Source organism: Lampetra planeri, chromosome 46 (genome assembly GCF_965212315.1).
Source record: "Lampetra planeri chromosome 46, kcLamPlan1.2.h2, whole genome shotgun sequence".
NCBI lineage: Eukaryota > Metazoa > Chordata > Hyperoartia > Petromyzontiformes > Petromyzontidae > Lampetra > Lampetra planeri.
Genome location: NC_136152.1, coordinates 7,110,175 through 7,245,431, shown reverse-complemented (window position 1 = coordinate 7,245,431; position 135,257 = coordinate 7,110,175). Strand labels below are relative to the sequence as shown.

General features: G+C 49.6%; 4 protein-coding genes and 1 pseudogene across 12 annotated transcripts; 1 reads left to right on the top strand and 4 right to left on the bottom strand.

Moving 5' to 3' along the window:
* Positions 1-14,717: 14,717 nt before the first annotated feature.
* Positions 14,718-63,937, top strand: LOC144733375 (ankyrin repeat domain-containing protein 13C-like). Of its 5 annotated transcripts, none has more exons than XM_078615260.1 (14): positions 14,718-14,850; positions 18,442-18,802; positions 34,442-34,483; positions 36,458-36,562; positions 37,404-37,489; positions 38,730-38,775; positions 39,767-39,833; positions 40,326-40,470; positions 46,691-46,822; positions 47,157-47,318; positions 48,595-48,674; positions 49,601-49,699; positions 50,471-50,571; positions 58,442-63,937. In XM_078615260.1, the coding sequence occupies exons 2-14, from the start codon at positions 18,454-18,456 to the stop codon at positions 58,573-58,575; spliced, it is 1,548 nt and encodes a 515-aa protein (XP_078471386.1). In that variant the 5' UTR covers positions 14,718-14,850; positions 18,442-18,453; the 3' UTR covers positions 58,576-63,937. The 5 variants fall into 5 exon arrangements, with proteins under 5 accessions (XP_078471386.1, XP_078471389.1, XP_078471387.1 ...); XM_078615263.1 differs by having other exon boundaries at positions 14,758-14,850; positions 18,426-18,802; XM_078615261.1 differs by having other exon boundaries at positions 14,758-14,857.
* A 2,764-nt stretch (positions 63,938-66,701) lies between these two features.
* EFCAB7 (EF-hand calcium binding domain 7) lies at positions 66,702-96,776 on the bottom strand. The gene is made up of 14 exons (XM_078615258.1): positions 96,611-96,776; positions 91,200-91,431; positions 90,167-90,378; positions 81,098-81,184; positions 80,100-80,232; positions 77,326-77,498; positions 77,002-77,143; positions 75,202-75,314; positions 74,090-74,256; positions 73,607-73,740; positions 71,748-71,896; positions 69,835-70,044; positions 68,379-68,486; positions 66,702-68,164 (listed from the first exon to the last, which is right to left on the bottom strand). Exons 2-14 carry the CDS (start codon positions 91,417-91,419, stop codon positions 68,090-68,092), a joined length of 1,923 nt encoding a protein of 640 aa, XP_078471384.1. The 5' UTR covers positions 91,420-91,431; positions 96,611-96,776; the 3' UTR covers positions 66,702-68,089.
* Positions 96,777-100,036: 3,260 nt separating this feature from the next.
* Positions 100,037-108,278, bottom strand: LOC144733372 (cysteinyl leukotriene receptor 1-like; annotated as a pseudogene). Its single transcript, XR_013588347.1, has 2 exons — positions 104,839-108,278; positions 100,037-103,212 (listed from the first exon to the last, which is right to left on the bottom strand). The product of XR_013588347.1 is annotated as a cysteinyl leukotriene receptor 1-like (transcript).
* Positions 108,279-108,364: 86 nt separating this feature from the next.
* Positions 108,365-114,761, bottom strand: LOC144733370 (cysteinyl leukotriene receptor 1-like). Of its 4 annotated transcripts, XM_078615254.1 has the most exons (4): positions 114,633-114,761; positions 114,253-114,397; positions 113,393-113,453; positions 108,365-112,839 (listed from the first exon to the last, which is right to left on the bottom strand). In XM_078615254.1, the coding sequence occupies exon 4, from the start codon at positions 112,770-112,772 to the stop codon at positions 111,510-111,512; it is 1,263 nt and encodes a 420-aa protein (XP_078471380.1). In that variant the 5' UTR covers positions 112,773-112,839; positions 113,393-113,453; positions 114,253-114,397; positions 114,633-114,761; the 3' UTR covers positions 108,365-111,509. The 4 variants fall into 4 exon arrangements, with proteins under 4 accessions (XP_078471380.1, XP_078471382.1, XP_078471379.1 ...); XM_078615256.1 differs by having other exon boundaries at positions 113,393-113,456; positions 114,253-114,761; XM_078615253.1 differs by having other exon boundaries at positions 114,253-114,761.
* A 3,578-nt stretch (positions 114,762-118,339) lies between these two features.
* Positions 118,340-134,107, bottom strand: ACP5 (acid phosphatase 5, tartrate resistant). The gene is made up of 7 exons (XM_078615257.1): positions 133,813-134,107; positions 129,475-129,595; positions 125,450-125,655; positions 124,107-124,231; positions 122,677-122,874; positions 121,612-121,759; positions 118,340-120,148 (listed from the first exon to the last, which is right to left on the bottom strand). Exons 2-7 carry the CDS (start codon positions 129,572-129,574, stop codon positions 119,903-119,905), a joined length of 1,023 nt encoding a protein of 340 aa, XP_078471383.1. The 5' UTR covers positions 129,575-129,595; positions 133,813-134,107; the 3' UTR covers positions 118,340-119,902.
* Between the last annotated feature and the right edge of the window lie 1,150 nt (positions 134,108-135,257).

Below are 135,257 nucleotides of genomic sequence, written 5' to 3'. Positions count from 1 at the left end.
CAGTGCATATTGACTGTACTCATCATTCACCCTCACCATTCACCACTCACAACTCACCCTTACCACTCATCCTCACCACTCACCACTCCCACTCACTATTCACCATTCACCCTCACAACTCACTACTCACCAATCTCCCTCACCAATCTCCCTCACCAATCTCCCTCACCACTAACCCTCACCACTAACCCTCACCACTCTCCCTCACCACTCTCCCTCACCACTCACTCTCACCATTCACCCTCACCATTCATCCTCACCACTCACCCTCACCACTCACCGTCACAACCACCACTCACCCTCACCACACAACCTCACCCTCACTACTCACCATTCATCCTCACCAATCACCACTGACCAATCACCACTCACCACTCTCCACTAACCCTCAACCTCACCACTCACCCTCAAAACTAACCACTCTCTCACCACTCACCCTCACCACTCAGCACTCACCCTCACCACTCACCCTCACCACTCACGCTCACCACTCACCCCTCACCACTCACCCATCACCACTCACAACAACCACTCACCCTCACCGCTCACCACTCACCCTGACCACTCACCACTCATCCTCACCAATCACACCCTCACCAATCACCACTCACCCGCACTGCTCACCCTCACCACTCACCGCTCACCCTCACCACTCACCCCTCACTAATCACCCCTCACTAATCACCACTCATAACCGCCACTCACCCTCACCACTCAACACTCACCCTCACCACTCACCCTCACAACAACCACTCACCCTCACTACTCACCCTCACCACTTATCCTCACCAATCACCACTCACCCTCACCACTCACCCTCACCAATCACCACTCACCCTCACCACTCACCCTCACCACTCACCCTCACTACTCACCACTCATCCTCACCAATCACACCCTCAACAATCACCACTCACCACTCACCCTCACCACTCACCGTCACTACTCACCACTCATTCTCACCAATCACACCCTCACCAATTACCACTCACCCTCACTGCTCACCCTCACCGCTCACCACTCACCCTCACCACTCAACCTCCCCTCACCACTCAACCTCACCCTCACCACTCACCCCTCACTAATCACCACTCACAACCGCCACTCACCCTCCCCACTCACCCTCACTACTCACCACTCATCCTCACCAATCACACCCTCACCAATCACCACTCACCCTCACCACTTGCCACTCACCCTCACCACTCACCACTCACCCTGACCACTCACCCTGACCACTCACCACTCATCCTCACCAATCACACCCTCACCAATCACCACTCACCCTCACTGCTCACCCTCACCACTCACCCTCACCACTCACGCTCACCCTCACCACTCACCCCTCACTAATCACCACTCACAACCGCCACTCACCCTCACCACTCACTCTTACCACTCACCCTCACCCTCACAACAACCACTCACCCTCACTACTCACCCTCACCACTTATCCTCACCAATCACCACTCACCCTCACCACTCACCCTCACCAATCACCACTCACCCTCACCACTCACCCTCACCACTCACCCTCACCACTCACCCTCACTACTCACCACTCATCCTCACCAATCACACCCTCACCAATCACCACTCACCCTCACCACTTGCCACTCACCCTCACCACTCACCCTCACCATTCACCCTCACCACTCTCCCTCACCACTCTCCCTCACCACTCACCAGTCATGCTCACCACTCACCATCACTACTCACCACTCACCCTCAACACTCACCCTCACCGCTCACTACTCACCCTCACCACTCACCCTGACCACTCACCACTCATCCTCACCAATCACACCCTCACCAATCACCACTCACCCTCACCGCTCACCCTCACCACTCACCCTCACCACTCACGCTCACCCTCACCACTCACCCCTCACTAATCACCACTCACAACCGCCACTCACCCTCACCACTCACTCTTACCACTCACCCTCACCACTCACCCTCACAACAACCACTCACCCTCACTACTCACCCTCACCACTTATCCTCACCAATCACCACTCACCCTCACCACTCACCCTCACCAATCACCACTCACCCTCACCACTCACCCTCACCACTCACCCTCACCACTCACTACTCACCCTCACCACTCACCCTCACCATACACCCTCACCACTCACCCTCACCACTCTCCCTCACCACTCTCCCTCACCACTCACCCTCACCACTAACCAGTCACGCTCACCACTCACCCTCACTACTCACCACTCACCCTCAACACTCACCCTCACCGCTCACCCTCACCACTCACCCTGACCACTCACCACTCATCCTCACCAATCACACCCTCACCAATCACCAATCACCACTCACCCTCACTGCTCACCCTCACTGCTCACCCTCACCACTCACCCTCACCACTCACCCCTCACTAATCACCACTCACAACCGCCACTCACCCTCACCACTCACCCTCACCACTCATTCTCACCAATCACACCCTCAACAATCACCACTCACCCTCACCACTCACTAATCACCTCTCACAACCGTCACTCACCCTCACCACTCAATCTTACCACTCACCCTCACCACTCACCCTCACAACAACCACTCACCCTCACAACAACCACTCACCCTCACTACTCACCCTCACCACTCATCCTCACCAATCACACCCTCACCACTCACCCTCACCAATCACCACTCTCCCTCACCACTCTCCCTCACCACTCTCCCTCACCACTCTTCCTCACCACTCACCCTCACCAGTCACGCTCACCACTCACGCTCACCACTCATCCTCACTACTCACCCTAACCACTCACCACTCACCCTCAACACTCACCCTCACCCTCACCACCACCACTCACCCTATTCCCGTTTTAAAAAACTTGCTTACGTGTCGCCAAGTATGCTTGAGGGTGATTGGTGATTGGTGAGGGAGAGTGGTGAGGGTAAGTAGTGAGGAATAGTGGTGAGGGTGAGTTGTGAGGGTAAGTGGTGAGGGTGAGTGTGAGTGGTGAGTGGTCAGTGATAGTGAGTGGTGAGTGATAGTGAGTGATAGTGAGTGTTGAGGGTGAGTGGTGATGGTGAGTGAGGGAGAGTGGTGAGGGAGAGTGGTGAAGGTGTATATATTTTTACCTATGATGACAGCAGTACATGCTGACGTTTTGTATGTTAAATGTAAAAGCTAAATGTGTGAATGTGTGTGTGGGAAATGTTAAGCAAACGTGGCAGAAATAGGGCGATTCTAAAGGAATCTACAACCTTCGATGATTCCATTGCGCGATACAAAGAATCGATTCCTGGCGCGTAGGAGGTTTCCATATTTAATTACAGAGTTTTATTTTCATTGGTATGTTATGTTTTAAAGTTTTCAGGAGTTTTAAATTATATTTTTGCCCCTGTCAACGCCGGATATTTCCCATTCGTAGCAGATTACATCGACTCTATAACAAACTTATATTAAACTGGAACAGGGCGATTCTAAATGAATCTACAAACTTCGATTCCTTCTCGCGATTCAGAGAATCGATTCTTGGCACGGTCGGGTTTAGAATTTTAATCTTAATTTAGGAGCTTTCGTGACTGCAGGAATTATTCTTTGGTTCTTTTCGGTTAAGTCACGTCTAAAAATAAAATAATAAATTAAAATAACATATTACGACGTTTCGATTGCAACACAAGCAATCATCATCAGGTATAAAAGAAATAGCAACAAAAAATCTAACTAGAAAACTATAGACAGACATACAAGCAGACAGACATCACAACGGCACACAGAGAGAGGACTTTTAATTACACAGTTGTATTTTCATTGGTATGTTATGTTTTAAAGTTTTCAGAAGATTTTAAATGTATTTTCCCCCGGGCAACGCTGGGTATATCGAGTTTATACCACAAAGTCGTCGCCTGACAGAGTTGCGTGTCGAGGCCTAGTACCGTGCAGAGCCTCCGGCCTCGCCTAGATTGCCCACCCAGCTGAGGCTGGGTACTGGGGCCATTACCCCCCCCCCCCCCGCGCCACAATAATACTGTCTAATCGCTATAATTGTATTATCTACTGACATTGGGGTGGGGGGGGGAGTGAAGAGGACGTGAAACTTTGATGAATTTACCTCAGAGTCGCGTGTTAATGCGTGCGCATATTTTTAACGGGAATTAAAAATGGCGTCCACCCCGCAGCGACAGCGTTGCTGCCCGTTGCCAGGGGCAACCGCCCGTTGCCAGGGGCAACCGCCTTCCCGCATGCGCAACGGCGTGCTTCGTTACGTGCTGGTCGGCAATAGTAAATAAAGAAAGAAAGATAAATCGCACTAAATAGATAATCGGTCCGATTTAAAGTTTAGAGACGAAAAATCGGAAATACCTAAGTTTACCGCAGGGCCGGGGGCGTGCCCACCTGCAAAATTTAATCTCGGCGAACCCCACGGTCCGAGAGCTACATCCCCCGGTAGGGAGCGTACGCAGACGGACAGATGGACGGACAGACAGACAGACAAAAAATGAATTATATAGGTTAGATAAAAAGGTGTAGATGCAGTCTTTAATTTTCTTCCTCATTTGCTTGCTCACGGGCATTTCTAAATGTTATCTTGCTGGAGAATACATTGCTCGCGAAAACGCCACTGGCGGTGGCAGAGGCTATGAGAGGGAGGCAACTATATAGAGACGAAAAGTCGAGGAATACCCACACTTTACCCCACCACCTGCCGATCAAAGACTAACTGCGGCTGGACCCATTGTTATTGCTGAATAAACAAAGGCTCGGAGGAAGATTATGCAAAAAACAACTTAGCACCATTGTTTCAACTGCCGTTGAGATGGAATCCAACCGGCAACTTCGAGTGCCCTGACGATTTTCACCACTGGCAACATCATGCCAATTGCTGCACAACTCACAATAAACTCCAACACATTAGTAGTCAATAACACTCTGGCCTACATTTTTTACAATCTATAAACACATGTTTTGGGTCTTTCAGTAAAGTCACGTAGATAGGTTCAAAGAAAATAACAAAAAACTACGACGTTTCGATCGCAACGCAAGCGGTCGTCATCAGGAAAAGGGGGGTTAGCTTCTAAAGACAACTGCTTATTAAGGTTTGAAATGGGCATAGCCCAAATGTCAATGCCAATGCAAGTGGTGGGCAGTGACTGCGGCGGTGGTGGGCTTTCCATCAATCAAAGGGCTGCCAGGCAACAAATAGGATGGGAATGCAAGATCGCGGAGACTTCTACACGGCGAGCGTGCCAAGGTGGCTATGTTAATGTAATGCGAGCAAGGATTGAGGGGGGCGGAGTCTGGGTCACATGAGGAGAGGGAGGAGTTAGGGTCACGTGGGGGAGAGGATTTAGGGAGAGAACCGGAAGGGATCGGGGAGAGAAGACGGAGTGGAAACGGGAGGAGGCCACGCTGGGTAGTACTGGGAGGGTGGCGCGATCGTCACGTGTTGGGAGACCTCGGCACCGTCGGCCATCGGTGTCTGGGCGCAGGGGGGCTAGCGGGCTGTGGAAGGCTGGCCGTGAGCGAGGAGGAGCGGAGCAGCAGTGTGGCTGCAGAGCTGGGCAGCAGTGTGGTTGCAGAGCGGAGCAGCAGTGTGGCTGCAGGGCGGATCAGCAGTGTGGCTGCATAGCGGAGCAATAGTGTGGCTGCAGAGCGGAGCAGCAGTGTGGCTGCAGGGCGGAGCAGCAGTGTGGCTGCATAGCGGAGCAGCAGTGTGGCTGCAGAGCGGAGCAGCAGTGTGGCTGCAGGGCGGAGCAGCAGTGTGGCTGCGGAGTGCTTGACGGAGGAGACGCGGGCCTGAGCGAGGACGCCGTGGCAGCGAGATTTGCGCGAACCCAAATAAAGGACAACGGAGATCGACACTGTGAAAGAGTCCTTTATTACACTGGTGTCAGAGGTGAAACGGCATGTCAAAACAGCTCAGAAGAAAGAACGTCCCTGCACCATCTTCTGCAACATCTTCTGGAGACGACCTCCCTCCAGCGGTGGCGCTACCGACGATGGAGGGGGGAAGCGACGCTGGGACGAGCGACGGTCCGGGGGTGCAGGACGTTGCCGCTTCAGTGGGTCCATCCGCGTAAGTGGACGCCGACGAAGGATGGCGACAGGTGGCGGCCCAACTGGAGGCACTGAAAGCGTTGTTGGCACAGTTGTGCGACCTCGTGACGCCGGCGACGACTTCGGAGAGGCCCAGCGGGGAACAGCGGGCCGGGGCCTTGCCGACGCCGTCAGCCCTCTCCACCACGCGGCACGAAGCCGCCATCTTGGGCGTGGCCGAGGAGGAACGGCGGGAAGCCCCCATCTTGAGCCCTCCACCGCGGGGAGCCGCCATGTTGAACATGTTGCGGAGTGACGCCATCTTGTCGCTGCCGCACAAGTCACCATCGACGGAGGACGGCGGAGCAAGGACCCGCAGCCGTCATCTAACAACTGTTAAAGAGTTCTCCATCGGCGGAGATTGGAGCGCGTTCGCCTGCCGTTTTCAAGCGGCTGTACGATCCGCCAAATGGACGGACGCGGAGGCCCTGGAAGTCCTGCCAACACTTCTCGACGACGAGTCCGTCAGGTTCTTCCGCTCCATCAAGGCCGAAAAGAAGAGGACGCTACAAGGGGTCTTTGAGGAAATGGCGGATGCGTATGAGCCTCCGGACGATGCTCACTGCAGATTCGTACAGCGGCAACGGGCGCCGGAAGAATCGCCGGTGGCATTCCGAGGTGCCGTTCTGGAACTAGCTATGGCTGCGTATCCTGAAATGGAGCCTGATTTGTTGGAACCCCTCATATTGGGTAAGATGCTGGAGTTATCTAGGGACTTGGGGATTCCCATGCCGGTGTGCGGCCATGATAAGTTGACGTCCCGTGTTGCGGCTAAGTGCTTGGATGCCCAATTTAACCTTCGACGGTGGAAACAGGTGTCGGCTTGGACGGGGGGCCCCATCGTCGAAGGCGGTGCTACAGGGTGGGACCCCAAGAAGGCTGTCTACGTTCCTGACGACAGGGGTCCGCAGGAGTTGACGGCCGCGTCCGCCCAGTGGCCTGCTCGAGGGGGAGCGGGGGTGCGCTCCGGGCCGCCGACGCAGGAGCGTCGGGACAAGAGGGGGTGCTGCGCGCCGAAACGACTTGGAGTGTTTCCGCTGCGGCCGTAAGGGCCAGTTCGCCAGGGATTGTTGGGCTCGCATCCCGGGGCCGCCCCAGCAGGAGGCCTCTGCCACGGACGTGACGCGAAAGGACCATCCAGGACAGACGAACCAGCCGTGACACAGGCGGATGCAGCGAATCCTGCTCTGGGTGGGCCTACCACGGCGACGGGGACACTTGACCCCGCTGCCCCTCCAACCCCACCACAGACATGGTTGCGGGAGACCCCGGACTCGGGTCTCTCTGGGGAACGGGACCTTGGCGTTGACGGGCCTCCAACAGCGGCGGGCGGTTCTAATCCCATCGCTCTTAAAACCCCGTCGCGTTCTCGGTCTGTGGGGGGGCCGCCGCCCTTTTGGGATGGGCCGGCGACCCGCACGCGATCCAAATCCCTTTCCTTTCGTTGATTGTTGTTCTTGTTGTTCTTTGTTATCGTCTTGTTATAAACTCCGTTGTCCGGTGATGCCCGATGGTTGAAAGTTGCTCGCATTATTTTGTTCTGTTGCAGCCGGGGATGGCTGGGTTTTTCATTAGGGGGGGGGGTCGTGTAATGCGAGTAAGGATTGAGGGGGACGGAGTCTGGGTCACGTGAGGAGACGGAGGAGTTAGGGTCACGTGGGGGAGAGGATTTAGGGAGAGAACCGGAAGGGATCGGGGAGAGAAGACGGAGTGGAAACGGGAGGAGGCCACGCTGGGTAGTACTGGGAGGGTGGCGCGATCGTCACGTGTTGGGAGACCTCGGCACCGTCGGCCATCGGTGTCCGGGCGCAGGGGGGCTAGCGGGCTGTGGAAGGCTGGCCGTGAGCGAGGAGGAGCGGAGCAGCAGTGTGGCTGCAGAGCGGGGCAGCAGTGTGGCTGCAGAGCGGAGCAGCAGTGTGGCTGCAGGGCGGAGCAGCAGTGTGGCTGCGGAGTGCTCGACGGAGGAGACGCGGGCCTGAGCGAGGACGCCGTGGGAGCGAGATTTACACGAACCCAAATAAAGGACAACGGAGATCGACACTGTGAAAGAGTCCTTTATTACATTAATGTAAGAGATTAACATGTTAATGGCAAATCGTGAAGAAGCAGCCTCGAGGATGGCTGGCGAGGTAGCTGTGTTAGTGAGAAATTTTGTTTGTTAATGTAAAAAATCAGAGAGCCGAAAATAACAACTAACATCGGAAGTTGGTAGGCTGGGAACATCACAGCCAGTTATGGCTTAAACTGGTTAATAACGTCGTTCCAATGATTGCTCAGTTTGTACCCATCTTCTCGGTTGAAATTGTGTCTGTGTCTATAAATGGAGGCTTCATGAACGAATCTTTGTTGATAGCCAGTGGGATTGCAAAGTACCTCCGTCTTAGAGAAATCAATTTCGTGTGAACCCACCGCGATAAAACAATGATCAGCCACGGCCGAGGTATTGGTCCTACCGCGTTTCAGATCTGCCTTATATTCACGAACACGGTCCGAGACATGTCGCTTAATTTCCCCAATGTCACTACTGCCGCAGACACAGCTTAGTTTGTAGACGCCGGGGTATTGCATGTCAGGGATCACATCCTTCACAGATGGGATCAGATCATAAATTTTATGTACTGTGTTAAATCGAACCTGGATCTTGTGTTTGTTCATCATTTTAGAAATATTTTTGGTGACCCCTGCTATGTATGGCAAAGTGATGGTTTTTATTCGGTCCTCAGATGGTTCTTTCCTACTGGTGGGAATGATAGCTTTACGGATTGTGTAGTCTTAATATCCATTTATCTTGAGAGCTTGGTGTTCACTGGCTAGGTGATGATGGTCAGAAATACATCGAGCTCTATGAGGGAATTCTTCTGGAATGGATAGTGGTGGGAGTCAGGTTTTAGGTAGGCATCCGTATGGGTGGCTTTCCTGTAGACAGAGTGTCCCATTGAGCCATATGGTCTCTTTTCAATTAAAACATCCAGGAATGGTAACTTTCCATCCTTTTCCACCTCCATGGTGAATTTGATGGCTGGGTGTATGGAATTGATGTGGTTGAGGAATTGGTTCAGAGCTGGTCGGCCATGTGGCCAGATGACGAACATGTCATCTACGTACCTCTTCCAAAAGGACGGACGTAGAGTGGATGCCTGGATGGTATCTGTCTCAAATTTTTCCATGAAAACATTGGCATTCAGTCCTTGTTGGACCAAATCTTCAATGATTGCAATGGTGTTAGGCACAGGAATTTTGGTAAACAAAGAGACCACATCGAAACTAACGAGCAAATCACCTGGAGATAGTGAAATGTCCTTAATTAACGATACCAAGTGAGCTGAGTTAAGTACAGCTGAGGTGGTCTTACCAGTGAATGGTTGTAAGGTCTCAGACATAAATCGGGCTAGTTTGTAGGTGGGTGAGTCAATGGTGGAGACGATAGGATGAAAGGGGTGTCCCTTCTTTATGGATTTTTGGTAAGCCATACAATCTGGGTAGTCTAGCAGCAGAGGGTTTTAAGGAAAACCGCTTGGTTGGTTCGATTAAAGATGTCGAATCAGTGATGATTCGACATCTTTATTGTTGGTTTTCTTAACGAGGCAGTTGGTTGGATCTCTTTTAATTTTGGTATAGCTACCATCATTAAGTAGGTCCTGAATTTTGTTATTGTATGTGGTTTTGTCCATGATGACTGTGGCATTGCGCTTGTCGGCTGAGAGGATGACGATGTCATCTCTCTTTTTTAATTGAGAAAGCTCAAAGCGCTCATCCTTACTAATGTTGCTAATAGGTGTCTTAGAGTTTTTGAGGATAGCAGTGATTTCCGATCTTGCCACGTCTGCATTAATATGTCCCATACCCTTAAGGGCTAGCCAAAGGGTTGAATTTCGCAGTCACCCCTAAACACATCCCAGTTGATGATATCATTGCCCAGGCCATTGGTTTCGATGTGGTCTCTTTGTTTATCAAAGTTTCTGTGCCTGACATCATTGCAATCATTGAAGATTTGGTCCAACAAGGACTGAATGCTGAGGTAACGGCCCTGGTGAGACACTGCCTCACCAACACTTATTTCACTTGGAATAGAACATTCTACAAATAAGTTGTAGCTATCCCAATGGGTTCTCCCTTATCTCCAGTTGTAACCAATGTTTTAATATAAAAATTTGAGACAGATGCCATCCAGACATCCACTCTACGTCCATCCTTGTGGAAGAGGTACATAGATGATACGTTCGTCATCTGGCCACATGGCCGACCAGCTCTGAACCAATACCTCAACCACATCAATTCCATACACCCAGCCATCAAATTCACCATGGAGGTGGAAAAGGATGGCAAGTTACCATTCTTGGATGTGTTATTTGAAAAGAGACCAGATGGCTCAAAGGGACAAACTGTCTACAGGAAAGCCACCCATACGGATGCCTACCTAAAACCTGACTCCCACCACCATCCATCCCAGAATAATTCCCTCATCAAAACTCTACACCATAGAGCTCGATGTTTTTCTGACCATTATCACCTAGCCAGTGAACTGGAACACATACACCAAGCTCTCAAGATAAATGGATATTAAGACTACACAATCCATAACGCTATCACCCCCACCAGTGGGAAAGAACCATCTGAGGACACAATCAAATCACCTTGCCATACATAGCAGGGGTCACCAAAAAGATTTCCAAAATCATGAACAAACACAAAATCCAGGTTCGATTAAACACAGTACATCAAATTCGTGATCTGATCGCATCTGTGAAAGATGTGATCCCTGATATGCAATACACCGGCGTCTATAAACTAAGCTGTGTCTGCGGCAGTAGTTACATTGGGGAAACTAAGCGACATGTCTCGGACCATGTTCGTGAACATAAGGCAAATCTGAAACACGGTAGGACCAATACCTCGGCCGTGGCTGATCATTGTCTTTAATGCTGTGGGCTCACAGGAAATGTATTTATCTCAGACGAAGGTACTTTGCAAACCTACTGGCTATCAACAAAGATTCGTTCATAAAGCCAACCATATACATAGATTTTCAACCGAGAAGATGGGTACAAACTGAGCAATCATTGGAAGGACGTTATTAACCAGTTTAAGTCATAACTGGCTGTGATGTTCCCAGCCTACCACCTTCCGATGTTAGTTGTTATTTTCGGCTCTCTGATTTTTTACATTAACAGATGCAATTTCTCACTAACACAGCTACCTTGCGCGCCATCCTTGAGGCGGCTGCTTCACGATCCCTCATTAACATGCTAATCTCTTACATCGACATAGCTATCTTGGCGCACTCGCCGTGAAGGATGCTCGACGATCTTGCATTGACATGCTAATTTTTGCCTGGCAGCCCTTTGATTGGTGGAAAGCCCACCACCGTTGCGGTCGCTGCCCACCAATTGCATTGGCATTGGCCGCTGATATTTGGGCTACGCCCATTTCAAACCTTTATAAGCAGTTGTATTTAGAAGCTAACCCCCCTTTTCCTGATGACGACCTCTTGTGTTGCGATCGAAACGTCGTAGTTTTTGTTTTGTTATTTTATTTGAACCTATCTACGCGACTTTACCGAAAGACCTAAAGAATATGAATTCCTGCAGTCACGAAAGCTTGAAGTCTATATACACAGTTACGTGCTACGAAGGGTCATTGCCCGGAACGTTTCCTGCTCTATGTTTGATTTTATGGCAGTGTTGTTGACGAATATGTTGAGCGGATTTTGTTGTTGTTTTTGCCTTTGCACCACTGTCAACGCAGCAGTATCACCAAGCAATTTGCCTTCAAAGAAAATGTATTTAATATGCATAGCATATACATAGTCTACACTGCGTAACTAGAGAGCTCGAACAAAATAAGAAGTCGTTGGCACTTGAGTACAGTTGTCTTGCGACGGATGCTAGGAATGTCATGGCAGGACAGGAGACGCAATGCAGACGCTCGGAAGAGAATATGGCAGGTGAGCAAGCCGAGTCAACACACGCGCTGGATTGGTGGCTACGCTGCACGTGGCTGCTGACTTTAATCCAGCACTGTGCAGGCAGCAGCGTAGGTTGGTGAACCACACAGATGTTGTGTAAACTCCCTTTCCGTGGGCGTCGAGGAGGTTGCTACATAACCCTGGCTCGCCACGAGAAGGTGAATCTGCATCTGCTCCGACTTCACATGGGTGTCAAAGAGATGCCATAACCCTGGTTTGCGATGGCAAGGGGGTATACAGCGAAGTGTGGATAATCTCCATCTGTTCCAACTCCCTTCCTGTGGGCATCGAGGAGGTGCCATACCCTGGCTGCCAGTAGGAGGTACAACAAAGTGCGGACTCCATCTGTTTCATTTGTACGGGATACAGTGTTGCCCCCTCACATGCGTGTGTTTTTTCTCCGGGTGCTTGTATCCCACTAACTCCACCCTACCTGTATACGCACTCATTCATTGGTTGAAAACATCCTCGTAAAAAAAACAAAAATTCAAGACCCTGCTAAAAAAAAAGTAATGAGACTCAGTGGGGTTTTTCTGGGTTAATAACTAGCACCTTTGTAGTGACATCGGGGATGTCACTGTATGGAACCGGCCCGGGAGGGCCGTGACGTTCGATGTTCCTACGTCGCGGACAGCACCGGGTGGGTTGCTGCGTGATGCCGGCTTTAGCACAGCACGGCGTGTGATGCACCGTCATCACGTACACCCCGTAGATGGGTGTAGTACCAGCCCTAGTGGGGCTTGGTGAGCGCTGGGATAGCGCGGGCACCACGCATAGCGTGCAATGCGGGCTCCCACAAGGGGGAGCGGGACAGTGTCAGCCCAGGGACAGGGTTGCCCCGGACCATGGCACTCTGGTTGACCCCGTAGACACGTGATCCGGAGTGTCCACAGAGAGGGCCCCAGGTGGGGCCCTCTCTGTGGACACTCTAGGGGGTGATCACGTATCCAGGGAGAGCTCTCGAGAGGGATCGAGAGGGAGCTCGAACGCTCGAGAAGGTGGGCGGGGCCGAGGGCGGAGCCGGCCCCGACCCGGGATGATATAAGGTGGGTCCCTGAGAGGGACCAGGGTCGCTTCGTTCTACAAGCTGGAAGCTCTACGTCTACAAGCTGGAAGCTCAACGTCCTACGAGGCATCAACACGTGGCCGGGGACCCGAGTGAGGGTCCAACCCTTTGTAGCTGTAACTCCTACGTATAGTGTAGTTAGCTGGGTGGTCACCACCCTAGACTGTATCTGGTAATGGGGCAGTTACCCCTTTGTATATCCGTGTTACAATAAATGTGTTGCCTCTGAAGAATAACGTCTGCGACTCATGGATGGATGAGGGCCAGTTGCCGAGACAGACATTTGAGTGTTCTCCCATGAGACATCAGAGCAGATTATGGGGTACTGTGAGACCAGAGTTTATGAGTCTCTTTGTGAGTCTTTGGGTTTTTGTGTGAGTCTATGCGTCTCTGAGTCTGTGGGACTCTGTGAGTCTACAGGTCTCCGTGTGAGTATATGGGCCTCTGTGAGTCTATAGGTCCTTGTATGATTCTAAGGGTCTCTGTGAGCCGATAGGTTATTGTGTGAGTCTAAGGGTCGATGTGAGTCGAAAGGTTTGTGTGAGTATATTAGTCTCTGTGCAAATCTTTAGGTCTCTATGTAAGTCTATGAGTCACGGGTCGGATTAAATTAAGTCGTGGGTTATATCGGTCGAATGAAACTAAGTCATGGGTCGTATGGAATTTAGTAGCGGGTAGTATGAAATAAAGTCACGGGTCGGATTAAATTAAGTTATGGGTCGTATTGAATATTTTCGCGGGTCGTATGGAATTTAGTCAGGAGTCGCATGAAATCAAGTGACGGGTCGTTTGGAATCTCGTTGCGGGTCGCATGAAATCAAGTGACGGGGTGGCATGGAATCTCGTTGCGGGTTGCATGAAATCAAGCCACGGGTCGTATTGAATTTAGTCGCAGGTCGCATGAAATCGAGTTACGGGTCGCATGAAATCAAGTCACGGGTCATATTGAATTTAGTTGCGGGTCGCATGAAATCGAGTTACAGGTCGCATGAAATCAAGCCACGGGTCCGGTGGAATTTAGTTGCGGGTCGCATGAAATCGAGTTACGGGTCGCATGAAATCAAGCCACGGGTCGTATTGAATTTAGTTGCGGGTCGCATGAAATCGAGTTATGGGTCGCATGAAATCAAGCTACGGGTCGTGTGGAATTTAGTCGCGGGTCGCATGAACTCAAGTGACGGGGTGGCATGGAATCTAGTCGCGGGTCGCATTAAATTAAGTGACGGGTCGGGTGAAACCAAATCACGGGCCGTGTTTGTCCCAGGGGTGTTGCCGCTGCTGCTGCTGCTTGCCGCGTGGTTTATTCGCCAGCTCCACTAATGCCCCCCCCCGCCACCTATGACGCACTCGCCCCACAGCGGGCCCGGCCCCGCGATATTCGGGCACACAAACCCCGTCTGGCGGTGCTGCGCGTGTGCCTCCTTCCCCCTTTGTGCGTCTCCAGCCTGAGAATCAAGACGGCGGCACTTTATTACGCACTCTCGTCACGAGAGGATCATTCGCTCGTGTGCACGCCGAGACACACACGTCTCTCTCTACGTGGATATTCACGCGATTATTTGTATTTTGCCATCGTAATTTAGATAACATTCGTTCCGCTGCAATATCATATCGGATAAGGGGCATATGTATGCGTCAGAATAGATATATTCACTGAGCTTGATTCCTATTCAGATTGGTGGTTTCGTGTGAGAGGCTGCTGCTGCTGCCGTCTGAGATCCAAGAGGAGGCGGCAGGCGGAGGAGCTCAAAGGTGTCGGGTAATCGTCAACGTCGCCAACTCGTCTGTATGCAGCGCGTGTGTGACGTGTGTCTACTGTGTGTAGTGTGTGTGTGATGTGTGTGTATACTGTGTGTGTAGTGTGTGGTGTGTGTGTAGTGTGTGTCTACTGTGTGTGTAGTGTGTGTGTCTACTGTGTGTGTAGTGTGTGTGTAGTGTGTGTCTACTGTGTGGTGTGTGTGTCTACTGTGTGGTGTGTGTGTAGTGTGTGTCTACTGTGTGGTGTGTGTGGTGTGTGTGTGTAGTGTGTCTACTGTGTGTGGTGTGTGATGTGTGTGTCTACTGTGTGGTGTGTGTGGTGTGTGTGTAGTGTGTCTACTGTGTGGTGTGTGTGTGTCTACTGTGTGGTGTGTGTGTAGTGTGTGTCTACTGTGTGGTGTGTGTGTAGTGTGTGTCTACTGTGTGTGATGTGTGTGTCTACTGTGTGTGTAGTGTGTGTCTACTGTGTGTGTAGTGTGTGTGTCTACTGTGTGTGTAGTGTGTGTCTACTGTGTGGTGTGTGTGTAGTGTGTGTCTACTGTGTGGTGTGTGTGGTGTGTGTGTGTAGTGTGTGTGACGTGTGTGTACTGTGTGTGTAGTGTGTGGTGTGTGTGTGCTGTGTGTGTAGTGTGTGTGTGTGGTGTGTGTGTACTGTGCGTGTACTGCGCGTGTACTGCATGTGTGCTGTGTATGTATTGTGTACGATGTGTGCTTACTGTGTACAATGTTTGTGTACTGTGTATCTTGTGTGTATACTGTCGGATCTGTGTGTGATTTGTGTACAGGACTGTCGGATTTGTGTGTGCTGTGTGTGTGATGTGTACTGTCTGACATGTGTGTGTATTGTGTATACCGTCTGATCTATGCTATCTGTGTACTGTGTATGTATTTTATGATCTGTGTGTATTGTGTGGTGTGTATGTGTGTACGGATTGTGTGGTGTGTGCGTACTGTGTGTGCTGTATCGGTGCTTTGTGTTGTGAGTGCAATCCGTTACACGTGTACTCTGATGCACGTGTGTCTGCTCTGTATGTACTCCCTCTTGCTTATGTGGTGTGTACTTTATATTGCGTCTGTATACTCTGTTGGTGTGTACTCGGCTGTGTGTATCTACTGTTTATCCTCATTTGTGTCTGTTTATATCTTCCCGGTTGTGTGTTTCATGCACGTGTGGTGTGTATGTGTGGTGTGTATGGTGTGTGGTGTGTGTATGTGGTGTGTGTATGGTGTGTGTGTGCATGTGTGGTGTGTGTATGGTGTGTATGGTGTGGTGTGTGTATGGTGTGGTGTGTGTATGGTGTGTATGGTGTGGTGTGTGTATGGTGTGTGTGTGTGGGGTGTGTGTGTATGGTGTGTATGTGTGGGTGGTGTGTGTGGGTGGTGTGTGTATGGTGTGGGGTGTATGGTGTGTATGTGTGTATGGTGTGGTGTGTGTATTGTGTGGTGTGTGTATGATGTGTATTGTGTAGTGTGTGCATGGTGTGTATGGTATGTGTGTGGTGTGCGGATTGTGTGTGTATGTATAGTGTGTGTATGGTGTGGTGTGTGTATGGTGTGTGTATGGTGTGTGTGTATTCTGTGCACATACTGTCCTGCTGTTTGTGAATGTTGACGTGTACTCTGTATTTCGTGTGCTTGCTTGTGAACGTACTGTCCAGTAAACACGCCAACGTTAGGGCCAACGTTAGCATGTTTTTGGAAGCGATTAACCAATGTTTTATGTTTACTGTGTGTGTGTACTCTGCATGTACACTCTACAAAGACATGTGTATGTATGTTGAACATTTTTCGTACCGTACGTAGCCAACCGTGCTATTGTGTGTGTACACTCACTGTACTTTAAAATTGTGAGTGCAAATTGCCCAATTTCATGTACTCTCCAAGTACTACACTGTGTATTGCAGAGTGTACTCTACACGCATGCTCCACAGTACAGTTCAGCGGAAACGTACTCCGCTTAATGTGTGCATATGGGGCCGTCAATATATGACGTCACGCGATTTTGGACGATTTTTTGACCCCCCCCCCCCATCGTCACACGGCGTCACAAAAAGTCAGACCCCCCCCCTCAAATATGACGTCACAAAGCTCTGCCCCCCCCCCCCAAAAAAAAACATGCTTCAAATCGCTTTAAACTATTGTCATTGTAGTGCATATTTAATGTGGCGCTGCACTCTGATGTTGTAGGAGAAAACATTTAACAAAAAGTCGATTTAATTAAGTAGAACGTGTTGTCTATATTTAAATTTGCGCATTTTGACGTGACGTCACATTTCTCACCCCCCCCCCCCTCGTCACACATCGTCACAAATGTCTGACCCCTCCCCCCTAGGTGCGTGACGTCATTTATGGACGGCCCCTATGATCTCCCCTGCATTTTGTGTCTTGTGTTTTTGGCTATTGTGTTCTGTATGCTAGTGTGCTGCGTGTTTTATATGTGCTTATTTAGTACAAATGCAGCCTGCTTGTTCAGGTTTCAAGTTTATGTTGTTTAACCCGGTGAAACCAGGATGGAGTCTTATTGGCCAGAGACACCTGGGGTACTGGTCTGCCAGCAGGGGGCGATGATTAGTGGCCCCGAGCAGGGGACATAGGGCAATTGAAGGTGCTTAAGAATACACAAGCAGGCAATATTGTCTCATTCACACGTATCTATCTCCACGTAAAACACATAAATATGTATTACACATCCCATCAGCGCGACGTTACCTTCTGGGAGTGCATCATTTCGGCAGCATTGATTCAGAGCAATTAAAACAAAATCTCTGGACCAGTTTCGACATTCAGCATCTCATCAATCTTGACCAGCATTGATTTAAGCAGCTGCCAGATGTTTATAGGTAATGGCCCTTTCCCTGTTAGACACGGGTCCTAGTTTGACGCAACACCCAACACAAAAAATACATCCTCAGAAGTAGTTCAGTGGTGTCCCCTCCCACGAGCTGTTCCCTATCATGCAGCAACGTCATACCAGGTTTTTATTTATTTCGTGAGAGCCACAGATGGAAATGTTTTCCTCCTGGGACACAGTGTCGCTGGCACACCTGCAATTATAATTGGGGAAAAAATATAACAAACAAATGTCAGGGTGCGTGTTAATTACAGTTGCTAAGCACAGGACCAATGGCCCCGTGATGCAACATAGCCGGCAACTGAGATCACTAATAATAGCACGGCATACAGGAAATAATCAGAGACTCTACCATGTCTGTCAAGTTGAGCAAGGTTACACGAACTCGGCATGAAATGTACTGGGAGCAGAGTAGAACAAGAAATATGTTTTGTCGTGGTGTTACACAGCACGGATTAGTAGCACGTCCTTCCGACGAGATGGAGCGATGAATTAGCTCGCGAGGTGGAGTATCACATCGCCAGATCGTGAGAGGCGGTGGCGGTGACTGCTTGGGAAGGCTGTCATCCAGCAGGGGAATGACCATGGCTGGTGATGATATCCAGCGGTGATGTTTATTTAGCGACGTTTTACTTCAAGGAGTTGGCAACGTTGCTCTGCATACACACGTATTGAACTCTTTTTGCACCATCTGTAGCCAACCACACGTATCTGACAGCCCCTCCACCCCCCAGGGCCCTGGCAGCATGACGGGGGAAACGCTGCACCTGTCGGGGGAGCTGCACGTGCCAGCCGGCGCTGCTCTCCCGTGTAAGGACGCCATCTTCCCTCCGCCAACCCCGGCTTCTCCGACCATCGGAGGGGCCGCCGCCATCGTCGCCGCCGATGACGACGACGCCGGTGGCGGCGGGGACGCGGCGGTGGTGGTGGCGTCGCCTCGGCGTAGCGGGGTGTCTTCCCCATGGCGGAGCGGGGGGCTGCCCTCCTCGGCCGGGCTGCACCCCCTGCACCACGCGTGCTTCCACGGGGACGCACGGCGCGCCCTCGCCGTGCTGGCCGGCAACCCAGCAGCACTCACTCAGAGGGACCCGCACGGTGAGCTCGACCCGGGGAGAGAAAGAACTCTGTAGCTCATCGGATTCTAAGATGGGTAGATAGACAGAGACAGATGGCAAGAGAGAGAGCGATATAGAGAGATACACGGAGAGGGAGAGAGGGAGAAATAGAAACATGGAGAGAGATGGAGAGGAAGAGAGAGACAGGAGACAGGAGGTGAACACACTCATACAGCACACAGTAGCAGCGGTGGGAAGGGATGGAGTAACCTTGGCATGAGATGTCCTTAAGGTGCCATGGGCGTGAACCTGCATGGGTGACCACCACCACAAGGACTTGCCAGGTGTTGTAGGCTTAGGGGGATGTGAGGTGTAGCCAGGAGGTGGTAGAGTCGAGTGTCTCCCCCCTCGCATACAGCAGTGCCGGCGTTGGGTTTTCGTCGGCGTCTCTAATTTATGGTTAAGTTTCCTCATGTACCAGCAGCACCCTGCAGAAAAAGAGTCTTGAGACTCAGTGAGGCTTTCCTCGGTAAATTTCCTTTCCAGAGGTGCCACGGTGGTGAGATGTTAAATACCTCGCATGGTATACAGGAGATTGTGGGTTTGATCCCGACCCTGATTCCTGTATAATTGGAGTATGCATTTTTTGCATACCGTATTTTTTTGACACATCTATTCCTTAAAATCCTGTATTCTAGCCATTCATGGACCAAATTACTTTTCTGAGCACATGTCCCTAGTTTTCATGAGCTTAGTAATTAAGGGATCAAACCATGGTGGGCGGTTGCCTTTAGTTTTAAATCTAACCAATGGAGCATGTTTGTTAATAATTTGGAGTAACGTATAACTGAAAGTCTCTCAAGCCATAGTCAGGTTGGGGATATCACAGACCTTGTCAATATCCGAGTGAAGCACATCATTAGTAAATGCCTGAATGGTGAAGTGTCTCATGGAGTGCTTCTCAACGAATTTAGGGGGGGCTTTGGGTCTGGCTGATGATCTCACCCCAAATATGAAGGAGTGATCACTAAGGTTATTACCCAGAACACCAGTCAGCGCAAAATTGTTAGGGGCATTTGTTAATAGGATGTCAAGCAGAGATGACTTTCCCGGGTTTTTAGGTTGGGTCTTGTGGGGACATTTATTAATTGAAATAGGTTAAATTCATCTGCAAAATTTGTGGCCACGGCCGGCGGGTTTAGCCAATTCCTATTGAGATCACCCATTAAAATGATTTCACCTTTAGGAAGGCCCCCAAGAAGCTCCCTCAGTGCGTTCCCAGCTTCAACATCCTTACCACTAGGCGGTCTATAGCAGCACACTACCAATATCTGTTGATTTTTAGGGAGAGTGATTCTGAGAGCCAGACCTTCAAAGCAATATTTCTTTAACAAGGAATGAGCTGGTGAACATGCAATAGTACTACGAACATATATCGCAATTCCACCTCCTTTAGACCCTCGGTCAAGTCGAAAAAGGTTGTAGTTGTCAATCGTAATCTGCAAGTCATTGATGGCCGGAGTGAGAAATGTTTCTGTAAGGCAGAAAATCTCCGGGTCCAGATTTGCCACTTCTAGTTTTAGTTGACTTAATTTAATCACAAGCCCTCTGATGTTGACGTGTAGAACACCAACACCTTTTCTGCCAGAAAAATCTACAGAATTATACGAGTTCTTTACATTTGGGCCAGGGTGAAGCTCAATACCTCCCAGAAATAAGAAAAGTAGAATTAATAGTTTGCACAAGTATTTTCTGTGAAAGGATGAAGAGCGACGAACCTTGGACAAATAGCAGCTGCTTACGTATGGTGACATATTTAAGAGCATAATGAAGTTAGGAAGGAGTGCTGGTGAAGTAATAGGACAGAGATAGGGTTTAAAAGGATACAATGATGGAGTGTATTAGTGGCTATAAGCTGTTTCACTAACAGGTGTAGTGACAAATGGAGCATCAACTATGGATGAGAAATAACGAGGGCTGCCAGTGGTGGAGTTGTGTTTGGCACTAGATATGGCCGGGAGGGACAGCAGTAGAATACGCAAAATTGCCATCTTTAAAATAACAAAGAACCACAACAGTTAAACACACGTAAAAGCGTACAGGTAGGCCGAGCGCGAGTAATGTCTTGCCGCACTCGTCACACATGTACGGCTTCTCGCCCGTTTGATGAGCGCCCTCCACGTAGGCCTCGACGTAGGCCTCGACGTAGGCCCCAGATGTAGGCCCCGACGTAGGCCTCGACGTAGGCCCCGACGTAAGCCCCGACGTAGGCCCCGACGTAGGCCTCGACGTAGGTCCCCACGTAGGCCCCGACGTAGTCCCCGACGTAAGCCCCGACGTAGGCCTCGAAGTAGGCCCCGACGTAGGCCTCGACGTAGGCCCCGACGTAGGCCTCGACGTACGTCCCCACGTAGGCCCCGACGTAGTCCCCGACGTAAGCCCCGACGTAGGCCTCGACGTAGGCCCCGACGTAGGCCTCGAAGTAGGCCCCGACGTAGGCCCCGACGTAGGCCCCGACGTAGGCCTCGACGTAAGCCTCGAAGTAGGCCCCGACGTAGGCCTCGACGCAGGCCTCGACGTAGGCCTGGGCTGGTGGGAGGGGTAGCCAGGCTGGCTACCACACTAACTAACTACCACATTAACTACAACAATAACCACAACACTAACTACCACACTAACCACAACAACCACACTGACAATCACCTCACTACCACACCAACCACCACACTACTACACTAACTCCCACACTAACTACCACACCAACCACAACACCACACTAACTACCACACTAACACCACACTAACGAATACACTAACGCCCACACTAACTACTACACTAACTACCACACTAACAAGCAGCACTCTTCTCTACTCTCGCAAGCCACACAGTGCCCGCTCTGTAACCCCCCTGCACCCGCCAATCTCAATTTAAACACATGTAGGGGTCTTACGGAGGGAATATGTGTCGAGCTGATATGTATGGGATCCAACGGGAAACTAGCACAGTGGGCGGGGCTACGTCAGTGCACGGGCAGGTGCCCTCTACGACGTCCGCGCTTCGGACGTTACGATCCCCCGGGGCCCCACCCCTCAGGGAGGGGGATGATAAAAGGGGAATGTATCGGGGGGCTAGAGAGAGTTGGGTTAGCTAAGAAGAGAAGACGGAAGACGTCCCAGATAGAGCCCTGGTCTCCCCCTGCTACGCCGTCCTTGTCAGGACCGCGCAGGCTCGAGCCAGTGGCGTGGTGCCAGAGCCAGAGCCAGGGTTGGTCTGGACTCTGAGTACCGGGCCCGACTGACCAGTGTCGGGCCAAGATAGCCTCCCCTAGTCCACGAGAGGAGGACTCTGAGGCAGGCTAGGGTTAGCTGGGAGAGGTGTCCCCAGAAAGACGGGTGAGGGGGCCGATACCCCCTCAAGTGTGTATGTCACGCCGGTTGTTGTAATAAAACTCAGTGTGCCTCAACCCCGGGTGTCGACCTGTATTCGACGGTACTACATCTGGCGTCAGAAGTAAACAACGAACATGGACACGCGCCGAACAGCTCGGGCCGGGGTGCAGGAGGCGGAGGACACCGCGGGAAGTGCGGTACCAGAGACGGCTGAGGGGGCCAACGAGCAGCCGGGACCGAATGCGTCCTTACCGGGCCATCGGGAGGAAGGGGAGTCGCTGTCCGACGGGCTGCGGCTGGCGCACGCGAGGTTGGCGGAGCTGCTATACGCTGCTGCCGCCACACTCGAGACCATCACTCGGCTGGGGGCTGCTGGACCACCGCGAGGCGAGGACAGCCGACGGCCGTTGCACCTTCCCGCCATTTCTAACGACGGCACTTTTGAAAATCCCGCCATCGCCGCAGCAGCTGCCGAGGGCGTGGCCAACCTCAACTTGGGGTCCGACATCGACTCCGCTGGAGCTGCCGCGTCACCGCCTTCGGACGGAGCGTCACTATCTGCGCGACAGGCGATTACAGCTGCCGTTCGTGCTGACGCTCGGCCGAGTCACGGGGACATCAAAGTGCGGCCCTCCACGGCGGTCGCGGCACTACACCAAAGACTACCCCCGCTGAAGGAGTTCGTGGCTGAGGAGGGCGACTGGGGGGGATTTCAGCGGCGCTTCCTCGCGCATCAAGAGATGGCGGGGTGGTCAGACGACGAAGCCCTCTGCGCACTACCGGCGCTCCTTGACGGCGACGCCCTCGCCGCTCTTACGTCCGCATCGAGGGACAAGCGCTCTACTCTTCAGATGGCGCTGCAATTGCTGGCTGGGGTTTACGGACCATCGGCCGAGTGTAGGCAGCGATTCTACGACCGCCAGCGGGGTGCGAAGGAGTCGCCCCTCGCCTACCGTACCAGCCTCCTGGCGCTCGCAAAGACGGCCTTCCCTCGTATGGATGACCAAGGCGTCGACGCCATGGTCACCGAGAAGATCCTTCTGCTGGCGGACGACCTGGACGTCGCCATCGTCGCGCAGGAGGACGTGGAGATGGGTTCCCTCCAAGCGGCGCGCCTCCTCCACGCCAACCTCCTGTCGCAGCGAAGGAAGGCCAGCAGGGCAGCTGCCGGCCGTACGGTGGCTGCCGTCACCTCACCGACGGAGGAGGTCTACGCCGCCGACTTCCGACAGCAGCAACGGATGGGAGCGCGGGCGGACCGGGATGGCCCGACCCGCCCCGACCGCCCGTCTTCACCACCTGCGCTCCCGCGCTGCTATAACTGCGGCGTCCGGGGCCACGTCGCCTTGGGGTGCCGTTCCCCTCGACAGCGGGGGACGACGCCTCGCCGGGACGCCGGCCCTCCTCCTCCCAAGCTCCACCGACATGACCCGGCGAGTCGCGGCACCCCACATGTTTGGCCAAAGCACACACCCGTTACACATGTACACACCGCAACGAACGGGGGGCCAACATTGCACACCATGGGGCCAACACGAACCACTATGGGGACCAAATTCGAACCAGCCCAGTGGTCCGTGTTGGCCCATCGCGTTCTAGCTGCGCCGTCGGGCTCGTCGGCCGTAGTAGGGTATATTGACGGGGTCGAAGTGCGTATCCTCGTCGATACAGGTGCGTCGGCAACCATCATTTCGGAACTAATATACAACATTCTCCCTGTCCAAAGTCGTCCCTTGCTACCGGTTAATGTGCCATTCTACGCTGCTAACGGGGGCTCACTGGGTATCATGGGGCAGATTCGCACGCAAATTTCGATCGGTGATATTAAATTGTCCGGCCCTATTTTTGTGTCCTCCTCGCTGGCGGTTCCGTGCCTGCTGGGGACGGATTTCTTGGGCAAAATGCCGATTCGGATCATGATTAATCAGGGTTGCATTGAACTCCCGTCGGGACGGCGGATGGCGTTTTTGCCTTCCCCTACTACGGATCGTTCGGCGCTCGCGACGGTACCCGCGTTTGTAGTTCAGACGGTTCGCGTGCCGCCAGGGGCACAAATGTTGGTACCCCTGAAGCTTCGTAGGCCCTTCGCTAAGGGTGTTGGGGACCAGGGGGTCCTGCTCGGCCCATCTAGGGCTGGGGTTAGCGGGCCGCATTTGATTCCCGCTCAGACCATTGTAAGGGGGGACGGGGACCCCTTCATCGCGGTCCTCAATGTGGGGTCGCAGGCCGTGGTAATTCCCCAGGGGACCGTGCTTGCTCACGCAACGCCGGTGCCCTGTGAGGAGTCTGTCGCAAATCACGTGCATGCTGCCACTCTGCCGACTCCACATTCGGACACCGATGAAGGGTGGCTTGAGGCGCTTTGTGCGGGATCGACGGACCTGTCGGATGTAGAGCGTCAAAAACTTAGGACACTATTGCGCGAATTCGCCGATGTGTTTAGTCAAAACAAATTCGATCTGGGCTGCACCCAATTGCTGCGTCACCATATTGATACTGGTGACAGCGCGCCCATACGCCAAAATCCCTTCCGGCTGAGTCCCGCCGAGAAGGACCATGTCAAATCGGCTGTTGATGACATGTTAGCCGCCGATATCATTTCTCCCTCTACCAGCCCGTGGGGAGCACCGATCGTTCTGGTAAAGAAACAGGATGGATCGTTGCGGTTTTGCGTCGATTTTCGCCGCCTCAACAAAATTTCCGTTGCTGACGCATACCCGCTTCCCCGTATTGATGAATCACTCGACGCCTTGGCGGGGGCGCGATTCTTCTCCACATTGGATTTGCTTTCGGGATTCTGGCAGCTTCCTCTGGATGATGAATCTAAGCCTAAAACCGCTTTCCGTACGCCACATGGTCTCTTCCAATTTAACCGGTTGCCGATGGGATTACACTCGGCGCCGGCGACTTTCCAGCGATTGATGGAATTGGTTTTGGCTGGATTGCAGTGGGATTCGTGTTTAATCTATTTGGACGACGTTATCGTCTTTTGCAGAACATTCGACGAGCATCTCCAGAGGTTGCGGGCCGTTTTCCTCAAAATGCGGGCTGCTAATTTGAAATTTAAACCCCAAAAGTATCATTTGTTGCGCGAATCGGTACGTTATTTGGGGCACATCGTAGGGCGCTCGGGTATTGCTACCGATCCCGCCAAAACGCAGTGCGTCAGCTCCTGGCCGACTCCCACCTCGGTGGGAGAGGTCAGGAGCTTTGTGGGTTTCGCGTCATACTACCGACGTTTTGTCGCGGACTTTGCCACCATTGCTAAACCCCTGCACGCTTTGACGTCAAAGGGGGTCCGTTTCCATTGGGGACAGGAGGAGGAGGCTGCGTTTCGCTCACTTCGGGACGCTCTGGTTAATGCCCCTCCCCTGGTTTATCCAGATTTCTCAAAACCCTTTGTGCTCGATACTGACGCGAGCAACACAGGTATTGGGGGCGTGCTGTCCCAGGTGGTCGAGGGCGTCGAACGGGTGGTCGCGTACGGTAGCCGAGTGTTGTCTCCGGCGGAGCAACGATATTGTGTCACGCGTCGGGAACTGCTGGCAATTGTCTACTTCATCCAGCAGTACCGGCCGTATCTGTACGGACAGTGTTTCACCGTCCGTACAGACCATGCAGCGCTACAGTACGCCCTGCGAGTCCAACAACCATCGGGACAATTGTCTCGATGGCTGGAGGTTCTCCAGGATTTTGATTTTCAGACCACGTACCGTAAGGGCGTTCGCCACACCAACGCGGACGCCCTGTCACGCATGCCGACCACCCCCGAATGCGCATGCCTCCTGGGGTCGGGTCGGTGCAGGCATCCTGCTGAATTGCCTGTCCCGGTCTTGGCGGCTGCTGATGACGCAGCATCAATGACTAATTCTATCGCACAACAGGGTTCTGATTCCCTGTTGGGGTTGCCTGCTACGGAATGGGGCCGGTTGCAAATGGAAGATACTTCCCTCCTTGCGTTGCGCCGCCGCGTCAGGGACCGGGGGCGGGGGAGGGGTGATGCCGACGCATGGGAAATGCTCGGTGGGTTGTTAATGCATTGGGACGGGAAATCCCATCGCCACCGGCTAGTGGTCCCTTCGGGGTTACGGGGTAGGGTGGTGTGGGCCGCTCACGAGCGCCTCCTCCACCTGGGTACCCAAAAGACCCTGGCCTTGCTCCAACTTGATTTCTTTTGGCCGGGCATGACAAGGGATGTCGGGGATCTGTTAGCATCGTGCCCTAGATGTGCGCAGCGCAAACCACCAGCGAAGGAGTCGAACCCGCCCCTGCAATCTATCAGGGTTTCCCGGGTGAACGAACTCGTCGCGCTGGACATTCTAGGACCGTTCCCCGCCACCCCTAGGGGAAATAGGTATTTGCTAACCGGGTTGAATATTTCACGCGCTGGCCTATGGCCTGGCCCCTGGCCAACCAGTCGGCGGCAGCCATCGTGGAGGCCTTTGTCCAGGGATACGTCCTTGACAAAGGTGCTCCCGAGAGGCTGCTGACCGACCAGGGTAAAAATTTTTCAAGCAAATTGCTCAAACAGGTCTGTGACATCCTTGGCACTAAAAAGATTCGCACCTCTCCATATCACCCACAAACCGACGGGATGGTCGAGCGGTTGCATCGTACCATCACGTCGATGCTGTCGCAGCACGTTTCTGACTCACAGACGGATTGGGATTTGAAAATTCAGGGGGTCCTGTCAGCATACCGGTTGGCCCCCCATACTGCGACGGGATTTTCCCCCTTTTTCCTTATGTATGGCCGCGAACCGGAGCCACCTGTTCAGGCCCAACTGCAGATCCCGGCGCCGCAAGGAAAAACTCAATTGGCCGAACACGTTAAATTCAACCTGGAAAAATTAACGGAGGCTCGGGATGCTGCCATGCAAAATTCTGCCAGGCGGCAGAGGGCTAATGAGCGCCTCAGAATGGGTCGCGCGCATGTAATACAGTGGAAGCCGGGGGACAGGGCGTGGTTGCACTGTCCCCAGGTACCGCTCGCGTCCTCCTCTAAACTGCTGAGACCGTGGCGGGGTCCCGTCGAGGTGGTTGAGGTCCTGAGACCTCAGTGCGTGCGCATTCAATGGGGGAGGCGCCGGTGGTTTGTACACCCTGCCAGGCTAAAACCCTTCGTTGCGGTGCGAGATCCCACTACACACGCGCGTGGCCAAGCATGTGGGGGGGCGTCCGACTCAGAGGGGTCTTCTCCGTTGCTCCCGCCTAACGTGCTGCCGGCTGTCCCACCCCCAGGCGCACCGGGAGTGACGGGCTCACGCCCGACGACCCCCGCAGGTGATGCTGAGGGTCTTGCGACGTCGGCAACAGACTCGCTCTGTGATGAACACCTGCCGGCCAACGACCTGCCGGCCGACGACCTGCCGGCCGCGCCTGTCCCGTGTGACGGGCCGGCGGCGAGGACGCGCGCAAAAATGCGCAGACTCTTGTGAAAAAAAAGAGAGAAGAAAATTTTTTTTTTTTTGAGTCTTTTGTGGTTTCTCTTTCCGGTGTACATTCGCATGTTGTGCTCACGGTGTGGGGCGTCCGTGCTGTGTTCCCGGCACGTGCCGCGCTGCGTTGTACGATTATTGTGTTGTGTGTGTTGTGTGTGTTGTGTGTGTTGTGTGTGTTGTGTGTGTTGTGTGTGTTGTGTGTGTTGTGCGTCGTCTGTGGGGGGGGCTGGAGGGGGACTCCAGGTAAAGATATACGTGTATATACGCTCGTCCTACGGTTTTCGTATTTATTCGCGGGGGGGGTTCGTCGGATTATTTTTTTTCTTTCTTCCTGTTGTTCTGCTCGTTGCGTTATTGTTGAAAAAAAAAATGAGGCACACGCTGGGGTATCGAGGGCTGAATAAACTTTTATTGTCGATGTTGCAGCCGGGACGGCTGCGAGCTGTACAGGGGGGGGTGATGTAGGGGTCTTACGGAGGGAATATGTGTCGAGCTGATATGTATGGGATCCAACGGGAAACTAGCACAGTGGGCGGGGCTACGTCAGTGCACGGGCAGGTGCCCTCTACGACGTCCGCGCTTCAGACGTTACGATCCCCCGGGGCCCCACCCCTCAGGGAGGGGGATGATAAAAGGGGAATGTATCGGGGGGCTAGAGAGAGTTGGGTTAGCTAAGAAGAGAAGACGGAAGACGTCCCAGATAGAGCCCTGGTCTCCCCCTGCTACGCCGTCCTTGTCAGGACTGCGCAGGCTCGAGCCAGTGGCGTGGTGCCAGAGCCAGAGCCAGGGTTGGTCTGGACTCTGAGTACCGGGCCCGACTGACCAGTGTCGGGCCAAGATAGCCTCCCCTAGTCCACGAGAGGAGGACTCTGAGGCAGGCTAGGGTTAGCTGGGAGAGGTGTCCCCAGAAAGACGGGTGAGGGGGCCGATACCCCCTCAAGTGTGTATGTCACGCCGGTTGTTGTAATAAAACTCAGTGTGCCTCAACCCCGGGTGTCGACCTGTATTCGACGGTACTACACACACACACAGCTCACTCACACAGCTCACTCACACACACAACTCACTCACACACACAACTCACTCACACACACAGCTCACTCACACGCAGCTCATTCTTACTCATTCTCACGCACAGCTCACACTCACAAGCTCACTCACACGCCGCCATCTTGCCTCTAAATAATTTTAGTTTAATTTAATTGAAGGGAGCGTTGGTACAGTGGTGCCAGTGGTCACAAAGTACTCTATGAACCCGGCGACCTGCGTTAAATTCTGGGCCATGGCTAACATCAGAGGAGAGCAATATATGAACCGGCCCTAGGTTTCCCCCGCCAAATATTAACCAAACCTCGGTGACCATCGTGGTGAGGTACGGTCACGTTTGCGCTGGGCGCGCAGGGGGCAGTTTGTCCGTAGGCCACGATGAGGCCACGGGGCTCGCAGAGTGGCTCTGCTGGGGAGGGGCGACTCGACTGGCAGAGCCGGAACGCCGAGGAAAATCCTTTTAGCACGGTTTTCTTTTGTTTCTCTCCAAGTTTTGGGTAACGCTTTGATGAATTTAGCTGGTTTTTTTACAGCGCGAGTCACAAATAGCAACAGAGATTTACACACCAGTTTGATTTATATTCTATCAAAGTTACAAGCATTATCGTGGCCCCATGGTTACAGAGAGACCGAGTTTATACTTAAACACTTTCTACCAAGTTTTGGGTAATGCTTTTATCAGTTTTGCGTGATTGTGGTAGGGTCATTCCTTAATAGCAACACAGCTTCACACTAAAGTTCGATTCGTATCGGATCAACTTCAAGACATTTATCGTGCCATCCATGTTACAGAGAGAGAAACGGAGCTACTGCGCCAATGCTGGTAGGAACGTTGGGTTGCTCGGTCAATGGCCAGGGTCAACGGCGGCGTGGTGTATTCCGCAAATATGCCCGACTGTGAGGGCGGGCACAAGCCGGCGTGAGTAGGTTAAACGTTGACTTTTATAAGGGCACCACGGGGTGACCAGCCCCTCCCCATCCTCCCCTCCCCTCCCCACCCAGCCCCACCCACCCCACCCAGCCCCACCCACCCCACCCAGCCCCTCCCCTCCCCACCCAGCCCCTCCCCACCTTCCCCTCCCCACCCAGCCCCTCCCCACCCTCCCCTCTCCACCCAGCCCCACCCCTCCCATTTTTGGATGCACGACGGACGGACACAATAATCCCCTGTGGGCTGGTGGAACCAGGAGGTTCCTACCAGTAAAATGTATATATATACACACACACACGTGCCAATTAAACACCTACGTGGGGGAGATGTGAATCACGAATCCAATCCACCACACTCCCACAAGGTTGTGGTGATTCACACGTGTCGAGATGTGGATTCAGAATAGATTTCTGGGTGGGTTCCGCAGCGTACTGACCGAGTCTGTGTCGTGAGTCTCGCTTCCCGGATTCTTATTTCGAGGCCTGGATATTGTTTTCTTAACTCCCTGACGACGCTTGGCATAGTTCCAAATGACCAAGACGTCCACGTCTGACCAGCGTGATGAAGTACGGTCAAATAAGCCCAAACGGCTTAGGGAGGAGTGTCCTGTCTAGCAGTGGAGTAGCAGGCACGACTGTATTCGGACTCAAGCTGGTGCGGTTAAAGAGGCACATCGGAAGCGACTTTGGCAGTAGTTCTGTGAAGTGATCTTCCGCGGCCGCACTCTGACACGAGATCATCCACAGATAGCTGCAATGGAAGTGCCTTCACGTGTTGACATAACACGCTGTTGGAGAATAATCTGCGGAGGAAAAATTCATTTTGCAATAATCGCAATCTGCTGATAAATTCTGGGTAAATATTTTTTTACGCATATATACACACACATTTTAAAATATATTTTCAGCTAAATAAGCAAGAAACTTTTGCTGCTGACGTCTTGCGAATTCCGCGTGGGGTACTCGCGATTTTAAGCGGCTGCCGACTCAGTTCCGTCGTCGGTTTCCTTCACAAAAGAGACGTCGGTGCATTTGCTGAGGGAGAGCTTCTCCTCCGGCGCGTGACGTTATCTGTGGTCGCATCGTTAAGAAAATAATTGTGCGCAGTAGACTCGCACAGTGCCACCAAGTCCAGTGCGCTGTTAGTCCGTTATGCTACTACTGTGGCAGCGGACCCTAACAGATGTATATGTGGTGTTAAAAAACACAAAAAAGTTGTGATATTGCGTCTTAAACATCTAAGCGAAGTTATTGTGGCTGGACGTGTTTAAAAATTATTTGGGGGGGGGGGGGCACGGATAAGTTAAAGGTTCACCACTCATCTCGCTAACGGCATCACGGGTGGGAAACGGAACGACGCGGCTCGTCACGCGCCCACATCGTTGTTAAACCGCGCTCCGGGTCACATGCGGCGCGGTTCGACCTTCGACGCGGGCGGAGAAAACGAACGCGACCACCCCCCAGGATGACAATAATGGCAGCTGCCAGAAGCCAAATGAATGGAGAAGCCAAGTGATTTTACGATTGTTTAATTATTGTTATTTAATTTAAAAAATGACGGTGGGCACAGTAGTTACTGCACGGCGCTACGACCTGGTGACCTCAGACTCGGACTGCCGCGGTGGCGAGATGGTAACTACCTTGCATGGTATACAGGAGGTCATGGGGTCGATCCCGACCCTGACGCTTGCTGTATATATTGGAGTTTGCATGTCTTTCTTTCCCCCCGTGGCCGCTTGGATTTTTCTCCGGGTGTTCCAGCTTTCCTCTCCACATTTAGAAACATGCGTTTAGAGAATTTGGCTGCTATAAATTTCCACGTGATAAGCCATTTCGTTGGGCGATTATTTGAAGCTGTATAGCTCAGTGGGCCTTACCTGGTGAAATACAAAATAGTTTAGTCTTAGTTTTATTATATGAAGCCGGTGAGGCCTCTTTGAGCTAAGTGGCTCTGTTACACAGAAGACCACATGCCAAGATCGGTTAGAAGTGGTGGCAGTTATGGGACATTGTGGTTACATAGATCTATATAGAGATCCATAGATGATAAAAACAAATACAGTAAAACCTTGGATTGTGAGTAACTTGGTCTGCGAGTGTTTTGCAAGACGAGCAATATTTTTGGATATTTTAACTGAATTTTAACTTGATAACGAGCGAGGTCTTGCAATACGAGTAGTACGTACAGTATACGCTTTGTCTGCCGAGCGTCACGTGATCACAACTGAGCCGATGGTTCTTCTCTCTCTCTCTCGCTGCGGGATTGTGGGTAATTATCTCCCATGCTCGGTCTCAGTTGGCGTGCCTCACTCGTATAGTCAACATCCGTGCAAGCGTATACTGTTTACTATCGTGTTGTGGCCACGTGTGTGTGCGTAAAGCATTTTTTTTGTCCAAGTGTAGTGACTGTTCTTTAGTAACTGTACTGCAACAATGGCCCCCTCCTCTCCTCTCGTCTCCCTCACACCAGCCACGATTAAATGTAATTAAAAAATTTGATTACTTTATACAAAATTTAAATAATAAAAATATAAAAAGGTATTTTGTATTAAACACATTCCTGCGGAGGCAGCTGGTAGGAACGTTGGGTTGCTCGGTCAATGGCCAGGGTCAACGGCGGCGTGGTGTATTCCGCAAATATGCCCGACTGTGAGGGCGGGCACAAGCTGGCGTGAGTAGGTTGAACGTTGAGTTTTATAAGGGCACCACGGGGTGATCAGCCCCTCCCCACCCAGCCCCACCCCTCCCACCCCCCACCCAGCCCCACCCTCCGCACCCAGCCCCTCCCCTCCCCACCCAGCCCCTCTCCACCCAGCCCCTCCCCACCCTCTCCTCTCCACCCAGCCCCACCCCTTCCATTTTTGGATGGACGACGGAAGGACACAATAATCCCCTGTGAGCTGGTGTAACCAGGAGGTTCCTACCAGTATAATTTTTACATGAAAATTTTTGGGTTGTGGAACGAATCATCTGAGTTTCCATTATTTATTATGGGGAAATTCGCTTTGATATACGAGTGCTTTGGATTACAAGCACGTTTCCGGAACGAATTATGCTCGCAATCGAAGGTTTTACTGTACTTTCATTTTTATCAAGGTGCCATTCATGCCAACGGCATCCCACAATGCTGTACATTAATTATATATAAGGACCAAATCCCATATACTAGAGAACCCAGTTTAATCAGAGCTCAGTCTATCAGTCTGTATGTGAGTCCTATGGGTTTCTATGTGAGTCTGTGGGTCTCTATGTAAGTCTCTGGGCCCCTATGTGGGTGATGGACGACCAGGCAGAGACCATCAACTCGGGTACACGAGAGAACCTGGTTTATTCACGGGGCGTTTGAACCCAAGATCACCGCTCAGTGTGGTGCGAGCTCAGCTCGTTTGACTTACCCACTATGAAACCCCCTTGGGTTAGCCACAGCCAGCTGTGGTTCTATAAATAGCGCACCCAAATTTGCTGAGCGCTATGCTTCGAAGAGAACCGGCCAGGTGGCTCAGAGGTCAGAGATGCTGAGCTAGCACCGCTGTCGTAGCCTGGTTTCCAATCCGGGTTTCGGCTGCATGGCCACAGCGAGAGCACCGCGGTCTCAAGTGCAGCGAGTTGATGGGCTCAGCCTGGTCACCGATGACTCGCACAGAGACCCATAGACAAAGATCCCCCGTATTGCCTCAACAGACTCTTTGGGGCAAGTGATGTTAGGGAGCACCTATGAAGGTCGGCACGGCACACGAGGGGGTGGGTGGCCAGCACTACGCCCGACTGCCTTTGTCTCCCCAGTGGCGATGTTTACACACAGTTAATCATTTAAATCCGACTTGACCTGAGACCCATAGATATACACGGAGACCTACAGGCTAACATAGATAGATGCCCATAGACTGAGGGCGTTACTTAACTGGGTTGCCAAGTGTAACAGTGAGTTGATGGTTTTAGCCCGGTCAGCAATGACTGCACACAAAAACAAATAACATATATTTGTTAATAATCACTTGAGTTGGCTTAATTCCACCCCTGAGAATAAAAACACACCCCCCATAGCAGAGTGTGTGGTGGGGGGGTGGGGGCGGGAGGTGAAGGGGGGGCTCCCCCTACTCGTGTGAAGGGTGAGGGAGGTCACTCGTGGGCCACGCATGGTGGTGGTGCACTGCTCTCTGTTGATTTACAAACCGATTCCTCTGTCCCGTGTGAAGAAGCCACGACACCACCAACGGCGCAAACTAAATACATCAGGGAAAGGATTTAAATAAAATAAACAAAAGCGACTTCTGAGATACAGTAATGGATGAAAGTGGAGACGGATGGTAAATTGATTTTAGTTTTTTTCTTTATGTACACAGATTGATACGGTTAGAAATTGTGTTATTGTACGACATGAACACAATTCTAAACGTATTCATTGTGTTAACGTCGTTGTGTTAATGTACGACGGACGCATCGAAGGGAGCCTGACTCACCGCGCTAAATGAATACGCTCGCAATTGTGTTAATATCATATGTTATCACGATATTAACTCTCAACACATTAGCATGTGTCAGCGCACAATCTCGGCGCGTAGCGGTGTCCATGGTTGCACTGCTGTCGCAGGCGCTGTCCGGCGCGTAACCCAGGCAGTCCCCCACATGTCATACGGCCAAGATGTCCGACGTTTCGCAACCACGTGCCAGCCGGGGGGCTTTTGGAGTTTTCTGAAGAAGCTGCCAGGCACGTGGAGTGGAAACGTCGTCAGCCATTGCCGAACGGCCGCGCGGTAACAACCGCGATGCGGCGTCGCAACTGGAAATTGTGTTCCTTTCACCGTTGCTAATATGCGGCCAACATGCAGCTAACACGCGACTAACATGCGACCGCGTTTGTGTTTGTGGTTAGGAAACACTGCCCTGCACGTCGCCGTGATGCTGGGCAATCGAGGTGGGTGCTGCTGCTGAACGTTCCAAGTCTCTGCTGTGCGTGTAGCTGTGTGCGGTTGAGCTGTGTGCGGTTGAGTTGTTGGTGGTTGAGCTGTTGGTGGTTGAGTTTTTGGTGGTTGAGTTTTTGGTGGTTGAGTTGTTGGTGGTTGAGTTGTTGGTGGTTGAGTTGTTGGTGGTTGAGTTGTTGGTGGTTGAGTTTTTGGTGGTTGAGTTGTTGGTGGTTGAGTTGTTGGTGGTTGAGTTGTTGGTGGTTGAGTTGTTGGTGGTTGAGTTGTTGGTGGTTGAGCTGTGGTTGAGCTGTGGTTGAGCTGTGTGTGGTTGAGTTTTTGGTGGTTGAGCTGTTGGTGGTTGAGTTGTTGGTGGTTGAGCTGCGTGTGGTTGAGTTGTTTGTGTAGCCAGCACCACACATGCCTGGCCACCTTTGTCTTCCTACTGCCGACATTCATTCGTGGACTATGCTACTTGGTGCTCATTTTAGGTTGAGTTAACCTAGTGGATGCGCAGGCCCAGTTTCAAATACGTACCACCGTAATAAAGACGATATTCTCACATAGAAAGATATAAACGCATTAACTGTTTGGGCAAGTGCTAGTTAGTGAGCACCTATTAAGGTCAACACTACATGATGTGGTGGTGTGGCTGAAATCATGGCCGTCCGCCTTTGTCTCTCGAGTGCTGATACTGTTGTTAAACACGACAAGTTAAAATGTCACTGGCAGCTGACGTTAGCCGCGGGCGGGAATCGAACTCGGATGACGGAGTTTGTAGCGCCACAAAGTGGCGGTCATGTCATCACAGCACTTGTGCCAGTCTAGATCCACCTTAAGACCATGGGAAGTGTCGAAGGCTAGCTGCTGGGTCGACATCCATAAGTTTCATAGTGTGATCCACCAACCCTCGCTGCCTCGAGTGCTGGATTAGAGGCCACGTGCAGCAAAGACTCCTCCGCTCCTGGATACACACACAAAGCCAACATCACATCCTCACACGTCGCTTGTGCCATGCTAGGTACATGCACATAGACAAAGATCCCCCATATAGCATTAACAGACTGTTGCGGCAAGTGCTGTTAGCGAGCACCTATGGAGGCCAGCACGGCATATGCCCGGCCGCCCTTGTCTCCCCAGTGGCAATGTTTACACATCGCACCAGGTACTCTTTTGAGGCTGAGTCGACCTAGGGGAGGCCCAGGACCGGTTCAGATAATCGTCACCGGTGTTGGCCGTGAGCGAGAATCGAACCCGGGTCGCCGGGTTCGTAGCGCAGCGCGCTAACCGCGACACTACCGCTCCCACTACCGCTCCCACACACAGACACACACACAGACACACACAGACACACAAGCGTACCCATAGACGTACCCATACACACAATTAACCTTTCATGTTCGTGTCATGACCACTCGTACCAGACTAGGTGCACCCACCCACGTGCCACACTGTGGGGGCTGGCTAGAGCCCCCCACCCCTCCATCTCCTTGGTGACGTAGGGGCCGGGTTACATATTGCCCGGTTGCGCCGGTTGCTAGGTGATGGCGGTTGCTAGGCAACGCGCTGCTCCGCCGCGGTCTATAAAGCATTGGCGAGCCACTGACGCTCGGACGCAGTGTGGGGGGGGGGGTCAGCACTGATTAAAGCCCTAGGGGGCAGGCAGGACAACGTGTGATGTCTGCATGTGCGGTGTGTGTGTGTGATGTGCGTGTGCGGTGTGATGTGCGTGTGCGGTGTGTGTGTGTGATGTGCGTGTGTGATGTGTGTGTGTGTAGTGGTTAGCGGGCTGCACTACGAACCTGGAGACCCGAGTTCAATTCCCGCTCATGGCCAACACGAGTGATGAATATATGAACCGGGCGTGGTGCTGGCCACACTATCCGCTCGTGCACCATGCCGGCCTTTATTAGTGCTCGCTGACAGCACTTGCCCTAACATTCGAGGCTACACGCGAGATCTTTGTGGTTGTGTTGGTGGTGGTGTAGACTGCACGAGGGTTCTGCTGGCTCACAACGCTCCGGTCAAGTCCCGGAACGCACAGGGATGGAGTCCCCTGGCCGAGGCCGTGAGCCTGGGACATCGGCAAACGAGTGAGAAGCCAAAACACAACAACAACACAAAAACAATATAACAACAATAACAACACAGCAACACTACAACATCAACAACGCCAATAACAACAACACAACAACACAATGACAACGGCACGTAACAACACGACGACACAACAACAGCAACAACAATACCAAATTGTTGTCCTTCCCCTGCACCTCCGATGAGCATGGTTGGCTACGTACGGTGCGAAAGAAGTTCAACATACATACGTACAACAAATAACACAACAATAACCACACAGCAACACAACAGCATCAACTCAACAACACCAATAACACCAACACAACAACACGATAACAACACGACACCATAATAACAGCACAACAACAACACAACAATGCACAACGCAATAATAATAACAAACAATAACAACACAACAATGCCACAACAATTATAACAAACATTGACAACACAATAACAAGGACGTCACACGCGGCAAAATCGTGGCGGCCACCGCAATGTCTCTGTTGTTGCCGAGTGCTTTGGTCGCCGCGCCGTCGCCGTGGCGACACTACGGTCCATCGCACGCCACGAGACCCGCGATCGTCGGAGCTTCCGCAAAAATATCATCTTGTCGCGATGATCCTCATCATCATGATCACGATCCATGGGCAGATCGCCCGTAGATGTCCACTGCACATTTCGTCACGATGATCAGCGCTCGGGTAATTTTCAAATATTTTCGTAAAAATTTCCTGGCTGAAATGTAGTGTCCCTGGTTGTCGCTGTGTCTCTCTCTCTCTCTCTGAATCACCCCCCAACCCCGACCTGCCCCCGCCACCCCCTTCCCCCTTGCCGCCGTCCGCCGCACTTCAGTCGCGTCGCTCGTGAGGAAGTACAAGATGCAGTCGCGGGAGAGCGCAGAAATCCGCAGGCCTCGCCTCCTCAAGGCCATGCAGGAAGTGAGAATGAGCAAAGGCAGCTGCAGCAGCACGTGAACGACACGTGAACGACACGTGAACGACACGTGAACGACACGTGAACGACACGTGAACGACACGTGAACGACACGTGAACGACACGTGAACGACACGTGAACGACACGTGAACACACGCCACCCCTGCGTGTGGAATTCGCGCCATTCCTGTGGCACAAAGCCGCTGTGTTTCGCTCACGACCACCACCAACACCAGCGACGATTATCTGGACTGGTCCTGGGCCTCCTCCCCTATGTTGCAACGTCCCCACGTAGCAGGGCACGCCTGAGAGAGAGTCTCTCGATTTGGTGTATCCGTACATACGCGTGTACGTCGTACATAGCCAACCGTGCTAATTGGAGATAGGCACAGAAAAGGCGCGTGTACAGGCAACACTGTGAGCTCCAGGGCTGTTTAAAAGGTCCGGTGCCTCAGGGGGGGATAAAACAGTTTTTAAGCACCAGACATTCACCTCTGAGATCCTGGATTCGAATCCGTGTTGTTTGTATGTGTATTGACTCTTGGACAACTTGAACTGTAGAGGTTTCTTTATTGATTATTTAGGGCATTTCACGCAGATAACATGGCGATGAATGACGCACAGATAACTTGGTCAGGGATGGCACACAAGTAGTGACGACGCGAAGACACCGACGGCCCCAAGACGGCGATGGCGTGAAGACAGTCGACGCCGATCCCACGGCAGCCCTGAACTTCGCCTCTCGCCCCTTTTTATTCCCGGCACGGCCCTCACTCCGCCCCAGGCCACACCTTCTTTCTCGAATCCTCTAGCACGTTCCCGAACTTCCCAGATTGTTCCCCTCTGTAATTACCCCTCGTGACCACTGGCCCACGTACTGTTCCTGCACCCGCACTGTCTCCACACACGCACTGTCTCCACACACGCACTGTCTCTACGTATGTATGTTGAAATTCTTTTGTACTGTACGTAGCCAACCGTGCTAATTGGAGGTGCGGGTAAAGGACAATAAACTAAACACAAAAAGCAGTTCGAAAGAAATTAGTTTTCAATCTAGATTATTAAAAAATGCCTAGCTCCAGTGGCTTTATAATATTGGAAGGAAGAGCATTCCGGACGGCCGCAGAAGTGCATTTGAAAGCGTGTGTGGTTTGCATGGGTAAATAGGTAATTACTGTGATGATGATGATGATAACGATGATGTTGATAGAATTGACGCAATGTTGTGAATTTTGTGTTTCCAGCTCGGAGACTTTTACCTGGAGGTTCACTGGGACTTCCAGAGCTGGGGTGAGAACCCAGTAAACACGGATCGTTGGGCCAACATGAGACCAACGTTAGACCAACGTTGGCCCAATATTGGCATGTGGATTGAAAAGATCGCACAAAGATCACACGGAGCTTGAGGTGCACGTGATTTGTTTGTGACTTGGAGTACTTCACATCATAAGCGTGCATATATATGTTTTGATTGCGTGTTTTTGCAGACTCGCGTGTGCTCTTGTGGTTGTGCGTGCATGTGTTGTTGCGTGTATATGCTTGTGCACCTGGCCTGGCACAGGCGCTGTGGTGACGTAAACGTCACTTAATGGCGAATGGCGGGCATTGGTATTGGTATATGATTGTGTGATTGGGGAGTAGTGGCGCAGCGTGCTACGTTAGGAACCCGGCAACTTGAGTTTGATTCGCAGCTAACATTGGTGATGAATATCTGAACCCGTCCTGGGTCTCCCCTAGGTCGACCTGACCTTAAAGGAGTACCTGGTGTGGTGTGTTAACATTGGGGACACAAAGGTGGCCGGTTATGGTGCTGGCCACCCACCAACTCACAGCACTTGCCCCACCAGTCTGTTAAAGGCGACAGGGAGGCCTTTGTCTTTTTATAATTGTGCGTTTTCGTTATTGTATTTGGTGTAATTGTGTGTTTGGACAATTGTGTGATATGTGTATTTATGTAATTGCATGTTTGTGTGCACGCCTGTCTGTGTTTTTTTTTGCTAAATGTATGCTTGTGTAATTGTGCGTTCGTTAGCGATTGTGTATTAGTGCGATTGTGCGTCCGTGCGATTGTGCGCTGGTGCGATTGTGCGTCTGAGTGATTGTGTGTTCATGCAATTGTGTGTTCGTGCGATTGTGTGTGTGCAATTGCCTGTTGGTACGAGTGTGTGTTGGTGCGATTATGTGTCTGTGCGATTGCATGTTCGTGCGATTGTCCATGCGATTGTCTGTCCATGTGATTGTGTGTTCGTGAGAGTAATGGCGCGTTCCATGACTCCTGCAGTGCCACTCGTGTCCCGAATGCTGCCGTCGGATACGTGCAAGGTCTACAAGCACGGAAGCAACATAAGGTGCGGGAGCATCTGTGGTCGTCGTTACATTTCGTTCACCCACTCAAGACTCTTTCACGAGGGTCCCTGCTAAGTTTTTTTCCGAAGCAGGGGGGTGCAGTTTCCCCCTTGAATAATATGCAGTGTAATTATTTTCAAACTCTGGCTTATTCGGACCACCGTGACGCCGGCACACGACGGTCTATGCCCCGTCGGGTGACGTCCCAGGATGTTTGACGTCCCGCCGTGAGCGAAGGGGGCCGCGAATACGGTTTGTACGCACCGCCGCAGTGTTAACTGGGGCAGTCCGCCTGATTCGAACCGTGAGCCTCTGCGACGATTGGCGAACGTGCTGCCGGCTGGGCCACGTGTGTATGTAGCCAACCGTGATAATCACAACCGCGACGCTGCTCCCACTGCGAGGGAAGGACACGTCACAGACGCGTCAAGCGTGTAAACGCATCGAGAACGTGTGAACGCGTCGAGCGCGTGTGAACGTGTAACCCGTTCTAGGATGGACACGACGCTGATCGATTTCAGCGACATGAAGTGGCAGCGGGGTGACCTCAGCATCTTGTTCGGCGGAGAGACGACGTCGAGCCAAGCGTTCACCGTGCTCGACAACAGCAGTCGCGTGTACCAGCGCATCCAGTACAAGGTGCGCGCGACGCTCATCACACCGCCACGCTGCTCCAACTCTCATCACACCGCCACGCTGCTCCCACTCTCATCACACCGCCACGCTGCTCCCACACTCATCACACCGCCACGCTGCTCCCACACTCATCACACCCCCACGCTGCTCCCACTCTCATCACACCGCCACGCTGCTCCACTCTCATCACACCACCACGCTGCTCCCACACTCATCACACCCCCACGCTGCTCCCACTCTCATCACACCGCCACGCTGCTCCACTCTCATCACACCGCCACGCTGCTCCCACACTCATCACACCCCCACGCTGCTCCCACTCTCATCACACCCCCACGCTGCTCCCACTCTCATCACACCGCCACGCTGCTCCCACACTCATCACACCACCACGCTGCTCCCACACTCATCACACCCCCACGCTGCTCCCACTCTCATCACACCCCCACGCTGCTCCCACACTCATCACACCCCCACGCTGCTCCCACTCTCATCACACCCCCACGCTGCTCCCACACTCATCACACCGCCACGCTGCTCCCACACTCATCACACCGCCACGCTGCTCCCACACTCATCACACCCCCACGCTGCTCCCACTCTCATCACACCCCCACGCTGCTCCCACTCTCATCACACCGCCACGCTGCTCCCACACTCATCACACCGCCACGCTGCTCCCACACTCATCACACCCCCACGCTGCTCCCACTCTCATCACACCCCCACGCTCCTCCCACACTCATCACACCCCCACGCTGCTCCCACTCTCATCACACCCCCACGCTGCTCCCACACTCATCACACCCCCACGCTGCTCCCACTCTCATCACACCCCCACGCTGCTCCCACTCTCATCACACCCCCACGCTGCTCCCACTCTCATCACACCCCCACGCTGCTCCCACTCTCATCACACCCCCACGCTGCTCCCACACTCATCACACCCCCACGCTGCTCCCACTCTCATCACACCGCCACGCTGCTCCACTCTCATCACACCGCCACACTGCTCCCACACTCATCACACCGCCACGCTGCTCCCACTCTCATCACACCGCCACGCTGCTCCACTCTCATCACACCACCACGCTGCTCCCACTCTCATCACACCGCCACGCTGCTCCCACTCTCATCACACCACCACGCTGCTCCCACACTCATCACACCGCCACGCTGCTCCCACTCTCATCACACCGCCACGCTGCTCCCACTCCCATCACACCTCCACGCTGCTCCCACCCCCATTACACCACCACGCTGCTCCCACACTCATCACACCGCCACGCTGCTCCCACTCCCATCACACCGCCACGCTGCTCCACTCTCATCACACCGCCACGCTGCTCCCACACTCATCACACCCCCACGCTGCTCCCACTCTCATCACACCCCCACGCTGCTCCCACTCTCATCACACCGCCACGCTGCTCCCACACTCATCACACCACCACGCTGCTCCCACACTCATCACACCCCCACGCTGCTCCCACTCTCATCACACCCCCACGCTGCTCCCACACTCATCACACCCCCACGCTGCTCCCACTCTCATCACACCCCCACGCTGCTCCCACACTCATCACACCGCCACGCTGCTCCCACACTCATCACACCGCCACGCTGCTCCCACACTCATCACACCCCCACGCTGCTCCCACTCTCATCACACCCCCACGCTGCTCCCACTCTCATCACACCGCCACGCTGCTCCCACACTCATCACACCGCCACGCTGCTCCCACACTCATCACACCCCCACGCTGCTCCCACTCTCATCACACCCCCACGCTCCTCCCACACTCATCACACCCCCACGCTGCTCCCACTCTCATCACACCCCCACGCTGCTCCCACACTCATCACACCCCCACGCTGCTCCCACTCTCATCACACCCCCACGCTGCTCCCACTCTCATCACACCCCCACGCTGCTCCCACTCTCATCACACCCCCACGCTGCTCCCACTCTCATCACACCCCCACGCTGCTCCCACACTCATCACACCCCCACGCTGCTCCCACTCTCATCACACCGCCACGCTGCTCCACTCTCATCACACCGCCACACTGCTCCCACACTCATCACACCGCCACGCTGCTCCCACTCTCATCACACCGCCACGCTGCTCCACTCTCATCACACCACCACGCTGCTCCCACTCTCATCACACCGCCACGCTGCTCCCACTCTCATCACACCACCACGCTGCTCCCACACTCATCACACCGCCACGCTGCTCCCACTCTCATCACACCGCCACGCTGCTCCCACTCCCATCACACCTCCACGCTGCTCCCACCCCCATTACACCACCACGCTGCTCCCACACTCATCACACCGCCACGCTGCTCCCACTCCCATCACACCACCACGCTGCTCCCACTCTCATCACACCGCCACGCTGCTCCCACTCCCATCACACCACCACGCTGCTCCCACCCCCATCACACCACCACGCTGCTCCCACACTCATCACACCGCCACGCTGCTCCCACTCCCATCACACCACCACGCTGCTCCCACTCTCATCACACCACCACGCTGCTCCCACACTCATCACACCGCCACGCTGCTCCCACTCTCATCACACCGCCACGCTGCTCCCACTCCCATCACACCACCACGCTGCTCCCACCCCCATCACACCACCACGCTGCTCCCACACTCATCACACCGCCACGCTGCTCCCACTCTCATCACACCGCCACGCTGCTCTCACTCCCATCACACCACCACGCTGCTCCCACCCCCATCACACCACCACGCTGCTCCCACTCTCATCACACCGCCACGCTGCTCCCACTCCCATCACACCACCACGCTGCTCCCACACTCATCACACCGCCACGCTGCTCCCACTCTCATCACACCGCCACGCTGCTCCCACTCCCATCACACCACCACGCTGCTCCCACCCCCATCACACCACCACGCTGCTCCCACTCCCATCACACCGCCACGCTGCTCCCACTCCCATCACACCGCCACGCTGCTCCCACTCTCATCACACCTCCACGCTGCTCCCACACTCATCACACCACCACGCTGCTCCCACTCCCATCACACCGCCACGCTGCTCCCACTCTCATCACACCACCACGCTGCTTCCACACTCATCACACCGCCACTCTGCTCCCACTCTCATCACACCGCCACGCTGCTCCCACTCTCATCACACCGCCACGCTGCTCCCACACTCATCACACCGCCACTCTGCTCCCACTCTCATCACACCGCCACGCTGCTCCCACTGTCATCACACCGCCACGCTGCTCCCACTCTCATCACACCGCCACTCTGCTCCCACTCTCATCACACCGCCACGCTGCTCCCACTGTCATCACACCGCCACTCTGCTCCCACTCTCATCACACCACCACTCTGCTCCAACTCGCCATATCCTCTGCCTTGCCAGGAGATGGCAGTACAGCAAAGTGTTCCCCCCACTCTGGCACACGTGGGCTTTTCTTCTGCCGCACGTATAAACATTCATTGTTTGGCTGAAACCACCTCAATATACAGAGGACCGCAGAGCTTGGGCAATCGTTGGTCGTGTTTGGTTGTACTTCCCCCACACCTCTGATTAGCAAGGTTAGCTACGTACGGCGTGAAAGAAGTTCAACATACATACCATATAGCTGGTTTAACACATGTTATCAAAATCAATTATACATGGAAAACTTTTAAACAAGAGCACTTTCCTCGAGTACATTAAACCCATATTTTTGGTTTAGATATGTTGATGACACGTTGGTTGTCTGGCCACATGGTAAAGATACACTTAATGGTTTTCTCAATCATCTCAATGCACAAAACCCGGCCGTCCAGTTCACTCCCATTCCTAGATATTTTGCTTGAACATGGTCTAAATGGCAAAATAACACACAGCGTTTACCGAAAGCGAACGCACACTGATGCCTATGTGAATGCAGATTCACATCATCACCCCGCTCAGAAATCCTCTCTTATCAAGACACTCATATATCGGGCTAAAACAGTGTCAGATCGTGAAAGTCTAGTGAGAGAGATTAATGTTAAAGAAGCACTAAGACAGAATGGCTACAATAATGCTCAAATTAACAGAGCACTGACTGCCAAATCACGAACGCAAAGCAACACTGCTGAAAGCGATCAGATTGTTGAAACAATCAAAATACCATATATCTCAGGAGTAACTGACAAATTAGCCCGTGTTTTGCAAAAGCAAAACATTAAAGTAAGATTTGGTATAGTATACAAAATTCAAAAACTAGTCTCTTGCCCTAAAGACGAATTACCTAAATTACTAACAGAAGGTGTATATCGGTTTAATTGTTTATGTGGCAGATGCTATATTGGTCAGACAAGACGAAACATCAGCATAAGACTCAAAGAACACCAAAGGAATATTAAATTCTCTCAAACACAACTGTCGGTAGTGGTGGAACATATTTCTCAACAAGGACACTCAATTGATTTTGATACCGTTGAAGTGTTGTGTAAAACGAATTATTTCTGGCCAAGACTACTTAGATAATCCATTGAAATTGAGAGAAATACAAATAACTTGAATCGCTCTGACAGCTACAGGCTTAGTGCGGCCTGGAAGCGTATTATTAAATAAAATATATATTACAATTACAATTCCTTATAGCGGAAATAAATACTAATGAACAAAATTGAATGATTACCAAGCTATTATATAATTACAATACCCTCCTCGCCTCAAATCACTGCACCTAATTGGGTTAAATGATGACGTCACCCTGCTGCTGCTCTATTTAAGACTGGGAGCAGATGGAGAGCTTCACCATTCTGGCGAATTTCCCGATGATGCTGGATGTAATTACCAGCGAAACGTCGTACTCAAAAATTGTAAATGATGTTGAATCACTCTTCAACACACCGGTGGGCTAAAGTAGTGAACGACAGTGATCCCTCGTTTATCGCGGTTAATGGGGACCGGAACCCCTCGCGATAGGTGAAAATCCGCGAAGTAGGATTGGCCCCCTAGGAATTTCCGTATATGTGTGTGTGGGTACCAGAATGTTTAAAATATGTATATTTATACTTTATATATATATTTTACTTAAATCTATTTAATTATAAAATCTTAATATTATACATTCACTCTCTCTCTCTCTCTCATACGATACGTATTATGGTGTTCTACACTCACCAATGACAGTAGTATCTTGAGACTTGACTCCAGAAATGACGACGACGACGATGACAATGACGACGATGACAGACCTGTGCAGTTCGATGAATGTGATGATGAATGATGATGATGATGGTGTTACTGCACAGGTATAATGAGGCCTTTAAATCAGTTCGAAAAATCCGCGATGCACTGAGGCCGCGAAACTTGAACCGCGAAGTGGCGAGGGATTACTGTATTTGTCTTTTTAAAACGTGACACTTTTTTTACTGTTTGGCCGTGTCGGGTGGTGGAGGGTTACGACACATTATTAAATAACGCGATCTAACCCGAAACACCTTTATTATGAGCTCCATGTAGCTGCTGCTGCTTTCCCACACATCTGTGGCCCCTCCTCCTGGCGTCTCTGACTCGTCCTCTCCGTCTCTCTTTCTCTACGGGAGGAAAGAGCGAATGCCGCCTGTCGGGTGCGGTGTTACGAGTTGAAGTTGTTATTGTGAGAGCCAATTTACCATCTCCGTGTTGGTGCTTTATCTGTGCGGGCCCCCAACCCCCATTAGCGTGGATAATCAGGACTGATTGGTTCATACTGTGTCTGCATGGACGATCTGTCCAGGGCTTATTAGGTGTTTAAGACGTGGTGCTGCGAGATATTGTCAGATGGCGGTACGTACGTACGCACACACACACGCATGTGTGGTGGGATTTACTCACAGTTCTTTGAATTTCTTCCCTTAAGTCGACTCGGTCTTATAAAAAATGAGGACTGTGCCTGGTGCGAAGTTGAAGCAAAAAGGCAGCCGGGCGTGGTGCTGGCCACCCCCTCGTGTGCCATGCCGGCCTTCATAGGTGACGCTTGCTATACAGCACTTTCCCCAACAGTCTTTTAAGGCTATACAGAGAATCTTTGTCTTAGTTGTGTGTTATTGAGTGTATTTGTGTGTATGTCTGAATGTGTATGTGTGTCCATATATGTGCGCCTTGCCGGCCTTCATAGGTGCTCACTGACAGCACTTGCCCCAACAGTTTATTAAGGCTATATCGGGGATCTTTGTCTGTGTGTGTGTCTGCTGGAACAGGACGCTGAGGTGGACACGGAGGAGGAGGTGGATGCTCTGATGAGTCGCGACATCGTGTCCATCACGATGTCCACCAAGAACATCGGCTTCCACCGCGCTCACTCTGGCTGGCTCTTCTCCAAAGGAAAAACGGTCTGTGTCTGCGGATTGACTCGCCTCTGCCATAGGAATGCAGAATGGTCACCACGTCTGGCTGACGGCACCATCGATATGGTTTTAGTGTCATCCACTAACCCTGCATATCACAATAATAATGTACAAAGCCTCTGTCTGCGCACTGTTGAATGAAGGCCTTTCCCACCGTGTATCGATCATACTTCACGCTGGTCATTGCAAGTTGGTAAAGTGTCTCCCCTCTTTCTCCCTGTGTCTCTCCATGCCTCCCCGTGGCTCCCCGTCTCTCCCCGTGTCTACCCGTGTATCCCCGTGTCTCCCCATGCCTCCCCGTGTCTCTGCATGTCCCCAGGAGCGAGTGGGGGACTTTGTAGGGGAGCTCTTCTCCATCTCGGGGCTGTGTCTTGTGTCGAGGAAGCGCCGTGAGCATCTCACGGAGAGCGACGTGCAGCGGAACAAGGCCTTGCTCGACAGCCTACGGCAGGGGGGGGCGCCCCCCCACCCCCCCGCCCTGGTGTGGCCCGCACTCACTCAACCTATCCACCCACACACTCACACACTCACTGACCTACTGACCTACTCACGCACTCGCCCACGTACTCACCCAACCAACCTTCCACTTATCCACTCACTCGCCCACCCACCCACTCACTCATTCACTCACTCATCCATCTGTCTATCCGTCTGTATAGCCTAATGTGTGTCTAGCCATCTGGAGTTGGAACAGATGGAGCTTAGTCCACACTCTGCTGTATCGCCTTCTCCTGGTGAGCCAGGGTAAGGCTCCTCCTCAACGCCCACCCACAGCAAGGGAGTTTCACGACATCTGTGTGGTGTTCCACGAACTCCCACTACTGCCTCCACAGCGCTGGAGCACTACAGGCAGCCACGTGCAGCAGCGTAGCCACCACCGCCGCCACCGCCGGCTGTGACAGACTTGACGAGAGTAATTGGGCTTGGGGCAAGACATGTCTTGGCTAGACGGCACCATCGTCCACGGTTGAGACTCACGATGCGAAGGGGCAACCAGAGGAGGCAACCGTGCCTGTGAGGGGGCGACCGCCGCAGGAGATGGAGCGATAAAATCGTGCGCAGGTGCCAGGTGGATTGCTGCATGGCTCGACCGTGAGCGGCGGTGATGGATTGAGGTGGGGGTAGGCCTTCATCCAGCAGTGGATAGATTTCATTCTCTTCCCTACCCTCTCCCCTCCACTCTACAAGGTCGCACAAATGAACCGCAATACCTCGCTGATCTTGTCAAGGAGCACAAACCATCACGCGAACTCCGGTCATCCTCGCAGCAGCAGCAGCTTTTGGTTGGCCATTGAACAAAGACGCTCACAGCATCAAGCACTTTCAGATGTGCTTCTGCGCATTAGGAAGCCACTGGAGCTATGAACTTTTAAATCTATATTGAAAACTCGTTTAGTTTGTTGTCCTTCCCTCACACCTCCGATTAGCACGGTTGGCTACGTACGGTGCGAAAGAAGTTCAACATACATACATCCACTCCTTCCTGTCCCTCCCCTACCCTTTCGTGAAGTAACCTCTATCGCTGTCACTCTGTCCTCAATTTTGCTACGCACCTGCCATCTACATAATTATATTCGGCCACCGTTTTGTAAACTATGTCAAGTGCCTCGAGTGAAGAAGGCGTTCCGTAAATAAAAAAATGAAATAGAGTAAAAGAATATTAACCCACACGACACCTTAATGGAACTGAATGTTGTAATTCTGTGCCGCCGCCCCCATCTACCCTGCCGCCATGTGACACATTCCGCCAACCGCAGCCCAGCAAACGGGACTCTTTGGCTCCGCCCCCAAGCTGCACCGTCCAATGGGAAGACTACATCGCAGCGGAGCCTGGAAGGTAAAGGAGTGTTTGTGGATTACATTTTTTTAAATCTGAAACTTTAACTAATGATGATGATAGTGAAGGCGATGTCGGGAGAGATGATGGGGGATGAGGGAGGCCTTCAACCAGCAGTGCTATTCATTGTTGTTCCACTTGTTTGCCCAGGAAGGCCTCACTGAGTCTCAAGCCTCATTCTCAGGAGGGTCCTGACAAGCCTTCTCAGCAGAGGGCGATGTTGCTCTATGTAATCCAAAATTAGTCATTTGTGCATAATGAGGGTGATAGTAATGGTGATGGTGTTGAGGAAGATGATGATAATCATGGCGATGATGGTGATAGCGATGATGTTAGTAATGATGATGATCATGGTAATGATGATCATGTGACAGTGATAACAATGGTCATAGTAATGATCATGTGACAGTCATAACTATGATCATGGTTATTATGATGTGATAGTAATAACGATGGCAGTAATGGGGGCATCGCGGTGGCGAGATTTTAACTACCTCGCCTGGTATACAGGAGGTCGTGGGTTCGATCCCGATCCCGATGCCTGTATATTTGGAGTTTGCATGTTTTCCCTATGGTTGTGTGGATTTTTTTCCGGATCCTCCAATTTTTTATTCCACAATTCGAAAAGACTTGCTTTTAGAGTATTTGGCTGCTATACATTTACACGTGATGATAAGCCACTTCGCTTCTGAAAAATAGCTATAAAGCTCAGTGGGCCTTACCTGGTGAAATAAAAATAGTTTCATACTAGTTTAGTAATGATCTCGATTTCGGCGATGATCGCGATGATGGCGACAATCTTCAATGCCGCCGCGTTCGAGTGTGACTCGTCGCTGAACCCTCCGCCCCAAACTCTAACCCCGTGACCTCTGACCCCGCTGCCCCTGCTCCCACCCCCTCTCTGCCCCCCCCCCCACGCGGTGCAGGCCTCCGGTTCTTGCTCGGCGTCCCATTTGCAAGGAGACCAAGAAGCATTTCCGCGCCACGGTGGCGATGTGTCCCGACTTCCCCGTCAACCTCCACCTGTGAGTCTGCCGCAGCCTCGCCATGCGATCGCGTCTCTGTCTTCGCCTGCTCGCGTCTGTTTGTGTGGTTGTTCAGACTTTTGTGTGCACTATTCCAGTTGCGCATGCATGTATTGTTGTGGGGAGTGGTAGTGTAGTGGTTAGCGTGCTGCGCTACGAACCCGGCGACCCAAGTTTGATTCCCTCTCATGGTCAACACCGGTGGCGATTATCTGAACTGGTCCTGCGCCTCTCCGAGGTCAACTCAGCCTAAAATGAGTACCTGGTTGGGTATGTAATCATCGCCACTGAGGAGACAAATGCGGTCGGGCGCGGTGCTGATCACCCACCTCTTCATATACCGTGCCGGCCTTGATAGGTACTTGCTAACAGCACTTGCCCCAACAGTCTGTTAAGGCTATATGGAGGACATTTGTATTTGCTGTGTGTATATGATTGTGTGTGGGGAGCGGTAGTGCAGTAGTCGGCGGCACTTTGCTACAAACCCAGCGGCCAGAGTTCGATTCCCACTCACGGACAGTAACGGTGGTGAATTTCTAAACTGGTCCTGGGCCTCCGCTAAGTCGACTCAGCTTAAATGAGTACCTTGTGCGGTGCGTATAAATCGTCGGCGCCCGGGAGACAACGGTGGCCGGGTATGGCGTCGGCCACTCACCCACCTCGTGTGCCGTGCCGGCCTTCACACATGCTCGCTAACAGCACTTGCACCCCAATAGTCTGTTAAGGCGACACGGGGGCTTTTGGTCTCCGCGTGTGATTGTGTGTGAACAGGCTGCTCAATGTGCTGGAGGCCGTGGCTCCATTCAAACACTTCAGCAAACTGCGACAGTTCGTGGAGATGAGACTTCCCCCTGGCTTCCCCGTCAAACTGGGTAAGACCCCTCTCTCCCCGCCCCACCCACTCCCCTCCCCTCCCTCCGTTTGGGGAGGCCTTCATCCAGCAGTGGATCGACAATCAAAGATGTGATTATTCACTATGCTTGGTCCACCCAGGAATGCCAGCTTTTCGCTGTAGAGGGCGATTACGTGTACAGTATGTACATGTGTGTGTGATTGTGTGTGATAGAGGGCAGAGGAACAACGAGCGGAGCACCGGGCAGTTAAAACACAGCAGGTTTGCATAGTAGGGGTACAGCTGGTACATCTGTAGGGGTGTTAGAGAGAGAGCCCGTTATGCATGGCAGCTTATGGCAAACAAACACAGTGGGCGGGGCTACGTGAGTGCACGGGGAGGTGCTCTCTACGACGTCCGCGCCAGGTACCCCGGGGGGGCTGATTCGGAATTATGATCCCCCGGGGCCCCACCCCTCAGCGGGGGGTTGGGTATAAAAGGGGATGTAGTGGAGGGCTCGGGGTTCTTGTTAAGCTAACCAGTGAAGACTGAAGACGTCTTAGCTAGAGCCCTGGACTCCCCTGGTTCGCCGTCCTTATCAGGGCCGAACAGGACCGAGCCAGCGGCGTGGTCCCGAGATCCAGAGCCGGTGCTCTTGTCAGCGCTGGTCTGGGACTCAGGGTACCGGGCCCGACTTACCAGTGTCGGGCCAGATAGCCTCCCCTAGCCCATTAGAGGAGGACTAGGAGGCAGGCTAGGAAGTAGCTAGTGCGTGTATCCCCAGCTAGCCGGGTGAGGGGGCCGACACCCCCTCTAGTGTTGTATGCCACAACTGTGCTGTGTGAATAAACCCGTGTGCCTCCAACTCCGGCGTCCAAGAGTCGTGAACTCTATTACATCTGGTGTCAGAAGTAAAGATCTACGAACATGGACACGCGCCGGACAGCTCGAGTCAGGGTACCGGAGGGGGAGGACACCATTGCAGTCGGGGAGCCCGGGACGGCTGAAGAAAACACGGAGCAGTCGGGGTCGGATGCGTCCACACCGCAGCAACAGGAGAATGGAGAGCCGTCGACAGAGGGGCTGAGGCAGGCGCACGCTAAGCTGGCGGAGCTGCTGTACGCCGCTGCCGCCATGCTGGACCAGATCACACAGCTGGGGGCTGCTGGACCGCCACGGGGCGACGGCAGCCGGCGACCACAGCGCCTTCCCGCCATTTCGACGGAGCACCACTTTGAAAATCCCGCCATCGCCGCAGCTGCTGTTGAGGGCGTGGCCGGGTTGAGCATCGAGTCCAACGGCGGGCATACAGTACCTGCCGCGTCATCACCAACGGACGGCACGTCACCACGGGTGCGACCGGCGATGCCATCGGTTGTTCGAGCCGCGGCACAGCCGGGTGGGGGAGACGGAGTCGCGGCACAGCCGGGTGGGGGAGACGGGGGAGTGCGACCTTCCGCGGCAGCCGCCGCGTTACATCAGCGGCTACCTCCACTCAAAGAATTTGTGGGCGAGGAAGGCGACTGGGGCAGCTTCCAGCGGCGCTTCCTCGCTCACCAGGAAATGGCGGAGTGGACGGACGCCGAGGCTCTCCGCGCGCTGCCGGCACTCCTCGACAGCGATGCCCTTGCCACTCTAACATCGGCACCGAAGGAGAGGCGCTCCACGCTGCAGACGGCGATGCAGCTGCTGGCTGCGGTCTACGGTCCGCCGTCGGACTGTCGGCAACTCTTTTACGATCGCCAGCGGGGGGCAAAGGAGTCGCCCCTGGCGTACCGCACAAGCCTCCTGGCACTGGCGAAGGCGGCCTTTCCACGGATGGACATCGAAGGTGTCGAGGCCATGGTCACGGAAAAGATACTCCTGCTGGCGGACGACTTGGAGATCGTCATCGTCGCACAAGACGACGCGGAGATGTGCTCCCTCCAAGCGGCACGACTCCTCCACGCAAACCTGCTCGCGCAACGACGGAAGGCCAGCAAGGCGGCGAGCGGGCGTGCCGTGGCTGCAGCCACCCTCCCGGCGGAAGAGATTTGCGCCATCGACCATCAATGGCAGCAGGGAGCGGGAGTACGGGCGGACCGGGGCGGTTCGAGCCATCTCGACCATCCATCGTCTTCGCCAGCGCTCCCGCGCTGTTACAACTGCGGCATCCGGGGCCATGTCGCCTCAGAGGGCCGCTCTCCTCGGCAGCGGGGGACGACACCTCGACGGGACGCCGGCCCTCTTCCCAAGCTCCGTCATCATAACCCGGCGAGTCGCGGCACCCCTCATGTTTGGCCCACGCACACGCCCGTCACACACTCAAACACCGCGGCGAAGGGGGGGTCGATATCGCGCACCACCGCACCAACACGCACCACTCTGGGTACTCATATCGAACCCAGCCAGTGGTCCGTGTTGGCCCATCGTGTTGTAGCCGCATCGTCGGGGTCGTCTGCCGTTGTGGGGCACATCGACGGGGTTGAGGTGCGCATCCTGGTCGTTACGGGAGCATCGGCAACCATTATTTCGGAATTGATTTACAATATTCTCCCTGTCCAGAGCCGTCCTTTGATGCCCGTTAACGTGCCATTCTATGCTGCTAATGGGGGCTCACTTGGCATCATTGGACAAAATCGAGCCCAAATTTGTATCGGGGATATTAAATTGTCTGGGCCGATTTTTGTTTCCTCCTCGCTGGCGGTTCCGTGCCTGCTGGGGACGGACTTCCTGGCCAAAATGCCGATTAGGATATTAATCGACCAGGGATGCATCGAGCTCCCGTCGGGCCGACGCATGGCATTTCTACCATCCCCCGTTACGAGTCGGACGGCGTTCGCGACGGTGCCGGCGTTCGTAGATAGAACGGTGCGCGTTCCTCCGGGGGCACAAATGTTGATTCCTTTGAAACTTCGGCGGCCTTTCGCTAAGGGCGTTGGGGCCCAGGGGGTTCTGCTGGGGCCGTCTAGGGCCGGGGTTAGTGGACCTCATTTACTTCCGGCCCAGACCATAGTGAGAGGGGACGGAGACCCCTTCATCGCGGTCCTCAATGTGGGCTCGCAGACGGTGGTGGTCCCACAGGGGACCGTGCTTGCTCACGCAACGCCGGTGCCCTGTGAGGAACCCGTCGTGAATCACGTGAGTGCTGTCCCTGCGCCGCGACCACATTCGGACAGCGATGAAGGGTGGCTCGAGGCGCTTTGTGCGGGATCGACGGACCTGTCAAATTCAGAGCGTCAACAGCTTAAAACACTACTGCGGGAATTTTCCGACGTTTTCAGTCGGGACAAATACGATTTGGGCTGCACTCATCTGCTGCGTCACCATATTGATACGGGTGACAGCGCGCCAATACGCCAGAATCCTTTTTGGTTAAGTCCCGCCGAAAAGGACCATGTCAAATCGGCTGTTGATGAATGTTAGCCGCCGACATCATTTCTCCTTCCACCAGCCCTTGGGGAGCGCCGATCGTCCTAGTTAAGAAACAGGACGGCTCGTTGCGGTTTTGCGTTGATTTTCGGCGCCTTAACAACATTTTGGTGGCCGACGCATACCCGCTCCCACGGATGGACGAATCGCTTGACGCCTTGGCGGAAGCGCGATTCTTCTCCACATTGGATTTACTTTCGGGATTCTGGCAGCTTCCTCTGGACGATGATTCAAAGCCTAAAACTGCCTTCCGCACACCGCACGGCCTGTTCCAATTCAACCGGTTGCCGATGGGACTCCACTCAGCGCCGGCAACTTTCCAGCGTTTGATGGAATTAGTTTTGGCTGGATTGCAATGGGACTCGTGCTTGATTTATTTGGATGACGTTATCGTCTTTAGTCAAACATTTGACGAACATCTCCAGAGGTTGCGGGCGGTTTTCCAAAAGATGCGGGCTGCTAATTTGAAATTCAACCCCAAAAATGTCATCTATTACGCGAATCGGTGCGTTATTTGGGACACATCGTGGGACGCTCAGGTATTGCTACCAATCCCGCCAAAACGCAGTGCGTCAGCTCCTGGCCGACTCCCACCTCGGTGGGGGAGGTCAGGAGTTTCATTGGCTTCGCATCCTATTACCGACGATTTGTCGCGGATTTTGCGACGATTGCGAAACCCCTACACGCTTTAACATCAAACGGGGTTCGGTTCCACTGGGGACAGGAGGAGGAGGCTGCTTTCCGCTCCCTTCGGGACGCTCTGGTGAAAGCTCCTCCCTTGGTTTACCCCGATTTTTCTAGGCCCTTTTTGCTTGACACCGATGCGAGCAACACGGGTATTGGGGGCGTGCTTTCCCAGGTGGTTGACGGCGTGGAACGGGTGGTCGCGTACGGTAGTCGGGTGTTGTCTCCTGCGGAGCAGAGATATTGTGTCACCTGTCGGGAACTGTTGCCAATTGTCTATTTCATCCAACAGTATCGCCCATATCTGTACGGTCGGCATTTCACCGTCCGCACAGATCATGCGGCACTACAGTACGCCCTGCGAGTTCAACAACCATCGGGACAATTGTCTCGATGGTTGGAGATTCTCCAGGACTTTGATTTTGAAACCACCTACCGTAAGGGCGTTCGCCACACCAATGCGGACGCTCTGTCGCGCATGCCAACCACCTCCGAATGTGCATGCCTCCTGGGGTCTGGACGTTGCAGGCCTCCGGGGGACATATCGGTTCCGGTCTTGGCGGCCGCCGATGACGACGAAACATTGATTACTAATTCGATTGCACAACAGGGAAAAGATTCCCTGTTGGGGTTGCCCGTCACTGAATGGGGGCGCCTCCAGATGGAGGATACCTCCCTCCTCGGGTGGCGTCGTCGCGTCGGCGGTGCTGGGCGGGGGAGGGGTGATGCCGACGCATGGGAAATGGTGCAAGGTCTGCTGATGCATTGGGACGGGAAATCCCGTCGACACCGGCTGGTGGTCCCTTCTGGGTTGCGGGGCAAGGTGGTGTGGGCCGCTCACGAGCGCCTCCTACACCTGGGGACCCAAAAGACCCTCGCCTTGCTCCAACTTGATTTTTTTTGGCCAGGCATGACGAGGGATGTCGGGGATTTATTGGGGTCATGCCCTCGGTGCGCGCAACGAAAACCGCCAGCACGGGAGTCAAACCCACCCTTGCAATCAATCAAAGTGTCCAGAATAAACGAGCTTGTCGCGCTGGATATTTTGGGCCCATTCCCCGCCACCCCCAGGGGCAATAGATATTTGTTGACTGGTGTGGAGTATTTTACGCGCTGGCCTATGGCCTGGCCCCTTGCCAACCAGTCGGCAGCAGCCATCGTGGAGGCCTTTGTTCAGGGATACGTCCTGGACAAAGGTGCTCCGGAGCGGCTGCTGACCGACCAGGGCAAAAATTTTTCCGGCAAACTACTCCAACAAGTCTGTGAGCTCCTGGGCACGAAGAAAATTCGTACTTCCCCGTATCACCCGCAAACTGACGGGATGGTCGAGCGTCTGCATCGCACCATCACGTCAATGTTGTCACAGCAGGTTTCGGACTCACAACCGATTGGGACCTGCAAATTCAAGGGGTCTTGGCGGCATACCGAATGGCCCCCCATGCAGCTACGGGATTTTCCCCCTTCTACCTCATGTACGGCCGCGAACCTAACCCGCCTGTTCGTGCCCAGCTGCAGATCCCCGCGCCGCAGGGAAAAATTAAATTGGCTGACCATGTAAAATTTAATCTGGCCAAATTAACAGAGGCACGGGATGCTGCCATGCAAAACTCTGACCTCCGTCAGAAAGCGAATGAGCGGCTCAGACTGGGTCGGGCGCACGTGCTGCAGTGGAAGCCGGGGGACAAGGCATGGCTGCACTGTCCCCAGGTGCCACTTGCAACCTCCTCTAAGCTGGTGCGGCCGTGGCGGGGCCCTGTGGAGGTGGTCGAGGTTTTGCGCCTGCAGTGCGTGCACATCAAATGGAGGAAGCGGCGGTGGTTCGTGCACCCCTCTAGATTAAAACCCTTCGTTGCGGTACACATCCCCACTTCACACACGCGTGGCCAAACATGTGGGGGGTCGACCGACTCACTGGATCCGTCTCCGTCGCTCTCATCAAATGCCTTGCCGGCTGTGCCACCTCCAGGTGCATCAGGAGTGACGGGCTCACGCCCGATCACCCCTCCTGGGGATGCCAAGGGTCACGCGGCGTCGGATGAGGACTCACTCCAAGACGGACAGTTGCCACCTGACGGTCCGCCACCCGGGGTTACCCCGTGTGAGGGGCCCGCTGCAAGGACGCGCGCTAAAATGCGCAGACTGTTGTGAGGCCGGAACATGTGTACATAGGTTGTGTTCATTGTGTGTTGTGTGAGTGGTGTGTTCCCTGCTCATTGGATGTACATATGTTGGGTTCGCCATGTGTTGTTGTGTGGTGGATTCCCTGCAAATTGTATATAGGCTGTTTTTACGGAATTCGTATTTATTCGGGGAGGGTGCGTCGGGTTGTTTCTCTTCTCGCTGCTGTGTTCTTGTTGTGTTCTTGTTGTTGTTCTTGTTATTGTTGAAAAATAGTGAGGCACACGCGCGGTCAGGGGGTAAATGCGCTTTTATTGTCATTTTTTTTTGTATGTTGGCAGCCGGGACGGCTGCAAGCTATGCGGGGGGGGTGATGTAGGGGTGTTAGAGAGAGAGCCCGTTATGCATGGCAGCTTATGGCAAACAAACACAGTGGGCGGGGCTACGTGAGTGCACGGGGAGGTGCTCTCTACGACGTCCGCGCCAGGTACCCCGGGGGGGCTGATTCGGAATTATGATCCCCCGGGGCCCCACCCCTCAGCGGGGGGTTGGGTATAAAAGGGGATGTAGTGGAGGGCTCGGGGTTCTTGTTAAGCTAACCAGTGAAGACTGAAGACGTCTTAGCTAGAGCCCTGGACTCCCCTGGTTCGCCGTCCTTATCAGGGCCGAACAGGACCGAGCCAGCGGCGTGGTCCCGAGATCCAGAGCCGGTGCTCTTGTCAGCGCTGGTCTGGGACTCAGGGTACCGGGCCCGACTTACCAGTGTCGGGCCAGATAGCCTCCCCTAGCCCGTTAGAGGAGGACTAGGAGGCAGGCTAGGAAGTAGCTAGCTCGTGTATCCCCAGCTAGCCGGGTGAGGGGGCCGACACCCCCTCTAGTGTTGTATGCCACAACTGTGCTGTGTGAATAAACCCGTGTGCCTCCAACTCCAGCGTCCAAGAGTCGTGAACTCTATTACACATCTCCCAGTCATCTCAGTCAACCCATGGCACCTGGGTCTATTCCGTGACCTGCCAGCGGGCGTTCAACACTTCACATGGCCTTAAAGTGCACACAGTCTGGCACAAGCACCGTGGTGACGTCACCGCCATTTAGTGGAGAATGCCGGTTGTTGCTGTTGATGGTGTGATGACAGTGGGGAGCGGTGGTGCAGCGGTTAGCGTGCTGCGGTACAATCCCACCGACCCAAGTTTGATTCCTGCTCACGGCCTACTCCATTGGCGATTATCTGAACAGGTCCTGGGCCTCCCTAAGGTCCACTCAGCTGAATGAGTACCTGGTACAGTGTGTCAACTTTGCCACTGGGGAGACAAAAGCGGTGGTGCTGGCCACCCACCTCCTCGTGTGCTGTGCTGGCCTTCATAGGTGCTCGCTAACAGCACTTGCCCCTACAATCCGTTAAGGGTATACAGGGGATCTTTGTTTTTTGCGTAATTATATTGCTGACTGGACAAATGCGGGGTGGAAGTTTAAGACATTTTCCCATTGATTCAATGCCGTGCTGGGAGATGGAATGGAACCGGGGAGCTGCTTCGGATCGCATATCCAGCTTGCCGACCAGCACCGTTACCACGGCATCGTTACCATGGCACTGTTACCATGACACTGTCACCACGGCGATAGCGACTATGCTATTACGACAGTGAGGAGAATGCAGCTGATTGCCGTGGCATCTCTTCCCCCCGCCCCCCACACAGACGTGCCGGTGTTCCCCACCGTGAGCGCCACCGTAACGTTCCGCGAGTTCCGCGCCCAGGAATCCTTCCCGCCGGAGCTCTTCCTCGTGCCGCACGGATACACCGAGGATCCGGCACACTTCCCCGACCTCTGAGATAAACAGCTCCACTCCGTCCCACCCTCCATTCCTCCATCCCTCCCCCTTTCCCTCCCTCTCTCCCTCCATCCCACCCATCCTCTGCACATCGTTGGCTCTCTCTCTCCTGTCTCTCTCCTATTCTTAGGTTTTTTCGGTAAAGTCACGTAGGTAAAACATCAAAATTAAAAAAAAATTGTTTTATTTTATTTTCATTAATTTTGATGTTTTACCTACGTGACTTTACCGAAAAAACCTAAGAATATGATTCCTTGCAGTCACGAAAGCTTCAAATCTAGAATGAATGTCTCTCTCCTGTCCATCTCCTCTCTCTCCTATCTGTCTCACCCCCCTGCCCACCCCGTCATCATGACACAAACACATTTCCCAAAATGAGAGAGACATTTCCCAAAACCCTCGTTAAAATGACACGAAAAATTAAGCGAACAAAGTACGCCAATTTCCCATATCCGTCTCTCCACGTTACAAAAGTTACAGGCATGGTAATTAAGTATATTATTTACGTGTCCCAGAAGGCCATTATTTCACCAACATTGTTTCGGGGTTCGACAACTCTGGGTGGCCCTCCTCCTCATCCTGAACCTGCGACCCCCTCTCCCTGCCACACGAGTCGATATCGCCAGACGTTGGGCGTCCAACATTTCGCTTCACGTGCCCTAGGGTGCTTCCGTCAGGAGCGGCAATGTGACAACGTCCAGCATGTGGAGTGAAACTGTCGGGCGTCGCGCCGAATGGTACATGCAGCGCGACCGCAGCACTACCGAAGCACGACTGCAACACTACGTAGCGCTACCGAAGCACAACCATAACACATACCATAGTATAACCGCAGCACGACCACAAAACTACCGCAGCGCTACCGCGAACGCCCACGCGGTGTTTCCTGTCTTCCCAACGTCTCTCCCCTGTCTCTCTTTTACTCGCCTAACCCAGGATGGGAGAGGGGGGGGCTCTCCTCTCATTGCGCTGCAACGTGCTCAACGCGCTGTATCTCTGTGTTTGTGTCGCGGCCCCCGAGCGCGAACACCTTTGTGCGTGAACCCCTTCGTGTTGTTCAGAGATAACGAGAAGTGTCCCTTTCTGCGCGTCGACCAAGCCGAGAGGCCCTCGCAGAGACAGAAGCGAGGAAATTATAAACAAGTTGGCATTGCCGGGTAGAAAATATCCAACCCCCCCAAGTACTCAATGAGTGCTGCTCAGGCTGATGGACATCGGTGTTTGCGGGCCATTTCCAAGTGGTAGGCCTCTTGTTGCCGTGGGCCATGTGAAGTCATGGGCCTTGTGAAGTGAAGTCACGGGCCATGTGAAGTGAAGTTACGGGCCACGTGAAGTGAAGTCACGGGCTGTGTGAAGTGAAGTTACGGGCTGTATGAAAATATACGGTAATGCTAATGGGGCGAATGGGCCAGGACAAATGGGACAGAAATATAGTGAGAAACGACACAAAGAGAAACAGACAGACAGAGTGAAACAAAAACAAGACTTCAGGAAAAATTAGGTGGATGATAAAAACAAGACGGTTCAAACGAGTTGGACAACCCCAGTGGACATGATTAACGAGATGTAGACATTCCAAACAAGTCGGTACAGATGAGATGGACGATACAGATGAGACGCACTTAATGAGACAGACTGTCTCGTTTTGGGGGGGGGGTTGAGTTGCGTGACCCGCACACCAGCATTTAATGATGAGGAGTGTCCGACTAAATGTTTATGACTGCTGTAGCCGACTCGACTAAGAGAAATTAGTAAACACGAACTTCCGCTGAGCCTCGACTAGAACTCCACAGGCCGCAATGGCCGTCGGCAATGAAAGCGACGACTCGATTGCCATCGCCCGTCCCAACTGTGCGAGTCTGGAGATTTAACCAAATGATTCGGTGCTGTTGCTGCTGCTGCATTGGCAGTGATGCACAAGCACAAACAACAACAAAAGCAAACGCAGCTCTATACACTCGTCAAGAACAACAATGTGTGTGTGTGTTGCCTTTCGAAAGGGAGAGAATATAATTAGGTGATGTTTTGAGCAATGGTTCCTTCGTCACAGTGTCACAGCACGTGGAGAGAGAGGCGAAAGTGTGTGTCGAGTGGTTTGTGTCATTTGCGAAAGGGCGAGGTCTGGGAATGCTGACGCGTGACATTTTAATCGTTGTGCTACAAAAACAGTAATCCAATAACAGTTGCGTATTAGTCGGCAATGCAAATAGTAAATATGATTCATCATGTTTGGGGGCTAGATCCTCATGTACGTGTAATGTAATTTTTCTAACAATAACCCTCCACCACCTGACCGGCAAGGCCAATCAAATCAAGTTTGTGACACCGTTGACAAAAATATCTGTCGATATCAAATGTTTAAGAAAGGCGTTTCGGGAGAAGACGTTTACTTTCTTAGAGCGATTTTAACAAATGACAATTATTCCAAGTGGTATCTTTTAAACGAAATTACGTTTGGATACGACCAGACTTTTATTTTTGAAAAGAACAATTTAACGGATGACAAAAAACAAGTGGTGTCACCCGTCGAACAAATATCCCGGACCAGCAAAATTAATTTTAGCGTGTCCAGCATGGTGCTGAGTACATTCTGGTGATGCGATGACCACATTCCAGCGAGAGGTGTTACCGGCGGTAACTCAATAACCCACATTCACGCTTTTAAGATATCCCACGCGGAGGTTTATTGGAATGCCTTGCAAATCGATTTCATTCATCATAATCGATTTTGTTGGGGTCAGATCGCCGCGTGAGCAAGATCCCAATGTTGTGTCATCCACAACAACAATAAAGTTGTTACGTGAACAAATGCACTGATATCTTATTTTTGTGCCGGCAAAAACGTTAAGTTGTTGAGCGATCTATGCACATTTAATTCTGAGGTACGGACGTTTTGCTGGCAGTTGCAAGCAGCAGCATCAGGCGATCGCAATTGTGATGACATGAGAATGGTGATGATGTCACAATAGTGATGACATCACACTGCCGAAGGCTCAAAACTGGAGGAGATTTTTCACGATTCTGGCTACCAATGCATGATGCTGCTTGTTGTAATTACCCAGTGAGATGTCGCACCGCATTGTGATGTGTGCGTGGATCCCCCTGCTGCACACGGCCGTGCTGAAGCATTAACAAATCAGTGCTAATGTTCACGTGGAGAAGGGGTGGACGACACAACGTTGGCATTCTACTCACGTGACGATCTGACCCCCCAACAAACTCGGCCACAAATACCTGCAAGCGTTGAAATTCTGTATCACTGTTATCCTGTAATCCTCTCCATTAGTGTCCGTAAGACAAACTTGACAATTCGATAATTTTGCCTGCTCTCAACCAACAACCGCTGCTCTTTCCGGACACTTGAGCTATTGTGGGTTATCGAGTTTTTATTTCCTTCTTCCGTAGCTTAAGTTATTTACCGTGACACAATGTACAACTACGTAGGGAACAGTGAGGAGTGATTGATGTACACCCAGTAGCGGTGTCACGAGCGTGGGCCAGGCAGGGGGTGCCTTAGCCCCCCCGGTGCCCAAAGCTACGAGTTGGGGCCCCCTTGACAACCACCATGAGGTTTGTTTCAGCAGTGTTGGGGCCCCACCTGATTGATTGCCGCACCCCTTGAACCGCTCGGTAGAACATAGACAACGCCGAGTGATGTAGCAGCGTAGCTCGCGATGTTCGCTGTGTCGCGCTCCAACCTGCCCTCAGGTTGTACCGGCGTGTGCTGTTCGGCACGATGTCCGACGTTTCACTACACGTGGCTGGGAGTCAGCTTCTTCCGAAGTTGACTCCCAGCACTTGGGCGGAACGTGATGTCCGACGTTTCGCTCCACGTGGTTGGGAGCTTCTTAAGTTCAAGTTTCTGAAAAGCTCCCGGCATGTGCAACAGAACGCCGGACGTCATGGCTCTACCGCGTGTTTGATTGGCAATTCGGTTTCTGAAGCAGCTCCAGGCATGGGGAGCGGAACGTCGGATATCGTCCTGAAGGACACGAAGTGGCATAACCCGATAGCACAATGCGGAGCCACGCGGCACGAACACCTCCGCAGTCGTAGCACCTGCTTTAACTTTGCGCATGATTATAAGATTAATATATAATATTACGATACGGTAATGATCGAGCATGCGTGCCTTATAGTGGCAATGGATACGTGAACAAATATTTAAAATTGAACAAAAAAAAATGGTACAATGTGAAGGCTTATTATAATTGTACACTTGTGTGAAATTGAAATATTGAAATCGGCTTACAGAAGACGTGCGTGTTGAGATTTGTATAGATGTGGGGGTGGGGGGGGCGATCGGAAAAATGCGCAGCCTGATTTGAAGCATGAAGGTCCCTTGTAGGGTGTGGGGGGGGGCGGCACAATTGGTCTATCATCATCATTGATTCCCCAAGGATTTCAGAATATTATTTTCAGAATCAGAATATGTATATTGGAGGAATCCGATGAGCTATAAAGCTCTTTTTCACAAATATTTAGAAGGGTTATACCGTTACAACAACAAACCATTAAAACACACGATCGGAGTGCAAAGTATAGGACAAGTCACTTAAAAAAATAAAAATATACTTTTTTTTACATCTTACCAGATAAAACCCACTGGGCTATGAGGTTATTTTTCAGAAGCGACCTGGCCACAAATGATCGCTCGCCCAGAGTAAATGGCTGTCTCCCTTCACTCATCGAGAGAATCACTCCCTGCGCAGACCTGTGGATGGCACGGGGCTTCATCACGAGAGAATCACTCCCTGCGCAGACATGTGGGTTGCACGGGAAGCCAGGCTTGGCGAGCGTGCCCCGAACGAGTCTGGGTACTCAGGGAGAAGACACGGGGGGGGGGGGGGGGTACTAAGGGTGTGCTGATGAGTCATAATTAGGATGAAACTGGTCCACAGTAACACTTAATCACTGGCCGCCTATCAGTCGGTCAAATTTGTCAAATTGTATTGTGATGGTGACAATGCAGTTCTACAAGAACTGTTCGTGGTTTTATTTGCAAGAGGCACACACATGGCTGGGTGTGCTTTTTTCTCGTTTCTGTGCTCTGCACTTTGCGCATCCTATTATCTGCACATTCATTAACCCTTGCAACGCCACCAATCCTATTATCTGCACATTCATTAACCCTTGCAACGCCACCCTTCCTATTATCTGCACATTCATCGTAATGCCACTCCTGCTCTATCAGGCCACGAATTTTTCAGATCGTCCTTTGTAAGTTATGTATTTACTGTATATGCACATGGGGGGGGGATGTTACAAATTGTCAGCAAGAACACGTGTTTAAAATATATATGAACAAAATGAGCTTGTAAATTAATTTCATTTACCCTGAAATTAAATGGCCTCGGATGTGTTGAGCGTGATCTGGTCATTTGGGGGTGATGGCACGAAGATTCGTACGGATACAGTCACAAACCGAGATTTGAAGTTTTCGTGACTGCAAAGATCTTTGGTTTTTTCGGTAAAGTCACGTAGGTAAACAAATAAAAAGAACTAAATTAAATCACAAAAATAAAATAAAAAATGAGTGACTTAATTTAGTTGTTTTTATTTTTGTGATTTAATTGTTTTCATTTTTATTTTTTTACGTACATGACTTTACCGAAAAAACCAAAGAGTATAGTCACCCCCTTACTTTATCTCAGACCAGTTCAGGCCTTATTGGTCACCCCTTGCCCTTACAAATCTCAACGTTCATCCTATAAAGTCCCTTCACAAGGGAGAAACACAAATAGATGAAAACATTTTTTTTTGCCCGTATTGAAACGGCTTTACGCCCTATGGACCTGAAAACTCAATTTCCCTGTACACGAACACTGATAAACCGTCTGGGTTGACAGGTATGCATTCAGGGCCGTCCGTATAGGGGGAGCGGGGCCCGGGGCAAACCCCACCGTGTCCCCACCCCCGACGCCTTCAAACTAAATTGGAAGTATTACATCTGACACCACCGTGACGTCGAATCACGGGGCCCCCAAAAGTGCGGGGCCCGGGCGGTCGCCCCAATTCGCCCTTACCTAGGGACTGCTCTGTATACAGTACTGTACACACATTGGATGTATATACGCGTATGGGATGCATACGCGAGTAATCTCTGCTAGAGTTACCATCGGTGGTCAATTACTCGAAGCGCTGTGATGAGATGATCCATGCTGGTGGATCTCAATGGGGGTCGGGTGGGGGGGCTCCTGGTTGATCCACGACCAGAAATCTATAACCCAACAATTAACCGCATTGATGTAACCCCTATACATCACAATAGAATACTCGACACATTTCCACTAATCCCTGACCGTTGCGGCTGAGAGCGCGTGGACACAACAACGCGCCAGATAGGATGACTCTCCCGAGCGAAGTGCCGAGTATCTCGCGATCAACATTGATGTCCTGACGATGGCACTCCACTCATCCTGACGCGGTTATCTGGCTTGACCACCTGAATGTGAAATTGGAGTTGTTACTCTGCGTCAGCAGCCCCGGGGTCACGCACGCCCCCCCGCCCCCAACTCTCACAGCAAAAGCCTCATAACAGTGATAGGCAAGTGAAAAGGTACACTGTGGGCTTAAGTACCCACAATTTACCCCACCACGTGCGATCTGCCGACCGGTTGACTGTGGGGACAGAAGCTGGCGATGTTGAGAAATTCGCTCATCGGTTTCACGAAATGTCATTCGTATTAAACTTTTATTTTACCAGGTAAGGCCCACTGAGCTATTGAGCTTTTTCAGACGTGACCTGTTCCCACAAATGATAGCTCAACGTGTAGTGGCTCATCATGTGGAAATGCATAGCAGCCAAATACTCGAAAAGCACGTTGATTCTAATTGTGGATGGGCAAAACTTCACCCGGAGAAAAATCCACGTGACCACAGGGAGAACAAGCAAACTCCAAATATACAGGCGTCAGGGTCGGGATCGAACCGAGGCTCCTGCATATCAGGCAAGGTAGTTAATATCTCGCCACTGTGTTATTAACGAATCTGTGGAGTTTTTGTTGTTGGGTGCTAGCGCACCACTGACCCAACTCAGTATCACCAAATATAACTATGTAGTGGTTCAATCTAGATTTGAAGTTGTCGTGACTGCAGGGATCCATACTCTGGTTCTTTCGGTAAAGTCACGTATACCTACGTGACTTTACCGAAAGAACCAAAGAGTATGTAGTGGTTCACACCAGGGAGACGGAGGCTTCTTCGAGGCAACACGTTTATTAACAATCAAGCCCTAAACACGAAGGGGTATATCTGGCCCTTCACCAGCTAACCGAGGGAGGTATCCCCTTCGGGCTAGCTAACTCTAGCACACACTGGGTGGCGACCTCAGACCGGACCCCGGCTCGGGTCCGGGTCTCGTAGTCGGGCAGGTCTTCTCTCGGTGACGACTTGAGTCTTGATTCTTGCGACAGCCGCCCGACCTGTTCAGCGCTCCGTCTTATATTGTCCGTGGCGGGGCTCACTCCGCCCCTAGCCACACCTCCCTTCTCGAGCCTTCGAGAGAGACCTGGTCCTGTGGTCCCCCAGCCCCCTCTTTGGGGGCCCTCGGGCTGGTACTTCCGGTCACCAGGCCTCCGGGTTCACAGTTTCATGGCCCCCTGCGAACCCTTGCACCGTACCTGGCACTCTCGCCCCCTTACCTCTAGAGGCTGGCACTGCACTTCACGTGCCATCCATCCTTGATTGGCGATCTCAGCCGGCCCCCGCTAGGGCCGGTACTGCATCCGCAGTGCAGGCTGTCAGAAGTGTGCATGCCGTAGATCGTGCCTCACACAGCCCGGCTCACACATCATGCAGTGGCAGCCCACGATGCCACTACAACTACACTACTATACACATATCTCTTAGAGTTGTGTAACATTATATAGTTAAGTGATTTAGATACCAAGCACTTGTACATGTTAAATTGGAATTTAGTGTCATGATTCTTTAAGAGCCCTACGTGACTCCATCGTGTGATTTTAGGCTGTACGTTGCAAAGGCGTTTTGTAGTCAAATTGAAACCAACAATTCGCCACCTAATGCAATTGCGCCCTATAGAAGCAATGCTCTCGTCCTCTCACGAACCACCAACTCCGAATTTGGAGTTGGCCAGATTACACCATCAAGACAACCCATGGGGATGTGATCCATCGTTTATTTGTAATGGGTTTTTTCTTCCAAAAATACATAGCTGTTATAATCGCAGGCATGAATGGTTTGTTCCTTGGCTGCAAGGGGGTGGGCAGACCGAGAATCACTGCAAGGCCAGAAGAGCTCACATTAACTAGTCACCTGCATACATAGCAATTCGAAATATAACAGGCATGTGTCAAGAGTTAATAATTACATCTGCACATTCATATGTGGAATATTTAGGCTTGAACTGCATTTTCAAGATTGTACAACATTCAAAGGCAACTGACTGGCACACTAAAACTGATTGGTACATAAATGCCTAAATCTTTCCACCATTAACAACAGGGATTGCAACAATGTTTGTGTGCTCTTTTGGGGAAGATATGGCAACGTTTAGAAATATGCATTAAGATCCAGCAAGGTAAATTAAACTACAATTTGGTAGCCAAAAAACATATTTGTAAACAAATAAGTGAACACATTTATACCTTCATTTATCCATGATGATATAAGATATAAAGACACCACCACCACTAAGCATTCAAATTATTAAAACATAACAAAAACACTACCCCCAGTGCCACCAATCCCATTCAAACACAAACCAAAATCAATGGTTAAATCAAAAGCCGCATCACACAACACTGAATGAGTATGAATGAAAGATGCCACTTTAGAGGCCATAGAGCGGTAGGCTCGCTTCAGATGACAAATAATGACGACGAGATGGAATCGGTGATCACAAGACGGGATCGGGTCAGAAATTAAGGTACGAGGAAGAAGGCATGAGTGGTGTCCATCTCGGTCGGAGAAGCTGTAAGGCAACTCGGATGGCTAAGACGTGCCACGAGTTGAAAAGAAGCCCACATAGGGAGAAATGCAATGAATGTGGAAACACCAGCGCACATACCGAGAGGCAGGGCTAGAGAGAGGTGGCTCCCTCTAGCATCTCACGGTGGCAAGATGTTAACAACCTCGGCTGGTATACAGGTTGTGGGTTCGATCCCGACTCTTAGACGCCTATATACATGGAGTATGCATTTCCTCCCATGGTTACGTGGATTTTTCACCAGGTCGTCCGGTTTTTCCCTCCACATTTAGAAACATGTGCTTAAGAATATATGGCTACTATAAATTTCCACATGATAAGCCACTTTGTTCAGCTATCATTTGTGGGCTATATAGCTCAGTGGGCCTCCTTACCTGGTAAAAAAAATTTAGTTTAGTGTTAGTTTTCAAAGTGGTAAACCGACATATAAAGGACTGCAGAGTGGATTTGGAGATGGTGCAGGAATAGGAAGGGATCGAGAAAAAGGATCCGGAAGACAGACTCCCACATGAGTGGGAAGAATCCCAGAAAGAATCAGAGGAGGGTCGATGAGCGTTCTGTGCTTCAGGTCAGCAGAGTCTCCGTGCAATTGTATACCCAGTCGTGTCGCTCGTTCATGGGCATCACATGGTGCCCGATCTGCAGGAGACAGGAACAGACTGTTATCTACAACCAGTCCCTGGTCGTGCTGTGCTGTTATAAGAATGGGCCCGGTACGAAACGGAAGTGGGCATAAGGAAGCCCCAATGGCCACGAGCGTTGGCAGCACTGTGTAAGATCGGCACGGTTGGCTACGTACGGTGCAGAAGAAGTCCAACATACACACAAGATGTTGAGATCGGTGGGATCGTACCACTGTAGTGTGGGGAGGGACTTCAACGGCGAACACGTCCATGCCGCGACTGCTTACGCAGTTCTTGCTCTGGGAGCAGTCGACGCGCACCACAACTTTGATGTCGCGCTGAAAATAAAAGCAACGCCAAGCGTCAACGTGTTTATAGAACGGCTGATTTATTAAACGTTATTATCCAATACACGTGGGAATTTTTTACTGGGCAATCCAGTTTCATTCGACATGAAAAAATACACATTAAAATCATCATGTTATTACTGTTACTTTTTTATGCCACACAGATACGTAATTGCAATGTCTCTTGATCTTGCAGGTCAACGGGGAATACACCATCCTAATCAAGGCAGAGTGGTATGAAGGGCTTACAATGTCCTTATTTGAGTAGTGAGTAAGCACTTTTGAGATTATTTCTCTGGCCTGTCTATTTGTATGCTATGAAAAACTAAGACTAAACTAAACCATTTTTATTTTACCAGGTAAGGCCACTGAGCCAACCAACTAATCACGCTGCCCCAGAATATCACAGACGTGGGCCAAAACATTAAACTAAAACTAAACTATTTTTTATTTTGCCAGGTAAGATCCATTGAGCTATATAGCTCTTTTTCAGAAGCGACCTGGCCACAAATGATAGCTCAACAAAGTGGCGTATCTTGTGGAAATTGCAGCCAAAATTCGAAATGTGGAGGGAAACACTGGAGGACCTGGAGAAAAATCCACACGACCACGGGGAAAACATGAAAACTCCAAATATACAGGCGTCAAGGTTTCAAGTTCATTTATTAGGTATAGCCCTGTGAGCCATTCGGCTCTTGAATCGGGTGCAACCGCAACAAACAGAAAACAAAAACATGAACAGGAAAAAATCTTAAAGTGACTATGTGCAAACAGAAAATCCAAGAAAAGACAGCAAAATATTGCAGAAAAAGCACCGTACACCAACACTGTGTACAAAAATCCCAGTGGGATGCAAGTCAAACAACAACAACCACAAGACAACTTAGATTAAGGCCATCAGGTTTGAGATCGAACCCATGACCTTCTTTATATTGGGCGAGGGAGATAACATCTCACCACCGCGGCATCAAGATGTGCGCTGTAACAGGACATAATGAACCCCGTGACTGATTGAATGATAAACTATGTTGGATTATGTTAAATCATTCAGATTAACGTTTTTTGGGTTAGATCGCGTAAATGTAAATGTGTCATAAACCCACCTCCACCCGATGCAGCCAATTAGTAATGCTTGTCATGTGACCAAAATATGGCAATTCGTAAAAACGCAGAACCCGGAGAAAAATCCACACGACCATGGGGAGAGAGATAACAAGCAAACTCCAAATGTACAACAGGCATCAGTGTTGGGATTGAACCCACGACCTCCTGTATACCGGGCGAGGGAGATAAAATGTCGCCGTTGCCTATTCCAATTAATCGCTCGTTCAGCACTCACCTTGTTCTGCAGCACGGTGGTGACACGGCTCTCGCTGCGATGCACGTGCACCATGATGCTCTCGCTGGCGTCCAGCGCCCGCGCCTCCCCCTTGCCTGCCGTGGCCTCGCAGACGGCGCGGGCGAGGCGCCAGCCCAGCGCCTCCACGGGCAGAGCGCTTAGCCGTGGGCGCACCTCCTCCGCGAACACATCCAGCACCAGCGGGCACGCCTGGCGCGAGAAGACATTTGCCAACGTGTCAGCCCGTGGCAGTGCAACAGTTACACGGAATCAGAATATTTGTTTATACTGGAGGAATCCCAATGAGCTGTAAAAGCTCTTTTTCACCCATGTCCAGCCGGTAGGAGTGAGTTGGAATGTTACAACAAAGTATAGGAAAGGTAAGCAAATCACGAAAGAAAATGTTTTACAAAGAAAACGAAGCTATTTTTTATTTTACCAGGTAAAGCCCACTGAGCTATTAGCTTATTTTTCAGAAGTGGCCTGGCCACAAATTACTCTTAAGATTGATATAGGGGTGGTGACAATGCCCAGTGGTCGCGCGTTTGCTGGTTGATGCAGAGATTCGTGGTTTGAGGCCACCAGCCACCCTGGTTAATATTGCTGTGGGTGTATTAACCAAAGAATATAAGCCATCTGATTCACTGATGTCATGGTCCCAATAACTACAAATAACCCACAAATTACTCAATTTTGTAAAATCTCAAAGCAACATCCTCATCTTCTGGCAGACTATCTGTCTGTGAAACTTAGCATTCTCATTATAGCTTTGCACATGTTTACCAAAGGTACTTAGTTTTTCTATTTATAAAATTATTATAACAGCTTGCTCACAGATATTTTGAGGCTCATGTATTTTTTTTTACAAAATACACCATTATCAATTATTTGCGCAACATGATAGACTATAACAGGGCAAGGCCCTTTGTCAATGCAAAACTGGATAAAGCCCTACCCATGCTGTGTCAGTCAATGGGGTCGTTTAACCATACTTCACCAAGTTGGATCGTGCAGGTAAAAGGGGGTGGGGGTCAGAACCAGTTTAGATATCATTCAGTACTTTATTAAATTTCGATTTAAAGCTTTCGTGACTGCAGGGATTCATCTTCCTGGTTCTTTCGGTAAAGTCACGTAGAACGAAAATAATAAAATAATAAAAATAAAACATAATAAAATAAAATTCTCACGACGTTTCGGCCACAACACAAGCAGCCGTCCTCAGGTGAAGACAGAGCTGTCTGAAAGACAGCGCTACAATGAACACTGCTAAGCTTGGCAGCGTATTTTAAGCTGGGTGGGAGGAGAAGAGCGCCTTGACAAAGGAGTTTACATATCAACAGAAGAATTTAGCATTGAATAAGCTGTGTTAATGTGAGAGAATTAGCAGGATGTTAAAGTCAGAAATTGTATTAAACTATTTTAATTTCACCAGGTAAGGCTTACTGAGCTATATAGCTTTTTTTCAGAAGCGACCTGGCCACAAATGAAAGTCAAACGAAGTGGCTTATCACGTGCATTTAGAGCAGCCAAATACTCTAAATGCATGTTGTTTCTAAATGTGGAGAGAAAAACAAGAGGACTGGAAAAAAATCCACGTAACCATGGGGAGAGAGAGAGAGAGACACGCATACTCTAAATATACAGGCGTCAGGGACGGGATCGAACCCACGACCTCTTGTATACCAGGCGGGGTAGTTCACATCTCATCACCGAGACGCCCATGTTAGCCATTACCGGGTAACAAACTCAGGTAGCTGGACTCAGAGTGATGCTCTAACCACTGCACCACGACGCCACCCAAAACAACTTGTGCTAAAGATTTTTTTTTTAACAAAAACCACAATCAACTTCCCAACAGACAGTACTGGATGTGTTTGCGTGTTTCAGGGCAATGAGGATGCTTGTGTACGCACCTCATCCAGATGCAGATCCCGGTTGTATCCCATGGCCTCCAAGGTGACCCACAAATCTCTAGGGTCGCCACCCTGGTCCCTGGCCTCCATGAGCGTGAGATCCAGGAAGCCCTGGCGGGTCAGCTCGTTTCTCTTCATGTCGAAGTTGGCTGAGTGCGCGGGAACGTGCACAGTGACATTAGCGGGCTGCTGCGGCATTCCGCGCCAACACGTGGCTTCAACAACTAACATACGTACCTACAGGTACGAAAACAAAATGCACGTAACTATGCACAAATTAATTGGCTGAAATAAATTATCATTCTCATGACACACGCATCAGAATCGTTCGTATATAAATTTAATATATGCAATTTATAAGAATTGCTAGAAATGTGCTAATCTTACATTAGACGAATGCAGGAAACTGTACACACAAAATAGTAGTACAAATGTGACAAGAATAATTAAACAAAAACAACAACAAAAATTCCTTTTTTAAATAAAATTGTGACCACTCTATCAATGTGTAGTGACTGTGAATGTCACTATGTGATGCCGGGCTTACGAAGCCACGGTGGATAATGTGTTGGCATTATGTGTCGCCCGCTTACTGGGCATAATACCAGCCTTAGCGGGGCTTGGGTAAGCGCTGGTCAGCGCGGAGGCACCACGTATAGTGTGCGGTGCGGGCTCCCGGTGAGGGAGCAAGAGAGAGTGTCAGCCAGCCAGGGTTATGTTGGGGCATGATACGCTGGTGGACCTGCCGACATGTGACCGGATGATATTGGAGGGGGGCCATCGGTGGACGGGGGCCGCTGGGCAGTCACGTGGTATAAAAGAGCTCTTGGGAGCTTTCGGGAAAGAGCTCGAGAGATCTAGAAGGTGGGCGGGGCGAGAGGCGGAGCCAGCCCCAGCCCAGGCCGATATAACGGGGCCCCATGAGGGGCTCGGGGTTCTTCGTGTTGCTGGTGAAGAAGATCCACGTCGGGTAAAAGAAGCCTCTAGCCACGCGGTCTGGGACCCAGCTTGTGGTCCGGACCGGGATAGCGAACTGTGTCTAGTTCTGCCGTAGCGTGGCTAGATGGGCATTCAACACCCAAGTGTAGGTTGTGATGTGTTATAATCTTGATTTGAAGCTTTCGTGACTGCAGGAATCCATATTCTTTGGTTCTTTCGGTAAAGTCACGTAGGTATAAAATAAAATAGATCACGACGTTTCTGGCGCAACACAAGCGTCCGTAATCAGGTGGGAAAGCATGGTCTGCTGCTGAGTCAGACTGTTTTAAAAGGTTTGAAATGGGTGTAGACCAAGAAGTGGCCGGGGCTAGTGATGTTAATGTGAGAAATCACATTAACATCACTAGCCCTGGCCACTTCTTTATGACCCTTGGGCTACACCCATTTCAAACCTTTTAAAAAAGTCTGCCTCAGCAGCAGACCATGCTTTCCTACCTGATGGACGCTTGTGTTGCATCATAAACGTGATTTATTTTATTTTATACCTACGTGACTTTACCGAAAGAACCAAAGAGTACGTGTTATGTTGTGTTGAGTTGGTGAAATAAATAGTGTTGCTCCCAAGACAACGTCTGCGACTCAGTTGGACTCACTACAAATGCATTTGATCGCTGGTATTCAAAATATTTGAAGGCCTATTAAATAACCCATACTGCCATCCTCTGACCACCTCACACAGCAGTTATTCACATACTTTGTATTTCATGCACATAACAACCTCTCTGGGAATCATCAACCTTGCCTAAAAAATGCTGGGGTATAGCCCCTGTACAACAGTGCCTGACAATGTACCCTTGTATCTGTGATGCTGCTGCTGCTGCTGCTGCCACTACATTATACTTGACCCATTGAACTCTGACCTTTGCACACCTCCCAGGCGCTGGAATCGCACTCCTCCCCGCTGGTGCGCAACTCAAACAGGTTGTACTCCTCCAGGCTGAGCAGCCCGTTCCCGTCCAGATCTATGATCTCGAAGATATCCGACAGGATTGTCCTGCATGCGCACACACACAATGTGTAATGAATCTATCAATAACACAAATGAGATATACAGACATTGTATTAAATATAATCATAAAACATGAATAGAAAAATTAACACAAACCAAACATAACCCTTTTATCAATTTGGCCAGTTTCCAATCAGGCAAGGCCTTCATTAGCAACACATTATACAAACATGTGTTCATACCGGACTAACTTCACGAGTTAAAATGCACCCCCGCTCCCATTACAGATAGACAGACAAACGGACTGGCAGAGCAAATGCATACGTCCTTTCAACAGCCTCAGTTGTAATGCGTTAATTAAAAACAAACTCCCAACGCAAATGAGCGAACCGACCGGAACTGGCGCGTAAGCTCCAGTTCCCCGTTCTCAGCTGTCGTGATGAGGGCGGTGCTCTTGCTGGCGGTGGCGGCAGTGCTACTCCGCTTACGCAGGCGACAGCCCGTGGTGAAGGGCACAAGGAGGTAGGAGCCTTTCTGAAGGTCCCCGCGCCAGGCAAACGTCTGCCGATGGGAGGCAAACGCGTGTCTCATACCCTCACCGGTACATTAGCAAAGTGGTTGTCACCCAGGGGGTACGTAGACCCTTTCGGGGTACGTGGCAATTATACCAGGGGGGGTACGTGAGGTGATTTATAAATTTGCAAAATTTATCATATGTGAGAGTCATTAGTGAATAACTATATTTGAATGGGCCAATACAAAAATAACTATCATGACATTTAAATCCATATTGTAACTTAGGACTCACTGATTGTAAACAATGTGGTTTCCCAGAGTAACCAGCGAGCACAAAAAAATTACATCACACATGCAGAGCGTCCGTTGATTTTATTATTCGCCTGCAGTTACTAGCTAATTTTGATACTTCACAAAATGGACATTTGGTAATAAATATTAATGTTCATTATTCATACATTGATTTCTCAGATAACCATGTTGGGTCAGGCAAGGGGGTACAACTCGGTTGAAACAAAGTTCAACAAGGGTGGGGTACAGTAGTAGCCAAACAATGTTGAGAACCACTGCACTAGCGGGTCCACCTGGTTTCACTGAGCCAGGCTAAGGCTTCAGCAGAATTATTTTGTGCAAGTTTCAGGAACTGCAGTGTACTGTGCGTCACAAAGTTGCATATTTAACACAATGGCGACCAAGGTATGGGCGGGTATGTGAAGAAAGTTCAGGTATCTGAACGTCTACGTGAAATTACAGTTACAACCATCGTGCACCAATAGGTTACTGGACGAAAATACATCTGAAACTGCTTTAAACGTAGAGGAAATGCATGACTATATTAGAACGAAGGAAATAACATGCGACATTAAGATTGCATTACCGTATATGAAAAAGTGGGAGTTATAAACTTCTATAGCAAAAATATGAAATTTACGCCATACACAAACATCACACAAATATTGCAAGAATAAAGATCCGTGGCTGGAATTTTACCTCCTTGTGACAAAGCTCGGTAAAGCTGACCAGATCCTTCGAGTTAGCAGAGTCACCGTTATCTCGCAGTATGAACACAGCTGTGTCCACACCAAACCAGGTAGACCTTGGGCCTGTTGGTAGGGCCATCATTAGTACATGCTCCATAGCAGCCTACCGCGATGATATCTGCTATTGAACAAGTTTATATAGACGACAGTTCGAGGAAACTAATAGGCAGAACTCTTGTTCAAGCCACGAGCCTCATTAAAAATTTAAATTTGTTTATATCACCTGACGATTCCTGCTGCGCTTGAGTCAACTTGAGGATAAGACTCGCTAGAAAAGCCAACCAATTAATCATGCTGCCCCAGAAAATCGCAGACGTGGCCCAAAACATTCAACTAAAACAAAATAATTTTGTTTTACCAGGTAAGGCCCACTGCACAATAAAGTTATTTTTCAGAAGCGACCTGGCCACAAATGATAGCTCAAAGAAGTGGCTTATCATGTGGAAATGTATTGCAGCCAAATAATCTAAACACGTGTTTCTAAATGAAGAGGGAAAAACCAGAGGATCCGGAGAAAAATCCATGCAACCACGTGGAAATCATGCAAACTGCAAATATACAGGCGTCAGGGTCGGGGTTGAACCCATGACCCCTGTGTAGTGCGGTAAAATACGTGGTGTGCACTGTTGGCCGAGGGCAACCGAGGTCAGGCAGGTGCGCGTGTGCAACGTGAGGTTGCACAAGCAAACCTCCACCTCATTAAGGGGAAAATCGGGTGCAGACGGGGTCGGCCCGGGGTTGCAAGCTCATACCAAGGTGTTGCCAGGGAGACGTGCGATAAGGGGTGATTGATGGCCTGACAGGCTCCAGCCTGTCTGGCACTAAAGAGACACAAGGGAGGAGCTGGATAATTGGGAGGATATACGGAGGCGCATGGGAGCGGAGCGGGAGTTCGGGTTGCTGGGACCAAGGTGAAGACATCTCGCCGCTGCCGCTCAAACCAGGGATGGACCTCAACCCTCACGAGTCGCCGGGCGGGTGAAGGTTGATCCCCCCGCCCGGATCGGACGAGTGAGTGGGTCTGAGGGAACGTAGGCGAGGGCAGCGGCGCAGAAGGAGAGCAGCTACGTGCAAGCCTCTGTGTGAGCGAAGCTGTGGGTCAAGCCTCTGTGTGAGCGAAGCTGTGGGTCAAGCCTCTGTGTGAGAAGCTGCTGAGTGCAAGCCTCTGTGTGAGGGCTGCTGTGTGCAAGCCTCTGTGTGAGCGCTGCTGTGTGCAAGCTCTGTGTGAGCGCTGCATTGTGCGAGCTCTGTGTGAGCGCTGCTGTGTGCGAGCCTCTGTGTGAGCGCTGCTGGGTGCGGAGCTTCGAGTGCGGAGCTACCGAGAGCGGGAGCTGCCGTGTGCAGAGCTGTGAGTGCGGAGGTGTGAGTGCGGAGCTGCTGAGACGAAAAGCTGCCACAGGCAGGTTAGCGAGGTGTAAAGTAGATAAGGGAAGTTAGTCAACAAAAGTGACCGTATAGACAGAGACAGGAGTGCCTACAACTGGTGCAAGAATAGAGTAATAAAGTGTCAGCAGGTGACCTGTAACAACGTGTCTGACTGAGTGATTTTAGAAGACACCACACCTGTATACCAGGCGAGGTAGTTAACATCTCCCTACCGTGGCACTGGAATTTCCAAATAAAACAGTCAAAAATGTGCACTTTAATTATTTCCAAAAATACACAACAACAAAAAATTACCAACAGCTACATTACTGCCGAGATGGGGAATCTTTGAGCGGTTATTGGTATGAAATAAATCGGTACGCACCATCCTCTGGGCTCAGGTCTAGAGGCTGCACGGTGATGTAAACACTGGTTGGCTGTGTCAGCTCCAGACGGTAGTGATGGCTCACCAAGCTGCCATCCTCCTCCACGAAGAAGCAACCCTTGCTGCGGATGTGTTTCCAGTCCTGCAGAATCCCATCACAGCAAATGCAATGTGCTCACAACCACTGGCTTGCGGGGGAGACATACAATAATAATAATAATGCCTGCTCGCCTTATCACCTGAGATCCACATCCTAACTGCATTGTCATTCACCCGCCTACACGTGATTGCGTCCGTCATGCTCCGTAGAGGCGTGCGCATCACCTTAAGGTTCTTCGGCTCGGGAAGCTTTCCACGTGCATTGCCAGCTGAGACGCTGACCACAGAGGACACGGAGGGTCGGCGATCACGCCCCGACGATGATGGCCTGGAGGCTGCCCGCATGGCTGGCTGCGGATTGACACGTGGCGACGCTCGGGGCGAGGCTTCGCTCTTGCCTGGAAACAGCCAACGGTTGGGTGAAATGTTAACGACCTTGCCTGGTATACAGGAGGTCGTGGGTCCGATCCCGACTGACGCCTGTATATTTGGAGTTTGCATGTTCTCCCTGTGGTCGTGTAGATTTTCTCTGCGTCCTCCGGTTTTTCCCTCCAAATTTAGAAACATGCGTTTATAGTATTTGGTTGCGAAAAATTTCCACGTGATAAGCCAGTTCGTTGAGCTATCATTTGTGGCCAGGTCATTTCTGAAAAAGAGTTATATAGCTCAGTGGGCCTTACCTGGTAAAAAAAAAAAATGGGGGAATTATTTTTGCCAATTCTCGACCCGTATGCGAGAGATTGAGATTCGGGGCAGCAGTGGGTGACGACTGCCATTGCTTGCAGACCAACCGCTGTCTGGCGATGCCTGAGTCAATCAAACTAGCCAATTGCTTGCACTGTGTTGCGAGTCCCATTTTCAAATAATTCTGTCAATCCACGGCTGAATGAAGGCCTCCCCATGCCCGGGCAGTCACGCGGTATTTGAAGATACTCATACTGATCAGTTTGAGTGGGTAAAAGAGAGGGGCTTAGGACTAGTTCAGATATCACTTGCCACTGGTATCAGGCATGCCCGGATATCCAACTCAAGTCACTGGATTTACGGCGCAATGCGCCGACCACTGCCCCTCACATAAGTACCGATAACGACCCACCCCACGAGTTACTCCACGACCCACCCCAAGAATCCAAATTAGCTGCAACATTTCCATATGTGTTAAATAAAACACATATGATGGAAATAATGAGTGTATGTATATTGTGATTTAATAAGGATCAATTTTAATCGATAAATCATGAAAAATCTGTGATGTCCACTCTCTGTGTTTCTTCAAATCCAGACTCAAAACATCCTTTTTTCCTCCTGCCTATGACCGACGGCCTCTCACTCAAACAAAATATCCCCACTGTTCTGAATAGTGGTCACGTGACAAACCTTACTCGTTGGCTGTGTTGGGTGGAGGTGGGTTTACGACACATTTACATTTACGAGATCTAGCCTAAAAAAGGTTCCTCTGAATTGTTATAACATAATTTAACATAGTTTATCATTCAATCAGTCGCGGGGTTCATTTCCTGTTACAATGCACGTCCTGATGCAATGGCACCATGGTGGCGAGATGTTAACCCGGTATGCAGGATCGTGGGTTCGATCCCAAACCTTGATGCTTGTATATATGGAGTTTTCATGTTCTCCCCGTGGACGTGTGGATTTTTATCCAGGTTCTCCGGTTTTTCCCTCCACATTTAGAATTTTGGCTGCAACAAATTTCTACACGATAAGCCACTTTGTTGAGCTATCATTTGTGGCCAGGTAACTTCTGAAAAAGAGCTGTATAGCTCAGTGCGCCTTACCTGGCAAAATAAACATAGTTTACTCTTTGGTTCTTTAGGTAAAGTGACGTAGAAAGAAAAATAAAATAAATAATAGCATACGTCATTTCGATTGCAACACATGCAATCATCATCAGGTGCAAATGAAAGAGAAAACAAACCTAGTAAACTTAGAAATATAATGCAATACAACACAGAGAGTCGGCTAACATAACAGTCAACATCCTACCTGGTTGATTACGTTCTTCCAAAGATTGCTAAATTTGTGAGAGAGGCAAAACACAGACACACATAGACAGACACACAAGCAGAGAGAGATAACACAGAGACACACAGAGAGAGACACACACATAGGCACACAGAGAAACAACGCCTCTGTGACTCTCTGTGTTGAATTGCATTATATTTCCAAATTTTGCTAAGTTTGTTTGATTAAGTGTGTTTTCTCTCTCTCTGTGTGTCCTCGTGTTGTCACTCTAGTATTTCCTGCAGTCACGAAAGCTCCAAATCTCTCATTGACCTGCTAATTTCTCTACCCCCCCCTCTCTCTGCCCCCCCCCTCTCTCTATTTACGGCCTCGACACAGAGGCGTTGTTTCTCTGTGTGCCTATGTGTGTGTCTCTCTCTGTGTGTCTCTGTGTTATCTCTCTCTGATTATGTGTCTGTCTATGTGTCTCTGTGTCCGTGTATTGTCTCTCTCTCAAATTTAGCAATCTTTGGAAGAACGTAATCAACCAGGTAGGGTGATAACTGTTATGTTAGCCGACTCTCTGTGTTGTATTGCATTATATTTCTAAGTTTACTAGATTTGTTTACTCTTTCATTTGTACCTGATGATGATTGCTTGTGTTGCAATCGAAACGTCGTATGCTATTTAATTTATTTTTCTTTCTATTGTGACTTTACCGAAAGACCCAAAGAGTAATTCCTGCAGTCACGAAAGCTCCAAATAAAGTTCAAAAATAGTTTAGTTTTATTTTAACGTTTTGGCCCACGTCTATGATTTTTTGGGGCAGCGTGATTAGTTGGTTGGCTTCTGTAGCGAGTCCGATCTTCGTGCTTACTCAAGCGAAGCCGGAATCGGTGGGCGATATGAAGTAAATCGTAATTCTGGATTAGCGTCGTGGCTTGAGCAACAACATTTGTGACCAGGTTGCCTCTCAGTGGGCCGTAACCTGGCGAAATAAAGAGAGTGTTAGTAGTTGAGTTTGGGGAGCAACGTGCCTGCGCGTGACGCGATGCCCCTCTCTGTTGCTTGGCTGCCCAGTTGCCACACTCTACCCCTGCCGTCCGCTTCGAGTCGCTCCAGCGCCATCCGCTCACACTGCCGAGCGGTTTCCAACACCATCCGGCAAAACTGGCACAGGTAGAAGAGAAGCATCCGTGAATTCATAAGAGCTCTTGGGTTGTGTGTACAGTTACACTGATATATGACTCCGTTTTGTCTGTGGATGTATAAATTACAAATGCATCATTGAAATGACCTGCATAATGTTGTACGTATGTATGTTGAAATTCTTTCGCACCGAACATAGCTAACCGCGCTCACCAAAGTATAGGAAGGTCTGTCGATATATTTACCAATGGAATATTAAAAGTGTGGTTGAATATAGTATATGAAAGGAAGACTTAAATATCTGAAAAATGGACAATGCAATATATTTTTTATATATATGAAAGAATGTACAGCCCTTTCATCAATGCACTGCTGAATGAGGACCTCTACATGCCTCGCGCGTCAAAGGGGGTTTTGTGACCATACTTCACCACGCTGATCAGCGTGGGTTGTCAAAGCCCGGCAGCATAGATGTGGTGGCATAGAAGTACAATATAACAATGGATTTTGGCTGCAGTTCCCTGCATATAATACATAACATGGGTCTAAAAATAAGCCTGAAATGTTACTACAAAACTTATTAATTATAGTTCTACAGAATTAAACTATCAGAGGTGGATTGATAAGTTTAGCAGTGTTTTATAAAATTATGTAGGCATATATTCTTTTTTCCCATCTGTTCAATGATACCATATTTAAAACTATCCTTTCATCAATTCACCAAGACCAGCATTGTGCAGAATCAATCCCCCCATGACCTAAAAGGGTTGGAAGGCTTTCATTCAGCAGTGGATTAATTGTTAAAGGGCTGTAATATACATCTTACACTAGTACAGAGCAAACTCAATGTAAGAATTGTTTATGGATGAACGTGTGTATTTCTCACCTCTGCATAATCCAGCTTTCCATCACGGTTAACATCGGCATCTTCAAACACTCCTTGTAGCTCCTTCAAAGTCATCCGCTCCCCTCTCTGTGCATGTGTAGAGGTGTAATTGTGTATGGGAGCGGATGGCAAACAAACACAAGGGGCGTGGTTAGGGCCGTACACATAGGAGGTGGCCACACCGACGTCCGCACCTGCATCCCCCACGGGCCCCTCCCGGGGGGGCCGCGGACTATAAGAGGGGGTGAGCCGGAGGGCTCGAGGTCGAGGTATCAGCTTTAACCAGCGAAGACGGAAGACCAGCTAGAATAGGCCCCGGAGCTCCCCTGGCTCGCTGTCCTTATCAGGGCCGACCAGGGCAAGCCGGTGGCGTGGCCCCGAGAGCCCAGACTGACGAGCAGGTCTGGGAACTCAGGGGGTCGGATCCCAGCTTGACCAGGGCTGGGACAGGTAGCCTCCCCTAGCTCCCTAGTGGAGGACTTGGGCTTAGGTTAGCGGGGCTTAGATGTTGTGTCTCCCTGTTAGCCGAGTAAGGGGACGTTACCCCTTAGGTCCTGTGTATACTCGCTAACTGTATACAAGTTGTGTTAATAAATAAGTGTGCCTCCGATCCCGTCGTCAAGCCTCCTGAGTAATTACTACATCTGGTGTCAGAAGTAAAACGTCCAAAGATGGACACACGAGGGACGACACGTACCAGGGAGTCGGAGAGGGAGGACACCGCGGCCGAATCACCACCAGAGATGGCCGAGGTCGGATCGGAGCAGCCGGGGCCGAGTACACCCGCGCCGCTACGACAGGAGGGGGGGGATGCGTCGGCCGAGGGACTTCGGCTGGCTCACTCCCGCCTGGCGGAGCTGCTCTACGCCGCGGCCGCCGTGTTGGAGGAGATCACGCAGCTGGGAGCTGGAGGGGCTGCGCGGGAAGACGGCAGCAGCCGACGCACGCCGGCATTTCCCGCCACCCCGACGCGGCTCGCGGTTAAATTTCCCGCCATCACTACAGTGCGAGCAGAGGGCGGGGCCGGCCTGCCTCAGGTGACTGCTGAGGGCCAAGCACGAGCCGTGACATCATCAACGCCGGCCAGCGCGTCAACAACGGAGCGACCGGCGATGCCATGCTCACAGCCCGCCCACACTGTAACGTCGGCTGGGAACGAGGGAGCGAGATCCGCAGCCACGGACGTCGCCTTACAACAGCGACTGCCGCCTCTCAAGGAGTTCGTGGGAGCGGATGGAGATTGGGGCGGCTTCAAAAGGCGGTTCATCGCTCATCAAGAGATGGCGAACTGGACGGACGCCGAGGCACTATGCGCGCTGCCGGCGATGCTGGACGACGACGCCCTGGCTACCCTCACCTCGGCGCCTAAGGAAAAGCGCGCCACGCTGCACCTGGCGCTGCAGCTGCTGTCAGCCGTCTATGGGCCGCCTTCGGACTGCAGGCAGCTGTTCCACGATCGGCATCGGGGCGCCAACGAATCGCCCCTGGCCTTCCGAACGGCTCTCCTGGCCCTGGCAAAGGCAGCTTTCCCGCGGATGGACGAGGAGGGAGTGGACGCCATGGTGGCTGAAAAGCTGCTGCTACTCGCCGATGAGCTGGACATCGCCGTCTTGGCTCAAGACGACGGAGAGATGTCGTCCCTGCTGGTCGCGCGCCACATCCACGGGGGCTTGCGGTCCCTGCGTCGCAAGGCTGCCAAGGGGGTGGCCGGCCATGCCATGGCGGCCACCGCCCTCCCATCAGAGGAGGTCTGCGGGGTGGAGCGGCGGGGGGAATGGAGATCGGCGGCACCGCAGGCTCGGAATGGACCGAGCCGCCAGGAGCAGCCCAGGCCATCTGGGGCGCTCACACGCTGCTACAACTGTGGCCTGCAAGGCCACGTTGCGTCAGGATGCCGGGCTCCCCGTCGGCGCGGAGCGACACCTCGTCAGGACGCCACGCCGTCTCCACCCAAGCTCCAGCAGAGAAATACGGCGAGTCGTGGCACCTCACACGTTTGGCCCATGCACACATCCGACACACACTCACGCGCTCAACTGAACAGGGTTCGAAAATCGCCGCCCATCGCGCGCGATTGTTCTGAAATGCGGCGAGCGCTCCAACCGGGTCAGTGGTCGGAGCTCGCCCATCGTGTCGTTGCTGCGTCGGCGGGATCATCGGTTGTGGTCGGTCATATTGATGGGGTAGAGGTGCGGATTTTAATTGACACAGGGGCATCGGCGACCATTATATCTGATTTGATTTATAACATCCTTCCCGTTCAAAGTCGTCCCTTGCTCCCTGTTGACGTGCCATGCTATGCTGCTAATGGGGGCTCGCTGGGCATTATTGGGCAAATCCGCGCCAAAATTTGCATTGGAGACATTAAATTATCCGGGCCTGTTTTGGTTTCCTCCTCACTCGCGGTTCCGTGCCTGTTGGGGACGGATTTCTTGGCCAAAATGCCCATCCGTATCTTGATTGACCAGGGGTGCATCGAGCTCCCATCGGGCCGACGTGTTACATTTTTGTCTTCCCCCACCACGGAGCGTCGGGCGTTTGCCACCGTGCAGGCGCTCGTGACAAAAACTGTGCGCGTACCCCCGGGGGCTCAGATGCTCGTCCCTCTTAGGTTGCGTCGGCCGTTTGCTGAAGGGGTTGCGGATCAGGGGGTCTTGTTGGGACCATCTCGAGCCGGGGTCAATGGACCCGATTTGCTAGCGGCTCAGACCATGGTGAAAGGGGATGGGGACCCCTTCATTGCAGTCCTTAATGTAGGATCGCGAACGGCCGTGGTTCCTCAAGGGACCGTGCTTGCACACGCAACGCCGGCGCCCTATGAGGAACCACTCGTGGGTCAGGTAACCACCGATCCTCCGTCGCGACCGCATTCGGACTGTGATGACGGATGGCTGGATGCACTTTGCGCGGGATCTGTGGATCTGTCCGACACGCAGCGTGCGCAGCTGCGAGTTCTCCTGAAATAATTTGCCGACGTTTTTAGTAAACACAAATTTGATATTGGTTGTACTAAATTGCTGCGACACCATATTGACACGGGTGACAGCGCGCCAATCCGCCAAAATCCCTTTCGGCTCAGTCCCGCCGAAAAGGATCATGTCAAATCGGCTGTTGATGACATGCTAGCCGCCGATATCATTTCCCCTTCCAACAGCCCGTGGGGCGCACCGATCGTTTTGGTGAAAAAACACGACGGCTCACTGCGGTTTTGTGTCGACTTTCGGCGATTGAACAAAATTTCTGTGGCAGATGCGTACCCGCTTCCTCGAATGGATGAGTCGCTCGATGCCTTGGCAGGGGCGCGATTCTTTTCCACCCTCGATTTACTATCTGGATTCTGGCAGCTTCCTCTGGATGACGAATCAAAACCTAAAACTGCTTTTCGGACACCGCAAGGTCTCTTCCAATTTAACCGCTTGCCGTTGGGCTTACATTCTGCGCCGGCAACTTTTCAGCGGTTAATGGAACTGGTCTTGGCAGGCTTGCAATGGGATTCGTGTTTAATTTACTTGGACGATGTCATCGTCTTTAGCAAATCCTTCGAGGAACACCTCCAGAGGCTGCGTGCTGTTTTTCTCAAAATGCGGGCTGCCAATTTAAAATTTAAACCGCAGAAGTGCCATTTGCTCCGTGAATCGGTGCGGTATTTGGGTCACATTGTTGGGCGCTCGGGGATATCCACTGATCCCGCCAAAACGGAATGCGTCAGCTCCTGGCCGACTCCCACCTCGGTGGGAGAGGTCAGGAGTTTCATTGGGTTCGCGTCGTACTATCGACGGTTTGTGGCTGACTTCGCTACGATCGCGAAACCATTGCATGCCTTGACGTCCAAGGGAGTCAGGTTTCATTGGGGGCTGGAGGAGGAGGCTGCTTTTCACGCCCTCCGGAATGCCCTGGTGGGGGCTCCGCCGTTGAATTACCCCGACTTCTCACAACCCTTCTTGCTCGATACAGATGCAAGTAACACGGGCATCGGGGGCGTGCTGTCCCAACTCATTGGGGGCGTAGAGCATGTGGTGGCTTACGGTAGTCGGGTACTGTCTCCAGCGGAACAACGGTACTGCGTTACCCGTCGGGAATTATTGGCAATTGTTTATTTCATTCAGCAGTACCGCCCATATCTGTACGGTCGGCGTTTCACCGTCCGTACAGATCATGCGGCCCTACAGTACGCTCTGCGGGTTCAACAACCATCGGGCCAGTTGTCTCGATGGTTGGAGATTCTCCAGGACTACGACTTTGTCACCACATATCGTAAGGGCGTCCGCCACACGAACGCTGACGCCCTGTCACGGTTGCCACCCACTTCGGAGTGCGCTTGCCTCCTGGGTTCGGGGCGTTGTAGGCCCCCGAACGTCACCACCGATTCGGTCCTCGTGGCCGCCGCCGATGCGCCTTCGGCTTCGGGTCCTATCGAGCAAGAAGGGAGGGATTCGTTGCTGGGGTTGTCGGTCGCGGAATGGGGACGCCTCCAAATGGAGGACACCTCCCTCCTCGCTCTGCGCCGTCGCGCAGGGGGGGTTGGGCAGGGGGTGGTGAACATTGACTCGTGGGGGTTGTTCCAGGGTCTTTTAATGCACTGGGACGGAAAAACCCGCCGCCAGCAGCTCGTGGTGCCTGCAGCATTGAGGGGTAAGGTGGTATGGGCTGTTCATGAGCGGCTTCTGCACTTGGGGGTTCACAAGACCTTTGCCACGCTCCAGCTCGATTTCTTCTGGCCGGGCATGGCAAAGGACGTGGGGGATCTCCTGGGGTCGTGCACGCAATGCGCGCAGCGAAAGCCACCAGCTAGGGGGTCCAACCCTCCGCTGCAGTCCATAAAGGTTTCCCGGGTTAACGAGCTCGTTGCGCTAGACATACTCGGGCCATTTCCCGCTACACCCAGGGGGAATAGGTATTTATTGACAGGGGTCGAATACTTCACGAGATGGCCTATGGCCTGGCCCCTGGCCAACCAGTCGGCAGCAGCCATCGCGGAGGCCTTTGTCCAGGGCTATGTCCTCGACAAAGGTGCTCCGGAACGGCTGCTTACTGACCAGGGTAAGAATTTTTCGGGAAAACTCCTCCGCGAGGTGTGCGACCTCTTGGGTACGGAGAAAATTCGGACCTCCCCGTATTACCCTCAAACTGACGGGATGGTGGAACGGCTGCATCGGACCATCACGTCTATGCTGTCCCAACAGGTGTCCGAATCCCAGACAGATTGGGACCTTCGCATAGCCGGTGTGTTGCAGGCCTACAGGATGGCTCCCCATGCGGCCACCGGATTTTCCCCTTTCTTTTTAATGTATGGCCGCGAGGCTAACCCCCCTGTGACGACCCAGGTGAAGCTCTCGGCGCCTCATGCGAAGTCTACCTTGTCCGAACACGTTAAATTTAACATCAGCAAATTGTCTGAGGCGCGGGAAGCGGCCGTGCAAAATTCTGAACTCCGCCAGAAGGCGAACGAGAGGCTTCGGCTGGGGCGGGTACATGTGTTCAAATGGAAACCAGGGGACAGGGCATGGTTGCACTGTCCCCAGGTGCCACTGGCAACCTCGTCAAAGTTGGTACGGCCGTGGCGGGGGCCAGTGGAGGTCGTACAGGTCTTACGGCCGCAATGTGTTCGCGTCAAATGGGGGAGGCGTCGGTGGTACGTGCACCCCTCAAGGTTGAAACCGTTCATTGCGCCGGCCCGTGGTTCACACACACACACGCATGGCCAAACGTGTGAGGGGTCCGCCGACTCCCCGACGTCGCTGCTCTCGCCTAACATGACATCAACTGTTCCATCTCCAGGTGCAACAGGAGTGACGGGTCCACGCCCGCCAACCCCTCCCGGAGGGGTCGGGGGTCACTCGGCAGCGACGCCAGACTCTCTTGCACCCGGACCGTCACCAACCACCACTGAGCGTGCCGGGTCGAGCCCTTGTGACGGGCCCGCCGCGAGAACGCGCGCCAAAACGCGCAGACTATTGTGAGGTCGGCCGTTGGGGGGCCCTTGCGGACAGTGGGGGAGGGGCATCCGGAGCGCGTGTATATATGTTGGGTTTGCGGAATGGGGTATTTATTCGGGAGGGTGCGCCGGGTTATTTTTTTCTCTTTCTTCTTCTACCTGTTTCCTGTTGTTGTTGTTGTTATGACTGTTATTGTTCTTGTTAAATTTACGCGAGGCACACACGGTTTTGGGGAGGCATGCACCTTTATTCTGATTTTGTTGCAGCCGGGGACGGCTGCGAACTGTACAGGGGGGGGTGATGTAGAGGTGTAATTGTGTATGGGAGCGGATGGCAAACAAACACAAGGGGCGTGGTTAGGGCCGTACACATAGGAGGTGGCCACACCGACGTCCGCACCTGCATCCCCCACGGGCCCCTCCCGGGGGGGCCGCGGACTATAAGAGGGGGTGAGCCGGAGGGCTCGAGGTCGAGGTATCAGCTTTAACCAGCGAAGACGGAAGACCAGCTAGAATAGGCCCCGGAGCTCCCCTGGCTCGCTGTCCTTATCAGGGCCGACCAGGGCAAGCCGGTGGCGTGGCCCCGAGAGCCCAGACTGACGAGCAGGTCTGGGAACTCAGGGGGTCGGATCCCAGCTTGACCAGGGCTGGGACAGGTAGCCTCCCCTAGCTCCCTAGTGGAGGACTTGGGCTTAGGTTAGCGGGGCTTAGATGTTGTGTCTCCCTGTTAGCCGAGTAAGGGGACGTTACCCCTTAGGTCCTGTGTATACTCGCTAACTGTATACAAGTTGTGTTAATAAATAAGTGTGCCTCCGATCCTGTCGTCAAGCCTCCTGAGTAATTACTACACATGTGTACAGAAAGTAGAATGCGACGTTGTAAAGTTAAATTTCGATTTAAAGCTTTCGTGACTGCAGGGATTCATATTCTTGGTTCTTTCGGTAAAGTCACGTAGAAGGGAAATAATAAAATAATAAAAATAAAACAATAAAATTCTCACGACGTTTCGATTGCAACACAAGCAATCATCATCAGGTGTGAAATGCTCTTGCTGTGGTTTTCACACCTGATGATGATTGCTTGTGTTGCAATCGAAACGTCGTGATAATTTTATTGTTTTATTATTATTATTTTATTGTTTCCCTTCTACGTGACTTTACCGAAAGAACCAAGAATATGTTGTAAAGTCAGTTTTGTAACAGTTGTTTGGTAATTTTCCATCAGTTTTATCCTGAGAGTACTGCGAAACAAACCTTATATTTGGATTCCTCACACAGCAAGTGCAACCCTTCGTGTTAGGGAATGGCCCATGGAAGCAGATATCACAGAGCTACCACTGAGATCACTTTACGTGACACGGTCTGTAGAGTAGAGGGCAGCACTTTCCCACTCGCTCTGCTATATGAAAGTAAAGTTTGTCACGGAAGAGTCAACCCAATACTTTAATCGTCAGAGATGGAAGTTGGGAAAATTAATCGCAGAACCAAATGTTTTGTGACGGCATGATTTTGCACAGTTATTAGAAACCGGGCTTAGACCATAAACTCTCATTCTAATTTACAGAGTGCTTTCACTCAAGGCGCTAGACATAGCTTTGAAAACAGTGACTGAATGGAATGCTGTAGTTGACTGGGGCGTACATGTATTGAGGAATGAGTGACATTGATAGAGGGGTACATATGGATCACGAGAGGGTAGGGGAGGGACGGGAAGGAGTGCAGTGGCGAGGGGAGGGAAGAAGAAGAGAATGGGCGATAGAGAGGAGGTGAGGATTTAAGATAGGAACGGAAGGAGCTTAAGGAGGGCGACTGCTCAATGTACAAGGAAAGTTTATTCCAGTGGAGGGGAGCAAGGAAGGAGAAGGAATTGATATACTTTTACAATTTGTAATGATATACTTTATATTTATTTATTCATAGTGATTTGCTGACCTTTCCAATACTTTGCATTTCTATTGGTTTGTGTATTGCCAATTTTCTTACCTGCCCCTACTGGACATCTGTGAAAAATTGCTTCATAGCTCATCGGATTCCTCCTCCAGTCTAAATAAAGATTCTGAGAAGGACCGAAAACGGGGAATGGGTACAGGGAGAAGGAGGGACAGAGAGTGAGAGAGAGAGGTTTTGAAAATATAGTAGTTTCAAATGGGAAGCCAGTGGCGTTGAAGGAAGAGAGGCAAAGTGTGAGAATTAAAGGGGAGTTTGAAAATAATTTGTGCATAAGCATTTAAAATTGTTGGACCGGAGTGAGGGCAGAGGCAGAGAGACCAAGAAGAAGAAAATTGCAGTAGCCCAGACGGTTAATGAATCAGAGAATAAACCAGGCATCAAACTCAACTTCGTGCTCTGGCCTCTGAGCCAACCAGCCCACCTCCAGTATTGTAACTTTAAAATAATTGTAATTATGTTTTCATTTTATTCCAAGTATTACTCTCCCCAAATATGCTTTAAAACATCTATTTCATAGCCCAGTAAAGATAGAATTGGCCAACATCCCAATGCAGGACTCTCCTGAAAACAATATTTCGAACTTAATAATATTAAATGTGTCATATTGGGACTGCCAATTTACGTAAGTACATTTCTTTTAACGTTTTTATGCCAAAACTATAAACTAAACACGAAACATAAACAAACATGGGTGGCTGGATATACTACTTATGTCAGTGCACTGCACTGGCAATGCAACATTCTGGGTTCCAATACAAATACAGCAGAACTCCTCTAACCATGCTACAATTATCCAAAAATCTTGTTTTTCATGCCCTAAATCAATCCGTGAACACTCCTCATATGCAGATATTGATTTTAGTAAAATTAGAAATGGCGTTACCAGTTCAAAAATAATGCCCTCTAGAACCTGTTTAGAGTGTCAAAAAATATTCCAGCAATGGATCAATATCGTTTGTCGGCTGTTTTGAAGTGGCTGGCCTAGGCTTCCTGGCCCTGGTTTTCAAGGCCGCCAGGGCGGTAAGATGTTAACTATCTTGCCTGGGATACAGGAGGTCATGGGTTCGATCCTGACCCTGACGGCTGTATATTTGGAGTTTGCATGTTCCCTCTGTGGTCGCGTGGATTTTTCTCCAGGCCATCTGGTTTTTCCCTCCACGGTGACTTTCGGTGAGCACCACTAACCGTGGTGAGCACCCGCCGGAGTTCGTCGCGCGTGAGGAAGCCGTCGCTGTTGCGGTCGATCTTGCGAAAAGCAGCGAGCAGCTCCTCACGAGCCACGGGCCTCTCCTGCCGTGCCACCTCGCACACGTCCTCAAAGTCCAGCGCCGACATCGACACCGGGAAGTATTGTTCCAGCGCACGGCGGGACGGGCTCCTCCCGGCATGCTGCAGAACTGAGAGAGCGGGTACCGGTGAAGGCTGAAGGCAGCAAAGGGGCCCAGGTGCACAGTACAACTCTGTGCACCAACCCTCCGATTAGCACGGTTAGCAATGTACGGTGCGAAAGAAGTTCAACATGCATATATAGATACATACAACCCTGTTTTCAAAGAGCTTACAGGTCTGTGCCACCAGATGAATGTGGGCCCAATTGATGTGTTGACGAACGTTCCTTATCAAACTATTTTTTGATCTGGGCTGTTTCGTCAACAAGTCCAATCTATGAGGTGGCCGGGTGACTCAAGAGATCGGAGCGCTGCTCTGGAACCGCTGGGATCCTGGGGCTTGAATCCAGATTTGCCTGTGATTAAACCGGATTCTCAAGTATAGCGAGTGACATGGTATCAGCCTGGTCGCCACTGACTGCACAAAAAACCCCTCACATTTGATTTATTCTAGTGCTTAATTTGGTTAAAATCCAGCTCTGATAATTAAAAACATCAGTTGGGTTGCCACCCAACGAACATTGCTCTCAATGGGTTGATGAGTGGGAAAGTGCTGCCCTCCACTGTGTAGAACAGAGATCACGGGAAGCAATCTCAGAGGTAGTTTTGTGATATCCCCTTCCGTGGGCCATTCTCAAACATAAAGGGTTGCACTGCTTAGCAAAGAGATACGAACGGACGATGCGTCTCATGATACGACACCAATAGCACAACCGGGATAAAATTGGAGGAAAATATGAAAAAAAGTATATTACAACAAATCTGTGACTCTATATGCATGAACAAAGAGCTGATAGGTCTCCTGTAACAACAGATAATTGGAAACGCACCTTGACAAAGCTGCTGACGAGTGGTTATCTTCTCCAGCGTGCTCTTGCACACCATCAGGTAGGCGGCTCTACACTGCCGGTAGAACTCCTCCTCTCCTGCCCTTCCATTCAGTTCTGACTTTTCGCCAACATCTGACCTATCGATGACTTCTGACCTTTTGACAATGGCATCTGACTTGCGGCTTGAAATGGAAGCCACGCTGTTCTTTCGACTGCCCATGGCTAACGTTCACTGCGAAGTAAACAACAAAAACGCAATGGAAAGTCAACTTATTCAGTCCGTCTACTGTCAAGCCAAGTGACGTTTAATTTTGATTATATCAAATTAATACTCAAACATAAACATATACAATGAGAAAAAAAACCATGTACCAATTATCTCCCTGGTAAATGAGCAATGGAGTAATGGTTATTCTCCATTGGCAAGGCTTGGGCAGTGGTGGAAATTTCAATTTCATAATGAAGGAGCCAAATGAACTCATAGGAGACTGGCATTGTTTTGATGTTATCAAGCAGTGGATGAAAGCCAGTCAATTCATGACTGTAATTTGAAATCACAACCTTTTGACTTGAGTCAAGTGCTCCAACTACATTATCACCAGGCCAGATGTATACAGGCCAAAGTCCTTTACCTATGAAAACCTGACTTAAACTCTTAAAATACATTTTTATACGTTTAGGCTATTTGGTAAATGTTTTCGTGAGTTGTTTTGTGAAGAGAACCAGAGTAATTGATGCAGCTAAGCCTCTGCAAGACTTGTCCCTCTTTTTCTGGAGGGTCCTGTCCAGGGCCGGATTAAGGTTCTTGTAGGTCCTCAGCATTTCTGTTTCGTAGGCCTTCAGTGATAACGTTCGACAGTTGGCACTGCTGCTGCCCATGTTACTACCGCCGCTGTCACTTGCTTGTTTTACGCGTACTTCGTCCAGCCGCCGGATAGATGTCGTTACTGATACGTTCATTATTTAGTCTGTACCCTAATTCGATGGGAGCGTGCTGTGTGCCGCAGATAAGCAGATTTAAATTGAAATTAGTGAGAGAAAAAAAACAAGTTAGGCCTGAAAATATTACAAGCGAAAGTGTCTTTAACAATTTTTTACTATGATTATCATATCGGATGACACAGCTTTAAAAGGATGCCGTTCATTTCCATCGATAACAAATTCAATGTTCTGATAGGACGACCGCATGGTGAGCGCCATATTGCCTTACTTTCGTTTTAGCTTAAAGATTTGTTCGACTGTCATTTTAGGTGGAATATGCCTCACTCACGGATGAACGACTTATTGCAACTGCAAAGACATTGCAACGAGCAGCCAACAAATTACGTGCCAAAAATAATGAATGAGATTGTGCGAAAAACACCATTTGAAGATTTCGATTTAAAGCTTTCGTGACTGCAGGGATTCATCTTCTTGGTTCTTTCGGTAAAGTCACGTAGAAGGGAAGTAATACAATAATAAAAATAAAACATAATAAAATAATTCTCACGACGTTTCGGCCACAACGCAAGCAGCCGTCTTCAGGTGAAAACCAGGTCTGTCGAGGCGACAGCGTCTGATTGAAACAGAACCATGCTTGGAGCATATATTTAAGCTGGGTCTGAAGGGGGGGAAAGGGCGCCCTTTAAGCTGGGTAGGAAGGGGGGGAAAGGGCGCCCTTTCCCCCCCTTCCTACCCAGCTTAAATATATGCTCCAAGCATGGTGCTGTTTCATTCAGACGCTGTCGCCTCGACAGACCTGGTTTTCACCTGAAGACGGCTGCTTGCGTTGTGCCCGAAACGTCGTGAGAATTATTTTATTATGTTTTATTTTTATTATTTTATTACTTCCCTTCTACGTGACTTTACCGAAAAAACCAAGAAGACCATTTGAAGATGTTACTGCTAATTTTTTAAAGAAAAAATCTTGAAAAGTCAATCACAGGTGTTAATTTCTCTCACCTTATGAAAAAAACCGATTGACATGACTGGCTCTTTGTATAAACACGGTGTCTATCCTTGCTATATACATATATTTATTCAAGAACATATCTTGGTTAAATTTTTTATCATACAAACAAAAAAACATGGTAAAATTGTGTTTCGTAGGCGCTATTGGATAATACGGCCCTGGTCCTGTAGTCGGATGCTTTACCAACTGCATTTAGTATGTATGTACAACGTATGTTGAACTTCTTTCGCACCGTACGTAGCCAACCATGCTAATCGGAGGTGCGGGGGAAGGACAACATTTTAAAGATCGGTTTGCGTGTGGAGGAAAACATAATTCCCCAGAGCAAATAGATGCATGCAAGCTCAACGGTCTACACAGATTTGGTCACAAACTCACTTGCTGAACAAATATCTTTCAGTCGTAGTACACCCTCAACGTTTTGAGAGTTTACAAAACCACATGAATCGTCATCCCTTGCCTCGAAAGTGTCGAATTAGAGCCATGTGCAACTGTGCTGGACGCATGCCCATATGAGGCAATAAGTCATTCGCCAGAACAGAAAGTTCAATAAACATATTCTCTTGATTGACATCTACTCGCAACGGTCCTGCAGGCTGAAATAAGCACACAATGAAATACGGTACAGTACTGTACTGCATCCATGAGCCAACAACTCAGCCTGCCACAGCACTTGTAATACAGGCGAATAGTTCCAAAACGTCTGGCAAATACAGTACTCCAGATGAGATTTACTCACGACTGTATATGTGTCATATTACTTGAATGCCTATCACCACCATGCCACATGGCCAATTCCTACGGTTTAATCAACGACTGCTGATGGTCAACATGCATGAATAACGTGAATGACAAGAGAGCTGAAATATACATTCAGTAGGACTATATTAAAGTAAAATCTCTGTACAGCGTGCTACTGCAGTCCTCTCTAACTTTACTGCGGCTCTGATGGCACAAGCAGTCCAGAGCTAAATGTTTTTTATAGTGTGTGTTGATACATGGCTGCATGAGAGGTCCCGAAAGAGGCAAATATGTTTTTCTAACATGCCAAGTCCCACGCCCCTACCGTGAGAGGCACATCTTAAACCATCACATCCAAGACCGGATTAGTGCTCGTGGGGGGCTGCCTGTCGTATGTATCCGATGTATGCACTTTGACATTTACGACAATGGCTTTAAAGCCAGCAGTAAACGTTGCTGATGGAGTTGGGGCTCACTCATTCCTCCGTTGCCTCCCTGCCTTTTTAGTGTGTGGCACGCGTGTGTGTGATCCAGCCACTTCGTAGCGGGGTTGGTGATTCGTGCAGAGATTGAACCTTCGTGTTTGATACAACAGGAATGGCACTGATATTCCTGTAGGCACTATATCCAGTAGGTTTGGGCACCATAATTTTTTTGTGTTATCCCATCATTTGAATGAGATTGTTTTTTCCCCCCAAGAACTCCAATTTTATAAACACGAAAAAAGTTATTCGATCTGAATTGGCCAAAAATATCAATGCAGGAAACATACGCACGAGTACGACGGTTCAACAAAGTGTTACAAAAAAATACCTGTGAAATTCCATGGTTTTAGTCACTACCCAAATAATCAATGTGTCCGAAATATGTCACGGACAATTTTCATTTAATGACGATTTGTAACTTCTAACTAAAATAGCGGAATGAGAATTGACGTTGTGAACTTCTAGAACTCCATAAGAAGTGCATGGTGAAACATAACAAGTTGTTTTACCGATGTTAAAGGTCATAACAACATGTCATCGTCCGTACCACGCGGGCCTCGTTCCTTCTGGTTACAATCCGCCGTGACTCAACTCTCGTTACGACACAAATTACTCGTGCGCTGCGATGGAAAGTGACTCCTCGCAGATTAAACACATTCCTGCTGCGGAGGGAGCTGGTAGGAACGTTGGGTTGCTCGGTCAATGGCCAGGGTCAACGGCGGCGTGGTGTATTCCGCAAATATGCCCGACTGTGAGGGCGGGCACAAGCCGGCGTGAGTAGGTTAAACGTTGAGTTTTATAAGGGCACCACGGGGTGACCAGCCCCTCCCCACCCAGCCCCATCCCCTTCCACCCCCCACCCAGCCCCACCCCACCCAGCCCCTCCCCACCCAGCCCCACCCAGCCCCTCCCACCCCCACCCTCCCCACCCAGCCCCTCCCCACCCAGCCCCACCCCTCCCACCCCCCACCCAGCCCCACTCTCCCCACCCAGCCCCTCCCCTCCCCACCCAGCCCCACCCTACCCACCCAGCCCCTCCCTACACGTCGGACACAATAATCCCATGTGGGCTGGTGTAACCAGGAGGTTCCTACCAGTAAGACGTTTCTTATGCAAAATGTAAATACTGAGCCGTGTCACAAATTACATAACCTCAAAAGGTAAAAAATTGTCCTCGACAGTAGAATACATTCGGATATGAGCACGTCGACCTTATCAATAAGAGTGGAGAGACCATTTACTGGATGTATGTCTATCAAAATTAAGTCCGAATTGGCATCATGCTATGTATGACCATGTAACATCTTTACATGGTCATACATAGCAACTTTAAATTGTCCGAGATGTACGTCCGTAAACGTGTGGATTAGCCCTGTAATTATACAAAGACAAAGATGCCCCAGGTAGCCTTAACAGACTGTCAGGGCAAGTGCTGTTTGCAAGCAGCTATTAAGGCCGGCACTGTGGCACACGAGGGGGTGGGTGGCCAACACCACGCCCGGCCGCCTTTGTCTCCCCAGTGGCGATGTCGACCTAATTACACGGGAAAGTGGTGACCATCAAGCACATGAGCACCAACAGTTACGACTAAACATGTTAAACACTTTAAAGGGTTTAGACATAGCAAACCCTTTACTTGTATACTGTATGGTGAACTACCATGTACAGTTGCTTACAGCTGTATACAGTACTGTAGAGAGTATTGTAATAGTGTGTTGTGACCCTCACAATATAATTAAGGTTAATTTAAAACAAAAACGAACACGCAAAGAACACAAATGTCCGGGGTCGATTAATTGAGGGGTCACAAAACATCTGGACCACCACCCTGTACACAGGAACATATCGATATTGATAAATAATCAACACAAAAACACACCTTATTTTAAAAGCTTCAGATGCACAATCTTTGCAATCGTACGTTTGATTAGTTTGTATAATTATTAAACGATGGCGAATATCCGCTATGAACCTTTGTAAAACAAGTTCGATTACCGGCTAACGTTAGTGTTGGCCCCTCACCAACTCACACTGACCAGCGTAGTGAAGTATGGTGAAGAAAACCATCTCACATCGACCGACACGGAGTCTTTATCGAATAAGTGGACTGACGAAGTGTAAATGTAATGTTTTAATCACGTCAAGTATTTACACTTAACAACGCCTCGCTGTCTTGACGATTCTTTAAATTAATTACAGTATTTTAAAAAGCTATTATACAGAGCAAAGCGTACCTTGTAATAGAGAGCTTAATCGCTGACGTGTCCGTGTATTTATGTTTGAATACAACAAGAAGATGAAGAGTAACTTATTGTAACGCTAAAGGTTCCACGCTGCGAGCGGCAAACAGCTGCGACGTTTCCATGGCGACGGGGCGGCGCGGCCTAAGCAAACAGGCTCCACTGCACCTTTTACACCACGCTACACATTGTACACACTACTATTATGATTTTTAATCCTACAATTGTTGAAACCAATTAAATTGCAACTGACGATTTGTGATTGATGCACTTTACGCCGAACGTGCAAGGCCGCGTCTGCTAGTGGCTAAACAATTGACCCGGAAACACTTCACTTGTTTACAAATGTTGGCATATCTTCGGTTTTACTGAAACTAAATACGAAAGGGGTTCTCTAGTTTGTTTAAATAACGTTGTCATGACACTTTTCATGAGATGGACATTAAGTAATTCTCATATATCAATGGGGGGTTACCCCATGCATGGACATGGTGGTCCAGATGTCTTGTGACTCCCAATTCATTGACCCCGAACATATTTGTTCCTTTGCATCTTAATTTTATTATTTTATTATTTCCCTTCTACGTGATTTTACCGAAAGAACCAAGAATATGAATATCTTCATTTCTGTTTTAAATAAACATGACTTGAAACAAAATATGAAGTTTTAGAAAATTAAATGGGGGTCACAAGACATCCGGACCACCCTGTAAAATAATCATTGTCTCATGTTCAACATTCAATTACAGTATATTACTTATGGGGCCGTCCATAAATGACGTCACGCAATTCTGGACGATTTTTTACCCCCCCCCCCCCGCATTCGTCACACGGCGTCACAAAAGTCAGACGCCCCCTCAAATATGACGTCACAAAGCGCTGCCCCCCCCCAAATAAAACATGCTTCAAATCGCTTTAAACTATTGTCATTGTAGTGCGTATTTAATGTGCCGCTGCACTCTGATGTTGTAGGAGAAAATATTTATTAAAAAGTCTATTTAATTAAGTAGAACGTGTTGTCTATGCTTATTTAAAGTTGCGCATTTTGATGTGACGTCACATTTCTCCCACCCCTCGTCACACATCGTCACAAATGTCTGACCCCCCCCCCTCTAGGTGCGTGACGTCATTTATGGACGGCCCCTAAGATATTGGACTGACTTTTATAGACTTTGGCAAAAAAAGATCAAATATTACCCCCGCCTCAATTTTCAGTCCCAAATTTATATTATTTGTTTTTTTTCTAGTTAGAAGTATAGCCTGGAATATCAATGTGCCAAATTTCAGTTTTATAGCCTTCTAATACAAGTAAAAATCATATCAGTCAGTCACAGCCGTTTATATGAGACTGGATTGGATATTATTAGATACTGTACTAGCTTTTTTGCCCTTCCAAGGATGGGTGTATATTGCAGTCAATCTGAAATATTCAATAGAAAAAATTGTTCAGCTCATGATTATTAATGAGGGGGGGAGGTTGCCCCATGTGTAGTGACGTCACCCGCTAATGGTTATTGGGGAGGGGTGCGGCATGTGGAGTGACGTCACCCCCTCATGGTTATTGTAGAGGGGTGCGGCATGTCGAGTGACGTCACCCGTGCATGATTATTAATGAGGGAAGGGGTGCAGCATGTGGAGTGCGCGACCTTCTGGTGCGTTCGTGTAAATTTGCACGCGGGCATGATATTAATGAAGGGGGGGGGCTCTTTTGCAGTGACGTCACGCACGGACGTATCACTGTGCTGCGTATATGTATTTTTTACCGTTTCTGTCAAGAAACGTCATATTTGAAGCGACTTTGTGTAATAAATTATTCAATTAAGCTCGACCTTCCTCTGCTTTAGTGTAATAATCCACCCGTTCATGAATATTAATGAAGGGGATGGGCCTCATGTGGGGTGACGTCACGCTGGGGGCATCATGTGGAGTGACGTCACGCGGGGGCCTCATGTTGAGTGACGTCACACGCGGGACACATTCTTGGCTCATTATAGTAGTAATGTTCAATGTGCAAGTCTATTTATGGAAACATGTAAATGTTTGTGTTTACGTGCACACATCTTAATTCATACTGGTAGGAACCTCCTGGTTACACCAGCCCACAGGGGATTATTGTGTCCGTCCGTCGTGCAGGGAGGGGCTGGGTGGGGAGGGTGAGGAGGGTGGGGCTGAGTGGGGAGGGGAGGGTGGGGAGGGGCTGGGTGGGGAGGGGCTGGTCACCCCGTGGTGCCCTTACAGAGGTCGCAAACGGGTTTTGATTCCTTACCCGTACCCGGCCGCACCAGGGTCGCAAACGGGTACCCGTACGGCCGGGTACGGGTAGGGTACGGGTATCGGGTAGGGTACGGGTATCGGGTACCTGATTGCGACCTCTGGGATGAAGCCATGTTGCAGGCGCGGGTGGGTTGATTCTAGGAACTTGAATTGTGAGAAGAGACAAGACGTTGGGAAATGAGTGACAAACAGTTACTCACCAGTGACTCACGGCCTACCCGTACCCGGCCGCACCAGGGTCGCAAACGGGTACCCGTACCAGGCCGGGTACGGGTAGCCGGGTATCGGGTAGGGTACGGGTATCGGGTACCCGGTTGCGACCTCTGTGCCCTTATAAAACTCAACGTTTAACCTACTCACGCCGGCTTGTGCCCGCCCTCACAGTCGGGCATATTTGCGGAATACACCACGCCGCCGTTGACCCTGGCCATTGACCGAGGAACCCAACGTTCCTACCAGCTCCCTCCGCAGGAATGTGTTTAAATCATGTTTTTACCTTGTCACACCAATCTTGCAGCAGCTAAATGAGCCATGTTCAGAAACTGGCCCATGGCCCAAGAGTATAAGTTAGTTAATACTCTTGATCCCCGATGGGACACGAGGCCGCAATGAGTTCCCACTTCTTCCAGTCCTTGCCAACTTGTTTGAGCCTCACCCCAAGAGAGATTAATCGCTGCGACCAGCTCGTCCTTCACGATATTGAATATCTTCATTCCTCAGAGTTAAACTGTAGAGTATTTATTTTATCAGAATTTATTGAATAATTTAAAACAATAACATAGTTACCACAAATATGCGGGACAAGCATCCCAGTAAATATGGAATGTTGGGCCAACATTGGTCCAATGGTTTCAACTCCGTGCCAGCCTTGGCGCAATGTTGCATGTTTGCTGGGATTAACTTCAAGAAGGTAAAACAGTAACCTGGTTTACGTCGAGGGTGCGTTCCTAAAAGGTGCAACAACGAATATCGAAACGGCGTAAATCAAGGCGATTCATAGGGTAGGTGGAGGGGAAGGCTGAGAGGTGATAGTGAGAAACGTCGGACGATGCTGCCAATGATGCGTGGTTTGAGGCTATGTAAAATCGGGTAGTGGTATTAATCAAGTTACGACATATTAACGAAACGACATAAAAGGAGACGACGTACATCGGGGGTATTAATTTATTTCTTAACAATCCATGGGCATATTAATTAGATTTTCGGGACTTAAGTACAGACAGTGTTGCAAAAACAAACACATTACCTCTGTTAATGACACAACTGACAATTATGTATATGCACTAATGGCTTAATGCAGCATGATATAATTTATAAAATGTACATTCTTTTAAATCAAAAGACGAGAAAAAACTTTTGACAGGAACAGGATGGAATGCCTTTGGAAAACTCAAGAACGAAAAACAGTGTACCGACGTCCCCAGCGAAGAACATTTCCAATAGTAGTAGACTTACTGTATCAGCTATGACATGGATCACAAATATTTACACTGAAAAAAATTATATATTGTACTCTAATGTAAAAGTGCGTGATTGAAAATTGAGAAGTTATTGCTGAGAATATTTGAATGCACACATTATGGTAGAATGGAAATGCTTGAATTATCACCGCTCTAGAGTGCAGAACACCAATTGGCAATCGGCACAAAATGTGTAAAAGTTATGCAAGCAGCAGGCTTGTCATCGTTGTTGTGCGCACGAGAAAGAGAAGTGGACAAGGTGTGGGTGGCTTAGCACCCACGCCGTTTCGCAAGGGAAACTGAATTTGACACACGCAAAAGAGGACCTACAGTCTTATTGAAATCAAGAGGTTACCACAAATAGTGGCGCAAAAGAGATACGAAAAAGAGGGGAAGAACTTGGACCAAATTTAATGACATAACGGACAGAGTTGGCGCAATGTGATCGACAACAACGGCAGCAAAGGTGGTTGAAAACAGCGACAGGAGTGGATGGAATTGGCATCAAACAGCACGCGCGAAAATGCACCTGATGATAACGACTGTATTGGGCAGTGTTCTTCACTCATGTTCTGAGAGGGGGGGTGGGGGGCACTTTCGCAGATACGACATCAGGGTGAGGGCTGCCACACCGTCTGCAAGCGGTGTTTTCACACTGGTGTATTGTCGGGGAGACCGCACGTCAGGGGCCCCACTAAAGGCCACCAGTGGGCCGTAGGCCTTGCAATGAAGAACATTGCTGAACTTTGTATGATGGCAACTTGCAATGAACACTGGTATAGGCAGAATCACAAGACAGTATCATAATATTGAACAACGTTCGCGGTATACATGGAACGTTGTACAAACGCTGGGCCATCGTTGGTCCAGCGGGTTCAACCACATGGCAAAGTTGGCCCAGCGTTGCATATTTACTAGGTTGCTGTATTGCAGCCATTCGTATGCAAGTTGCCATCATACAAAGTCCAGCCATGGCCAGCTATCGACTGCATTTCAGTGTAATGCATGTTAAAGAATTACCCGAGAATTGATGTTAGACGCACATAGTGTCTGTCAGTTGAAGATATTTTATATAATGTATACAGAAAATGTTCAACTTTACCCATGTATAGACTGCATCTCGTAACATTATGACGATGTCAATGTTGAATTTCAAGCAAATTGCCTTCCCTCTTCTGAATGTTGTATTTCTCTGCTCCGTTTTTTTACCAACTTGCACTGTCCAGCTTGTTGAAATCAGATGATCTCCACAACCAGCAACAGTGTGGGGAGGCCATAATCCAGCAGTGCTTTGAAATATGACTGCACATTCTTATTTTAGTTTCAATGATGGTGAAGGAAAAGTTGATTGAGCAAGGTATTGCAGGGATGTAGACGCGACAGTGTTAAAATTACATGGTGGTTGGGAAACATAGGGGCCAAGATGACTCAAATGAGACAGCAAAGAAGACATAGGACTGTACATGAACAAGGAGTGTTGTAAACCACATTTGTAAGCAGATACAATTGAGATGATATGGATCCCATGCGTATGGTGCTGTGAGACAAAACGAAAAGATTTTAGACACGAATGAACATTCTTCGGATTGGGCCCTCACGATTGTATCCTAGTAATGCATCTTGCGTCGCAGGCAGTTCCTTCAAACATCCTCGGATGCCTTCATATCCATGGATTCCTCGGTCACAAAATCCTGTGCAGAGACGTCTGGCATGATTGCTGTAACATATTTTTGCGGTGGAGGCAGAATGACAGTTGCAGAACTGGCTATTGAGATATTCAGCAGGGTTGTGTTGCAAATGCTCGCGTTTGCTTTTTACTCGGAAGATGGGGACATACACCACGCGGCAGAGGAAACTACGAAAATGCTTGCTGCAGAAGAAGTAAACGACGGGATCGAAGCAGCCATTGGCCGTCGCCATGCAGACCGTCGCGACCACAGTCGGCTGCAAGGCTCTATACTTCTCACAGGCCACTGCGTCGGGAAACTCGGCCTGCAGTCCAGCGTACAAAGAGATGGAACGCACGACATGATATGGCAGGAACAGAGCCACGAAGAGAAACACCACGGTAATGCTGAGGGCCCAGATCCTTCTCTTGGTCCTCCACATCCTCCGTTTGGCACCACCGGTTCCCCTGCCCTGCATCAAATGCTTGAGCAGCGCTGCGTAGCAGAAAACAATGACGACCAGCGGGACGACGAAGCCAATCGCGAAAGAGATGTTGTTCATGATCCCTCTGTTGACGGTTTCTCTCGCGGGCTCCAAACAGCGCACACGGCCGTCGGACTCATAGGTGCCCGTGAGCACAATGGGAAGGCTGCACAGTGCAGTGAAGGTCCATATGGAGACGCACACCACCCTAGTCCAATTGCCATGGCCTCTCCACTGCTGCATGGGGCGCACCACAGCCAGGTAGCGGTTGACGCTGATGGCCGTCAGAAAGAAGATGCTGCCGTAGAGGTTCACGTAGAAGGTGTAAATCGTGAGCCGGCAAAGGGCATCGCCGAATGGCCAGTCGCTATTCCGCGAATAGTAGACGATTTGGAGCGGCAGCGTGAGGATGTAGAGGAGGTCGGCGCAGGCCAGGTTGATGCAGTAGCTCCTGGAGGAGTTGTTTTTCTTGTAGTGGCGGGTGAACACGTAGAGGGCAAGCGAGTGTGCGGGCAGCCCCAAAACGACGATGACGGCGTACACAGCCGTATAGACGTCGTGTTTGAAGGAGTCATGCAGCTGGCACAGGCTGGGTGGCACGGAGCTATTCGGTTCGTAGGGAAGGGTGGCCACAATTGTGTCAGCGGTTTGCAGATCCATTTCACAACGCGGATGGATTCGGAGTCTCGTGTGGCAGCGGTCTTTGCAATTCTCTCAGTATGGAAAGAAAGAAAACAAACAGAAAACTATTACTAAAATTATGGTCATTCATTGCATTATTCTTGCGCGATTTGAACATTACGTTTATAATGCTTAAATACATTCTATAATGCTGTCTGTTCTATAAGACGAGAGTTGCATTTCTGAAGAACACCGGGTTATGAAAAATTCCTGCTAGTAATTTATATATAACTAGCGGTAAGTGCCTGGCGTTGCTCGGGCGAAAAAGGCAGACACACACATGGACTTGCACACAGACATTGACCCACACACATAGAAACACATCGACTTAGACGCACACACATATATGGTTAAACCCAGGATGGATCGTTAGCAGGCCAGCCTAAATGTTTCTAACCGGCAAAGATGTTCCATTAGGGGGGTGCACGTTTCGCAAGCGTAGAGAAGGGAGGGAATTACCATGGCCGAGAAGACCTGGTGCTTCATGCGGAGCGAGAGACCAGGTAGCTTCCACAGCGTAACACAGCCGATGAAAAGATAATGGCGCTCGACTGATTTGGAGTGAGACCTCTGCTGTTAAACCGGAGCCGGTCATGAGCACACTGGCCAGGTATGGGAATCTCGGCAATCTCTCCACAACTGCCGCATCACCAATTGTGAGTTGTGGGGGTGGATTGTTCAATGGTACAAAATACCCAGGCAGGTGCTTAGTTTTGGTGGGGCTGATGGTAAGGCCCCACCTCTTAGTGGCAAGCTCCAGGTTCAGCAGCAGTGAGCAGCAATCATCAAAGCATCAGCATACATAACATGGTTAAGCAATAGAGAGCCATCCCTTGACCGCACCCGGGCATCGATCAGCCTCCCATTGTATCTGTAGCAGATGGGAATTCTTCCGGTAAAGGCATTGAAGGCTCGACGAACTATGTGGTCCAATGTGGAAGCCAGAGGACATCCCTGTTGCACCCCAAGGTGTAAAGGGAATGTCTCTGACTCACGGCCACGTAGTTAAGACGTGGGGCCGCTCACCATCATGAAGGTCCTTAAGGATGGTGATGAGTGGGTTCGGGACTCGGAAAGCACGAAGAGCAACCCAGAGGCCAGGCCTACTGATGGTATCTAGGCCTTGAGCAGGTCAATAAAGCACACGCATGGACTAACATGCACACATGGACCTACAGACACGCAAAGAAATGGAGTTACACTGACTAACATGGAGGCATGCACACACAGCGACTAACACACACGCACATGGACTGAGACACACACACACATATGGACTCACACAAACGCATTGACTTACACACACACACATCGAGTGACACACACATGTATAGACTTACATACACATATGGACTGACACACACATACACATGGACGTACATGGCCACATCACAGATTGGCAGACCGTCGCAGCGTCATAAAAGCGCAGCAAAAAAAGGGAAAATTTAGCAAGCTGAAAATAAAAAGTTTTGTGCACACAAACATTATAATTGTAATATCTCCCAACGTATTTGTTTAATAATAGTAAGCGAATCAACGTGAGTTCTTATCTGCACACAAACATTATTATAGTAATGTTTGTCAACTAAATGTGTTTAATAATAGAAACATTGGACTTGATTTGTTAGCGTAAGAAGCTTGGAAATTTGTACTTACCAAAGGCGTGTTGAGGCCTTGTGGCATGCGTAGCCCCCCTCCTGGCCTACATTGGCGAGGCGGCGGAGTTGGCACGTTGCCAGGCTAGGGGCTGGGCCGCTATCCCCCCCCCCAGCATCCCCCGCCCGTGCAAGAATAATGTTATGTAAGCAGTAAAATATAATTATCTATGGAGTCTGTAGTATAAACTGGACACATCGTGTTGGGGGGGAGGGGGGCGAAGAGGACGTGACACTGTGAAGAAATATCGGCAACGTTATGTGTGTATGTGTTGGCTTTAAACGCGTTAAAGGAAATGTCCCCGTGAGCTGGAGCGAAGGCGCATCACTTGGTAGGGTCCGCCCACCCCCCACGCAATTGGCATCAGCTGGTACGGTCGGTATCGCGCAATAAGTAAATCATTTATAATAGAAACGGCACAAATGTGTTAATTAAACTACTTTAAAGTTTAGGGATGGGAAAACGAAATAGCCTATTCCCACCGCGGGGCTTAGGGCATGCCGGCTGGCAAATTATTTCGGTCTTAAACCCGAGAGCCAAATTCCCCGAAACACAGTCGCGTTATATCCAATTCACATCAGCGGCACGTGATATCTGAACTGGTCCTGGGCTCCGCCACCTTCCCCGCCTGGCACTGACCAGCGTGGCGAAGTATGGTCAAATAGCCCATATGACTGAGAGGGCCTTGAGAGGCATTCATCCAGTAATGGATTGACAAAGGTCTGGCCGAACTGTAATATCCTTACGACACGTCTTTATGCATGTATGTTGAACTTCTTTCGCACCGTACGTTGCCAACCGTGGTAATCAAATCTGCAATTTCATCACGTACTGCCTTGTAAATAGCTCCACAGCACGAGGCTACCTGTTAATATGTAGCTTTATAGTTCGATGCGACGCAAGTTGAACGCTGCACTTGTCCACGCGTTGCTATAATCATGCCGTAGCATGCAATGCTTTGGCAGAACGCTCACGCACAAGTGCAGCCCTTTCGTCAAAGCACTGCTGGGTGATAAAGCCCCCAACAACGTACACCATGGACAGCTATGTGACCGCACTTCGGAGCACAGGTTCGTGTGGATTTGAGAAAGCCGAAGGGTTTGGGTGGGGGGTCATGCGTGTAGAGTACAACAATGGATTTTCTGCACCGCCCTCTGCTACCCAAAACGTAGCCTCGCAGCAGTAGCCTATAGCAACCTGTTCTGCACAGTGGTCACCTGTAAGCACTATCCAGACTCACAACCCTGCCAAGATTCTGAGAGCGGATGAGATTGGTCACATTCTGGGGCATTTATTGATAGGGTCAGGGTTCGTAGGCGTGTGGAGTAGTATGCTGGATGTAATTTACTATTCGAACTCCACCGTAGGCTATGTTCAGCTCCAGGATTAGATATCATCAGGGTTGCCGACTCCTTATCATGGGGGATTGCCAAACAAACCCCAAAGATTCACGAGACCAGAGGTCGGCAACCTTCTGCTTCAGAGCCGCATGCGGCTCTTTAAGCACTGCTTCGTGACGTTATTTAGTAAGGACCACCATCTCGTATTCACCACATGCATTGATAATATATTGATTTTTTGTGAAACAGATAGACGTTGTACAGCCATCAAAAACCATCACCAGACAATGTAGCGAGTATGAGAGTGTGTGAACCGATACAAGTTCCTCAATGCACACATGGCATCGCTTCTAAATACACGCTTGGCATCATGTCCTCAGCTCGGCTGCACCTCCTCCGATTAGCACGGTGGCTACGTACGGTGCGAAAGAAGTTCAACATACGTACATCTTGAAAGTCTGCGGAGGCGTTGACAGTATTTTGTCGCTGAAAACCCCCTCCCAAATTTTTTTTCTATATATCTAGCGCAGGGGTCTGCAACGATAAATAACAAAAATAACAATTTTTTTTCAAATTCGCAACAACAAAACCAAACCCCCAGCAAGAGCGACATGCGGCGACAGAGTCGCAGGTGCTTTTTCTGTAATATTTTGCACTTGTTTTTGGGATTTTCTGTTTGCACATAGTCACTTTAAGATGTTTTCTTGTTCATGTGTTTTGTTTGTTGCGGTTGCACCCGATTCAAGAGCCGAATGGCTCACAGGGCTATACCATACTCTTTGGTTATTTCGGTAAAGTCACGTAGGTGATTTTTTTTATTATAAAATGATTTAATTTAGTTATTTTCATTTTTATGTAATAAAATTTGTATTTTATTTTATTTTTATTATCTTTCTTATAATTTTTATTTTCACCTACGTGACTTTACCGAAAGAACCAAAGCGTATGGATCATTGCAGTCACGAAAACTTCAAATCTAGGGCTATACCAAATAAATGAAACTGAAAACTGAAAGGTTGCCGGCCCCTGGCCGAGCGCGACGAAACGCGCGTGATTGGCCACACCCGGCAGCAGCAGCACGAGGCATCTTGGTGTCGGTGAATCAGCCCAGCAAAGTCGATCGTTTATGCTATGCACAGCGCAATGAGAGCAGTACTTACCTTGTTTTCTCACGGGCAAATCATTCTTGGCAGCCTGTAGGTAAGAGGTTAATTGTGAGTTTGTTTCTCACACAGATCAAAAAGCAACTCTTGCTCAGCTCGGCGCGAAGTGAATGTGGAAAATTCGTCGTTTCTGCATTTTCCACCCACATTGACCTCCACACGCTTCCTTCCCGCTGTTAATCAGTGCCAAGTATGCGTGGCACCATGTGCTTTTTGGTTTAACGCAAGCGGTTCGTTTGCAACGTCCACTAGTTTTTATTTATAGTATTATGGTACTAGCGGGAAGTACCCGGCGTTGCCCGGGGGAAAAATATATTTTAAAAACGTCTCAAAAATTTAAAACATAACATGTATAAATGAAAAGAAAACTTAGATCATTACCTCATTAATTAAAAATTAAAGTAAAATTACGCTCACGCGCCAAGATTCGATTCTTTAATTCGCGTAAAGAAATCGAAGGTTGTAGATTTCTTTAGAATTGGCCTATTCCCGTTTAATCGATACCACAAACGCTCACCAGATATCGATTCTCGCCAGTGCTGTATGATGCGGGTTGACGCCACACACTTCATGCTCATTCCCCCCCCCCCCCCAAAATACAAAAGTCTATTTTTATACTTTTTGCATTGTGTACAGTCTGGAAGCTACCCACATGCCAAATTTAAACGTTTTTTGCACGTCGGGAAGTATGCTAAATATTTCGAACAGACATATTCACAAATTTCCATTTTATATGTATAGATTATAAAAAATCCCGAATGACATTCCGAATCTGTCACCATGAACACCATCTTCGTCGTCGTGTTATGAGACGAAAAAAGCCAATCTCCTTACAACACTCTCACAACGAGAAGCACAGCATACGGTGCGAAAGAAGTTCAACGTCATACATACATAGCAACTTCTCACAGTCTGCATAACATGGGCTTTGGTGCAACGAATGAATTGCCCCCCCCCACTCAACCCCGTCCAATTTCTCCCCTCTTCGTAGCCCGGCGCCAGCCCCCCCCCCCACCTGCCATCCCATGGCCCCCCAGTGCAGTTACACCGCGTGCACACTCGACACTTAACTCCACTGTCAAGATACAGTTCAGTACTTAAATCGGCCTTTTGTATTTAGCGTTGGGACAATAAACCCTTGCACCCTTATAAGGAGCAATTCTCGCACGTCATGCTAAAGCCAATGTTTTTTCGTTAGTCCTCTGGACAAACAAAAGCCGAATGAGGTTAAAAGTTAAATTGCATTGGAAGAGAAAGAAAACGGAGCACGTGGATTAGAGAACACACACCCAGGTTAAATATTTAATTAAAACTGTTAACAATATAAAGTGGGCTCCTGCAGGACACATTCCCAGAAGGGATGCTGGCCGACGGACGAGACCGCTGATGGAATGTCAACCGAGGAATGGCATACGACCACCGAGGAGACGGAGCGATGAAATGGGCTCGTCTGCCGGTGCCACGTGGATCGGTGCATCGCAGAACAACTGAGAGGTGGCAACGGCTTGGGTAGACTTTCATCCAGCAGTGGATTGATCATGGCGTATAATGATAATGGTGACCGCTCTAAGCTCATCAATTATTTTCAATCTGGATTGAAAACTCATTTCTTTAGAATTGCGTTTCGTGTTTAGTTTGTTGTCCTTCCCCCACACCTCCTATTAAATTATCACGGTTGGCTACGTATGGTGCGAACAAAGTTCAACATACATAAAATACATAGTACGATTCGCTACACTTGAGAAGCCAATTGAATCACAGGTCTGAACCGTGGATTCAAACCCAGACACTCAATGATATCAGCACTGTGCTCTGGCACAAACATTAAACATGCAAATCATCCTCGCCCCTATACACGGACTGCTAGACCACAAGAACGTTACTTTATTCGGAGACTTCACTTCGTCATTCCTGTGGTGTCTTCCGCAATAAACATTTCCCTTCACCAGTATTCAAGCTAAAATAATAATTTACGGTCCTACGTCAATCCGCGGACCATACTTCGGCACGCTGCTCAGTGTGAGTTGGTGAAGGGCCGAGGGGGCCCAGAACCAGTTCAGATTTCACTCGCCACCGATGTTCAACCCTTTGCCGGGAATGGAATGCAAAGTCGCCGGGTTCGTGAGCCGCATTGCGACGACCACTCTGCCACCGCTCCCAACCCCCATTCAAACTTGCGTATTATAAACATGAGCGTTATTCGCTGGCTATGCGTCGAATCGACGCCCCCTTTGGTTACCACCGTGAGAGTATACAATATAAGAATATCAAAATACATGTGTGCGTGATACGTCATTTAATGTGCGGACTCGTGTTGATGGGCAACGTTGCTCGACACAGCGAATCTCTAATTCCTCCATCTTTCCTTGGCGTCATCGTCCAGTGCCCTCACGTACCGCACGCTAAGATGTAATTGCATTCTGGCACCATGGGAGACACTAACTTAAAAAAATATGTATATATGTAAATGTAGATTTTTTTGTTGCATTTTTTTTTCATTCCGATTGTGCTAGAGTATTGGTATCGTGCCATAAGACAATAGAAACCGTTCAGATCTGTCGCACAGCCAGCGAAACCAGTGCTGTTGGAGAACGGTCCATGGGTGCGGATATCAGATAACTACTTCTGAGATCCCTTTAAGTGACCTGGTCCACACAGTGCACACTCGCGGCGAGAGGCTGGACTCGCAAGAGTTCGCGATATAACAAGATAACAAGTGTTCGGACTTACGTACAGTCGAGAGCAGTGCGTTCCCACATGCTCTGCAATGAGGGGTAATGCCTGTTGCGTGACAGTGAAATGTTATTGGCGAGATGTTAACTACTTTGTCTGTATACAGGAGGTCGTGGGTTCGATCCCGACGCCTAAAAATTTGAGTTTGCTTGTTCTCCCCGTGGTCGTGTGGATTTTTCTCCAGGTCCTCTGGTTTTTCCATCCACATTTATAAACAAGCAATTTATTTTATTTTATACCTACGTGACTTTACCGAAAGAACAAAAGAGTACGAGTAAGCATTTAGAGTATTTGGCTGCTGTACATTTCCACAAGACAAGCCACCTTGTTGACCTATCATTTGTGGCCAGGTCGCTTCTAAAACAGAGCTTCATAGCTCAGTGGGCGATTTTATCTGGTAAAATAACAATAGTTTGGTTTAGTTTCAGTTTAAATATTCTTGGAGCTGCAATAGAGCCAAATTACTCGCAGAACCGAATTCAACGTGATGAGTATGTTTTATTGTTGTACAATCTTAGTGATTTGGTGAGCGGGCTGACACCGTTAACTAACCACACTTCAGAACCCGGCTTAATCACGAGCAGCTGCCTGGATCCGAAACCCAGGATCTCAGCGGTGTCAGCCCGTCGCACTGACCTGAGCCACCTGGCCACCTCGGAAGACACTTGATCGTGCTATTTAATGAATTATTAGGATAATTAGCACTCATCAAGCACCTTTCACAACGTCTCCAGGCGTCGGGCATGAAAAAGACAATGATGGTAAAGGAACTTGGAGGCAAAACAAGACCCGGGGAGTAACAGTGCCGGTCAGAGGAAAGCTGTTTTTAAAAATGTCTTCTTAGTGAGGGATTTGAAGATATCGACGCTGTCCAAGATCTAGATCACCAACGATAGGGAGCTTCACAATTGGGTGGCCACCAAGAGGGACTTCCATATCCTGGGCAGGGGGGGGGCACCAAAGTAAAATCCCGATCACCCCAGGAATGCAGCTGTGATCGATGTGTACATTAAAGGGCTACACCTTGAAGGGGAATTGATCATTGTTGACCCCACGTGTCACGTATGCCTTGTCTCGACAGACACCCAGTAGTGTTTACATTCCAAAGTACAGAAAGATCCGTTTTGCTGTACTCCTGCCCTGCCTAATTGCTCCTCACTTTGACCAACCCGCAATGAGCGGCGTGCCGAAGTGTGCTGAAATCAACCCACACGGGCGTGCATGTCTTACAGAGGCCCTCATCCAGAAAAAAAAGTGACGGGGATCCTCATTGACTGCACGCGTACATTCACATAGGCATAGGAGGAGGGTAGGAATGTTCCATTGGAGGCACTTTGGAAAGTTGTTGAACTTGTCTTGGTAACGACGGTTTGTTTGGTCTATCTGTACACATTTACTTAGGCGGGGGGGGGGCGCTCACTGTCTGCAGACAGCATCATTTTGTCTGCCAGTCCTCAAGCACATCCAAGGGGACCTCCTCGACGTCCCTCGGCCTCGTGGTTGCAGGCTCCTGCACGGACGCCTCGGTCTCCGTATCTTCGATGGGGGCCTTCGCGGAGGTGTCCGTCGGGACAGCGGCAAACATCCGTCGTGGCGGCGGGCGCCCGTCGAGGCAATGCCCAGCCTGGCGCTGCGAGGCCTGGCGCCGCCGCCGCCTCCACCGCCAAGGGAAGGGGTCAGGCATCAGGCGGAAGAGGAAGCTTCGGAAGTGCTTGCTGCAGAAGAAGTAGACGACGGGGTCGAAGCAGCCATTGGCGGTCGCCATGCACACCGTGGCCACCACGAATGGCTTCAGCTCGGCGATCTGCTCGCAAGCGACACGGCTGCCCCGCGACGCCCGCAGCTCGGCGAACAGGTAGGTGGTGCGCACGATGTGGTACGGCAGGAAGAGCACCAGGAAGAGCAGGACGACGGTGAGGCTGAGGGCCCACACCCTGCGGCTGGTCCTCCATGCACCCGGGCGGGCACCACCGCGCACCGCTGGCCTCGCGGCGAGCACGCGGACGACGGTGACGTAGCAGAAGACGATGACGGCGAAGGGTGCGACGAAGCCGACCAGCATCGCCGCCGAGCCCATGACGAACTTGTGGACGGCACCGCTCTCATGCTCCCAGCAGCGCACGCGGCCGCCCTCCTCCGCATGGGTGCCCGTGATCATGACAGGGAGGCTGCACAGCGCCGTGAAGGCCCATATGGCCACGCACGTCCGCTTGGCCCGCCCGCCTCGGCCGCCCCAGTGCTGCACGGGCCGCGCCACCGACATGTAGCGGTTGACGCTGATGGCCGTCAGGAAAAATATGCTGCAGTGGACGTTGACGCAGAAGGTGTAGACGGTCAGGCGGCAGAGCGCATCGCCGAAGGGCCAGTCGCCGTCGCGCAGGTAGTACGCGATCTGCAGCGGCAACGTTAGGATGTAGAGCAGGTCGGAGCATGCCAGGTTGGTGCAGTAGCGCACGGCGGCGCCCCTGCTCCGGATGCGGCGAGTGAACGCGTAGAGGGCGACGGTGTTGCCCGGCAGGCCGAGCGCCACGATGAGGCTGTAGAGCGCCGCGTAGACCGGGTAGGTGTACGAGTCGTCGGTGCGGCACCGCGAGCGGTTGAGCAGCGATGGTGGTGGCGTCGTCGTGGTTCCGTTGAGGTCGACAGCGGTGGCCCCGCCAGATGAAGGTTCCATCGCTTGCAGAAGGTGCTGGCGCATCGACGGCCGGTTTCACCGTCCCCCCACCACCCAACCACAGGTGTTGCGGTTCTGCTCGCGAGGGCGTCTGGGAGTGGCATGAACATTTATTATTTATGGATTTTCAGAATGTAAAAGTTGGATTTATATAGCGTCTGAATGCAAGCAGCCTGGATTACGGTTATCTGTGGTAAGTGTACTGCGCTTTGTGACCTGAGAGCGAATTTTGACCAGGGCTAACATCAGCGGCGAGTGATATTTGAACTTAGAACTAACATGCCCACCGCTCTTAGCAACCCATACTGACCACATGGTGTAGTCAGGTGCAGTCAAACAAGCACCAAGATTGATATAGCATGGGGGAGGCCTTCATCTATCAGTGGATTGAAAAACGGCTGTAGATTATAATTAATAAAGAATTATATAATAATATTATACACTCATATTTTAATACAATTTACGTCTTATTGTAGTATATACTGCTACTGTTAACGATCAGATGGAGTGTTAGTGTGGTGGCTCACAGCTGCACCCAAGCACATTCATTACACCAGTCGGTGAGTTTCGCAAAAACTCCCAAACCCGTTGGGGCTATGCCGTGGCCTGGAAATGGCAGTACAGCAAATAGGTTGAGCACCCACCCCCGTGGACCCTCTGGGTTGATGTCCTCTCGAATGCAGCGAGGTTTTCTCTGGCTCCGCTCTGCTTTAAACCCACACGAAAATCACTCGTGACACAATGTCCGGGCGCAAAGCCCGCTTGAAAAATTCACGAGCCTCACCGAGGCTTTTCCGAATCGTTAAACCACAGAATTATAATTAACACGTAGGCTTTCGCGACCAATATTCATACTCTAGGTATCAAATAAAATAAATATATATTATTTCTTATCTTTAATCACGACGTTTCGGGCGCAACACAAGCGTCCGTCATCAGGTGGGACAACCACAGCAAGAAGCAACTGGGTTAGATCGCGTAAGCATAAATGTATCGTAACCCTCCACCACCCGATACAACCAATTAGTAAGGGATTTGTCACGTAAACAAAAGACCAATTAGTGACGACTTCAGCCCGCCGTTGTGTTGGAGCGTAAATTGTGAATGTTGTGGATTTACTCTCCAACACACCGGTGGGCTGAAGTAGTAACTAATTGGCGTTTTGTTTACGTGACAAATCCCTTACTAATTGGCTGACTTGTATTATGAAGAATTAGAATCATTGATGTTTCCCTAAACAGCCTAAAAAGGAAAGTGTGGTGGTATATGCAAGCAAACCAGTGTACCAAGGTGTAGTTAGTGAATCAATGACACATTAGCAACGTTTATAAGATATATCTTAACAACACAATACACACACAACCATACTTTTTCTTGTCACGAAAATATATTTAATGGAATTGCTCCATTACCACTTTCAACAAGTTTTTTTTTACGCAAAATGATCATCCTATTTTTGCTATGGTTTTAGTTTCATAAACAAAATATAATGTAATGTACTTACCCTGAGCGTTTAACCTTGACGATGAGATCGAATGAGGATGAAAGTTTGGCACTCTCTGAGCCCCAACGACCTTTCCTGTCACGTCCAGCTCGAGCTTTGCAACAGAGATTTTTTATCGCTGCCAAGTGGCCCTGCGCAACGCAACCTACGCAGGGTGTACGTGGAAACAATTGGGAGATTCGGGACAGCCAACACAAAGCAACAGCAGTGATGCAAGCCTTCACCTGACCTACAGCAACCTCACGACCCCCAACTCCGGAGTTGGGACAGCCGACACGAGCAACAGCAGTGATGTAAACCTTCACCTGACCTACAGCAAACCCTCAGGACCAACTCCAAACGACCGAGGGTCTAGAAAGCCAGAGAAGGAGCCGCCTTACCCCTGCCTGGCTGGCTGGCCTGGCGAGCGAGCTCGCTAGCTCCCCTCGCTCCACAGCACGCAATCTTCTAAACTGTGTCATTTGGCTTTAGGTTTTAAAAGTGGTTGGGCAGGAGAGGGGGGGTAGCGGGGGGAGAGGGGGGGGCAGAGCAATGTTCCACTGCTCTCACAATAAATCATTCGGCGTCGTACGTCTGTGACCTTGCGGAGATTTTTTTTCTTTCCTCCATCTCGCATCCGATTTTTTTTGGGTTGGGATGGGGCTGCGACGCCGGTCCTCGCCATAAACACCTCGGACTGGGCCACAATTGTCAACGGCGCACTCTGCGTGCCCGTAAACATTTATTTCTTCATCGTCCGATCAGGATAAACCTCGAATTATTTATAAGCTCCGGGCAAAAAAAAAATGCGGCTCCCTGAAGTGTGTTTAGGTTTTTTTTTAAAGCGCCAGGACATATAAGGGTTTGTATGTATAAAAGAGGCTATTGGGTTTTACAGTGTGCAACGCTAAAAGTTTAGTTTGACAGAATGTTCACGGTTGGGATAAATCGGGACACGTTCGCCAGCACTGGGTAAGCTGCATAACCAGCCACGATCATTTATTCCACTTTACATCGCTGTCGTTTCCAAAAAAACACGACTGAAAAACTTAGAGACAAAGGGCTCCCTCTCGACATGTATTCACGTGAATTGTCTGCAGATTAAGATTAACTTAGTCTCCACAATGTGTTATTTATGAACTCCTGGCAAATCGTCAGCGACATGTTGGACCAAGATGGACGGTTTGCAACAAGTTGGTTGCCGACCTACCTGTGTGTGTGTGTGGCTGTGTGTGTGTGGCTGTGTGTGTGTGGCTGTGTGTGTGTGGCTGTGTGTGTGTGGCTGTGTGTGTGTGGCTGTGTGTGTGTGGCTGTGTGTGTGTATGTGGCTCGGGGAGCGGTAGTGTAGTGGTTCACGCTACGCTCACGACCAACACCAGTGACGATTTTCTGAACCGATCCTGGGCCTCCCCGAGATCGACTCAGCACTAGGGAGACAAAGGGAGACAAAGGCGGCCGGGCGTGGTACTGGCCACCCACCTCCTCGTGTGGTGTGCCGGCCGTCATCGGTGCTCGCTAACAGCACTTGCCCCAACAGTCTGTTAAGGCTATACGGGGGATCTCTGTCTTTATCTGTGCTGTGTGCTACATCCGTCTATGTTTAACTACATGCAAAATACTCAAGGAAATTGCAGACCATCTCAAAGCAGGAATTTTTCCTATAAATGGCTCGAGACTCCGAGGCTTAAGGCGAAGGAATTGAATTACAGTCGGTCGCATATCTGTCCGTCACATGCAGGAGTATTTGCCATGACCAGTTAACCACACGTACCCATTAAAGACGGCGTGATATGGCGTTGCGAGGAGTGCGTTTGCATCTTGTTTGCCGAGGTTTCAATCTGGTGGGGCAGCCTTGGTAAATACTGCAGCAGTATTAACCGTAAAAGTACACGCCATCTGGTTCACAGCAGACATTAAAGATCCCGTGCCACGGTTCAATTTTGCTGGAGTGTATTTGGAGAAAAAAAATACTCACGAATTACTTACACAGCAATCGTCACCACCTGTTGCAAAAAGTTATCAGAACCTTCTTAAAAACAGTCTTGAGACTCATGGAGGCTTCTCCTTGGCTAAATTGTAATCATGAAATAACAACACCCAGTGCAGTACGTGCGTGGTTAACGGTTTTTATATATTTTTTTTATAGCCGTTCACAAGTCGTACACATTCAGTAATGTATTCTTAACCTTGCGTATATTCTGACATCCAGTCCAGCATTCCCCCACGGCTAAAGCGGGTTGTGCTCTATGTCCTTTAACCCGTCGGTGCACCTATTTTATAGATGGTCACATATCCGACCGTTTCACATATTCACCATGACCTCGGACTCCCACTGAGTTGAATGTGCCACAGAGCTCATTCCCCACAGCACAGCGGCAAGTGGGCCTCTTCACACTGCAACCACGATGAACGTGACATACGAATACGGTCGCACTCATTGCACCAAGGCCGTTATTATAATATATATATTCAAATATGCTAAAAATGTCCCCTCCAATATATTGCTATAAAATATATTTGTTTATATTATTGTGGTTATGGTTGTACTGTATTAATCCCTAATCTCTGCCATTACATACAATGAAACAAAGGTAAAAAAGAAAAAAACAGAGCAATGCAATACAACACATTATTAGACATCATTGTAAAAAATCAAGTCCATCCTATGTGTTAGTGCATTTTTTATATTTTAGGCAGGAAATTCGTTCTCAAATTTAGATTTTTTTTTCTGGGGGGGGGGGGGGGGGGGACCCCAGACCCCCTGGAAGATTTGGTCCCCCCCAATGTTGACTCCATGGCTACGGCCTTGCATCGCACACTGCTCGACACAGATGAAGCACAATACCTTGCCGATTTCGTCAAGAAGCATAAATCATCACATAGTCCGGTTTAATCCAGTCACTCACAGCGGCTTTTGGCTAGCCATTGAACAAAGACGGTCAACGCATCGCGTGCTTTCAGGTGCACTTCTGTGATCGTCTGGAACGCTCTTCCGTCCGCTATTAGGAAGCCACTGGAGCCAGCCAATGTGACTTTACCGAAAAAACCTAAGCGTATGAATCCTTGCAGTCACGAAAACTTCAAATCTAGAGCCAATTTGAAATTTTGATCGAAAGCTCATTCCTTTCGAAATGCTTTTTTTTGTGTTGTCCTTTTTCCACACTTTTGATTAGTATGATTGGGTTCCATATAGTTCAAAAGCTTATACATAACGGAAGGGTTAAATCGATTGTTTTTAACCCACCAGGTCCACTTGCGCTGTACCACCATCATTGTGAAGTGAATGTAGAAACTGCCGTGTGGAATTCTCACCGACAGCGCTGCATCGTGACGTGGAACAAACAAAAACAGGATTTTGCCAAACCAAGCAGGACCGTCAACTTCTTGAAAAGGGTCTTGAATAACTCCAAGGTTTTCCCTGGGTAAAAATAAAGTTTAGCCATAAATATTCGTTGCTCATGCAGACTTGTCAGAATGTATTTGAGGGCCTACTCTTGCAGGATGGCCAGGGTGTCTTGTAACAGGTGGGATTGCACACACTGTCAAAACCTATAAAAAAAATGTTTTACCAGGTAAGGCTTCAGAGCTCAATAGCTAATTTTCAGAAGCGATCTGGCCACAATTGATCGCTCAACAAGTGACTTATCATGTGAAAATGTATAGCAGCCAAATACTCAAAATGCATGTTTCTCAATGTGGAGGGGGAAAACCCAGAGGAACCGGAGAAAAATCCACGCAACCACAGGCAGAACATGACAACTCCAAATATACAGGCGTCAGGGTCGGGATGAAACTACGACCTCCTGTATACCAGGTGAGGTAGTTAACATCACCACCGTGGCACCCCCATCATACCCTCACTCGACCTAACCCATCATACCATGACCGGCTGATGATCGACTACTGTACCCATTTACACTGCCCAGGTGGACGGTGGACAGGCGGGTGGAAAAAACCTTGTACCATTGTTTTAATTGCTGTGACGGGAAATTGAGCCAGTGAACCTCTGAATTGCAAGTTCAGTGTGCCAAGCATTACACACTGCAGCATTATCACTGGCTTATGTTTCACAAATACATGAGTAAAAACGGACAGCCACACTTTAAGAAACTATTACACTGATTTATTAAATTAAAATGGCTTCGAGTGTGTAAACAGACATTCTTTCAAAGTTATAATGACAATCAAAATGATTTCGATATAGCTAAATAGGACTAAGAATCAATGAAAATTACTTTCGACTGTTTAAAAAACAATTTTAAAACTATACTAAATAAAAAAACTTAATGTTTATTTATTCACTTAAAATTGCCATTTAAAACATTTCCATAACTACACATTCTATACATTCTGGAGAAAAAAAACATGCTTTGCACTGATGAATAAACACAACCCCTAAAGTAATCATCCATTTGTTTGTATCGCATCTGGAATTATTGAGATGTGAGTACAGCAATTAGAAATGACTATCTACCAAATACAATCATAAAAAGTGTATATGGTCCTCAAAGAAACACGGTATGTTGTTTTACATTCACAAAGTATTGCTGTTTGTGCAAGTGTTCAACAAAACCAGGCTAAATAAAGTAATCGTCAGTTAAAAAAATAATCAAGTTTTTAGGATCACACGTACAGAGATTTGTCAAAAAATTAAGGTTAATCTGAAAACCACACAATCAAACCTTTGGCGTAAAAACCACCACACGTCCATACATTGACGGGCACAATGTTAAAATTAGCCTGATAAGAAAAATGCCACAAGGCCTCATCCACTCTTGCTAAGCAGCACAGAGTTTACTGCATAAAAAACAAGCCAGTCATGTGTTAGTAGAATGGAAATCCGTACCATTATTTCCTGCCAAATAGTCAACTATTTTCTTCCTGTATGAAAATTTGAACGATTTGTCCAATGTTAACTTATTTTTATGCTGGTAGCTCCCTCTAGTGGAGGTTAAGACGCCCACAGTGGCACTAAAAAGTTGAAGGGCCACATCTTTACCTTTTGACAGCTCTTTCTGCCAACACATAAATCAATCATTCCTCAAACGTTACTAAGCAGTCGCATGATACACTCGTTAATCCTCTGCAATATCCTCAACGCCCCTAAAAAACTACTAAACTCAAGAAGCCATAAAAAGCCATGCAAATTTTTACAAAATTCCATGCAAAAAAAACCCCCCGCAATTCTTCACAAGGGCATTTCTATCTTTGCCGTGCCCGAGACAACCCTCTGTTTATACCTCTTTTCCACTGTACATCAGAGCTACACCGAGTCCATGCAAAGCCAGAGCCGCTCAGGACATCTGAAGTTGTTTTTCCACCACAGAACCAGAGCCGTACTGCTTGATGTCACAAACAATGGAAGCGTCATTATCTCTGCCTCTGGCCCTACATGACCTTAGGCCAGATTCGGACGTTTTTGTGAAGTCGGCATAAGGTTTTGAATCAGGTTCGCCACGGCTTCGTTTAAACGGTGGAAAAAATAACTTGGCTCCTGAACCATGCTGAGCCATTTCAGCACGGCCTGCCATGGCTTGGTCGTAGTGGAACCGAGGTATTTATAAAAACAGGGTCGACGGCCACATCCAGCTGAGGTAGAAAAACGGCAAATGGTGGAAACCCACCAATCCTGAGAGAGGGCCATGGTGGGAAATGCCCCCCGCCCCCCAATTTAAAATCGTTTGCGCTTGGGCAAGGTAGTACGGTACAGAGACTTTCCCAGGCTCTCAATGTACGTCAGGGTCATGATGTCCTTCGTCACCTCCACATGGACGAAGCCTCCAAGGGACTCAAAGTCGGAGAAGTGGAAGCGCAGGGAGTCCTCGGGCACCGCATCCTTGTGCTTCAGTGACTCGTCGATGAAATTGCCGGCGCCGCTCAAGACGTAGCCGATGGGCGAGTCGGTCTCCTGGAGGTACTGCACGTGGAGGGCAGGGGGGGTTAAAAGGTTAAGGTGAAGCCCTGGAACTGTTTGCTCATGGCCACTACTGGATGAAGGGCCTCTGCAGAACCCACCCCCTTACCCCCCACCAAATTGCATTTGACCTACTCTTCCATGCTGGCCAGATGTTTTAGAAAAAGTCGGACGTACCCCACACACACAATTATACTGCTAGGTGGACAGAGGTGGGAGGATTTAAGAAAACTTGCCCTTGGTTTAACCGTTGGCAGTTTGTACCAGCGGCCCAAGGATTGCGTATCCAGTGAGCTAAGCCTGACTCACCCTGGCAGCATCACAACAAAATGCAAAGACAAATAGCCAGACGTGGCCACCGCTTCGCATCTTGCAGCACATGTGCCATGTAGACTTTTCACCCCCCCCACCCCCCCAAATAATTTCGTGCTATTCAATTGAGTAGTCTAACTGATGACTAAAATAGTCATATAGCCCAGCTTTAAAGTTGATTGTTGCTATCTCAACAATACATTTCAAAATATGTAACATGCATAGCATTCGCTCGTTCGACAAGAGAGAACTCGGGAGGCGCGGGGAACCACAGGCGAGTGGGAAGGCAGCAGCCACGCGGTGATCCGGCACAAACAACCACTCAAGACATCAGCAATGGGGATTCAGGCTTTAGACAAGTACAGATCATTCATGTCAGACACTCGCAAAGCGCACGCACAGTATAGTTACTGCAGTGTAGCGGCGGCACACACTTGGACTTGGGAAGTTGGGGTTAGTGGATCACGCAGCCATCAAGTGCAACAGCAACCCGCGAGGTGATATGGATAGTAGCATACCAGAGAACAGCAAGCAGGTTGTGGACCTAGGTTTCATCTATTCATCAAAGGGATGTACCATGTTATAATACTCATTTATCCAGGTAAACCACACAGTCCAAGGTCTTTTTCAGGATCCTGCATTAGAGGAGTTATATTAAGGCGTTATCAGCCAGTTACTGAGTGTTCATACACGTAGGAGGAAATCAGGGCACCAGGAGAAAACCAACGCGAGGGAATAACTCAATCCCATAGGACCTCCGATTAGCACGGTTGGCTATGTACGGTGCGAAAGTTCAACACGTAAGATATTAGCCCAGTGCTGCAAGCGCCTTCTCCTGGCAAGCCAGGGTACAGCACCTCCTCGACGCCCTCGGGAAGGGAGTTTCACAAGATCTGTTCAGCTTTCCACCAACCCTCGTTGCTGCCTCCACAGCGCAGGATTATTCATTACAGGCCACGTGCGGAAAAGCCACAACTGCCCGGGACCAAATCACGAAGCCGCCCCCCTGCCTGCAGTATGCGGATCGGGTTCACAGATCATAAGGGTATATACACGGATGCCAACGATGGCCTCGGCACGTTGGTTTGTTGGTACAGGGCGGCTCAACGCAAAGCACATGCAACGTGCAGTGCGGTGGTGCCCGTATGCCCCACCTGCAGGTTGTGGTCGTGCCCACAGAAGTAAGCGGTAGCCTGGTACTTCTGCAGCAGCGGGTGGAGATGCTTGACCAGACAGTGGGTGGGGCCGTGTTCAGCCACCGACCACACGGGGAAATGCCCTGCGACCACCACAAACTCCGACCTGGGCGGCAAAAACATCATCCCCCACCATGGGACTTTAAACATTGCAAATTAAACCAGAGCTCGGAAACAAAAATCGTGCACACGTATGGATTACGCAGTGCTTTCCCGCCAGACGTTTAGGTTGGGTAGCCGTAAGAACAAAAAGCATTTGCATTTTTTGCACTGGAAGGCTTCACTACATTTTGCACAACCCCCTTTGATCAATATGACCAGTTATCAAGAGGGTACATTCCTACTATCAACAACTTTGCACCCAAGTTTCGTTTATTATGGATGTTTACAGTCTACGGCCAGAACTTCATTGTTGCAACTGTGCCCTCGCATTAGTTGGGCAAGGTGGCGCAACTTGTAACTCACCACAGGAGAGGTAAGACATACGTTGTAAAGTCTCAAGAATGATCACCTTCGAGACTCGTGGTTTTAAACAATGTTGAGTGTCTCTGCCGTGCTACGGATTCCCACATTTTGTTTACCCTGTTGTAAATAATGCAGTCGGCCATTATTTATTGCAGCGTCTCACCGTGGCTGCTGCTGCCAATGGTTCATGTCTCGTGCAAGGGTCAGCTACACAAGTTTTGTCTTTACGACGCAGCCTTTCTACGTAGAAAACATGGAAAATGTATAACTCCAAGGTGATTATTTTTCTTTAATTTAATGGTGTTCATCAAGTGCTGTGCATTAGCCTAGTGCTGCTACGTAAACTCATTTAGTAACAGCCCCCACTCTAATCAAAAGGTAGGCTCCCCTTTCGCTGCTTGACGGTTATGTCTGCTTCATGCTCTTGTTTTTTCCCCTCCGTTTCTTGATTTTCTCTCAGATCATTGGGTTCCCCTCAGTGCAATGCGCCAACCATGATGCCACCGCTACACACACACACGGGCCGTGGCGTGCAGCGCTATCTATGCAGCCACTCACTTGGCCGCCTTGAGTTTCTCCTTGAGCCATTTCAACTGCCTGTTGGAAAGCTCGAGGTCTTCGGGACCCTCAGGCTGCCCATGCCCAAAGTCATCGGTGTTCCCGCACATCGTGATCGTGTCGATCATGAGCAGGGTGAGGCTCGCATTGGAGCCTGGAATGGGCAGCACCACGTCGTAGTAGAAGTCCGGGAAGTGCCTGCACGACGAACACGACGGTTAAGGGTTTTGTGCATTGTGCACAGAATTGCAGTCGTTCAGAATCCCAAAGGAGGGCAACTATTAGACCATTATACCTCGTTTCAAAAGGGGGCATTAAAAAACATCATGGGGGTGGGGGGGCAGTATGACAAGACAATGTTAAACAAGCTTCATAACAAACGTTCAATGCCAAGAATAATTCAATGCTATTGGTTTTGTATCATCGTGCATTCTTCTTCAGCTCTCTCTCCCCCTATGTGTCGGAGGAAAGGCAGCAGTGACCCCTTACTTAAATTGTGATAACTTCTGCGCCGACAATGTTTGACTTGATGATAAAAACATAGAAAAGAGGGGAGGGTTGAGCCTTCAACTTGGAGGATTGGGCCCATTTCCAGGCCAGCCAATGCTACGGGGCTAGGGGGAGGGACACGCAGCAGGTTTGAGCGTCAATTTTTTTGTGGTAAGTAGCTGGGTAGCGAAGCGTGTTTATCTGCCCACGTGTTGCACATTTTAAAAACACCGACTTGAACAACTGAAATTCCCCTAAGGCACGTGTACCAATTCTCTTATGTCACATCTGCTGTTACCACATCGTCACCACAACCTTCCATCTCCCCCTCGAACTCCCTCTCCCCCTTTTTCTGCCCTGCACCAGCAGTATCTCTCCATAGCCCTTCGTAACCCTTTCCGAGACGACTGCATGTTTCAGGACGAGTCCCATTCACCGCCGAATCTCGGAATGTGCAAAGCCGTTCAGCGTTAATTTTATTTTAGAGGTGGTAGAGCACTGTTTTTAAGACCTTGTACTCACCGCAAAGAACTGTAGTGACAGGACCACTCTATGATAGCTGGTGCCAAACCATGCGACAGGCCCTTCCACATGGCTTTGTGGGAGCCTCGGTAACGATAAAATATTTTTTTTTACTTCTGGTTCTGTTACGCTGACGTACACATTCTCCAGAACAGTAAAGGGTTAACTTCATCTTCTTGCCAAGCCTCCACCTTCATTCCTCCTCCTCCCCCCTCTCTCTCTAAAGATATTCCCAATGTCCACCTTATCGTTCTCAACTCCCTTCTTTCAAGCGCCCTGTCTTCTTTCTCTCAAGTCTACATGAATAAAGAGACTGTATTGACAAGTGGGAGAGACAGGACCGAGTTCTGCTTAATAGGTGCTTGGGAACAACCCAAGGATTTGTAAACGTGCCCAAGGGACTTGGGGAGCAGCATTACCAGCGAGAGGAGCGATGAGAGTAGGCGATCTGCGCCGACACGTTGCCTTTGTGGTCGTGGTTGCCAGCGATGACGTACCAAGGAATGTGCAACTCTGGCGCAGAGTACACGGACTCAAAGGTTTCCTGGAGGATGGAATTTTTTGTATGTTAACACCACCGCACCGTCACGATTTATTTGCTGGTGGAAAAAGTTGTTTATCCTGTTTGGGACAAAAATGGACAAATCTGCCGACAATGGAAGCACTAAATTATGGCGGCGAGGCACTTTTTTTACAATGCAATTTTAGGAGAAGTTGTCGAAATAGGTCACATGCATCGCGTTTCCTACGAGAGCCACTATTGCAATTTGGTATGGCAATGGTCAAAGCAAATTTAACTATAACTTGATTACCTAAGAAGCAACCAATCGGAAGATTTTAACTTTCACCCTTCCAGATATCATCCACCATGCTCCAGCTCAACCACCACATTCTCTCCCCAATGAATCCCATACAGCCTCGGGTGGGGGGATAGGCAGCAAACAGATTTGGTCCAGATTAGGGCAACTACATTTTTATACAGCGGGAAAATGGGCCATCAACCATTGCTGGTGATTGTAGCGATAACCGCTATAAAATTATTTTAGTGCATCACGGTTGCCGCACTGTGATGGAGCCATCGTTAAAATGGAGACAGAAAATAAATTACATGAATATAAACGAGACAGTAAAAAGGTTAAGATGCAGCCCTTCAATTTCTTGAGCAAGCAAATGCTGGCAGAAGGGCCTTCATTCGAGGTAGCTCTAGACAGCCCCTATTACAGGGTATTTGGCCTCATCGTCCACACTGCAAAAAGGTCTTGAAAAAGGTGAGAGTACCCACACTTCACCCCACCACAGACACATGGCCTGCCGATCGACTCAGGTGCACCCGTTCATTTACATTGCTGGGTGAACAGGGATTAAGGGGGGTTTAAGAAACTTGCCCAATATTTGAACTGCTTTACCTGTAGATCGAATCGAACCTGCAGCCAGCGTGCTATAACCATTACACCATGGCAGCACCCCTAACTAGACAGTACAAGATGGGAAAAAATGATGCGTTCCCCGAATGGAAAAAGCATTAAAAATGGCTACTTTTCAGGCAATGGCACATCTGCACAGCACTGGAAGAGCCATATCCCAAAAACTTCGCCAATTATATACTTTTTATTTTAAAGGCATTGTTGACAGAAAAGTGTGACACGTTGGAGTGCTATTTATACTTGCGCAGCACTGCCAACGAACACAGTTTCACCACACAAGTAGTTTTATTCTTGAATGGAATCGCAGTTCCGAGCCATTAGGCACCCGAAGCACTCGCCGAGAAGCGGGGATCATCGACGCTGCGGACGCCTGTGAAGTAGAAGTTGTCTCCAAGCGCCAGCACGAAGTCGGCACCCATGGTCTGGGCCACGCGAGTCATCCCCTTTGCCGTGGCCACCTCCAGCGGCGTGACGTAGGGCGGCAGCGGAAGGCCGCCCCAATCCCCAACGGCAATGAAACGCAGTGCCGGCTTAAGCTGATCTCCTGCCGAAGATTGCACAGGTTCCGTACAAGTTAGCTCACTACTTCATCGCTGCCATCATCACTGCTTCGGAATAAAGATTGACATTGTCCCCCGCACCTCCCGATTAGCATAGTTGGCTACATACGGTGCGAAAGAAGTTCATACATACATTATAGGGCACTTAACTGCCACAACAGCACATTGCATCACATTACAAACGCTCCAATAACGTGTTGCAATCCAGCAAGGGGACAGTGACAGCCGTCCCTGTGCGGCACAAGGCATACACAGCACCAGCCTGCAAATGGCCACGAGTCTGCTTGTAAGAGGCAGTGTTGCCACGTAGCTTCCCAATTAAGTCACTTAAGTAATTTATCAAATATGGGTAATTCCGATTTATTAATATTTTCCAACTTGCTCCTTTTTAAAAATGCTTTTTAACGCTTTTCACCCAAATAAGCTTTATACGCCTCACCTTACCATATTAATAAAAAAGTGTGCCGTTCCTGGCCCTGCCCCCCTCAACCATTATATATACGGAGTGGTATCTCTTGTAATCCCTCATTTACTTGATACAGCTGTCGGGCTGTGATGGTTCCACCTGAAGACGGAGGCTTGTGTTGCCTCCGAAACGTCGTGATTTTTTATTTTACTTTTATTAATTTAAATTTTTTACCTACCTGACTTTACCGAAAAAACCTAAGAATATGAATCCTTGCAGTCACGAAAGCTTCAAATCTAAAATTTATATGTTAGCTCTATCGGTCGGTCCAACTGTAACAGGGAGGCATGATAACTCTCAAAGATGATGCAAAAATGAACCAAATTGTAAAGCGGTGTTTGTTGTTTGGGACTCACCCAATTGAAAGCCGGACACATTCATAAAAGGGTTTGCCAAAACTTAGAGAGACAAACCGGAGAGAAAAAATAACTATTTGCAATCCTAATGCTATTTATCCAGGGAATACTCATTGAGTCTCAAGGACCTGTATTGGCAGAGCCAATTCATCATTGTTAATGCAGAGGGGATGTCAAGAGATGATTGAACTCTATGAACGGATAATTCTAAAATGTCTACATAAGTCACCAACCTGTTTACTCCACTGCCATCCAGATTTGTGTTCATCACAATGTGCAATTCGTAATCTCCTGGGCTCCTAAGCACACGATTACAGCGGTGTTCTTCCAAAAATATCAGAAGTCTCTTTTAGACATTCACGTATAAATGTAATCTATTACTCAGAATCTTTTGTTTGGGCAGAATTGAAAGCCTGGACTGGATTCAGCTGTTGGAATCTATCGATAATAAATTTAAGATGCTGTGTGTAATGTACCAGTCTTTAAAAAACAACACATTTTGCGAGATGTTTACAGGGCAAGTGTAAACACCGACGCAGGACATGCACGTGCTCTTAAACCAAGAATATATACACCACTATCTACGCCAAAAGCCTTAGCTTCTGTATGGCACGTAAGATTAACATCACATTATAAAATGAGCCGTTACGGCAAAAGCAAATGTTGGCAGCAGTAACGCATCAAGAAGGAAATTTACGCCATAACAAAGTGGATAGTCTATGACCTCAGCATCTGGAATGTGTTCAATCTCAGAGCCAAGCAGGTTTGCACTTTAGAAAGTGCTTTGGTGGGCAACCACCAATGCAAAAATCAAGCCGGTCGGGGCTACATGCTGGGCAGAGGGCAGTGCATAAAAACAAAGACATGATGGTATTGGACTTCTCTGCTCCCATGTCTATGCATGCCGTCTTCACCGACCCACACTGCCCAGTGGTGGAGTTATGGTCAAACAAGTACCATGACTCACACTTTGGGGGGGGGCACTCATCCAGCAGTGGATTGGGCCAGAATTCGGTACACGTGGATAGGTTTAGGGCTCTGGAGATTGTGGGATAAAAAGGTTCAGCTTGCATTCAAAATGCAAAATCAGCACGAAAGGGATTTGCAATATAAAGACCGCTTACACATACAAAAACACATATAATGTGGGTCTGATTGGTTACGAATGTGGTTGTCTTGCGTCAAACGCCTCCGACTGCATAAACAAGCGTGTGGTTATAATGTATGGAAAACAATGGGGCCGAGACTTGCACTCACAAACACTTAATCTTGTGTGTATACAGCACAGCATAGTAACAGGAAGAATATATTGTTATACACAATCGTAATTAACGGGCCGTGCTTTGTTATTTGCAATGTATTCAGTGATCAGTTAGTGCTTTGGGAAGTGACACATCTTCTGGGTGGAGGAGCTTGAAAATAGAACATCAATTTCTGAATCAGTCATTAGCAAGGCAAAACGCACACTTTTTTTTAATCAACAAGGCAGTCTCTTTGTGAATGCTATCAGTAGTGTTTTCAGAGAGTTTCTACACCACTGTCAGTTTATTACAACAGCTACATCGATTACAATGGGGGCGGGGGGGCGCATTGCACAATGTGCCCTCTTATTTCAAACGAAGGCAACCCTATTTATTTTAAAGGTCATATGGAAGCCGAGTACTGTCACAAACAAGATGGTGATAGCAAGCAAATGGCTGTATTGCTCACCTCCACTATTTTATTGTCCATCTCCCTTCGCCTTTCTACCAGTGACCCATTTGGTATTGTTATCACTTCTCTGCATATATAAAGTGCTTTGAGATCCAGTCGCATTAAAGTGCTTGTAACACAAATATAACAATTTATGTATGGCCTTGTCTCACCTTCGAGACGAAAGTACGCCTTACAGCACAGTTTCAAAGTTAATGCATGCATTTGCAAAGCCTGTTTACATGTTTCACCACGCGTGATTGTGGTTAATGTAGACCTCATGCCTTGTAATAGGTGTCTATTTGGTATTTGAACATCTTAACACCTGTATTCTTGCCAGAAAAGATAAAGCCTATTATTTATGTTTATCATCATCTTGATACTGTCAAAAAAGTTATTATTGTTAATAATTTCCTCATCTAGCCCGAGACCAAATCCACCGGAATGAACCACATCTTGGTCAGATCTCCGGGGCCAAGCCGATTGAAGCCTGAATCGTGCTTGGATGAGTCACTGGCATGTATACAATCGGTGTAGACTGCTACAAGACTACATTGTCAGCAGTGGGAGTTACCTGGCAAAATAAAAAAAATGGTTTATAGGTTTAGAGATGAAGTGCAGCCAAAACAGCCCTGGACTATGCTCCCAATCCAAGACACTCCACCTTCACCAACCTGCACTGACCAGCATGGTGAAGTATGGTCACACAATCGTGGTTGAAACACGAGTACTTTAATTCTGGGTATTGTTTTCTCGACCTTAATTTTCTTACAATTTAATTTTTAATTTTAGAGAGCCAACTTATGTTACAAGAATGTGTTGTTTTTTTACATGTATTTAATATTGATACATGTGCACAGTATGTCTCCTGTGCAGTGGTTGTCTGCTCAGATTATGTTTTTAATGTCGTATTTTGACTTAAATTATTATTGCCAACCATGACAGGTTTTTTGGGCTAGATCTCTTAAATGTGTCCTTATGTTGTGGCTTTTCTCTCCCACACACCGGTGTGCTATACTAGTACCGAATTGGCCTGTTCTGTTTACGTGACAAACATTAATAATAGTAATAGTCTGTGTCGGGTGGTGGCAGGTTTCACGACACATTTATATATTCATGCGATCAACCCCAAAAAAAACTGATTATGGATGATATTGGACGCGAAAGCCGACGTGTTTAACCGATTGTCAAATTGGCGAGCCAGATATCACTTACAAAAAAAACGTACTATTCATTTCTCACCCGGTAAAAAAACCACAATTAAACAAATTAAATGGTGAGGGACTTACCTGGCTTTAGGCCTCCTGGGTATGAGAAGACGCCTCTACATGCCACCAGCGTCAGCAAAGTCACGAGGGTGAACATGTCTGCTATGCGTAGGCCACCCATTATGCAGGAATCTGGCAAGGGCTTGGGGTCAGGAGCAAGGGTTAGAGGTCATTAAAAAGGAGAGGGCAAGGGGGGGGGGAAACAGCGACCACGTGAAAAACAACACCATTGCAGAGCCTGTCCCGATGCGTTGTCGGGTTGTATCTCATGTTGTTAGGCATCATGTGCATGGGGAATATATTTTGCACTGTATGTATCCAACTGTGCTAATTGAAGGTCACTCCACGTGCTGGATAGGTGCTTCTTCGGGAGATGGATTTATCCTCATGAGTTTTTTTTATATCCAATTGAATTCAGTTCCTAACGAAGCTCCTGGAATATAGAGTGAAGAGGAAAACAAACACTGGACCACAGCAAATCCGCGAAAAACTACACGCAGCTGCACGGATCCATGAGGCAGCTGAAATTACCCAACCCAAGCTATTGTTTCAAACAGCAGGGGTGCGCCATAGCTTTTAAATTTGAATGCAGATTTAGGGTTGTTTACAATCCCGTTTTTTACAAAATAAAACAATACTGTATACAGTAAGATAAAACGATACTACACCCAAGAAGTAATAAAATAATATTCATATAAAACAATAACAATTCTCACAACACGAATAACAATTAGTGAGAATTGTTATTGTTTTATATTAATATTATTTTAATATTTCCCTTCTACGTGACTTTACCGAAAGAACCAAGAATATGAACCCCTGCAGTCACGAAAGCTTTAAATCAAAATTTACACCCAAGAACTTAGAATAATTCACCTGATTAAAGTGTGATGTTGTCGTCCGATTTTGTTACCCTACATTTTTTAAGCAATGAGCTTGGATTCTTCATTGTTATTTTGATCATCTGTTCTGATGTTTATTTACAACCCTGCATTCACAATACCAGATTACAAAACAAACCAAAAGGCCTACGAAATTTACCACACAGCTTACCAAGTGGCCCTAAACTGTAGTTTTGGGAAAGATTGCCCAATACCGTACTTAGAATTTTTTTAAATTAATTTAAGGACATCAGCTCAAATTGAACTTCCATTTTGCTAGTGGACTTCTAGGCCATGGGACATTTTTGTTTAGATACAAGTCCTCTGTCACTCCTGGAAGAATGCCAGGAGTGACCATAGTTTCGCCAAGCTCGTCAAAGTGGGTTGAAGGGCCCCAAGCCATATTTCCTTATATAAAAACGAAAAATCTATTAGAATTCCATCCTGTTGGGTTTGTTACAAGTTTATTACACGAAAAATAGGCACCATTTTTTTGATACATTACCATCACTGGACTGTAATGTTTATTTTGAGATACCTTATACTTAAATGGCTAGTCCAAAAATTGCCTTTCCATAGAGTATGTTTACCACGCCAAGCACAGCACTTCATATCACGTGCCTGCACCTTGGCAGACGTTAAACGAATACATTGGCCTATCATAATCACAAAAGCTACCATCATGAAAGTTCGGCGAGACTTGGGGACTTTCCCATTTAATACGGTTTGTGTACCATGGAGAGAAGCAGAACGTTGTTGTTACATTTTTGTAAACAAAAGGTTATCTTGGACTGGAGCTTTGGCACCGTTTTCCGGCCATGTGGGAGAACACTGTATGATGGCACAATGTACCGCTGTGGTTGGGTCACATCAATGTGACGGCCGAGGTGTCAACCAGCATGATGCAGTACACGGTGTTACACGTGCATGCTGAACTTCTTTCGCACCGTATGTAGCCAACCGTGCTAATCGGGAGGTGCAGGAGAAGGACAAACTAAAACGCAGTTCTAAAAACGTTTTTCAATCTAGATGATTTAAGAGTGCATAGCTCCAGTGGCTTCCGAATATCGGAAGAGCGTTCCAGACGGCCACAGAAGCGGCGAATCGCTCACCTTGCAACCAACCTCTACATCGTTTCACTCGTCCACGACCCAAGGTGGACTCGTTACACATCTGGACCACGAAACACGTGGCGCTTTGGGGAGGGGGGTGGCCTTCACCCATTAAATAGATTGGACAATCAACTAACTGTAAACTCTTCTTACAAGATCATCGTCATCATCGCGGCCTTCAAGGAGTTTCTTTTGAATGGGTTTGTAACACAATGGAGGTCTCCTATAAACAGCCTAGAACAAAAGCCCCATTGTCACGCAAAGGTTCGACTGGAATGGACTTTAGGAGTTGGTCCTGTGTGTTAATACGATCTAACTCACCATTCAAACTAGATTAGAAGCTTTCGTGACTGCAGGAATTATTCTTTGGTTCTTTGGGTAAAGTCACGTAGAAAGAAATTAAATAATAACAGAATACGACGTTTCGATTGCATCACAAGCAACCATCATCAGGTACGAATGAAAGAGAAAACAAACAGTAAACTTGGAAATATAATGCAATACAAACACAGAGTCGGCTAACATAATAGTCAACACTACCTGGTTAATTACATTCTTCCAAAGATTGATACATTTGAGAGAGACAAAACATAGACACGGAGACACACAGACAGACACATAAGTAGAGAGAGATAACACAGAGAGAGACACACACATAGGCCTATGTGTGTCTGTCTGTGTCGCTGTTTTGTATCTCTCAAATTTAGAAATCTTTGGAAGAACGTAATCAACCAGGTTGAGTGTTATGTGAGCCGACTCTTTGTGTTGTATCGCATTATATTTCCAAGTTTACTAGGTTTGTTTTCTCATTCATTTGTACCTGATGTTGGTTGCCTGTGTTTCAATCGAAACGTCTTATTCTATTATTATTTAATTTCTTTCTACGTGACTTTTCCGAAAGAACCAAAGACTAATCACATTCGTCAAACAACTGCCTTTAGGAAAAAATATGCAAACATTAGGCGACCCAAATGGGCCTTCTCCATGAGCACACAAAGTGCAATGAAAGAGGGTCATTGTCCAAACCGTCTACTACTATATATACTTTTCGATTAAAAAAAAGAGTTGTTAAATTGTTTGTTTGAGGTTTGCAAACCAGAGTATCACCACCAAATAACCCATTGTGTTCGCAGTTTTATTAAGGCATCGTATGAGGCCCTGTTAATCTACGTCTCATGGACAAAGTCCACGTGCACAAGTCATCACATTGATGATGTACCGATGATCTCCCAGTACTGTATCGTGAATCACCACAATAAAAGTCGTCCATAAAGCAGCCCTTGGTAAATGGGAGGTTATTTGACCATATTTCACCACGCTGGTCAGTGTCTGAACAGGTGTTGATGTATTTCACAATTGAACTCTTCCGAAACCGTACTTACAAGGGCGTTTAAAAAAGGAATACAATACTAAATATGGATGTGCAATTAACTTCATATTTTAAAGAACACATGGTTATATTGTTTAAAGTAATTTACAGCGCTTTGTCAATCCACTGCTGGATGAGTGGGTCATGTTTGACCATACTTCACCACGCTGGTCAAGTGGGAAATCAATAAATAACGCAGTGCGCTAACCACAGCGCCACCGCTCTCAATGTTTAACATAATCAGCATTTGTCCACTGCTGGATGAAGGCATCCCCCCTCCACTTTAGCTCTAAAACACAAAGTCGCTTGTGAATAATTACTCGCTGTTACACAATGTAATGTTAGGAGACGGTGGTTGAAGTCTTAACTCACTACAACACACTTGGTATGCTTCATAAAGTGTAGTAAGAGGTAAAAAACAGTACAAAAGTACACACACGTAAGTCGTCAACTTTCATATTTGTCACACAACGACGAGGTTGGCTAAGTTTCAGTGTTGTATTCGTACACACATCTTCCAAGTGTGTGTTGAATGGGGAACATTAGCAACAATGTAGCCCAAGGATGGGGCCGCGATAACAAACTAAACACACACACGGGTAGCAAGGTCACAATAATACAGCACAATCCCCGTGATGTATCAGAATCATTGAAGCGTGGCTCTTAGCCTCTTACCATAGACGAAGGTTTCACGTAACAGTGTTAAAGGTTAAAGGAGTTTCACAAAATCGCAGACAAATCGTGCGAAACGATTCGCAAACTAATCCACTTTCTTTCCTTTAAAGTTCCAAACACCGCCACACAATGAACCACGAAAGGGCGATCAGAGCTCGATACACACAGCACCAACACAACAACAAACACAGAACGAGACACGAGATATAATAAACACACCACGTCAAAGGGCCAGTGGCCGAAACGTCGCCTCTTGTACGAGGCAAGTTTCCGTGTTGATTACCGATGGCTGTTGTCAGTGCTGTAACAAAGTTGTTTTTACCTTTACACGGAACTTAATTGGAGAATTCAAACTTCAGTTTCGTGGTCTTCCTCTGTGGGGATCGGTCCGCTGGAAAGTCAGACGAGAATAGCCCCAACGCAACCACCACTACCAACAACTACCACCATCAACAACAACAAAAGCCTTGGCCCACAGGTTATCCTTCAGGACGCAGCCAATGCCTCGAATCCAAGAGGGCACCAACCCTCGTGGCGATCACAAACCCTGCCCGCCACACACAATGTCGCCTCCCTCTCTCTCTCTCCCGTATGGTTCAACACTTCCGTGAACACAATCGACGTGAAGACCCTAACTCACCACTGCCAAGTCGTCGGCAGGAGGCGCAATTCCGAAGCTCTTTGTCCGTGATGGATCTCGCACGTGCAGTTGTGCCCCCTCTTGCCAGCAACGTGTTCCTGTGATTACTGCGGTGTTTTAAATTCTAAGTGAATTGGAACTAGGGCTAAACGATTTGGGGAAAATATCTAATTTTCTATTTTTCTGACAGATATTGCGATTAAAAAATGTAAGTCAAGCTTCAGTTCAATATTCACTGTGTAGTAGATTTAAAACGTGTGATGGAGCATTAACACATGATACCATCAAAATATGAACTGCTCTATATATTCTAATGCAAGGATGAGAACTTAAAATATATTAATTGCTTCCAACATGTATTTGTTAAAATGTTTTAATATAAATAGAACAATCAAACATCGAACAATTGTTAAGTTAAATAAATACAGTTATAATCTTACAAAATAAAACTATTCCAATAAGAAAGTACGGTAATAGGACTTTTCAAATCGTAAAAAATCGCAGCCTTTGCGATTTACTAATCGCATTGTTTCAAATTGTGATTTCGATTTGAAATCGATTAATTGTCGCCTGATGAAGCTAGTTGTAATTCCTGGCGAAACGTCGTACTCGGATTGTAAATGTTATGGCGTGGCTCTCCAACACACCGGCATACTGTACTAGTACACTACACTATACACTACACTACTATACACTACACTACACACTAGTGCTGTACTAATGACGAATTGGCCACGTTTTGTTTACGTGACAACCCTTACTAGTTGACTGTGTCGGGTGGTGGTGGGTTTTAACGACACATTTATATATTTACGCGATCTAACCGAAAAAACCTCTATTATGGATGATATTGGTCGCGAAAGCCTACGTGTTAAACTGATAATTAAATGTAACTGTTACATTCATATTACTTGAATGTTAATGGATTGACAGGGGACTCGGTAATGTTAATTGACTGTTGATTGAGTTATTGGTGGCGGTGAAGATGTTCACAAACAACACCTTGATATTCAAGTTGATTTAATGTTTCAATATATAAAATACTTGTTTGATTGGGTCTAAAAAATTAACACTGATGCTCGACGCCATGAACAGGAGGGACTGAGATTGGAGCTTTACCACTGGTT

Excerpts from the sequence above, each read along its gene's own strand:
- LOC144733375 (XM_078615260.1), top strand. The coding sequence starts at position 18,454 with ATGACGGGGGAAACGCTGCACCTGTCGGGGGAGCTGCACGTGCCAGCC. Across the intron at positions 18,803-34,441 it reads CACTCAGAGGGACCCGCACG|GAAACACTGCCCTGCACGTC; the intron begins GTGAGCTCGACC and ends GTTTGTGGTTAG. Across the intron at positions 37,490-38,729 it reads TCCTCAAGGCCATGCAGGAA|CTCGGAGACTTTTACCTGGA; the intron begins GTGAGAATGAGC and ends TTGTGTTTCCAG.
- EFCAB7 (XM_078615258.1), bottom strand. The coding sequence starts at position 91,419 with ATGGGCAGTCGAAAGAACAGCGTGGCTTCCATTTCAAGCCGCAAGTCA. Across the intron at positions 80,233-81,097 it reads GAAAGCTGGATTATGCAGAG|TTTTGCCGGATGGTGTTGGA; the intron begins GTGAGAAATACA and ends TACCTGTGCCAG. Across the intron at positions 71,897-73,606 it reads CGCCTGGGAGGTGTGCAAAG|CCAACTTCGACATGAAGAGA; the intron begins GTCAGAGTTCAA and ends CCGCGCACTCAG.
- LOC144733370 (XM_078615256.1), bottom strand. The coding sequence starts at position 112,772 with ATGCGCCAGCACCTTCTGCAAGCGATGGAACCTTCATCTGGCGGGGCC.
- ACP5 (XM_078615257.1), bottom strand. The coding sequence starts at position 129,574 with ATGGGTGGCCTACGCATAGCAGACATGTTCACCCTCGTGACTTTGCTG. Across the intron at positions 125,656-129,474 it reads CCCAGGAGGCCTAAAGCCAG|GAGATCAGCTTAAGCCGGCA; the intron begins GTAAGTCCCTCA and ends AATCTTCGGCAG. Across the intron at positions 120,149-121,611 it reads GGCACGACCACAACCTGCAG|TACCTCCAGGAGACCGACTC; the intron begins GTGGGGCATACG and ends CTCCACGTGCAG.